Source organism: Gossypium raimondii, chromosome 5 (genome assembly GCF_025698545.1).
Source record: "Gossypium raimondii isolate GPD5lz chromosome 5, ASM2569854v1, whole genome shotgun sequence".
NCBI classification, from domain to species: domain Eukaryota; kingdom Viridiplantae; phylum Streptophyta; class Magnoliopsida; order Malvales; family Malvaceae; genus Gossypium; species Gossypium raimondii.
This window is the reverse complement of record NC_068569.1, coordinates 50445918-50590096: the sequence shown is the minus strand read 5'-3', so window position 1 is coordinate 50590096 and position 144179 is coordinate 50445918. Positions and strand designations below refer to the sequence as shown.

General features: G+C 33.1%; 4 protein-coding genes and 1 long non-coding RNA gene across 17 annotated transcripts; 4 read left to right on the top strand and 1 right to left on the bottom strand.

The window, feature by feature from the left end:
• The first annotated feature begins 39591 nt into the window (after positions 1-39591).
• On the top strand, positions 39592-132201 carry LOC105767165 (disease resistance protein At4g27190-like). 12 transcript variants are annotated; one of them, XM_052630040.1, is made up of 10 exons: positions 39592-39964; positions 40189-40225; positions 41043-41081; positions 41191-44174; positions 44267-44401; positions 44878-45495; positions 45962-46762; positions 46863-46997; positions 47986-48745; positions 49087-49322. In XM_052630040.1, exon 4 carries the CDS (start codon positions 41237-41239, stop codon positions 43898-43900), a length of 2664 nt encoding a protein of 887 aa, XP_052486000.1. In that variant the 5' UTR covers positions 39592-39964; positions 40189-40225; positions 41043-41081; positions 41191-41236; the 3' UTR covers positions 43901-44174; positions 44267-44401; positions 44878-45495; positions 45962-46762; positions 46863-46997; positions 47986-48745; positions 49087-49322. The 12 variants fall into 12 exon arrangements, with proteins under 12 accessions (XP_052486000.1, XP_052485997.1, XP_052486002.1 ...); XM_052630037.1 differs by having other exon boundaries at positions 41043-41106; XM_052630042.1 differs by having other exon boundaries at positions 39592-39992.
• On the top strand, positions 94025-97906 carry LOC105766391 (disease resistance protein At4g27190-like). The gene is made up of 3 exons (XM_052630053.1): positions 94025-94419; positions 94513-94582; positions 96065-97906. Exon 3 carries the CDS (start codon positions 96401-96403, stop codon positions 97739-97741), a length of 1341 nt encoding a protein of 446 aa, XP_052486013.1. The 5' UTR covers positions 94025-94419; positions 94513-94582; positions 96065-96400; the 3' UTR covers positions 97742-97906.
• On the top strand, positions 97775-100375 carry LOC105767164 (putative disease resistance protein RGA4). The gene is made up of 5 exons (XM_012586673.1): positions 97775-98823; positions 98980-99226; positions 99445-99526; positions 99608-100077; positions 100190-100375. Exons 1-5 carry the CDS (start codon positions 97775-97777, stop codon positions 100373-100375), a joined length of 2034 nt encoding a protein of 677 aa, XP_012442127.1.
• LOC105767163 (CASP-like protein ARALYDRAFT_485429) lies at positions 111864-112614 on the top strand. Its single transcript, XM_012586672.2, has 3 exons — positions 111864-111887; positions 112017-112148; positions 112240-112614. The coding sequence occupies exons 1-3, from the start codon at positions 111864-111866 to the stop codon at positions 112432-112434; spliced, it is 351 nt and encodes a 116-aa protein (XP_012442126.2). The 3' UTR covers positions 112435-112614.
• A 1129-nt stretch (positions 132202-133330) lies between the features above and the next one.
• On the bottom strand, positions 133331-138909 carry LOC105766397 (uncharacterized). Of its 2 annotated transcripts, none has more exons than XR_001125214.2 (5): positions 138703-138909; positions 138258-138494; positions 138078-138140; positions 137637-137995; positions 133331-137530 (listed from the first exon to the last, which is right to left on the bottom strand). It is a non-coding gene; the product is annotated as an uncharacterized LOC105766397 (long non-coding RNA). The 2 variants fall into 2 exon arrangements; XR_001125213.2 differs by having other exon boundaries at positions 138078-138159; positions 138703-138908.
• Between the last annotated feature and the right edge of the window lie 5270 nt (positions 138910-144179).

The window sequence follows — 144179 nt, the reverse complement described above, 5'->3', positions numbered from 1 at the left end:
CATGCAACTCACAAGTCTTAATAATTCAATGCTTCATTTCCAGTTCAATCAATTCACAAATTTCTCATATTCACAATTCAAATCATTAAGTTCAATACAAATATGTATTGATAATTTAACTCAACGTTTATCGATTATACCATTCATTAACACAATTACTAAGTTCACCTGTCAACCACAATCATTGGTGGGTCCCCTTGTATGAACTCACTCCCACTTATCCATTTACTATAATTCTTTTGGACCCATTTGTCACTTACCATCCTTAATCAAATTAGGGAAAGGTTACTGAAAATTGAGTACTTCACTTCCACTTTGCCATATAACTATGGTCTTGCGTATGATCACTTATAACTTTCTGAAGCCTAGCCTTGCCACGGTCTTACACGAATCACATTTATCACTTGTCACTTGTCACTGATCAGATAAGTGTAGCTAAGATACCACTTATAACTTGTCACTTGTCACTAATCAGATAAGTGTAGCTAAGCTACCACTTATCACTTGTCACTTGTCACTGATCAGATAAATGTAGCTAAGCTATCACTTATCACTTGTCACATGTCACTGATCAGATAAGTGTAGCTAAGCTACCACTTATCACTTATCACTTGTCACTTGTCACTTATCACTGATCAGAAGTACTCAAATCCGACGTTCCTCTCAATTTGATCATTTATTCGATTTTTGCATTGTTATTTTATTCTCAATTCATCAACAAATATATATCATCATATATTATATAATTCATTAAATTGACATTTAATCATTAAAATTTCAGCCATATGAACTTACTATTTCATTACCTTTCCATACCCGTTTCCTATGCATATTTCAAGCATATTTCCATTCAGGCACTTATTATTATTTCAATGCATAACTTTTAGGTTTAACGTGGCATAATCCAGCCACAACTTAGCCAAAGCCTAAGCATGTATACCCAATATCTTAGCCAAATAAACATATAGCATAAGCATTATAAGCGTGGATGAACACAATATTTATTTTAAACTTACTAACATGTGTTAATTCAATACCCATTCATGACATTACTTTATGCCAAATCATATGCTAAATATACCATACACACGTACTATGAAACTTTATTTTCCCACATGAGCTCAAACCATGACCAATACTGCACAAAATATATGCATCATTTCTATTTCATCGTCTATCAATTATAATCGAGTGTATTACCAATTATACATAGATCATTCATATATATTTTTCAATTTTTCCTCCACCTCCTCTTCATCCCTCATCCTTAATGTGTATAACACATTTAAACAACATTATTCATACTTTCACTATTTCCTTGTATGTAAATTCAAGCTGTCTGTCTGAGTCAGAGTCACTAATTTATTTATATATAGAGAGCTACAGACCTCCAAATTAAGATCCATTAATTTCCCCCAAAACTAGACTCATATATATTTTTACCAGAAAATTTTCAGAATTTTTTGCTTAGCCAATAAGTATAGTTTATTCTTTAAAATTTCCCCTGTTTCACTACTGGACAGTTCTGACCCCTCTTCACTAAAAATTAATTATCTCATTGTACAGAATTCAGATAATGTTCTCATTTGTTTCTTTTGAAAATATACTCATTCAAGATTCTAAACATACAAAGTTTATCCCATTATTATTTTAACAATTTTTAATGATTTTCCAAAATCAGAATAGGGGAACTCGAAATCGTTCTGACCTTTCTCACAAAATTAATTATATATCATGATTTTTAATTCCATTGCTTACACCATTTCTTTTATGAGAAACTAGATTCAATAAGCTTTAATTTCATATTTTATCTTCTAATTCAATTCCTACAATTTTTGGTGAATTTTCAAATTTAGACCACTGTTGCTGCCCAAAACTATTTTAGTGTAAAATATTGATTACCAACTTGACCCTAAACTTTTAATACATGACAATTTCGGCCCTAGGCTCGGAAAATGAAATTCTTGCAATATAATCATTGATTCAAGCCTAATAATTCTCATACCTATCAATAACAGCCCATGGATTCCATGAAATTTTAGAATTTTTTCACAATTTCAATACTTTTCAATTTAATCCCTAAAACATGTTTTCATCCAATATTCTTTAATAAAACACCTTTAAACACCCATTAACATCTCAATTTCATCATAAAATAACAAAAATCATATGAACTTATCATTGGTATCTTCCAAAACTTTCAACAAAATGAGAAACTAGTAGAATACTAAGTTGGACTAATTGTAAAAGTCTAAAAATATAAAAATTTCAAGGAAAAAGCAAGAATTAAACTTACTTGAAGCTAAAATATGGAAGACCAGCTCTAAACCCTCTTCCATGGTTGTTTCCCACTGAAATTTCAAGAAGAAATGGTCTTGAAATCCTTAAAATAAAATTTGGCCACATAAACATTATTGTAATTCCAATTTTGTCCTTAAATACATAAAAATCTTTGATTTTTTTAACGGTATGCCATCTCAGCCACTTAAATTGGTTCATTTACTCTTTTAGTCCTTCCTCATTTAATTGTTAAGCTATTTAATCACTTTAGCAAGTTTTGCATCTTTTCAATTTAGTCCTTTTTAATTAATTAACTACCGAAACATTAAAATTTTCGGATGAAACTTTAACACTACCATATTGACACTCCGTAAATATTTATAAAAAAATATTTACAGTCGGTTTATAACATCGAGGTCTCGATACCTCTTTTCCTCAATTTCTTGACTTAATAAATTTTTATAAAACACAAATTACTAAATCAAAAATCTCTTAAAAATCATATTTGGCTCGTAATTATTAATAATAAAATTTACGAGCTTATTTTTCGAATTTGGTGATCTCGTACCACTATTTTCGACATTTCTGAAAATCAGGCTATTACATAGTCTGTTTACCATTTAAGGACATTTAGTTTTGAATTTCATAGCTATTTAGCCCTTTCTAGCTTCTAGAATTCAATTTCTACATTTTATACAAATTGGTCATTTCCTTAATTAATCACTAAATCGATAAAATTTTCATATCAGTATTTTCATGCAACCTTCCTATCATAATGCAGCTCATGTCATAATTTAAAAATTTTTTCCTCATCGAATTTGTGGTCCCGAAACCACTGTTCCGACTAGACCCAAAATCGAGCTGTTACAGATACCTTAACCCCAAGTATCGATACTCTTTTCTAGTATTAATACTGAACTGAGCTTCAAAATTCAAAAAACAAGAGCACGAATAAAAGAGTATCGATACCTTGACCAAAGAATCGATACTCTTTCATAGTATCGATACCAAATTGAGCTTCTGTTTCTAAAAAAATATTGAGGACAAATACAAAGTATCAATAACTTACCAAATATATTGATACCTTCTTCTGGTAATGATATTATTTTAAGGTTCAATGTTTTGAAAATTAAACAATAAATTGTCCGAATATCGATACCTCATAGCAAGTATCAATACATACCCTATTATATCGATACCATAGCCTTTAATGATCACTAAATTGAGACATTAAATGCCCAAAGAATCGATAGCCCTCCAAAGGTATCGATACTTGTTGTTGTAGGAGACATTAATGCATTGGTTTTTACATCCCAATGATTCTATTCAATTCCACAACAACCACAATGGGTGGAAATCAATTTGAGACTATAAATACTAGCTTTCAAATGTTCAACAACAACAAAAAGATTACAAAAGATTAAGAGCTTTCAAGAAAGATCAACAACTCTTTTTTTCAACGTTTGTGCTTCAATTCTTTATCTTTTTCTTGTATACACTTGTGAGCATGTATTGTTTTCTATCAGTTCAAGTATTTTCTTTGAGTTAGTGCTTAATTGACAAACATCCTTGTAATGATCAAAAAGTCAGTGGTGCCGAAAAGTGAGGTTTCGGGACTCCGTTTCCATGAACCGTACTCGTAAATATTTCTATTAAATATTTATAAAGCTTTATTAGGAGTGAATTGAATTTCCGTTAAGAAATTTAATTGAATTAAGGCTTAAATTTAGTATAGAGACTAAATCGCGTAAGTGATAAACGTATGAATTACTAAAGAATTCTAATTAAAATTTATTTAAGGGGACTTAAAAGGTAATTATACCTGTAGTTTATAAGTGGATGGCAACATGGTTTTAAATGTTAAAAATGTTGTAAATTTTTACTTAAAATAAATAAATAAATAAATTAATAACATAAAACATAATTTAATAAAATAACATAAAACAAGTTAGTGGAACATAAAATAAAAACATTTTCATTCTTTATTCATGCAAGCCGAAATTAAAGGGAGAAGAAGAAGTATTCGGCATTAAGGTTTAAGCATTCAAGCTTCGATTTATTTTCTTGTAATTTCTATGTTTTCAGAATTCCGATGTCTTATTTTTTCATTCAATCCATGTCTTATTTTTCAGTACTACTGAAGATTTTAGATGTTACCATTGTTGAGTAGTTAGAGCTTTAAGGACTAATTTGATAGATTTTTAGGTTAGATGTGAAAAGGGGTAAAATTGTGAAGTTAATGGTTGATTTTGAGTAATACAGACCAAATTGTCAAAAACTCAAAATTAGGGGATGAAATTGAGAAATAGGGAATTAAATTAGGCTTGTAGTGAAATTAGTATAAAAATTTAAGGTTTAATGTGAACGTTAGGCTAGTCCCGATTTTAGGGACTAAATTGAATAAAGTACAAAAGTTACGTAATTTGATAATTAAATGTGAAATTGTTTGTGAATTGATGAAATGTATGGTTTGTTTTATTCCATAGCTAACGTCGTTTCGAAATCCTCGAGTAAAAAAGGGAAAGATAAAGTCGATGTCGAATAGCTTGAAATCTATTGTTGGTGTTTTTATAATCTAAACTATTGTATTTGTTACTATTACACATTGTATTATTAGGTAAGTATACAAGGTAAGTTAATTACCAGAGTAATGTTGCAAAATGATAAATTCGAATTGAATTGTTATGATCAAATAATTATTGGTGATAAATGATTAAATTGTATAGCTGTAATAATAGCATATATTGTATGTGAGATTATATTTGGAAATGAGATGCATGTGAGATTATATTCTATATGGAAATGAGATGTTTTGTTATGTTGGTAAATGAATGATTGAATTGATAATTGGTGATGTATGATTGTGTAATTTGTTATAAATTGAATTGAGAAAATTATTACCCTATTAACTGTTCGAGTAGGGTTGGATATAATTGACATGCCACAGGATAGGAAGAGTTTAAGGTTTTACGGCTATGTGTCAGGGAGTGTTGGGCACCCCATTCGTCAGTTATACTGACCAGTGCTGGGCACATATTTTTTTTTGATTTTACCGGCTAGCGCAGGGTGCAATTAATTTCAAAGGTTTATTTGTTAGGCACTTGGTGACAAACTTTGATGTGTCGGTTGGATCCGTGTATCCGAGTCCGAGTCATGTTAATAGGGGAAGTAATTGATAAAATTGAAATCATGACTTGAGATGATAATGGTTTAGAAATGAAAATGTTATTAAATAGCAAATGTGATATAATGAAATGTGATTTGGAAATTAAAGTAGTGAATGGTTATGTAATGAAGGAATAATATTAAATTAAGTATGATATGAATCAAATTATGAATGTGATAATATCGCTTAGCATTAGCATATAATTGTATTGTAATTTTATTTTTCTATTCAATTTATAGAAATACCACACGACTTTTGTCATGTGGCGTCGACAGGCCACCTTTTCGGCTTTCGCCAAACTTCATTTTCTTGTGTTTTCATTACACATCAGACTTTAATTTGATGCCAATGCTCCCACGAGATAACCAGAACCTACAATTAACCAATAAATCACCGAATTAGTGATTAAATTGATACTAAAATTGAAACCAAAATGATCCATTCAACCCATTATTCAACCAAACCCTTACCTTTAACCAAACGGTGGTAGTTACGTGCAACTAAGTCACTGACGGAAATCCTGAGCCCCTTGGTCTTCGCTTAAATGGAATTAACAAAAACACCCGTCAATAAAGAAACATTAACCAAAAGCAATAACTACATCTACCTAAACTTATTGAATTGAATTACAATCAAAATTTGAGACAAAAGAGAGTGACGAGCGAACCACAATATTGGTCAAATAACAATGGCACATGGTTTAGTTAGAACGAAAGACTCTAGAGTGGAAAGGGATGAATTTTTTTCAAAGAAAGAGAAAAAAATAGAGAGAAGAAAGGAAAGGAAAAAAATGATAAAAGGGGGAAGAGTTTTGGGAAAAATCAAAATTAAAATTAAAAAAATAAAAATTAAAAAAAAAACTAAATCAAAGGTAACAGAAAATCCTAACTCCCTCCACTACCTACCTTATCCCTCAAAATCCTACCAACTAACCATATCCAACTACTTCAAAGTTTCAGTTTCATCGAACCTCTATCCAACAACGTAAGTAAAAATTATCATTCCAATTCACACAGGGACTCAAACATAAGACCTCAAGGCAAGCTAACACCTTACCACTCAAACCAGAAAGCTCATTCGGATTGAATTTACTGAAGATAAGATATAAACCCAATCACTAAGGAATAGGCTAGGATAAAAAATAGCTTATTTTTCCAAAAGTGGGGCTTAAACCCAAGACCTCAAACACACACCCAGAACACTTAGCCACTGAAGCAGATACACATTTATGACAAAATTCACAGAAACAAAGTAAAATTAGTCAGGGCATTACACCTCTACCCCCTAAAATAAATTTCAGCATTGAAATTTACCTGATTCAAACAGATGAGGATACTACTGATGCATTTAGTCCTCAGGTTCCCATGTGGCTTCCTCAATTGCCATGATTCCATCACAGAACCTTAACTAACAGAATAGACTTCCTCCTCAAAACCTTTACATGTCGATCTAAAATCTAAACCGACTTATCCTTAAATGTCAAATCCGGTCTAACCTCGATCTCCTCAATAGAAACAACATGAGATGGGTCAGACTGATACCTCCTCAACATAGTGACGTGAAATACGTCATGGATACTGTTTAACTCCAGAGGTAACTCTAACTGATAAGCGATAGGTGCCACAGACTTCAGGATCTGATACGGCCCAATGAACTTAGGGCTCAACTTGCCCTTATGTCCAAACCGCAAAACTGTCTTCCACAGAGATACCTTAAGGAAAATGAAGTCACCCCCAGAGTAATCGATATCCCTCCTTTTCAGATCTGTATATGACTTCTGTTTATCAAAAGTTGCCTTTAGATGATCTTGAATTCATCTGACCTTGCCCTCAGTCTAGGAAACAAACTCAGGACCCAAAACCCGTCACTCCCCTAACTCAGTCCAACATAGTAGAGTGTGACACTTACGACCATACAGAGCTTTATAAGGTGCCATCTGGATGATAGATTGAAAACTGTTATTGTAGGTGAACTCAGCCAAAGGTAGGAAATACTCTCACCTACCTTGGAAATCAATTACACAACTCCAAAGCATATCCTCCAGTATCTGAATCACCTATTCAGATTGGCCATCGGCCTAAGGATAGAACACACTACTGAATTTCAATCTCGAACCCAGAGCCTCATGAAGTTTTTTCCAAAACCAAGACATGAAGCGAGGATCCCTATTGGTCAACCGATCCACGATGACCCATACAGAATCCTTCTTAGTAGGTGTTGAAGGAAACCCACTGACAAAGCCTATCTTTACACACTCTCATTTCCATAAAGGAATCTTAACGGGTTGGAACAAACCTGAAGGCAACTGGTGCTCAGCCTTAACTTGCTGGCATGTCAGACAATGAGCAACAGAATCGGTTACCTCTCATTTCAAACCCAGCCACTAATACAGTTTACAAAAATCCCGATACATTTTATTTTCACTAGATGTATAGTATAAAGACTACTATACGTTTCCCTCATAATCGACTGTCTCAAATCAGAGTCATTGGTACACAAACCCGTCTTCAGAAACACAAAACCCCATAATTGTTCAACCTAAATCAGACATGTTGCCACTCTCAACCTGGCGAAAACGAAAAACTAGAGAATCATCTCCTAATTGCTTTTCCTGAATTTGATCAATCCAAGTCGGCTTAACTTGCAACTCGACTAACAGACTCCCATCCTCAAACAAACTTAGGGTCAGTTTGGATGGGCGCTGCGTTTACCTGTGGTTAGTGTAAAAACAACGGTAGTGGTGAGATTAGATACTATAGTAACACTGTAGCGTGAGACAAAAAGTAGGCTAAACGCACTGCACCGCACTTAATCGCCCATCCAAACTCACCCTTAGACGAGTAAACATCGTCCTCAAATTAGACATTGCTCTATGATTGAGAGCATCGGCCACAACATTAGCTTTACCAAGATGATACTCTATCGTGTAGTCATAATCCTTGAGCAGCTCAATCCATCTACCCTGCCTAAGATTCAACTCCTTTTGAGTAAGGAGGTACTTGAGGCTCTTGTGATCGGTGTGATGATACACCTCTCACCATACAAATAGTGCCTCCAGACCTTTAAAGCAAACACCGCGGAAGCTAATTCAAGATCATACGTCGGATAGTTCCCCTCGTGTGACTTATGTTGTCGGGACGCATAAGCCATAACCTTGCCATCTTGCATCATAACACACCTTAATCTGACGCATGACACATCACTATAAACCACGAATTCCTTACCAGATTCAGGTTGTATCAGAACAGGAGCTTGAGTCAGAACAGACTTGAGTTTTTCAAAGCTCGATTGCGCATCAGTCTAGAAAAAAGGAATGTTCTTACGTAATAACTTAGTCAAAGGGGCTACAATCAGTGAGAAGCCCTCAACAAACCTCCGATAATAACCACAAGACCTAGAAAACTACAGATCTCAGAAACATTCTTAGGTTATTTCCAATCAAGTACAACCTCAATATTTCTAGGATCAACTCGGATCCCCTCGGCAGAAACCACGTGCGTCAGAAATGCTACTTCCTGTAAACAGAATTCACACTTGCTCAACTTAGCGTAGAGCAATTTCTCTCGAAGTATCTGAAGCACTACTTTAATATGCTCATCATGCTCATCTTCGGTCTTAGAGTACACCAGAATATTATCGATAAAGACTATGACTAAAGACTATGACGAATTGATCCAGATATAGTTGGAAAACTCAGTTTATCAGATTCATGAATACAGTTGGATTATTCGTCAAACCAAAGGGCATGACTAGAAACTCGTAGTAACCATAATGAGTCCTAAAAGTTGTCTTAAAAATATCAGTTTCCTTAACCCTAAGTTGATGATAGCCGAAACGGAGATCTTTGAGAATACTGAAGCCCTATGAAACTGATCAAATAAATCGTCGATCCTCGAAAGTGGGTACTTATTCTTTACAGTTAAGTTATTCAATTGCCGTCAGTCGATACACATCCTCATGGTACCATCTTTTCTTTGCAAACAAAATTGGTGCCCTGCACGTAAACACATTAGGACGGATGAACCCACGATCCAAAAGCTCTTGAAGCTGAGCCTTAAGCTCCGCAAGCTCCTTCGGTGCCATACGATAAGGAGCGATAGACACCGAAACTGTACCCGATAGAAGCTCAATACCAAACTTAACTTCCCGATTCAGAGGTAAACCCGGTAACTCATTAGGAAAAAATCTAGTAATTCTCTCATTGTTTTGATGTTCTCAACAGAATAGTCCCCAGAAGCTAAAACACTCATGTAGGCCAAATATGCCTTACACCCTTTGCAAACCAGTTTTTCGGCCACTAGAGCAGAGATTACGTTAGACAAGTAACCTCGAAGCTCACCGGTCACAACAACCTCCATATCATCCACAGTTCTCAAACCCACCCTTTTAGTCGCGCAATCCAAACTGGCTTGGTGCTCTACAAGCCAGTCCATACCCAGAATAAAATTGAACTCTCCAAACGGTAGCTCCATTAGATTTACCGGAAACACAACCCCTTGTACTTCTATTGGTACATTCCTATATAGTCTATTTACCCGAACAGATTGAGGTATATCAAGATAATAAAAGTAAGACAGAAGAGGTATACAATAAGGTCGAATCATTACAAATTGATTGTCCAAGCTTTTCTCCATTCACTACACCAAAACAGGCTTTTAGCGGCGCTTTTAAAAGCGCCACAACAGACGCCACTAATGAATGCGCCGCTAACTTTAGAGGCGTTTTAGAAAAAAACGCCGTTAAAGACCCTGATCTTTAGCGGTGCATCTTGCACAAACGCCGCTGAAGCCTAAGACCTTTAGCGGCGCTTTAGTGGAAGCGCCGCTAAAGACCCTGATCTTTAGCGGCGTTTTTGGTAGAAGCGCCGCTAAAGACCAGGGTTTTTAGCGGCGCTTATCTCTCAAACGCCGCTAAAGACCCTTATCTTTAGCGGCACTTTTCCCAAAAACGCCACTAAAGATCAGGGTCTTTAGCGGCGCTTTCCCCTCAAACGCCGCAATAGACCCTGATCTATAGCGACGCTTTGACCACAAACGCCACTAAATACTATGATCTTTAGTGGCGCTTTTTCCACAAACGCCGCTAAAGACCCTTATCTTTAAAAAAAAACGCCACTAAATTTGACAGATTTGTAAAATAAAATTTTTTATATTTTCAGCCCTCATGTAAAAACAAATCAAAAGAAATCATATCTAAACTAGCCAAAAGTAATAAATCAATATATTAAACAAATAATATAATAAATATCAATAAATAAAATAAAAATCGTATTATTCTTACAAAAATGTTAAAAGTTAAAATGAAAAATTAAAAGTCAAAATCTAAGTATATTTACACGATAGTCTAAGACGGCGGCTGTTGCGACTGCTGAAACATCTTCATCATACTCTGAAGCTACTGCTGGAGTTCATCGAACTTTTGACGCTGCTCTGCTTCCCTCACTGCAGCCTCTGCTTCCCTCGCTTTAGCCTCTGCTTCCCTCGCTGTACTGCACTTCTCTCACGCCACTTCGCTTCTCTTCTTTGCAGATCGCTTTAAGTCTTTGTTGGAGTTCTTCATACTTTTGTTAAACCTCATCTTCTCTCGCTGCTGCATCTACTTTCAGTTGTAGCTGGAGTTCTTCATATCTTTTTTGAACCTCAGCTTCTCTCGATGTTGCTTCTGCTTTAAGTTGTGTAATTTGCTCAATTGTTGCCGCTTGCATACGAGCCATCTGGTCTCTTAACCTCTGAACTTTAGCTTCAGCTCGACTCCCCGAAGGCATATATTGTTGCGAGCTAGATCCAAAAATTGGGATGGGTTAACAAAAGATCCTTGAAATCGAACCCGACCATACCTTTCAGGACCCAAAACTTCAGTGATAATCTGGTTATCAATGTCATCAATATGAACAGAACTATCACTGGAAGCAATCACTTCGTACTCCGCCTTTTTATCCTTTAATTTTTCTTAAAAAATAAATCAAATAGTTAGGAACGCAATATATATTAAAAAAACCCAATGCAACATAACTTAACAATATTTGCATTACAATAAATGAAATAAATCATTAGAAAATAAACACTATAAATAATTAAAACAATTGAAATTGTATTAATTAAGTAAACGTACCATAATTTCTGCAGCTTCAGGAGTCATAGGGTTTCCATCTTTCTTCCTATGTGTAACGTCAAAAAGTTGAAGGCGTCCAACTTTTTGACCGGACGACATTCCTACAATACAATAGTAAAAATATTAATGTAAGTAAGTTGTAAATATATGCCAATATATAAAAATTGAAAATACCTCTGCATGAGCTAAACACGCAAAACTTTTCGACCCAGCTGTGTGAGTGAATTTTTGTTGCTGCCTACTTTTTTTTCCAACTTCTTTACGATCCTACATTATGAAATTATTAGTACATTAATTAGGAAATACTATACACCAAAATAATTTCAAAATTTTATAAGTTACACATACCTCTCCTTTCTTTGAAGTCCAAAATCTAACGACCTCTTCCCACTGGTACCTCAGCATTCCCGGCGGGACATTTTGTAATCTCTCGTCCAGTGTTGTTTTTGTCTTAAAATAGTCTTTCTTTAAAGTGCTCTTATGGTCTCTCCATCTTTTTCCCAATGCCTTCTTTACATAAGCATCGGAGACCTCTAGAGCAAATCTCGCCTACAAAAAACACAACTTAAGAAAGTAAATGTAAATGAAACTTAAACCCAAGTATTATAAATGACATACACGTTTTGTTACCTTAATGTTATTGAGAGCTTGGTTCTTGTTACTCTCGGGCACTTTATGCCATGACTCGAAGTTAATTGGCAACATATTTGCATTTCGTGCTACAATGCCCATGTATCCTGCTAAAAGCGAGCTTCGATCCAACAGTGACCAAAGCTATTATGGATACTTGGACACGCCGATCGGATCTAGGTCGATAAATCGCTCAATCAGACGTCCGCGACCTCTCCGCGTCCCACCGTTTCATCTCGAAAAATAAAAGTATTGTAATATACGAAATTTAAAAAACAAACAAGAAGTCAACACACATGTAAATTAAATGTTAAATTACTTTGAACTTATAGGTTCCTCGTGTAACCGAACATTCAAGATCCAACAAGATCTGTTGTTCAAGGTCTTTGTTTGTTTCGCCGAGTTTGGAGTACCTTGAACAATGCGGTGCGATCGCACTTTTCTTCTAGGCATTTTATCGCAATACAAATAAATTAGTTGAAAACTTAGTATACAATTACAACAATAATATCACATATAAAATAGTTGAAATATCATCATTCGTAGATGTAATTAGATAATCGTAAAAGCTTACTACATTATAATTGTAAGTCTCTTCATCCGTATCTGGCGGACCTATTGAAATTGTGTACTAGTACCGTGGATGTTTTCGTTTAAGTTCGCTCGAAATGGCAAAGTTTGTGTTCGTCGTCAATGTCATCTCTACTTCCACTGCCCATGTCAAACAAGTCTGTAGGGATGTTACGGAGTACAACGTACCAACCCTCATCAGTTGGGTCTTTTGAGTAAAAAACTTGTTTGACTTGAGAAGAAAATACATACGGCTCATCAATCAATTGTTGTCTTGTGTGAATCAATCGATCGAAGTTTACCATTGTGAAACCAAATTGATCTTGCTTGATTCCACGTGCAGTATTAACATCGGCCCAATCACCTTGAAATAAGACAACTTTCCATTTGCCGTAGTAATCCAACTCAATTATGTCAGTAAGAAGTCCAAAATATTCCACATTTCCCTCCACAGGATTATTGTCCCTAGCACTAGCATAACTTGTAATTGAGGAATTAACCACTATTCCACAATTTTGCGTTCTCCTCAATCTCTCACGATATTTTGTATGAAATCTGAATCCGTTTATGAGGAACGCACTATATCTTTTAACCACCCGATTTGGACCTTGGGAAAGTCATTTAACTTCGTCAGTGACGTTCTTCCCACTCCAAACCTATTGAATGGAAAGTAAACTGAGTAATTAAAAATGTTTTGAGTAAATATTATTATTTGTCAGTGAAAGCTCCAATTACATACCGTTTGGCTTAACCATTCATGAAAAGATTCTGTAAACAACTTATTGATATCTCGATGTTGTGTTCTTCGGGAGTGCGAACGAGATCTCAATATTTGTTTGTACTCACTATGTTAAAAATATGTTCAGTTTGTTAGACTATAAACAATTTTTAAACGATGAATATTTATCAAATTTCTAGAACTTACTTGCGTAAAGGTTCCATTGATTCGTGGTGAAACAGAACATATCGATGTGCTTGAACCCACGATAAATCATCTAATTCTGAAATTTCAACTTTACTGATTGGTTCTCCAAAACTTTGGAACAAATAATTATCAGCAAAGTTATGACCCGTGAGTCCAACATTTCTATTTGGTCTGTTCAACCTTGTTTCAACATCTTCCAAATATCTTGAACAGAAGGTCATACATTCCTCTGCCAAGTAGCCTTCGGCAATCGATCCTTCTGGATAACGCTTGTTGCGGCAATAAGACTTTAATTTGGATAGGAACCTAAACACGGTATACAACATTATCAAAAGTTGTAACCAAAAATACATAGGTGAATGAAGGACAATTGAAAAAATTGTAATTAACACCTTTCTATGGGATACATCCATCGATAGAAAACGGGTCCGCCAAGAATTGCTTCATGCGGGAGATGGATTATCAAGTGAACCATAATAGTGAAGAAGGAAGGTGGAAAGATTTTCTCCATGTTGCATAAAGTTAAAGCGGCTTGATCCTGTACCTTTTGAAGTTCTTGAACATCCAAAACTTTGCCACAAATGGCTTTCATTTTATTGGATAGTTCAATTATACAAGACGTCACCTTCTTCGAAATACAACATCGTAGAAAGCAATCGGCATAAATCTTGCATCAAGATGTGATAGTCATGTGATTTTAGCGAATATAGTCTTCGATCTTTAACACTAACACATCGTGATATATTAGATGCATACGCATCTGGAACCTTTATATCCTTCAACACCATGTAGAACACTTCTTTCTCTGTCTTCGACATTGAGAAAATAGAAGGCGGCAACCGATATTTACCATTCGAAGTGGATTCGGATGAAGATCGGTCAATTCCATCTAAACTAAATCAAGTCGACTCAAGATTGTCTTTTGATTTTCCGTCTACATTCAAAATTGTACGCACAATGTTCTCGCAGACATTTTTCTCAATATGCATAACATCAAGATTGTGTCGTAAAAGGTGGTGCTCCCAATAAGGCAACTCAAAAAAATACTTCTTTTCTTCCACAAGTTCGCCTCATTAGGATCATCCTCTTCATTGGAGTTATCATCAGCTTCATCATTTGATCTTCTATTTCTTTGCGTGTTTGCCAGTTGATTCATCTTCCCATAACTGAAATTCATATCTTCCAACATTAACAAGATTTCAGATCCACTTATCTGTGAAGGAGCTTCTCTGAACTCTTCAGTACCGTCAAATGTCGAACTCTGAAATCTAAATCTATGATTTTCCGGTAACCACCGACGATGCCCCATGTAAGAGAACTTCTTCCCATTGTATAACCATTGTGAACATGTTTGTGCAGCACAACAAGGGCACGCATAACGACCCTTGGTACTCCAACCGGATAAATTGGCATAAGCGGGGAAGTCATTAATGGTCCACATCAAAGCTGCACGTAAATTAAAGTTCTCCTTTCTCAGTACATCGTATGTCTCGACACCAGCCCATAATTGTTTTAACTCTTCAATAAGTGGCTGTAAATAAATGTCGATATCATTCTCGGGCCCTTTCTCTCCAGGGATAATCATATATAAGATAAGGGAAGATTGCTTCATGCAAATCCACGGAGGCAGATTGTAAGGAACAAGCACTACTGGCCAAGTACTGTATGCAGTACTCATGATCTTGTAAGGATTAAATCCATTAGATGCTAGGCCAAGCCTCACACTCCTTGGATCGCTTGCAAAGCTTGGAAATTTATTGTCAAATGATTTCCAAGCCAAAGAATCTGTAGGATGCCTTAATAATCCATCATCGGTTCGTCCTTCATGGTGCCACATCATTGACTTCGCCGTCTTCGACGACATGAAAAGCCTTTGAAGCCTTGGTATCAGCGAAAAATACCGTTAAATCTTGACCGGCTTCTTTCTTGGCTGTGCATCATTTTCATCGTCGTTCCCATCTTCTGTGTTTCTATTTATCCAACGGATTCGCGCATACATGACAAACCTTGTTGGTTTCTCCGATCGCCCCAATACAACATGCAATCATTCGGGCAACTATGGATTTTGTTGTACCCAAGACCTAAGTCTTTTATAATTTTCTTCATATCTTTGTAAGACTGAGGGATTTTTACAAACGGAAACATTTCTCTCAAAAACTCTAACAGGATTGTCAATGAGTTCCCGGTCCACCCTCCCAAACATTTTAATTGGAAAAGACGAATGTAGAATGACATTTTTGAAAATTTCGATCCCTCATATAGTTCTTCGTTCATCTCATTAAGTAGCGCGTAGAACTTTGCCGCTTCTCCATTCGGCTCTTCATGATGTACACTTCTTTCGGGTTGGGCACCAGCATTTCCACCGAGATTACAATCATCAGATGGCAGAAAGTCAGGTGGGAATGACTGTAAACCATGACTCTGAATATTAAATGCTTCACTCAACATCCCTTCCATGTCATCCCCTCTAACAGACTGATGGTAGGTAGTACTATCATAAGATACATCCATCCTTGAAGAGGAAGTACTAGGCGGGCATTCTCCATGAAAAAACCATTGTTTATAACCACGAACAAACCCATCAACAAATAGATGCTCGTTTACAACTTCACGATAATGCCAGTTTATGTTGACACACTTCTTACACGGGCAAAGAATCATGTTCTCTTGGCTTGCATATTGAAATGCAAAATCTAGAAAAGTTTTTACTCCATTTCGATAACCGTCGCTTACCCTTGACAAATTCATCCAAGACCGGTCCATTTCTTATTTCTTGAAGCCTAATCTTGAGAATAAATTGCACGAGTTTAGGATTTAGGAATAAGTATAACTAAGCTACGTAAGTTATGTATTATGTAAGTTATTTATTATGAAAATTATGTAAGTTGTGTATTAGTCAAATTATGCTATGTAAGTTATGTATGTCGTATAAGTTATGTAAGTTGTAGGTTATGTAAGTTATTTATTATGAAAATTAAGTAAGTTATGTAATTTACGAATAATTAAAAATTGTAAGTTATGTAAGTTGTAAGTTATGTATAATATTAATTAACTAAGTTATGTAATTTATGTATAATATTAATTAATTAATTAAGTTATGTAATTTATGTATATTAACTAATTAAGTTATGTAATTTATGAATAATTAAAAAATGTAAGTTATGTAAATTGAAAGTTGTAAGTTATGTAAGTTGTAAGTTATGTATAATATTAATTAACTAAGTTATGTAATTTATGTATCATATTAATGTAAGTTATGTAACATATGTATAATATTAATTAACTAAGTTATGTAATTTATGTATCATATTAATGTAAGTTGTAAGTTATGTAAGTTGTAAGTTGTAAGTTATGTAAGTTGTAAGTTATGTATAATATTAATTAACTAAGTTATGTAATTTATGTATCATATTAATGTAAGTTATGTAACATATGTATAATATTAATTAACTAAGTTATGTAATTTATGTATCATATTAATGTAAGTTGTAAGTTATGTAAGTTGTAAGTTGTAAGTTATGTAAGTTGTAAGTTATGTATAATATTAATTAACTAAGTTATGTAATTTATGTATCATATTAATGTAAGTTATGTAACATATGTATAATATTAATTAACTAAGTTATGTAATTTATGTATCATATTAATGTAAGTTATGTAAGTTATGTATATTAATTATTTAAGTTATGTAATTTATGTATAATATTAATGTAAGTGCAGTATAACAACATAAAATTAAGTTATGTAATTTATGTATAATATTAATTAATTAATTAAGTTATGTAATTTATGTATAATATTAATGTACATTATGTAATTTATGAATAATTAAAAAATGTAAGTTATGTAAGTTGTAAGTTATAAGTTATGTAAGTTGTCGTTATGTATAATATTAATTAACTAAGTTATGTAATTAGAGTTGGGTATTATCGCTCAATTGGTGCCCATATGTATGTAGAGATTGATGACAACATAATGTAGAGCAATAAATACCATGCAAATTATCGATGATAGGGTACTGCAGATTGAAAAATTAAAAAAAACTTAATTGTTTTAATATATAAACCCATTTAAAACCTAAAACAAAACCCATTGCTTTTAAATTTTAATAAAACTTTTATTATGCTTTTAAATATTCTATAACTAAATAAAATAAATCAATGTCAATATCTTATAAATTTATTACTTTTTTTATTGTTGTTAAAACTTTCAAGAATATGTGTTCTCCTTTATATTATTATTGTTATTAAAACTTCTAAAATTTTGGTCGTCATTATTAACATTTTCAAGTTTGATACTTTTTTGCTATCATTACACAATAATGCCTCGTTTGGCTACTAGAGTAATAATATGAGGAAAAACTTATTTATTATATATGTATTACAATGGTTAGACATAAAATAAAATAAAATAGTTAGTACAAATTTAAACTTGATGAGTAATAACTCTTGTAAAAATGAGGCTTGTTCAAAATAAGCGAAAAATTCCCCTCTTTTGCTAAAAATAAATCATAAAAGTGGCTAAATATTACCAACTGAATTAGTTTATTGTTAACCCATATACTAAAAACATGAGTAAAAAATAATACTCCAATAAAAAATAACCTTTAAAACTTGTTCTTGGCAGTACATGAATGATAATCTTGCTATCCAAGAAAATGAATGTTTTGAAACACAAAAATAGACAAATTCTTCAAATTCATAGAAGTGTAGGCCAAAATTTTTGTCCTGCATAACCATCTGGAAATATCCAAAATTCCACATGTTTGATATCTTCATATACAACTAAATATAGTGACAAGATTCAGAGGCCCCAATTGCCTATGTCCAAACTCGTGAAGTGCACATTTCACTCTCTCAAGACACATGTTATATGCAGTGCAATTTTTTAATGAAATATTATTACAATCTAGCATCATATAAGAAACTAAGAATGTATGATAACGAAAATAGATGCAGCACAATGTAAACAGTTGCTTTCAAATGGAAACGTAAGTCAAGAAACTTACAGCAAATCTCAAAAGAAGACAAGATTTTCCAACACCGAATCTCCAATAAGCGAAGTCGAACAGTAGTCATGCAAAATATTGCAACCAGATAATCTCAATATCTCATTCCAACGATGCATAAGAATAACACTACAACTTTAACATGTGAGTTATGTAATTTTATTTTCGCCAAAAGAGGCCTAATCCCCAAACCCGTCTCTCATAAACCAAACCTAAAGTTTAACTTGTCATTAAAATGCCAATTAACCAAATTAAGTGCCCAAAGATTAACCTTAGAATGCCAAGCAATTATCGGTTGACATGAAGTTTCTTGGTGCATCAAGAAAGTGCAATTCAAAATGAATTTCGATTTCAAACAAATTAGAGCAAGTCACCATCATTCGTAAATATATACATACATAATGAGCACATTTTTTAAGACAGATTTGCTTCTTCAATACACATAATCGATTTAGCAACATGTTAACAAAATATAACAAATTATTTGCAAAAGAATACCCCGACCACAATTTATTATGACATCTTACAAAATTAGAAGCCTATGTCCCTCCTGAATGTTAATTGTTAATGTTAACTCTTCAACAATGAGAAGAACAAACTAGAAAGCAAACACAGGATCGGTACTTCTTCCCAAAACCCTAGACACGAAAAAATTCCCAAATTCCCCGAATTCCCAAACAAACAGGTCAGAGCTTGGTGATTGAATTTATTATTTAAACCCCAATTTACCAAATTACACTTAACCCAAACCCTAAATCAAGATACAGCATTTTAAAAGAAAAAAAGCTTACCTTTTCCCCAAAAATTCCGCAACTTTGATAGTATCCTGTCAAGATTGGCTCAGCTGTTGCTTCGTTTCACCCGATTTATGAGTTCTCCTCTCCTTTATTTCCTTTGTTTTTTCTCTTTCGTTTCTATCGCTTCCGTTTTGTCTGAAGGCTGTTTGTTTCTGTGCTTATTGTGTTCTGCCTTATAGAGAAAATGATAAGTTAAAACACGATGAAAGAAACGGCGTCGTTTTGCCAAAATTTTAAGACACCATTCTGGCGTTTGTTAGGAAAACGCCACTATTTCTTGTATATTTGCGGCGTTTCCGAAAAACGCCACTAAAAATTGAATTTATAATCTGAAACGGCACTGTTTAATAAAGCTTTAATGCATATTTCAAACTATTTTTTTAACTTATTAAACTTAATTCTATTTAAAATAATATTTAAATGACAAAAACATTAATATAATTGATATCAATTGGTACTTTAAATTGATTTTTTAAAACATTATTTAAAGAAATTAATCTAAACTAACCTAAAACCTTTATCCAGACCCACAAACCCTAAACCCTAAATTCTAAACCACTATCCCTTAGCACGTAATTAGTAACCCTAAACCCTAACCCTTATATCCCAAACCTTAAATTCATATATACCCCCTAATCCTTAAAATAGCACGGCCGTCCAAAATAATCCCTAAATCTTTAATAATCATAAATAGTTATAATTGATTAAACAATAATTAATAGTAAAACTTTTAATTTGTAATATTACATTTATAATATTTATTTTTTATAAAGTTTGAAATTTATAATATTTAATTTTATTGATAAATAAATAAATTTAAACTATATACTCATAATTTCAATATATTAAATTTATTATTATATATTTTAGATATATATAAGAACATATTTGATATAAAAATTAATAAAACTAATTAATCTAATAACTTAAACTCTAACATAACCGTTGAAACCTTAAACCCCAAATCTATAACCCCCTAACCCCTTACCCCTAAATCCCCTAACCCCTAAAGCATAACCTTTAAACCCTAAATCCCCCTAACCCCTAAACATCAAATTTTCAATTACACAAACAAACGGTGATGTTTTCACAAAATTGTAGACATATTTGCGGCATTTTCCCAAAAAACGCCAGTAATAGAGTACATCATTCAACTGAAATGACGCCGTTCTGATAGAGTATCAAGAATATTAGCGGCGCTTACCTATAAAACGCCACAATAGAAACTGATTCCCTAACACGTAACGACGTCGTATATTGCAATATTTGTGGCGTTTTTCACTACAACGCCGTTAAAGGCTACCTTTTGCGGCGTTTTTCTATAGAAACGCCGCTAAATTTCTCTTTTTTTTGTGGATCTTACATTTAAATAATTAATTACCTATTTATTTAAAAAATACATAATTACCTACTTATTTATTTGTTTATTTATTTATACCAAGATTATTTTGGTCCTATATATACAAATTAAATAGTTAATAACTATATATATATATCCATATATATCAAAAATATCAAATGGCCGTTAAATATTTCGGTTAAATGTTTTTAAATATACAACGTTACTATATATTATTAGTTAATTGTATCATTTAACAATCTTCAAATTATAAATTAACATGCATCCATAAAATGATCATCTAACTACCACGCACCTATTATATCTATTAATAATTATAATATAAATACTAAACTTCATTAATATATATATTAATTAAATTTATTGATCATCTGGATTTATTTTACAAATATATATATTTACCGTAAAATTAATCAATCTAATATTAACCTCTTAAGAAACCCTATCATGACCCCGAGCAAACCCAAAAATTCCCTAAATTTATATTAATAATCACAAAATATAGTGAAAATCTATTAAACATGCAAGTTAATTATATATATATATATAGTAGTTTAAAATGTTGTGTACAAATTAGTTGAAATATGCTAGCAATATTATCTTTATGACAAAAATTTCCGTATGGATCTAAATATAAGTTTTATTATTTTTGAACTTAAGTATCGATATTTTTGCATCGGTATATTGCTACTAATTAACCATATATATATATATATATATAGCGGTTAATTAATGTTTTTAAATATACAAGATAATTATCATTTAACAAGTCTCAAATTATAAATTATCAATCGACATGCATAAAGTGATCATGATCTACCTATTATAATATTCAATATATTAAATTTATTCTGGAATATCTATTTTACATATAAGAATGTATATATTCACCATAAAAAATAATAAAAACAAATCTAATTAATTAAACCCTAATTAACATGCATGACCGTTGAAATTAACCCTAAATCTCAAACCCTTAAACCTCTAACCCCTAAATTAACCTTAAATCCCAATTACCTTAAATCTATACCCCGTACTCCTTAAAATACCGTCCATAAAAAAAATTCCCTAAATGTTTAATATATATATTAATCATAAAATATAGTCAATAATTAATTGTTAAAATATATATTTTGTATAAATTAGTCGAACAATATATACTACCAAAATCTCAAAAACGACGCCGTTGGTCTTAGGTTTTTTGTGGCGCTTTATGTAAAACGCCGCTAATTCCTATTTTTAGCGGCGCTTCCGGATAATCGCCGCTGAAGCTCTACCTTTAGCGGCGCTTTGGTTAAATCGCCGCTAATGCTCGATTTTTTGTGGCGCTTTTGTTCCAAACGCTGCAAAAAGTGCCGCTAAAAGCCTATTCTGGTGTAGTGATTTGTCTTTAAATTGTAGTAAAATTTGAAAAAAAAATTCTTAAAATATTAATTCACCCTTCTTGATATTTCAAGATCTAACATATAAAATTTTTTAAATTTTATAACTAAGGTTTTTTCTTTTGTTCATTTCATCAAGTGTTTGACTAATAACAACTTTAAACCTCAAATTTAAATATTATATCGCTTTAGTTATAATTTTAAAAATAACTCTTATAATTTACAGATAATCTTAGTTTGATTCTAATTCTAACAAAAATAATATTTTTAAAATACATAAAAAATTACCTTTCGTAGAAGTCATATTCAAATATCACACTCAAATCCAAATAACGTAACTAAGAATCCTTCCTTCTAACTTGAGAATGTTAAATGAAGTTCTTAATTTATCTTTTCCTCATCATCGGTATAGACTACACAAGTAGAATTAGTATAAAAGTTTACTTCCTCTGTTTAATATTGATTAGAATAAGGTATTTCAACATTTTACATTATTTCTATTAGACTTTGATTAGAATAAGGTTTTTTCAACCTATAAATAGACGTAGTCTAAACTCCTCTTGTACTATTTGAATTTGACATTATTGAATTTTCTTTTCCTCCGCCTGTGGTTTTTTCCTGAAAGGATTTCCACGTAAAATCTATGTATTCTATTTTATATTTCTTTACTATAAATTACCATTATGTAGTTTCACAATCCCTTTGCTCAATGTTATAATCCCTTTCTTTTGGAAGTCATTTGCAATTGTCTGGTCTGTAGACATCGTAGCCTTCTTTGCTATGTATGCCTAGAAGGTATGTGCTTTACCCTTTCATCATCTCCCTTCTTTATTTACTGTTATCACTGTTGTTTCTTTCTGTGAATGCAGAGGCATAGCTGAGGGGTGCCGGCAGGGCCCTGCGCCTTCAAAATTTTAACAACACTATTATTGACTTATTGTCTAGGCAATTAAAAAGGGTAAAGTTGATTTTGGCCCCAAAAATTTTAACATCTTTTAATTGTTCTTATATCATTACTTAAAAAAAGAAGTGAAATTAGATTTCCTAGTCAAAAGTTTTCATATTTCAAAAATACCTTTGTATCATTATTTAAAAGCAATATAAATTATATTTGAGCCTTTCAAATGTTTTCAATTTAATCCAATCAATTTGGTAACACTTTTAATATACATATTACTTTGAGCTTCATTTTTTTCATTTTATTAATCAAATGGATATATTTTGTTAGTAATATTTTTTTATCTCATCCTCATTATGAAAAAGAAAAACTAAAATTATGATTATTCTTAATACAAATTGGATACTACTTATTGTACTTCTAAATTAATATTTTTTTCGTTTTTATATTATAATATTAAATAATTTTACTCACGTTTTAATTATAATGTTATTTCTTAAAATTTGAGACTTTATAATTAATAATATTTGAAATTTTAAAAATTATTATAAGATTTTATATAATATTGATAATTTAAATATGATATAATATTTAAATATGATGTTTTTATAATAGATAGTGAAAGATTTTTTTAATTAATATAGTTTGTATGTTGTCTAAAGATATTTATTATTAAAGTTATATAAAATAATTTTTTTAAAATTAAAAAAATCTAAGTTTACCTAAATTTAAAAGAAAAACTTTTCAAATCCAATCATAAAATTAGACAAATAATTTAACTTAACAACTTATTTTTATTTAAATTTATATATAATGGATATGTATATATTCTAGTTCTACAATAATTTTAACTTAGCTTTTAGTTTGTCCCACTATAAACAAAATTTTTTATTTTGCCCCTGTACGTGAGCATTTTGTTTATTGACTGTGTATGTGTTGCTTCCTATAGCTTGGATGGCTAGAGAGAATAGAGTATGAATTAGGAGTGATTTTATTCTAAAAATAAAAATTAATTTGAATTTAAGTTAATCGAATTGAGTTATTTAATTTTTTTCAAGTCAAACCGAATAAGTAATTTGAGTTTCGAGTTTGAGTCGAGTTGAATTTACAATTTGAATAACTCAAATAATTGAATAACTCGAATACCATATTATTGTAAATACCTTTTGTTCCTATTAATTTTGAAAATGAGCAAATTAGTCTCTCTCTAAGCAAAAACTAAAACAAATCAAAATAATTTTAAAATTTAAAATATTTATAAAAATTCTTAATTTATATATATTTTAAAATTCTATAAAAATATAAATTTAAAAAATTCTAAAGAATATATAAAAGTTAAAATTTTCTAAAATAATAATTTTGGGACCTAAATAGATAAATTAACGATTCAAGTTTATCACATCAAGTATTTTTTTCTTATTTTGCTTTTAAAGAGTTTTCAAATATATATGACTTCAAATTTATGTGCTCTAACACGGAATTAATTATATTATAATAATATTTTAATTTGACATGTTTAACTTGAATAATTTCATTCAATTTGATTCGACTCAAATTTCATTTCACTCGACTCGATTCGAAAAAATTTTAAATTGAATTACAATGATAAAATAGAATTTGTTAATCCAATTAACTCAAAATGTTTTACTTGATTCGACTCGATTCGAAAAAATTTTAAATTGAATTACAATAATAAAATAGAATTTGTTAATCCAATTAACTCAAAATGTTTTTACTTGATTCGACTCGATTTAATCAAATACTCACCTCTAGTAGTAACTATATGCACTATGGCCTTCAATGGGATCAATGGTGTTATTATAACTCATGATAATGTGAAATACTATTGCCACACAACCAGGATGAAGATTCTATGAATGATTAACGAGAGTGTAATTTAGGGTTTGAGATTTAAATCTTGGTGTAGGGAAGATAATTTTTTAATTTTTTTAAAAATACTTTTGTATTTTTTATATTTTTAGATTTTAGAACTAATATCAATTTGAGATAATTTGTAAAATTGAAGGTTAAATTTTTTTAAAAAATTAAGACTAAATTGATATAATATGTAAAATTTGATGCTAATTGTCACGTCACCCTCCCATCAAACATTTAACGAAACTTAATGGAAATGGACAATAATAATAATAATAATAATAATAATAATAATAATCTCAATTATTTGAGTGACCAATTTAAAAAGAAAATTCACAGTTGGATAACCAAAAAGAAAAAAAAAACTAACCCATAGTTAGGCGATTTGTGGTGTAGTTTACCCTAGATGATTATGTTTTTTTCTTAACAACCAACATCATTAAACTATTAGTAAGTTTATGTTTCATTTTAGCCACTTAATTTAAAAAAATTTACAAGACGGTCACTAAATTATTCAAAGGTTTTCATTTAAGCATTGAACTATTCAAAAGTTTTTATTTAAGTCACTGAATTATTAAGTTTTTTTTTTAAGTCTAGCTAGTGACCTCCAACCGACGATTCGATGATCGGTACAGTGGATCAATGAAGAATTGGAGCAAGATCAAACGTCATCACAACATCATCCCCTACCTACTTGCTTTCCAAATCTGATTCTAATTGATATCTTGGAATGTTAAAGCTTGAAATCTCTCTTTCCAATTATTGTTGCTCAAGGTAGCTCTAAAAAACTAAATACGCCTCATTTGCTAACTTTGAAGATAGAGAGTTACTTTGGAATGGAAGAAATAATTCAAGACTCACAAGTATCAACCATAAGCTTCCAATGCCTAAGGGAATTACAAGTCACAAAATGCAATAAATTGAAATTTCTCTTCCCAATTTGTGTTTCTAATAGTCTTGGGAAATTACAAACTCTGAAGATAGAGAGGTGCTTTGGAATGGAAGAAATAATCCAAGACTTACAAGTATCAACCATAAGCTTCCAATGCCTAAGGGAAGTACAAGTCAGAGAATGCAATAAATTGAATTTTCTCTTCCTAATGTATGTTGCTAATAGTCTTGGGCAATTGCAAACTCTGAAGATAGAGAGCTATTCCCAATTGTAAGATATAATCCAAGGACCAGAAGTGTTAATCTCAATGGCTCAAGGTCTTGCACAACTGAATGAAGTTGAGTTGATTAATTTGCCTCAATCATTAAGTCGTATGTTTCATTTGGAAGAGATGTGCAATGCTCCCCAGTTGCAAGGTTTTTTACAAAAGTGAGAAGAGGTTATAGTTTCAGATTTATGGTGAGATGCAAGTGTTATTCCCTATTGCTGAATTGAGGAGCATAGAACAAGAAGGGCACAATCATTATTTAAGCCTCCAAAGTCTGAAGATTGTTGAAATAGAGAGATGCAATAATTTGAAATATATCTTCCCAATGTCAGTTGCTAATAGCCTTGGGCAATTGTATACTTTGAAGATAAAGAGTTGCTCGTAATTGGAAGATATAATCCAAGACCGACAAGTGGCATACAAATGTTTGCTCCAAAGTCTAAGAGAAGTATGTGTATCTCATTGCAATAACTTGACATATGTTTTCCTTATTGTCCTATGGTCAAATATCGGGAAATTTGAGTATGCTTTTCATTTCAGGTTTCGTTGATTGATTTGCTTCAATTGAAAGGAAAGGATAGAAACAACATCGTGCTAACATCGCCATCTTTTCACATGTTAAAAGTGAGAGATTGTCCTAAATTGACACCTTTTGTCGTTTCAACAAATATACAAGTAAGACCTTCTTATATATTATTTATTAAAATTTTCACCTTTTGATTATTTTTTTATAAAATAATTAAATTCTTGTATAACTCTTTAAAAAACACTTTTCATTTTAGAATTTTGGTCTAAAACCTAATCTAAATAAACCTTTAAGTAGTTTAGTTAATTACAATACCAATTAGTAACATAAATAACATTTCAACTTAATACTTTTGTATACTTTTACAATACCAAACCTAGATAAATTATACCTTGAAAGAGTCACCAAATTAGAACAAGTGTTTGAAGGAGATGAGTCAAATGTGAGTAAGGACGAAGAGAAAGTGATACACCTACTGTTGAAGTTGGCTTTCATGACAAAAAAGAAGGGAAGTTGTTCGAGCCATGCAATTCTAGCTGAAGCATATATTGTTGTTTTGTTCTTTCAAGTTAATGTTTTGTTACTTAGTTAGATTTTAACTAAGTTGTTAATGTACTTGATGTACTTAGTTAGATTTGAACTAAGTTGTTAATGTACTTGATGTAATTAGGTGATATTTGAGTTGATAAATCAGTTTTACCAAGTGTACAAGTTATGTTTAACAAGTTACTAGGCTACTTAGTGGAGTTATGTAGATGTTTAGTTGACATTGCCTCATTTTGACTAGCTAATTTACTAGTATATGTAATGGCATTGTGCCTTCATTCAAAAAAAATGAAAATATTTCTCAAAAATATTGTTCATTTATTCTAGCAAGACACTGAAGCTTAAAGCTTAAGTTTCTCTCAAATTTTCTCTTACGGTTCTTAGTTCCAAAAATTGGTATCAAGAGCTGATTTCTTATAGGACCTTTATTCTTCAATCCTTAAAATAATATCTTCATCCAGTTTCTCTCCAACTCCACCACCTATGTTCAATGGTGAAGACTACCACATTTGGGTACTGAAAATGAAGACTTACCTGCAGGCGTTTGACTTGTGGGAGGTTGTCAACTCTAATGTTGAACCATAACCCTTGAAAGCCAAACCCACGGTGGCTCAGATCAAGCAACACTCTGATGATAGAGCTAAGAGATACAAAGCAATGTCTTGCATTCAAAACAGTGTGTCAGGCTTGATTTTCACAAGAATCATGGCTTGTGAGTCTTCAAAATAGGCCTAGGATAGGCTCAATGAAGAGTTTCAAGGAACTAAAAGAATGAGACAACAACAACTCTTGAATTTGAAAAGGGACTTTGAAAATTTAAAGATGAAGGAAGCAAAAAAGTCAAGTAATACCCAAATAGGATCATGTCTGTTGTGAACAGTATCAGATTGATTGGGAACCAATTTAGTGAAGCAAGAATAGTGGAAAAGGTTATTTCAACCTTACCTGAAATATATGAAGCCAAAATTTCCTCCCTTGAAGACTCAAGAGATCTGTCGAGTATCTCTTTGACTAAGCTAATCAATGCCCTTTATGCTCAGGAACAAAGAAGAGCCAATAGACAGAAGGTACCTTCCAAGCCAAGAGTAGACCAACCTCGAGCTCCTCTGGTTATAAAGGGAAGAAGACTTGGTTAGATAAGCCTAGAAGAGATGGAGAAAGAAGAAGATATCCACCTTGCTCACATTGTAGAAGGCTTAGGCATACAGAAGCAAACTGCTAGTTTAGACCTGATGTGCAATGCAAAATTTGTAAATAGTTAGGCCATATTGAAAAGGTTTGCAGAAACAAAGGCATGTAGAAGCAAAACCAACTTCAACAGCCTTGAGCTGAAGCTCAATTGGCATAAGAAGGTTGTGATCAAGAAGAGTAAGTCTTTGTTGTCTCCTACTTAGCTACTAAAGTAAAAACCACAAATGGATGGCTGATTGACAGTGGTTGTACAAACCACATGACAACTGATGCTGCTATCTTCAAGAACATAGATAGAAGCTTCAACACAAGAGTAAAAGTAGGAAATGGAAATGTGCTGATTGACACTCTTACAGGTACCAAACTTGTTTCTAATATCTTGTTAGTACCTGAAATTGATAGAAATCTACTTAGTATAGCTTAGCTGCTCGAAAAAGGTTACTTTATTGTTTTTAAAGGCAAAGAATGTATGATTAGTGATCCAAGTGGATCCAAACTCATCTCAATGACCATGACTGACAGAAGCTTTGTTGTGGATTGAAACAAAAGTTCAGACAGTGCCTACACAACTATCTTAGATGAGTCCAAGCTGTGGCACAAAAGGTTAGGCCATGCCAACTACAAGTCTCTAGTTTAGTTGACCAAAAGGGACTTGGTTGAAAATTTTACAAAATTAGTTAAAGAGGAGGATATTTGTGAAGTGTGTCAACTAAGAAAGCAAGCCAGATTGCCATTTCCTTTGAACAAAGCCTTGAGAGCATCTGAAAAACTATAATTAGTCCACACTGATGTGTGTAGCCCTATGTAGACACAGTCCTTGAATGGTAGCAGGTATTTCATCTTTTTTATTGATGATTACTCAAGGTTCTGCTGGGTGTACTTCCTAAAGCACAAGTCAGAAGTAGCCTAAGTGTTTTGAAAGGTTAAGGCTGTAGTAGAAACAAAATCAGGTTGCAAGCTCAAGATACTAAGGTTAGACAATGGCACAGAGTACACTTCATCAATGTTTCAAGGCTTTTGTGATGAAGCAGGCATCAAACACTAGCTCAAAAACACCTACACACCTCAACAAAATGGTGCCAGTGAGAGGAAAAATCGAACTCTGATGGATATGGCCAGATGTTTAATGTTTAAGAAAATTTTACCTAAGACTTTTTGGGCTGAGGCAATTAACACTGTAGTTTATATTCAAAACATCTACCAACCAAGGCTTTGTTTCAAAAAAATCCATTTACGGCTTGGTTTGGATTCAAGCCATCAGTTGCTCACCTAAAAATCTTTGACTACATTTGCTATGCTCACACTCCTGCTGTCAAGAGGGACAAGCTAAGAAAGAAAGCTTAGCTTGGCATTTTAGTAGGCTACAACTGTGTGAAAAAGGGTTATAGGATTCTGGTTCCTACATCCAACAGAGTCTTTGTGAGTAGAGATGTAGTGTTTGATGAAAGATCAAGCTAAAATTGGGACAAAAATGAACCTAAAAGTACTGTTGAAGACTTGGTAATAGATCAGACTGAAGTTGATTGAAATGATTCTGAAATGGACATTGATCATGAACCAGTTAGGGGAACTAGACCACTAGCTGAAATATATAAAAAAGTAGATGTGGCTACTATGGAACCAACTTATTTTGAAGAAGTTCAAGCTCAACAAGGATGGTGGCAAACCATGCTTGATGAAATGAGTATGATTGATAAGAATCAGACCTGGGAGTTAGTTGCAAGGCCAGCTAACATGAAGGTCATAAGAGTAAAATAAGTGTTTTGATCCAAGCACAATGTTGATGGAACTCTAAACAAGCTGAAGGCAAGGTTAGTAGTGAGGGATTCAGTTAGAAGTATGGGATTGACTACTTTGAAACATTTGCACCAGTAGCTAGACTTGATACAATCAAACTATTGGTTGCTTTGGCTACACAGAAGTAGTGGAAAATACATCAACTCGATGTAAAATTTGCCTTCCTCAATAGTTTTCTTGATAATGAGGTCTATGTTGAATAGCCTAAAGGTTTCAAAGTTGCTGGTGAAGAAGACAAAGTATACATACTAAAAAAGGCCTTGTATGGCTTAAAACAGGCACCAATGGCTGGGATGACAGAACTGACACTTATCTAACAACCTTGGGGTTTGAGAGAAACATCAGTAAGCCAACTCTTTATGTGATAAAAGAAGGTGATGAAACACAGCTCATAGTCTCCTTGTATGTGGATAACTTGTGGTAACAGGAGGAAACCATGATATACTGACAGATTTCAAAGGCAAAATCGAGGGCATGTTTAAGATGTCTGATTTAGGAGAAATGGCTTATTTTCTTGGCATGAAAGTGTCATAGACTCAACAAAGAATTTTTTTGAGTCAAAAGGCATTTAGCTTGAAGATTCTGAATAAGTTTTCTATGCAAAATTGCAAGGCAACTAGCACTCTAGTTGTTGTTGGAGAAAAGTTGTCAAGCCAAGGTGATTTCGAAAAGGTGAGTGAGTCAACCTATAGAAGCTTGGTGGGATGTTTGCTCTACTTAATAGCCACAAGGCCAAACATAATTTTTGTTGTAAGTCTCCTATTTAGGTTCAAGCACGGTTGTAATGTAAGCCATTTTCAAGTTGGTAAGAGAGTTCTTAGGTACATCAAAGGTACTCTAAGCTTTAGAATGATGTTCACCAAGGTTGACAGTATGAAGCTCCTTAGTTTTGCTGATAATGATTGGGCAGGACCATTAGATGATATGAAAAGCACTTTAGGGTATCTGTTTACCCTTGGTTCAACCATTTTTTATTGGAGTTCAAAGAAGCAAACCATTGTTGCTCAATCAACAGTTGAGGCAGAGTATGTAGCAACTGTAGGAGCTGTTAACCAAGCAATTTGGTTAAGGAAGATCATGGCAGACATGGACTTGCATCAAAGAGAAGCAACAGAGATCAAATGTGATAACCAATTTGCTGTTGCAATTGCAAAGAACCCAATATTTAATGGGAAAACAAAGCATTTCAAGATAAAGTTTCATTTTGTTAGGGTAATGAAACAATCTTAAAAAATCAAACTGATTCATTGCAGTTCTGAAGATCAGCTAGCTGATATCTTGACAAAGCCTCTTTATGTGTCAAGATTCGAGGATTTAAGAGCCAAATTGGGAGTTTGCAGCATGCAAGAAAAAAAGGAGTGTTGAAGTTGACTTTCATGCAGACAAAGAAGCAGGGAAGCTGTTTGAGCCATGCAATTGCAGTTGAAGCATATGTTACTGTTTTGTTCTTTCAAGAATATGTTTTATTACTTAGTTAGATTTGAAGTAAGTTGTTAATGTACTTGATGTAATTAGGTGATGTTTGAGCTGATAAATCAGCTTTACCAAGTGTACAAGTTATGTTTAACAATTTACTAGGCTACTTAGTGGAGTTAGATAGATGTTTAGGTGACAGTGTCTCATTTTGACCAGCTGATTTACTGGTATATGTAATGGCATTGTGCCTTCATTAAAAAATAATGAAATTCTTTCTCAAAAATCTTGTTCATTTTTTCTTTACTCAATCATTTCTGTTCATAAAACTAGAGCTGCATTTTCTTGTTTGTTTAGCAAGACATTGAAGCTTAATGCTTAAGTTTCTGTCAAATTTTCTCTTACGATTTTCTTAGTTCCAACACCTACCTCGATTAATCAACTTAGATCTTGATAACATGCCAAACTTCATGAGCTTCAGCCCTGTGGGTTATCATTTTGTTTTCCCAACTTTGACGTATTTAAAAGTAAAAGGTTGTCCCAACATAACCACAAGATTCAAAGGAATTAGTACATGCCAAAACAAAAGTTCATCCATTGAATTACTGTCTTTATGTATTCTTCCAAACATTTTATTTACTAAGCTTTAATTTCTATGCATTAATGCAATATTTTTATTTTGGCTGTGAAATTGCATCAACTGTAATTGGTTTCTACTGGCTGTCAATATTTCTTTCTAGATATCATTATTGCATTATTATTTTCAATTCACAGTTCTTATTCTTAATATGTCATCCTTTGTCCAATTTTGGGAAACTGGCTTTGCTTTCTTCATCATCAATCATCAAAAGCAAACAGTAATAAGTAAAGGTTTAATTTGCTTTACAGGCAAGCCAATCAGTTGATGAAATTATAGTGGAAGAATCTGCTACAGCTCAAGAAACTACATGGCCAATTGGTAGTGAAATATGTTGGACCAAAGAGGAAGATGAAAGACATTTTGAATTTTTATATAGAACTTGGCCAAATTGATAGTTTGGTCATGTTTGGTAGGCTTGATGTAAAAGAGGAGTGTTATGTTAAATAACACTCAACTCTCAAATGATGGATAAAAGATAGATGCTACTACATCAAATTGTTTGGTTGTTGAAAATTGTGATATATATTACTATTCTTACCATTTGTTTTTGATACAATATTAGGGATGGTGGATGGGGTTAACACAATTCACTCTTGTGCCAAACAAGTGTTCGATACAATATATTAATCTTCTTACCATGTGTTTTCTATGAGTTCAAACATAAATGTTATTTATTAATTTATCATCTTACCCTTAACATCTTTTTATATAGTTTAAAATAAAATATAAAATATTAATATTTACAAAATATTTACATTAAATTATAATAAAATAACAAAATAAAAATATTATAACATTTAATTTTATAAAATATTAAAACAATAAAATAAAATTATTATTTTAAAAATAATATATTAATATTATTACTTTTAAAAAATAATAAAATAATAAAAATATTTATATATTAATGTATATAAATAAAAATTAAAAGATATATTTTTATATTAATATTAATATATTAATATAAATATTAAAATGCATAATTTTAATATTAGTTTAATAAATCGAACATGAACATAAAACATATATAGAGAATAACACAAAATAAAATAAAACATTTATATGATTTTATATTAAATATATAAAATAATAAAACATTACTTTTTAAAAATAACTAGATTTTTAAATGTAAAATAACTAGTTTTAACATCTGCTTTTGATGGGGTTTCTAATTCTTTTCATAAAATTTTAGTTAGTTAATATAAAAATTAATTGTATATTAAATTTTATTAATTATAAAAATTAAAATTTTCTCAGATCAAGTATAAATATAAGTTAATGCGTGAGTTAACTTGTAGATCAATCACTTTAAATAAATTATTTAAATATAAAAAATCCTTACATGTTATATATATTGGAGATTACATCGCCACCGAGATAGCCTAATGAGTTATTGGAGTTTAAAATGGTCGATTTCAAAACATTTTTATTTTAGAATAAAACTTAGTTTATTTTCGGAAAGCCATATGAGTTAGTAAAACTGCTTTATTTTTAACTTATTTCATGTAATGGTGTCCATCTTAGTTAATTTATTATCTTTCCAAAACTTATTTTCAACTTTAACAACGAAAAGTTATATTAACGTAATTTTAATATAAATCATGCTTCATACATAATTAAATAAAAATTCATATTCTAATAGCTTAAATGATTTAAATGTCATGCATGCCTAAGCAAAAATGATAAATTAAGTCCCATGCCACAATTCAAAATAAAATATTACAGTCTTTAAATAATAATAAAGTCTCAAATAGTAACTTTAGAATATTTAATAAGTCGAGCTAAGCACCTCCGAATGTCAAGTCCATGTCCTAACCTTGCAAGCTATCTAAAAAGATGGGAATAAAAAGGGATTGAGCTATAAGCTCAGTGTGATTTCCATCACAAGAAAAATCAGTGCAAACCATAGACAAATCGTGCAGAAAATCAATTCATAAATTAAATCACATTTACTTAGTCAAATAGAATATCGATAATTCAAAATACCAATCAACATAACAATTCAATGTTCGTAAGCATGTAATTGCATATGAATGCAATGCAAGTTCAGTTTAACAGTAAAAAGGTCCTACCTTACCGCTACACACCAAAATAGGAGTTCCCCAAAACTCCTCTACCTTCACACCACGTTGTGGATAAACCATTGATCGTTGTAGATAACTGCTAACGATAAGATATTGGTGGATGAACCATCCGTCGGTGCAGATAAAAAATGCTAGTACGTTGTGGATGAACCACTGGTCGAGCAGGTGACTGCTGACTAGAATACGCTGTGGATAAACCACTTGTCAAACAGATAAACTGTCGATACTTCCTCCATTCAAATCATCCCACCCCATGCAATGCATCAAGACATGTTATACAATTCAATATGGTAGGAAATAGTTTGCTTTTAAAATATCAATTCAATGGAAAAATTCATGCTTACTAAGTGTTCGATTTAACGGTAGCATAAGGTATACTTATAACGGATTGAAACAGAAAGGATTAACATACTTATAACAGTTCCAATATGGCAACAATATTTATGTTCTCAACTAATTGATACAGTGGCCGAACATATACTTTTAAAAAAGAATCCAATCTAACAGTATCTTAAAACATGTTATACGAATATCAACAAATGCAAATTCAATCAAAATAATTATACACAATTTATGCAAGTATAAATTGATAAACAAATAATTTAGTCAATTAGGGCACATATTCTAACATTATTTATGTTATTAGGGCTTAATTGAATAAATTAAACACTAAAATCAATTTGGGAACCAATTAGGGACTAATTTATACAGTTTTTAAAATTTTTGGGTTAAAACTGTAAAGTTGTGTTACAAGGAACACACAGTCGTGTGGGAGGGTCTCGGCCGTGTGGTTCACATAGTCGTGTGGTCTAGTTTGGGTTCGATTTTGCCCTAATTTTCTAACAAAAGAACACATATATAACTTACAGGGTCTCGTACGATGATCCTTATGTCCAAAATTGATCTTGAATACCTACAATGGGTCTTTCAATCACCGAAAATGTAATAATTACTATTGATGTTTAAAACTTATCGAGTTTTAACAAGATTTCAGGAAAACCCATTAAAGATTCAGAATTGATTTTAGAAAAATTATCAAGAACGATATTATTCTAAATTTTTAGTGTTCTACAAAATTAAAAAAAGGAATTCTTACCGATCTTGGCACATTAGAAACAGATTTTGACGACATTACGCTAAAGCATTATGAAGAATGGATGGAACAAGGTTGATGTTGGGTATGAGATTTGAATATAACATTTTCAACAAAAGATGATAAACATTTTTATGAAAAAAAGAAGTAATAAAAAAAGATGTATTTAAAAAGGAGGGAAAAAGAAATTCTAATTAGGTTTGAAAAGATAACCAAAATCCTAATATAACTAGGAAATGAGTTAAAAGGCTAAGTTTTGAAAATTTTAGGTGCTATTTTGGCAAATAAGCCTTCTTGTTGAAATTTAAAACAAAAGGAAGGGAATGGGCATGGATCAAACTTAAGACTCTAAGGAGGATAGGGTGATGCTTGGCCATTGGTCTATTGCATATTTCTTAATTATTTTCTACCACCTTTATTTATTATACTAACTTAGTTTTCATTATTAATTACTGAAAAATAAAAAGGAAAAATGCAAAAAGTGGGTTAGTGAAACCTAGAATGGTCATATTGTGATTTTTGAGTTAAGATTCTGAAATTATGCTAAGTAATTTGTTCTAGTTAAATGGTTAAGGGTTGTGCTTGTGTGAGGAAGATTTTAGGTTTGAATCCTTTTGCTTTTATTTTTGCATATTCTGTCTAAATCCCTAGTTTTTGGTATTTGGTTTAAGAAATATTTGAGTGCATTTATTGATAAGAATGAGACTGTTGGTTCGATGGTAAAGTGTCTGCTTACCCATTAGTCTTGTGTTCAAATCCTTACTTATGCAAAGTGGAAAAAAATTATTAACTTTGAGAAAAATCTTGTGTGGATATGATGGGAGTTAGTGGGGTAGTTTTAAAAGTAATGATGAGAGATTTTCTACCAAATTTTCTCTTTACTATATACCATCGCCTCACTCTCTCCCTCCCCCTTCACTTTCTCGTTAGTTTCTTTCTTTATGGTTGGTTTTCCAGTTTTTCATGCACTATTATGAGTGGCATACCAGCACGATCTGGTGTGATTTGGATGGATGGACTTTTGAAGTCCTAATTGGTGTGATTCGTTGGACAGAGATGAAGGTAGGATTTGTGTCTGCATTTGTTCTGGTCTGGTATGACTTATGTACTTCTGAAAACATGACATTCTGGTATGATATATTTGTATATGAAATTATGATATTCCAAATCAAAATATGTTCCGGTTATATGATATTATGATCTGAAATATATATGTTTTTGGTAATACAACATTCTGATATGTTATTGATACATTAAAGTAAAATTTTGTGATCACATTTACGTATGTGCTTGTTAAATAAAAATTATGCTTGTGGGTTGAGACACACACTGGGCTCCTAACTCATTTGTTTTTTCAATATGTTTCAGGTTAACTTCTGACTTAGGACTGTATGACGTGTAGGAGCTCGAATTGTTTACCAGATAAAATATTTGTGGGTTTACGATTTAATTATTTTTGGACTGTAATATGTTTATGGTCCTAGTTTTGGTTTTTGTTTTATTCATCGGCATTTAATATTTTTGAGCATTAAACTGCAAATCACACAAGCTAATAAGTTAGATTTCGGTTTTCAAACTAAAACAAACTTTAAAAATTTTTCGCTACAAGATTAAGTAATCATTTAAGTATTTTTTAAAAATAAAATATATGGTTTGTAACGAATGATTGTTTTAATATTGGAAATGATCTACTCACATTAGTACTTTCAAAACGAGTGATTTTGAATGTGAATTATGGGTTTTAAATAAGTGTTTTTGAACTTGGCTTTTCTAACCATCAATGGGTGTTTTGCCAAAATTTTATGTTTTCGAAGCATGCATTGAGTTTGATTTGAACCGAAGCTTTGAACGAGCTGATTTAGTCCCTCAGTATCTAGTAATAACTTCTAGGTCAGATTTTCGGGAGTTACAACCCAAGCGTGTTGTTCTTTTTAGACTTCAATTGAATCCTTATCAAGCCCACAAAAATTTCTTCTTAACCAACTCATATCTATCTAGGCTCCAAAAATCGTCTCTAGAACTCTCCTTAAAAGTTCTTCACATACGTCTCTCCAATCGGCTGCTTGAACTGACCCAATCACTTTCAGTCCATCCACCGGTAACCTAAGCTATAGTTGCATGTCCTCCAAAGTGATAGTACATACGCCGCATGGAAGATGAAATGTGTGCGTCTCAGGTCTCCACTTTTCCACTAACGCGTTTACGAGTGTCAGGTCCAACTTACACCCCTCACCTACAAGGGCCACATACGAAAATCGACATCTCTCAAGTAGGGTTCGATCAAGGGTGATGGAAGAGCGGATAGATTACGAATATACGTCTCCAAAATTTGATATTCTTCCTATTTAGGTAAAAAATATACAAAAGATTAAATTCAAATATAACAAGAAAATAGTAAAATTAAACAACATTGAAATATAATAAAAAATATTCTTACCATTTGCAATTGGTCAATGAAAATGTGGTTGTCATCAAAACAAATTAAAGATTTTTTCATTGCTAATTTTGAAAAACGTAGAATAATTTGTAATAGAAAAAACAATGTATGAAAATATTGAGATAATTTTAATAAAAAAATAAAGTTGAGAGAGAAATAAATTTTGAGTGCGAATTTAATAGGGAGTTTAGAGAAATTTGAGAGAGATTTGAGATTGAATTGGAAGAAAAATGAAATGCGGCAGGGTTATATAGGAAAAAAAATGGGACCATAGAGGGTGGGTGGGGGGTCCAATGGCTAATTAAATAGTCGTTGGAGAAAGTAGTCATTGGAGTTATCGTTGGCGGAAAACGCTTCTAGCATCGTTGGGAGAAAACACTTCTAGCTGGAAACGTTTTCAGTTGATTTGGTAGAAAGCGCTTTCAGCTGGAAGCGTTTTTCTGGCAACTCATTGAAAACGCTTCCAACTGGGAGTGTTTTTTTGCAAACTAGCTAAAAACGCTTATAACTAGAAGTGTTTTTGTAACATTGTACTACTCCCATAATTTTTACAAAAGACTGCCTATTTGGTAGTTTTGTTTTTCGGCATTTTTGGATAATTTAATTCAAATCCATAATTTTAACATTGGAATTTTGAAAGTCTCTCGTATGAGTTTGAAATTTCAAAAACTATTATTATTTATAGTTAATTTTAAGGAAAAGAACTTTCTATATAATAAAAATAAATAAATTTTAACAAGTATACTTACGTTTGTCTCTAAAATTTGCAAACAAATAAATAATAGAAAATACACCTTAAATGTATAAAAATGAATAAAGAAAAACCATTTTCATTTCTAATAACAAATGAAAATTAAGAAAAAGAAACTGAAGATTCCCCTTTCCTTTTCAATCCACTAAAATACAATTGAGAAAAACAAATCCTCATAATTAGATCCAACACTGCACTAATCTCATAACACAAAGCCTTCGGCTACTAAACCAAGAAAACCCAGTTGTGTTAGAGTTTATGCTTTCCGAGTGGTTGACTTTTCCAGGCAGATCAACTTCAATTTCTTTCTGAAAGTTTCTCCTTTTTTCGGTTCAACCGTGATTTCTAGCTAGGAGTTATCGATGGAGTTATCGTTGGGGGAAAACGCTTCTAGCTAGGAGCGTTTTCAGTTGATTTGGTAGAAAGTGCTTTCAGCTAGAAGCGTTTTTCTAGCAACACATTGAAAATGCTTCCAACTGGAAGTGTTTTTCTGCAAATTAGCTAAAAAGGTTTATAACTAAGAGTGTTTTTGTAAAATTAGCCTACTCCCATAATTTTTACAAAATACTGCCTATTCTGGTAATTTTGTTTTTCGGCATTTTTGGATAATTTAATCCAAATCCATAATTTTAACATTGAAATTTTTGAAAGTCTCTTGTATGAGTTTGAAATTTCAAAACTCTATTGTTATTTATAGTTAATTTTGAGGAAAAGAGCTTTCTATATAATAAAATAAATAAAATTTAACAAGTATACTTACGTTGGTCTCTAAATTTTGCAAACAAATAAATAATAGAAAATACACCTTAAATGTATAAAAATGAATACAGAAAAACCATTTTCATTTCTAATAACACAAAGACTTTCACTTTTTTCTAAGTCGTCCTCTATCATTTCATGGCATGTGGCTGTTAATTCCCAAACAAATGCATGGGTCATTGGCAAACCAAGCAGTACCAACTTGTTGCAAAGGAAGATTTCCCTTTCCTTTTCAATCCACTAAAATACAATTGAGAAAACCAAATCCTCATAATTTAGATCCAATACTGCACTAATCTCATAACACAAATCCTTTGGCTACTAAACCAAGAAAACTCAGTTGTGATAGAGTTTATGCTTTCCGAGTGGTTGACTTTTCCAGGCAGATCAACTTCAATTTCTTTCTTAAAGTTTCTCCTTTCTCCTTGATTTCTACTTTGTTGTCCCTTCCTTCAAGTTCCTTTCTTTTTGTATTCAGTTTTACTTACTTTTGCTAAAAAAAAAACCCAACCTTCAAATCCCTTTTGATTGATTTGAAGTAGTAAGGATCTTCTCAACACTAAGTGTACGTAGTTTGATTTTGAAGTTCCCAAGTGAGGAAACTCTATTTATATTTGTGTTATATATAAATTAAATTTGTTATATATATTTTTGATCTCATCTTCAACTTCCTTTTGTTGTTTTGAAGTAAGAATCTTCGTATAAATTAAATCTATTTATATATGCTTCATTTCTGTTTTTTTTATATATAAATTGATCTCATCTCATCTTTTAATGTTTTTCTTGAAGCAAGTAAGCGCTAAAAGACTGTTTGGATTTTGAAATGGTAAGTGGATATGTTTATTATATTTTCAAGCATTATATCTATAATATTATTAGTATGAGCATGGGTATTCATTCGGTTAACCGGTCCCGAAATAACATTAACCGAAATAACTGACCTTTCAAAATTTTTAACCGTTAACCGAACAGAAATTTTTTCAAAAAAATTAACCGAACTGAAATTTTTTCGGTTAATTCAGTCGGTTAACCGAATTAACCAAAAATTATATGTCTTTTATTTTTGGTTAAAAATTAACCGGATTAACCGAATTAATCAAATTACCCGAATTAACCGAATTACCCGAATTAAGTCACTACATAATTAAATTAACTTTAGACTTTTAGACTTGAGTTTTAGTTTTAGTTTTAGAATTTTATTTTTATTTATTAAATTATTTGTAATTTTTAAGATTGGGTTGGGTTAGGTAATTGGGTTGGGTTGAATACTTGGGTTTGGATTCGATTTAGGTGAATTGTGGGCCTTTTTATATATTATAATTTTATTTATTAAATTTTTTGGTTGAACCGAAAAAATTCGGTTAACTAACCGGTTTCGAACTGAATTAACCGTTAACCGAAAAATTAAAAAATAATTAACCGACCCCGACCGAAAAATTAGGTTAACCGACCGATTAACCGAATTCGATCGGTTAACCGAATTTTTTCGGTTTTACCCGAATTTTGCACACCCCTGTGAGGGTAAAAATATTTTGAATTATTATTATTTTTCAATAATTAACTGTCTTTTTTAGTTATAATTATATGACATTACACTCGTATATGATTTTATTTGTTTATTAAATTTCACATTGTGTTTTCAGCTGGACTGAGTTGAAAGAATAGCCCATTGATTCTCATAGGTTGAGTTGTCTTTCACCATCCTTGGTATATATAAGAAGTAGTGTTTTAATCTTCAAAACATTTTTTGATTCTTTAAATTTTTTTATGGTAATTACTTATGATTCGCAGTGTTTGAACTTGGAACATCATATTCTTCAATTTGAGCTTGTCAAGCATGGGTTGCGGCTTTTGCGAGGCTGCTCTTTCTAACACAGTTGGAACACTGGTTGTGAACTGTGTGGTGAAGCCGGTAGGACGTCAACTTGATTATGTCTGTCGCTTTCATGACAATGTTGAAAAGCTCCGAGAGAAAAAGCGTGAACTTGCAGATGCACGAACGCGTCTACTACTTAAGATTGAGGAAGCTAAAAACCGGCTTCTACTAATTCAAGATGATGTACAGAACTTGCAATCAAGGGCAGACGAAACACTGTCTGATATGGGAACTCTGGAGGAGGAAATCCAACTGAATAAGAGGTGTCTCAATTGGTGTCCTAATTGGAGTTGGAGATATCAATTAAGCAAGAAAGCAATGAAGAAAATCCAGGATATCTCTGAGCTTTTGGACAAATTTGGTCAACTTGGACCAGTCGGTTACCCTGCTCCTACTGCCCTTCCCACTATAGATTTCCTATGTTCTAAAGAACTTGTGTTTTCGAAATCTTCAGAGACTGCATTCTATCAAATCATTGAAGCCTTAAAAGATGAGAATATCAACATGATTGGGTTGTGGGGGATGGGAGGGGTGGGCAAGACCACTCTGGCTCGTGAAGTTGGAAGTCAAGCTCAAAATCTGAATTTGTTCGACAAAGTTGTGATTACGACTGTGTCTCAAAAGCCAAATCTTGAGAGAATTCAAGATCAAATTGCACAATACATAGGCTTTGATATGAAGAATGAACAAGGAAGAAGATCCGAGCAAAAATTATGGTTAAGGCTGAAGAATGAACAGAGGATTCTTATCATCCTTGATGATATTTGGGAATCTATCAACTTAAAGGAGAAGATAGGAATTCCAATTGGGGATGATCATAAAGGCTGCAAAGTTCTTTTAACAACACGCCGTCAACAAGTATGTCGAGCTATGGATTGTCAAAACGTGGTACAACTTGACTGTTTGAATGATGATGAAGCTTGGACTCTGTTTGAAAAGAAAGCAGGTCTAGATGACTTTTCTGATGATTCTATTAAAATCCTAGCAAATCAAATTGTCAAAAAATGCGGGGGTTTGCCAATAGCTATAGTTCCGCTGGGAAGTGCCTTGAAAGGTAAAACCCATCATGAGTGGCAAGCTGCATACCGGAGACTCAAAGATCGTAGATTGACTGAAATTGAGGATGTTAATGAAGAAAATGCCTATGTATGTCTTGAGGCGAGCTTCGACTACTTGAAGAATATGGAGACCAAGACATGTTTCTTGTTGTGCTCTTTATTTCCTGAAGATGATGAGATTTATGTGGAGAACTTGGTAGGATATGCATGGGGACTGGAGTTGTATAAAGGCATGGACTCAATTAAAGATGTTAGAAGTGAAGTGCTTGCATCAATTGAGACCCTCAAGAACTCCGGTTTGTTGCTAGATTGCGGAGAAAGGCATGTCAAAATGCATGACGTGGTTCGCCAATTTGCTTTGTGGATAGCATCTTCAAGAAAGGAGATTTCTTTTGGGACTGTTGAAACACTCCCGATGGATGAAAGTTTCAAGCATTACACAGCAATCTCCTTCGAAACTGATCAAACGGATGAACTGCCTAAAGGAGTGGGTTTTCCATGCCTCAAACTTCTTTTACTTGGTAGTTTCATGGAAACTTCAAGCGAATTCTTCGAGGGTATGAAGGCATTACAAGTTTGTGCTTTGAAAGATCAATTGATATCTCTAGCTGCATTTAAGTTTAATATGAACCTTCGAACTTTGTGTTTGATTGATTGTGAACTCTCTGACATTTCGATTCTTGGGAAGCTGAAGTCACTTCATATTCTCTCTTTAAGTGGATCTGATATCATTGAATTGCCGACAGAAGCTGGTGATCTAGAAAATCTAAGACTCTTGGATTTATCGTATTGCTATAACCTTGAAGGATTCCCTCCTAATTTAATACAAAGATTGTCCGATTTAGAAGAACTATACTTGCATGGTTGTCGTTCATTAGAATGGGCGACTGAGAATTCAACTAAAAAGGAAAGCTATTCCAGCCTATCAGAGTTGAATTCATTGCCAAGGTCGGCTGTAATATCATTGGATATTTCTTCTGAACATCTTCCACATGGCTTTGTGTTTCGTAGATTATGGAGCTTTGATGTTTGCATTGGCATAAAAAGAGAACGGCGGTACCGAAAGAGGGACCTTGAAACTTGGCCAATCTCAAGATCTTTGAGAATCGATAAGTCTGTTGATGCATGCAAGCAACTACTTGAAGATGTAGAATCTCTTCAATTGAATAAGGTCGAGGGTCACCCAAACCTTATTCCGAGCTTGGACTTGGGATTTAGAAAGTTGACTTCTCTAGATCTTCGACAGTGCCACTCTATGCAATGCCTAATTGATGCATCAAAGCAGCAAGTGCCAATCACTGCACTCTCTAATTTGAGAAAGTTATCATTAAGTCATATGTTTCATTTGGAAGAGATGTGCAATGCTCCCCAGCCGCAAGGTTTTTTACAAAAGCTTGAAGAGGTTATAGTTTCAGATTGTGGTGAGATGCAAGTGTTATTCCCAATTGCTGAATTGAGGAGCATAGAACAAGAAGGGCCCAGTCATTATTTAAGCCTCCAAAGTCTGAAGATTATTGAAATAGAGAGATGCAATAATTTGAAATATCTTCCCAATGTCAGTTGCTAATAGCCTTGGGCAATTGCATACTTTGAAGATAAAGAGTTGCTCGCAATTGGAAGATATAATCCAAGACCCACAAGTGGCATACAAATGTCTACTCCAAAGTCTGAAGATTGTTGAAATAAAGAGATGCAATAATTTGAAATATATCTTCCTAATGTCAGTTGCTAATAGTCTTGGACAATTGCAAACTTTGAAGATAAAGAGTTGCTCGCAATTGGAACATATAATCCAAGGCCCACAAGTGGCATACAAATGTCTACTCCAAAGTCTAAGGGAAGTATGTGTATCTCACTGCAATAACTTGACATTTCTTTTCCTTATTGTCCTATGGTCAAAGATTAGGAAATTTGATTATGCTTTTCATTTCAGGTTTCATTGATTGACTTGCCTCAATTGAAAGGAAGGGATGTGAACGACATTATGCTCACACAATCGTCTTTGCAGAAGTTAAAAGTGCACAATTGTCCTCAATTGACACATTTTATTATTTCGACTACGATACAAGTAAGATTTTTCTTTTTGTTTATATTATTTATTTATTTGTTTCTGTTTTTTCTTTAATAATTCATTGTTTGAATAGTTGTTTAAAAGATAGATTTTATTTTATGATTTTGGTCTAAAACTAATCTAAATAACCTTTTAAACAAATTAGTTGATTATAATACATATAATAAGATTAATAAAATTTAAAAAAAATATTATCCAAACTTTATGTTTTAGATATGTTGCAAACTATTTATCTAATACTAAATTATATTATACCTATTATATTGGTAAACAAAACTAACCTGTATAAAATTATATTGTTGTTTGATATTGATTATGTGATATTATTTATGACTGTTTTGTACCACATTTTAGAGTCTAATATTGATTTAAGGTAAAATAATTTTTTGTAAGGAAATTAATTGATGAAATGTTAAGTTAGTTGTTGACATCTTTGAACATTTTGAAATTGAGAATTGATGATATGTTTATAGGAATTGGTGTTTGGGAAGATGACAAATGAACAATTGAGCAATTTACATTTATGTAAATATGAGGAATTGGAGCAATATCAAACGTCATCACAACATCATCCCCTACCTGTTTGCTTTCCAAATCTGATTCGAATTGATATCTCGGAATGTGAAAGCTTGAAATCTCTCTTTCCAATTATTGTTGCTCAAGGTAGCTCTAAAAAATTAAATGCGCCCAATTTGCAAACTCTGTGGATAAGGAGATGCTTTGGAATGGAAGAAATAATCCAAGACTCACAAGTACCAACCATAAACTTCCAATGCCTAAGGGAAGTACAAGTCACAGAATGCAATAAGTTGAAATTTCTCTTCCCAATGTGTGTTGCTAATAGTCTTGGGCAATTGCAAACTCTGAGGATAGAGAGCTGTTTCCAATTGCAAGAAATAATCCAAAGACCAGACGTGTTAATCTCAATGTCTCAAGGTCTTGAACGATTGAGTGAAGTTGAGTTAATTAATTTGCCTCAATTGAAAGGAAGAGATAGAAACGACATCGTGCTAGCATCGCCATCTTTGCACGTGTTAAGAGTGAGAGATTGTCCTCAATTGACACCTTTTATCGTTCCAACTAATATACAAGTAAGACCTTATATATATTATTTATCAAAATTATCACTTGTTGATTTTCTTTTATAAAATAAATAAATGCTTGTATAACTCTTTAAAAAATAGTTTGCATTGTAGAATTTTGGTCTAAAAACTAATCTAAATAAACCTTTAAGTAGTTTAGTTAATTAAAATACCAATTAGTAACATAAATAACATTTCAACTGAATATCTTATAATCTATATAATTTACAAAGAATAAATTGTTAAGACATTTTAGTTTCTTATATATATATATATATATATATATATATGGCAAACACTATCTAGTACCACGTAATATTATTTATGTTGTGTTTTTGCACCATATTTTTGTTGATTTTTTTTTTGTAATTTATGATTATTTGAGTTCTTTGACTATAAAAATTTGAATTCTTTGACTATAAAAGATTGAAAAAGAAATCTTGTGCTTATTCTTAAATTGATGGTATGTTTATAGGTATTGGAGTTCTCAGAGATGACAGAAAAGAAGCAAATAAACAACGTGACAGTCCCTGAAAGGAGAGGAGGAACATCAACATGTACGGAATATTTAACAATTTCCAATTTTGAAGAGTTATTTGAATATTCTGGATATAATCTTTCAAGTCTAAACTTCCTATAGTTGTCCGAGCTAACTGAATTGCGGGTGATATGGAGTGGTCCCATCCATGTTGAACACTTTCAAAATCTCACTGAACTGACAGTCGGCAATTGCAGAAGGTTAAGATACATCTTCTCACCTACCATCGCTCGAAATTTGCCACAATTGTGGACTTTGCATATAACTGACTGTGAGGAATTGGAGCAAATAATTGAGAAGGATCAAACTTCATCACAATATCATCTCCAACCTATTTGCTTCCATAAATTGAGTTGGATTACAATCGAGATGTGTGAAAACTTGAAATGTCTCTTCCCCATTACTCTTGCTCATGGCGGCATTCCAAACTTAGATCGATTACACCTTAAAAGGGTCTCCAAATTAGAGCAGGTGTTTGAAGGAGATGAGTCAAATGTGAGTAAGGACGGAGAGAAAGTGAGCATAGAACAAGAAGGGCTCAGTCGTCATTTAAGCCTCCAAAGTCTGAAGATTGTTGAAATAGAGGGATGCAATAATTTGAAATATATCTTCCCAATGTCAGTTGCTAATAGCCTTGGTCAATTGCATACTTTGAAGATAAAGAGTTGCTCGCAATTGGAAGATATAATCCAAGACCGACAAGTGGCATACAAATGTCTACTCCAAAGTCTAAGGGAAGTATGTGTATCTCACTGCAATAACTGGACATTTCTTTTCCTTATTGTCTTATTGTCCTATGGTCAAATATTGAGAAATTTGATTATGCTTTTTATTTTAGATTTCGTTGATTGATTTACCTCAAATAAAAGGAAGGGATGAGAACGGCATTATGCTCACACAATCGTCTTTGCAGAAGTTAAAAGTGCACAATTGTCCTCAATTGACACATTTTATTATTTCGATTACGATACAAGTAAGATTTTTCTCTTTGTTTTATATTATTTATTTATATCTTTTTCTTCTTCAATTTTTGTTTGAATAGTTGTTTAAAAGATAGATTTTATTTTATAATTTTGGTCTAAAACTAATCTAAATAACCTTTTAAACAAATTAGTTGATTATAATACCATATAATAAGATTAACACAATTTTCAAAAAAAAAAATTATCCAAACTTTATGTTTTAGATATGTTGCAAACTATTTATCTAATACTAAATTATATTATACCTATTATGTGGGTAAACAAAAATAAGCTATATAAAATTATATATAAGTTTTAGTTTAGTTGGTATCGATATTGTTGTCTGAATAGGAGGATGTAGGTTCGAACGCACTCAAGCACGTGTATCTTTCTATTTAAATGTGGGAAACAATTATGGATTATTTTAGAATTTGTATTAAAAATAAACTAGAAAAAATATATTTAAATTTTTTTAAAATAGAGCCTTTTACACAGGTGGTTTTTATTTTGTATAAATATATGAAAATGAGTTTAGGTAATTCCCAATTGTGTTGTTACACCTGTCCAATAATTTATATGTACAGATTATGTGATATTATTTATGACTGTTTTTGTACCACATTATCCTCAATTGACACCTCTTATCGTTCCAACACCTTCTTATATATATTATTTATTAAAATTTTCACCTTTTGATTTTTTTCTATATAAAATAAATAAATGCTTGTATAACTCTTATATATTGTTAAGACATTTCAACTAAATTACAATACAATTTACAAAGAATAAATTGTTAAGACATTTTAGTTTCTTATATATATATATTGCAAACACTATATTATTTAAGTTGTGTTTTTGCACCATATTTTTGGAGTTTTTTTTTGTAATTTATAATTATTTGAGTTGAACAGTAAACTTTTTAAAAATTTGAATTCTTTAACTATAAAAGATTGAAAAAAAAATCTTGTGCTTATTCTTAAATTGATGGTATGTTTATAGGTATTGGAGTTCTCAGAGATGACAGAAAAGAAGCAAATAAACAACGTGACAGTCCCTGAAAGGAGAGGAGGAACATCAACATGTACGGAATATTTAACAATTTCCAATTTTGAAGAGTTATTTGAATATTCTGGATATAATCTTTCAAGTCTAAAGTTCCTAACGTTGTCCAAACTAACTGAATTGCGGGTGATATGGAGTGGTCCCATCCATGTTGAACACTTTAAATCTCACTGAACTGACAGTCGGCAATTGCAGAAGGTTAAGATACATCTTCTCGCCTACCATCGCTCGAAATTTGCCACAATTGTGCACTTTGATTATAGCTCACTGTGAGAAATTGGAGCAAATAATTGAGAAGGATCAAACTTCATCACAACATCATCTCCAACCCATCTGCTTCCCTAAATTGAATTGGATTAACATCATTAACTGTGAAAACTTGAAATGTCTCTTCCCCATTACTCTTGTTCATGGCGGCCTTCCAAACCTAGGTCTATTATACCTTAAAAGGGTCTCCAAATTAGAGCAGGTGTTTGAAGGAGATGAGCCAAATGTGAGTAGGGACGAAGAGAAAGTGATACACCTACCTGGATTAATCGACTTAGTGCTTGGTAACCTACCAAACCTCGTGAGCTTCAGCCCTAGGGGTTATCATTTTGTTTTCCCATCTTTGATGGATTTACGAGTAACAGGTTGTCCCAACATAACCACAAGATTTAGTGTTGATTCAGAGAAATCAATGCATGCCAAAACACAGGTACACTACTCTTCCAAACTCAACAACAAGCTTTAAAACAGAAATTCATCCATTCAATTATTTTCTCTATGTATCCTCCCAATACTAAGCTTTAATTTCTATGCATTAATGCAATATTTTTATTTTGGCTGCCTGAGAGAAATTCTTTTTTTTTTTAATGCTTTAAATGACTAAATGAAATTGCATCAACTGTATATCCTTGTTGCATTATTATTTTCAATTCACAGTTCTTGTTCTTAATATGTCATCCATTGTCCAATTTTGAAAAACTGGCTTTGCTTTCTTCATCATCAATCATCAAAAGCAAACAGTAATAAGTGAAGGTTTAATTTGCTTTGCAGGCATGCCAATCAGTTGATGAAATTATAGTGGAAGAAGCTGCTACAGCTCAAGAAACTGCATGGCCAATTGGTAGTGATATAGAATGGTGGCCTATTTGAAAATTAAGCATTGTGAATGTTTAAATTGAATGCCATTTATCTGTTATTATGTACCATTTATTCGTTAAATTGAAGACAGATTTATTAAGTTATAAGCAAAAACAAAATATGTGAATTCTGCTCATTAATCAAAGATTAAAAAGAATAGACTAACTATTAGAAAAAGAATAAAAAATAAAACTAAGATTTTGACAAAACTTACAATTATTTGTTTTAGTCTAATGTCATAATCTTAGCCACTTGTCTAGAAATAAATATCAACTTTATTAAAAGCACTCTTCATTTGTTTGCATAAGTTTTAAATTATTTTTGTGGTTAATAAATTCCTAAGTTTTAAATTATTCCATGTTAAATTTATGTGTTTAATTTCTGAATTTCTTTTATTATTTTTACTTGTTCATTACTTAATTAGGTCAGACTCAACAGAGAAAATGAATGAAGCATTAAATGAATTCATTTCTATTTAAGGAGTTCATTTGAAAATTCATCATTGCAGTGTTTAAATTGAATGTCATTTATTTATTAGTATATACCTACTAATTTTTCTTTTCCTTGAGAGAAGACAAATTTTAGTGAGTTATAAGGAAAAAACAAAGTGAAGAATATGTTGAACTTATGTGAATTCTGTTGATTAATCTGAGTTTTAAAAAGGAATAGTTTTAGTTTAATAACTCATCATCTGCGCATGTATAAGATATGCTTGTCTAGAAATAAATATGAGCTTTATTAAAAGTAGTAGAAAAGAAAAGTGGTAGCCATATAGACTCACATAACCATTCTTCATTGTGAACTTCAACTGAATGCCATTTCTTTCTTATTAGATGAATTCCAATGGTTAATATATTAAAAAAAGTTATTAAAGTATTATACTCTGTTTAAATAACCTTAAATAAGTTTCTATCTTATAATTTTAGCGCAACTCTAAAACATAAAAAAAAAAAAGACGCAAACAGTATATTACAATCACCAACCTTTAAGCATACATGAGCTTTCCATCTCATCCATAGCCGTTGTGTTTGCAAAACAATTGGTCTCCCTCAATGTAATGTTGGAAGTACCATTAAGCAACAAGCTCAATATTCCACTAGACTCTTTGCCGATTTTCCCAGCGAATATGGACTCTCCCCAGCGTTAGAAGAAAAGAAGGCTTGGTTAATGATAATTTCAACCTTTTGTCTAGCTTTCGTTTATTGCTCTTGGGTTCTTCTAAGCTACCTTCAAGTTTCTCCATTTTTGTTCTCTAGGTCTTGCAGAAACAACTCAAGGTTTTGTGATGCATATTTAAACATAAATACCTATGCTAATCTTTCAAACATATGAAAAAATTCCGACGCAACGAGGGTAAGGACACTTGATATGTGTTCGATCCTTTTGACACTGCTGTTGGCTTTTGAAAGAAAAAGAAAAAGAAGAAGATTTCACCAAAACAAAGAAGAAGAAGTGGTGGCGGTGGTGTTGGCGGTGGCGGCGGTCGTCGATCAGAAGAAAAGCACTGGAAAAGCAAAAAGGAAAAGAAACCAAATGTGCGTGAGGATAAAAGCGGGACCAGTCGCGAGAAAGAAAAGAAGAAAAATGATATTTGGATTTTAATCTTTTAATAACACATTAACCCAAAAAAAATGTGATTCAATCCATATATTTAAAACCAAAGGATAAATTACGCTATTACTCCCTCAGATATGTCTCATTTAATTAAAAAAGTTACAATTTGGCCACTGACATTTTCAAATTGTTTTTTTTTCACCCAACCATTCAATGGCTAAAAGTGACACTTTTATAGTTAGTATAATAATAATTTCAGTCCTCAACTTTTAAATTTTCTGTCAATTTAACCTTAATTCTTTATAAACATATTTTTAAAATAGAAAATTCTATATTAAATAAGTTGAAAATATTTATGTATTTTTATTTAATACTAATATAGTTATTTTATTTAATATCAATATTATTATACAAATTTAAATTTATTATTATATTTTTTGAAAATATTTATGTATTTCTATATATTCCTTTGATTTTTTAAAAAATTAGAATCAAATTAAGACTATTTGTAAAATTTGAAGGTTATTTTTTAAAAATTGTGACTAAATTGAGTCAGGAAGGAAAGAAAGAGAGATATAGTTCCTCAGTAAGAAGTTCACTGAATGTGAGACGCGATACTCGTCAATTGAAAAGTTGTGTTACGCCTTAATCTGGACAACCTGAAGATTGAGACAGTACATGTTGTACCACACAACTTGGCTTATTTAAAAAATGGACCCTCTAAAGTACATGATGGAGTCAACTACTTTAAATGGAAGAATGGTCCAATGGCAGATTCTGATTTCTGAATTTGATGTAATTTATGTGAACAAGAAGGCAATAAAAGGGAGTGCAATAGCAGATTTTCTAGTCTGTAGAGCCTTAGAAGATTACGAGCCTTTAAACTTTGATTTCCCGAATGAAAATGTAACACCCCAAACCCGGCCTAAACGTTATGACCGAATCTGGGAATGTCACATTGTAACAACCCTTACCCGTATTCGACGTCAGAATAGGGTACAAGGCATTACCAGAACACATACACTTATAAACATGTTAAATCGAGTTATAAAATTTCATCCGAATTAAAACTTCCAAATTATTATCTTTGGGCTGCTAATTAGGCTTACGAGGCCCAATACATACTCTTGCAATTCAATGTTTTATTTCCATTTCATTTAATTCACGATTCTCATGTTCACAATTCAAGTCAATTTCTCAATCCATAATAATTCATTTAATTTAAATCATATCATTAGCAATTTCCATTTAATTCACGTACAATTCAATTTCATTAAGTTCAATACTAATACATATTTATCATTTAACTCAACGTCCCCTTTTTGCATCATTTTACACTTCAAGCATGAACTTAATATTTCATTTCCTTTCCACTCCCGTTTCCTATGCATATCACACAAGATATAAACATTACGTTCAACCAAAGTCGCAAGCTAGTCTTTTTGAAGACTAACCACATGATAAACCATTTTAATAAAGATTACCAAATTTAAACCTTACCACCCTTTTATGATTACAAGCATATTTCCATCTAGACATTTACCATCTCAATGCATAATTTTATAAATTTAATTTGGCATAATCTAGCCATAACTTCGCCAAAGCCTAAGCATGTACACCAAACATGTTAGCCAAATAAACATATAGTATAAGCATTATAAGCATGGATAAGCACCACATTTATTTATGTATCAAACTTACCAACATGAGTTAATTCATAAACCATTTCTGACACTACTACATGCCAAATCATATACCAAGTACACCACATACACATGCTATGAAACTTTATATTCTCACATGAACTTTAACCATGACTAATAATGCACAATTATAAACATCATTTCTTTTCAATTGTTTATTGATTATAATCGAGCATATGGCCAATTATACACAAATTATTCATATGTTCTTCCAATTTTCCTCCCCCTCCTCTCCATCTCACATCCTTAATGTGTATAACACACTTAAACATCATTAACTATATTTTCACTATTTACTTATAAGTAAATAGAAAGCTGTCTATCAGAGTCAGGGTCACTAAACTATTTTTATCTGGAGCTACGGAGCTCCAAATTAGGATCTGTTAATTTTCCCCGAAACTATATTCACATATCTTTTTTAACATAAAATTTCTAGAATTTTTTGGTTAAACCAAATATTACAGTTTATTTTTTAAATTTCCCCTATTTCACTGTTTGACAGTTCTGCCCTCTCTTCACTAAAAAATAATTATCTCATTATACAGAATTTGGATGGTAATTACATTTATTTATCTTAAAAATAGACTCATTCAAGGTTATAAACATATAAATTTTATCCTGTAATTAGTTTTTTTACAATTTTAACAATTTTCCAAAGTCATAACAGGATTCTAAATTCATCCGACCCTATCTCACTAAACTTCAAAGATATCAAAATATATAATTCTTTTGCTTTCTCTGTTTCTTTTACGTAAAACTAGACTCATTAAGCTTTCATTACATATCTTATTCACCCTCTAAGTCAATTTCTATCATTTTTGGTAATTTTTAATAATTACATAACTGTTGCTACCTAACTGTTTTATTTCTAAAATTCACTCTTTCATATATTTCATTTACTCCATTTCATCTTACCAAAAGTTCAATCAAATGTCGAGTACATTGCTCATCATATAATCACATTCAATTACACTCAATCATTTTCCTGTTGAACACATAAGAATACTATTGGATACATCGGAAGTTTGCACATAAGTGCCACACTTTTAGCCAAAGCTACTTCACATCATTTTTCACATAAAGGCTCGTTCTCGAGCTATTCACTTTCACGGGTCTGCTCACACAAGCTGTCAGTCTTTCCTTACTACTCAGTGCTTCTCACACAAGCTGTCAAGTATCCACAACACATGCCGGTATACCCAGCCACTGGTAGAACTTAAGACCAGCACCCGAATTCACTTTAGTCACAATTTCACATCACGGGCCTGCTCACACAAGCTGTCAGTCATTCGTTACTACTTAGTGCTGCTTACACAAGCTTTCAGGTATCTGCAACACATGCCGGTATACCCAGCCACTGGTAGAACTTAAGACCAGCACCCGGATTCACTTAGTCACAATTTCACTTAAAACCTTAGTGACATGTCGCTTGTATCCAATTACATTCCTAAGGTTCAACCGGGATTCTCATTTTTCATCATTTTACCAATTCATCCATAACTAATCACAATTCATAATTTATATCAATAATTATTCCATACTCATCCATATCTCATATAATATAACAAAATATTAAAACATAATAAAAACAATGTATTATTTCTATACAAACTTACCATCATACTTTCAAGGTCAATTTCTTGTCTTTCTTGATTTATAATAACATATTTAACTTATTTAACACTCACATTATTCAATCTAGTCCAAAAATCATGCTTTGGAAAAATTACATTTTTGCCTCTAAAGTTTCACAAAATTATAATTTTACCCCTAGGCTCGTAAAATCATTTTTATTCAATTTCTTTGCATTTTAGGCCTAGTTGAACCATTATATGATTATAGAAATTCACAATTTTCATTTATTTACACACTTATGATATATTTCATAACTTTTACAACTTAATCCTTTATGATATTTTTATCGACAATCACTTAGTTCAAGTCGTTTATCACACTCCAAACATTCATATTCTTCCATAAAACATCAAAATAAATACATATCATTCATGGGTAAATTTTTAAACATAAGCCCTAGCTTAAAATAACAGTAAAAATAGGTAAACCGAGCTATTAGGATTTTAAAAACATAAAAATTATTAAAAACGAGGTTAGAACGGACTTACAATCGAGCTTGGAAGCTTGAAAACCCTAACCATGGCTTCTCCCTTGCTATATTCGGCCATATGGAGAAGATGATGAAATTTTGACCTATTTTGTCTTTTTAATTCATTTTAATTACTAAATTACCAAAATGCCCTTAACTTAAAAATATCCTATTTCACCTATTTCATGTCCATTTTTGTCCATAACTTAACCAACCTCCAATTTAAAATTTCATAACAATTGGACACTTTTAGCATGTAGAACTCAACTTTTGCACTTTTTACAATTAGTCTTTTTGACTAAACTGAGTGCTCAAACGTCAAAATTTTCGAACGAAATTTTCACGAAATCATTCTGTGAAATTGTAGGCCATAAATATGTAATAAAAATAAAATTTTCCTCGTCAAATTTGTGGTCCCGTAACCACTGTTCTGACTAGGCCCAAAATTGAGCTGTTACAACTCTCCCCCCTTTAGGGATTTTTGTCCCTGAAAATCTTATCAGAAAGTAGATTAATGATTTGCTTCCACACAGTACATTTCAAATTCACACATGACTTTTGGATTTTTCACTATTACAACATTTCTCAATTAGAATCGTTCCAATAGATATAATTATGTATCAAGTCTTCAAGAATACAAATTCTTCTTCCAGACTAAACTTCAATTCATATATATACACTCAAAGTTCATTTCAAATCCGGTAGATAGATTTAGATAACCCAGACATATCATTATACAGAAGCCACAACCATCGTATAGAATGATATCGATTTCAATGATATCCCAAAAGATGTATAGAAAAATCAATGTCATTCATAATACTAGAATCTAAAGTAACAGAAGTAATATAATCTTCACGTATTTCCAACAAGACAATAGCCAGTAGAAACAAAATATTAGCCTCATACATATTTTACCATCAATTTTCATATTCACATAAGGGAATAAATACCAGAAAAAGACATGGCGATGTCGAACATAACCCAAACAGACCAATGATACTTTCATCTATTAATATGTTTAGCTAATGTTCTCATACAATAAGAATTCTTTCTGATCTAAATAGTCACATATACTTCTGAAGATAAAAGAATATATAAAATATCCAAAAAAGATCATTATATTCATTTCGATTGTAATCGTCACACACAGACATCCTTACCACTTAATTATCATTTCTCAAACTAATTCTGCTATCACGAACCTCACATTATTCCATTCACTAACAAAAATCAATTCAGAATAACTTCCAGTTAATACATACATTCTTTAGGTATCATGCCTGAATATTTAGTCTCATCAAATTTAACTTCTTCATTAACCCTGACATAATCCGTATGATCTTTAAAACAATCTGATATTTCTTTTAAAACTAAGTTCATTTGTTACACTACACCCAAATCTGTTTGCATTACTGATTACGTGACTACTGAACTCTTTAATTCACGCTTACGAGCTTATTCAACATGATTCTCGTAAGAATTTCATCATAAAGCAATACTGATAAGAGAGTGGTAATGAGGTCGTAAAGCCTCTAACTTACTCTCATAAATACATATATATGGCTTAATATTCATCATTAATGTAATAGCATCATAATCACATAGTTCATTCCAAGCAAATTAACACATCCATTTATTACGAATGTTTTCTATCACCCACAATTTCACACAACGGATTTACTTACTCAAGCTCAATGTTAATATCTAATTAAATTCCAATACTTGGCTCCCATTTTACTTATCGACATTTGTCAAATTAGAGAACGTCTTACGAAATTGGGTACATCGTTTTCTCGATGCCATAGTCCAACTATGGTCTTACATGTAATCACATAACACATACCGATGCCATAGCCCAACCATGGTCTTATACGGATCACGTATCACACTAATGCCATATCCTAGACATGGTCTTACACAATAGCACATATCATTGATGCCATATCCCAAATATGGTCTTATACGGAAATCACATATTACATATTGCCATGGTCCAACCATGGTCTTTTCCGTCAATTCATCGCATATCACTAAACGAAAGTACTTATTCCTGCATTCTACTTAATTTGAACTTATAATTCAATCTCCATTCTTATACAATTTCATAATTAAATAAAAAACATATAAATTAGCATATTATATCATTCCTAAAATTATCAAATAATCATTAAAATTTTAGCCATAAAACACACCAATAACATAACTAACACCATGACCAATAATGCATAAATCATTCATATATTTTATTTTATTCCATTCCATTCCATTATTAGCATTATACAAAATAATTTCGTTAGAGCCCAGAGATATCATACTATCACGAGTAATAACATGGCATGCATAGCTAGACTCATATATGTTACATTCGGTCCGAGAACCGACTAAACCGTAGCTCTGATAACACTAAATGTAACACTCTAAACTCGGCCTAAACGTTATGACCGAAGCTAGCGATGTCACATTATAACACCCCTTACCCGTATTCGACATCAGAATAGGGTACGAGGCATTACCAGAACACATACACTTATAAACATGTTAAATGTAACACCCCTTACCCGTATTCAACGTCGAAATAGGGCATGAGCCATTACTAGAACACTTACACATGTAAACGTATTAAACCGAGTTACAAAATTTCATCCAAATTAAAACTTTCAAGTTATTACCATTAAGTCACTAATCTTTCACTTTTTCGTCATATGAATTTATCAATTATCACTTACTTGTCAAATTGATCCATATCATTACATATTCTCGTACCGTAATATTTTTCTTATTAAACCCCTGTCATATATTAAATACTCAATATCTCATAAACTAAGTGTCACACATGTGGTTAAACCACCCTATTATATCACATATACATTATCCAATTCATAATTTAATGTAACATAATTAAGGCATTACCATTTCATAGTGTAACTCGTAAAAATTGGTAATCTATCCCATATTCTTTCACATAGTTTAATTCATAATTCACAAGTCTTATCATTTCAATGCTTCTAAGCCACATGTACATATCTATCTTGACTCGTATGAGTTTCATACTCATACATATGCTCAATATATCGCTTAAATCATTTCAACATCGAAGAATCCACATTATATCGTAATTAATACTAATAGTAATCATAAATCTTTTATTATTAATTTCATATAACAATAATACATTACTTGTGCTTCATAAATTAAATTTTCAAACCTTATTACCACAAAATCCACGCCATTCGGATACTTAACATTTATTCAAGCATATATCATTATTTTTACTTACCGACCATATGCCAAAATTACGAGTATGCAACCAATTCATTTCTCATTTATTCAACTAGCAAATTAGTCTCAAAATTCATATCATTCCATCACATAAAATATGCCATAAAACACACTTTTAACATAAATTAGCATCATGGCCGAATTTGTATTATGCTATTTATTACCTTTTTTTTTTCAGAGTCATATAACAGAACATATAAAAAAATATATATTTGAATACTACAACTATGTATCAAATTTACCCACACAAATTAATTCATAAACCATTCATGATATTACTTTATGCCAAATCATATTCCAAATATACCATACATATATTATAAAACTTGATTTTCCCGCATGAGCTCAAACCATGATTGTTGACACCATTTTTTGGATGGAAAACGGGGTCGACTTGGGTTTTGAAAAATGAAACGGGAGTCGCCACCAATCTCTTTTTTTATGAGGTGTGATTGGATCACCTCGAAAAAGGTTGTTTTTAATAAATGATTTGATTTTATTAAAACAACGGTTTCGGTCCAGGAAATCTAAAAAACGGGTTTGGGAGTCGGTTACGCACGAGGAAGGATTAGCACCCTCGATACGCCCAAAATTGGTACCTTAGTTGATTACTTAATGTCTTAATGTCGAAAAGCTGAAAACTTTAAAGAAATTTAAAAATACGATCCTTGTATTAAAAAGTTGAAAATTTTGGGAAAAGGGGACACATTCCACGTTAATCGAGAAAGAAAGCATCATATCCAGTAAGTTAGGATACAATGTCTCGAATTTCCGATACGCGAATGAATGCCAAAATTTTATTTATTTTAAAAAAATATTTTATTATCTCGGGTTTAGGAAAGGGATCATGCCCAGTAAGTTAGGACTCAATCTTTTCTTAACTCCCGATATCGTTTAAAACTTGAGTTTAAAAAAAATCGTGTAATAAAGTTTAAAAGAACATTCATTGTTTAAATCAAATGTAGAATTCGCAACCCAATACGTTAGGGCACAATTTATCAAAATATTAAACATTAAATATTGCATTTATTTCAAAAACTCCTCGTTTCGAGAAAACAACGTGTCACATCCAATGCGTTAGGACACAACGTATTGAATTCTCAATAACAAGCTTTTCATCGTTTTTAAAAGAGTAATCCCGATTATTTAGATTCAACGAAGAAAATCGGAACCCAATACGTTAGGGCTCGATTCTCTCGAAGATCTAAAATACCGAATATTACTTATATTTTAAAATTTCTTTTTAAAATCTAAAAATGGGTGTAATGAAATGATGATGATAATGTAAGTAAAATAATCACGAGTAAAACAAAATATAAATAAGTAATGAGACTAATATATAAAAATACCAAGCAGACAAACCAAGCAAAATAACAATAGCGTAAATATACATGAAGCAAATAAATAAAGATATATATATGAATTATAAAAATAATAGAAATATATAAAACATGTATATATGAAAGTATGTATATATATAGATGAATTATAAAGTATGTAAAATATGAGTATGTATATAACAAAGTCTAAAACGGTATAAATAGGTAGATTAAATGCAATAATAATAATAATAATAGGTTAAATAATAAAAAGGGCTAAATTGAAAACAAAACAAAATGAGAGAGGAAAAAAAAATCAAAACTGAAATGAAGTCAAGGATTAATCCGTGACGTGCTTGAAAGGAGAGGGACCAAGGCTGCAAATAAACCGAAGCCCCCCCAAAACGCAATGAGCGATGGACTAAATTGAAACAAAATAAAACTTTGTGGCCAAATTAAAATAAAAGAAAATGCGAAAAGGGACAAATTAGACACACTTCAAAGTCGGAGGATCAGCAAGCAAATATCCCTTTTAGCTAAAACACGTGGATCCTTCCCGGGTCAGTCACATGCATGGTCAAGGGAGCCTTAAACGGCGCCGTTTTGAAATTCCTATAAAAGCTAATTTTTTTTTGCTATTTCATTTCTTAAAAAAAATAAGAAAAAAACAAAAGGGTCTTCTCCTTTCTCTACTAGGGTTCCAAACTTAGAACCCCGCTGCTGTCTGCCGCATCTCCATCGCAGCGCCACCAAGGACGGTGGCCGGAGTCATGCGAGAAAAAGGGGGTTTTAACCCTCATCGTGTGGCATCCTTGAGATCTCAGATCTCTCAACCCGCGAGAAAGAGGGAAACCCACAACCCCTCTCGGACCCGAATCGGCGACGGAGGAGAAGCCCTCCGACGGCGCAACCATGGTGGTTCCCGGTGAGTCCCCTTTCCCTTTTTATTTTCTATTTAATGTACGAAATAAAGAAAATAAAATAAATAAAAAAGAAATGTGAATCTGATATCAAAGCCTTGAATCTGTTTTTTTTATTGTTTTATTTATATGAAAATGTTACAAAAGAAAAGAAAAAGCCCCCCGATTCAGTGATCAAACCCCCATTTTGAAGTTCGAATGGCTTTATATAGAGCCATTTTACAAATTTTTTTATTGTTTGTTGCTGCTTGCGTGTGTTCTTCATTTTGTAGGGCTGATGGAGGACGATGGGACGTGCGCGGCACAAGTGGCAGAGCAGTTGGTAGCTACGGCGGTGGGGTGGTTGACCAGCAAGCCCTAGGTGCTGCGCAAGTGGCTATCAGAGGCTAGGGTTAGGGTTTTTTTCTTTTTTTTGATGATTTTGGGCTATTGGGCTGTTGGGTATTGGGTGTGTTTTAAGTGGCTTGAGTTTGGGTTATTTTGGGTCTGTTTAAGATGGGTTTGTAATAGGCCGGGCAACATGGGCTTGTACAGCTGCCCCTCTTTGCTCGTTGTCGTGTAACGAGAACAGAGCAAATACTAAGAAAGACCAATTTTGCCCGGTCTTGCTGAGTCTCGACTTCTTGGTGCCTTTCTTCTTCAAGTAGCTTCACTCCAGTCCACTATGTCTTGTTGCGTCGATCCACTCCACTGCAACTTCAAAAAGAAATATGACTTGTGGCTTCAATCCACTCTGTTGTAACTTTAGGGGGTGAGATTCGTGGTAAGATTTGTTATTGTTGATTTGCTCTATTACTGCTTAGGGGGACAGAATCTACAGTCTTTGACCTACTCTACTACTACTTAGGGTGATAGGACTAATGGCTTAAATCTACTTCTCCACTGTATTGGGAATATAAGATTCACCATCTTCGATCTGCTCCACTACTGCTTAGGGTGACAGAATCTGCAATCTTCAACCTACTCCACTACTACTTAAGGTGATAGGACTAATGGCTTAAATCTGCTTCTCCATTGTATTGGGAAGATAAGATTCACCATCTTTGATCTGCTCCACTACTGATTAGGGTGACAGAATCTGCAATCTTCGACCTACTCCACTACTGCTTAGGGTGATAGGACTAATGGCTTAAATCTGCTTCTCCACTGTATTGGGAAGATAAGATTCACCATCTTTGATCTGCTCCACTACTGATTAGGGTGATAGGACTAATGGCTTAAATCTGCTTCTCCACTGTATTGGGAAGATAAGATTCACCATCTTTGATCTGCTCCACTACTACATAGGGTGACAGAATCTACAATCTTCAACCTACTCCACTACTGCTTAGGGTGATAGGACAAATGGCTTAAATCTGCTTCTCCACTGTATTGGGAAGATAAGATTCACCATCTTCGATCTGCTCCACTACTGCTTAGGGTGACAGAATCTGATTCGTAGCTTCAGTCTTCTTCGCAGCAACTTCAGGGGGACGAAATTCATAGTTTCAGTCTGTTCCACTACAACATCAGGGAGATAAGACTTGTAGCTTCAACTACAACTTTAAGGGGAATAAGGTTCGATGCAATCTGCTCTACTGCAACTTTAGAGAGATATGATCTATCATTTTAATTCGCTCCACTATAACGTCAGGGAGATAGGATTGATTTCTTCTGTCTGCTCCACTACTGTTTAGGGAGATAAGACTTGATGCGATCTGCTCTACTGTAACTTCAGAGAGATAATATCTGTGGCTCTTCGAGGAAACATTTGCTATTTTCAGTCTGCTACACTGCAACCTCAGTGAGATAAGATCTGTAGCTTCAACTTGGTTTACTACATCTTTAAGAAAATAAAGTCTGATGTGATCTGCTCTACTGCAACTTCAAAGAGATAAGATCCATCATTTTAATCCACTTCACTACAACTTCAGGAAGATAGGATTGGCTTCTTTAATATGTTTAATTGCAATGTCGAGGAAGTAAGATTCGCTGTCGTAGCTTCAATCTATTCCACTACACCGCCAGGGAAAGTAATATTCGTCGTTGTGGCCTCAATCTATTTAACCATAATGTGGGGGAAACAAGATTCGCCATTGTAGCTTCAATCGTCGTAGCTTCAATCTGTTCCGTCGCATCGCCTGGGAGTAAGATTCGTCATTGTAGCCTTAATCTTTTAAATTGCTATGTCGGGGAAGCAGGATTCGCCGTTGTAGCTTCAATCTGTTCCGCTGCACCGCCTGAAAGGTAAGATTCACCGTTGTAGCTTCAATCTTTGAAACTGCAATGTCGAGGAAGCAAGATTCGCCGTCATAGTTTTAATCTGTTCCGCTGCATCGCCTGGAAGTAAGATTCGCCGTTGTGGCTTCAATCTTTTAATTGCAATGTTAGGGAAGTGAGATTCGCCATCGTAGCTTCAATCTGTTCCGCTGCATCGCCTGGGAAGTAAGATTCACCGTTGTGGCTTCGATCTTTTTAATTGCAATGTCGAGGAAGGGAGATTCGCCGTCGTAGTTTCAATCTGTTCCACTGCATCGCCTGGGAAGTAAGATTCGTCGTTGTGGCTTCGTTCTTTTGAATTGCAATGCTGGGGAAGTGAGATTCGCTGTCGTAGCTTTAATCTGTTCTGCTGCACCACCTGAAAGGTAAGATTCGCCGTTGTAGCTTCGATCTTTTTAATTGTAATGTCAGGGAAGTAAGATCCGCTGTTGTAGCTTCAATCTGTTCCACTGCAACGCTAGGAAAGTAAGATCCGCTGTTGTAGCTTCAATCTTCTTAATTGCAATGTCAGGGAAGTAAGATCCGCTGTTGTAGCTTCAATCTGTTCCACTGCAACGCTAGGAAAATAAGATCCGCTGTTATAGCTTCAATCTTTTAATTGTAATGTTAGGGAATTAAGATCCGCTGTTAAAGCTTCAATCTGTTCCACTGCAACGCTGAGAAAGTAAGATCCGCTGTTATAGCTTCAATCTATCATGTTGTAACTTCAAGGGGATGAGATTTGTGGTTTTAGTCTGCTCCACATCTTTGATCTGCTCCACTACTGCTTAGGGGGACAGAATCTGCAATCTTTGATCTTCAATCTATTCTACTGCCAACCAGGGAGATAGAATTATCGGCTTCAATGTACTCTACTGTAATCACAGAGAGGTAATATCTATTATCTTTGATCTTTTCCACTTAAACCGAGAGAGGTAAGGCTTGTGTTTTCGATCTGCTTCGCTGTCAATGTAGGAAGGCAAGATCTTTTGTCTTCAACCAGCTCCATCACAACCGAGAGAGGCAAGGTTTGTGTCTTCGACCTGCTTCGCTGTCAATGCAGGAAGGCAAGATCTTTTGTCTTCAACCAGCTCTATCACAACCGAGAGAGGCAAGGTTTGTGTCTTCGACCTGCTTCGCTGTCAATCCAGGAAGGCAAGATCTTTTGTCTTCAACCAGCTCCATCACAACCGAGAGAAGCAAGGTTTGTGTCTTCGACATGCTTCGTTGTCAATACAGGAAGGCAAAATCTTTTGTCTTCAACCAGCTCCATCACAACCGAGAGAGGTAAGGTTTGTGTCTTCGACCTGCTTCGTTGTTAATACAGGAAGGCAAGATCTTTTGTCTTCAACCAGCTCTATACAACCGAGAGAGGCAAGGTTTGTGTCTTCGACCTGCTTCGCTATCAATACAGGAAGGCAAGATCTTTTGTCTTCAACCAGCTCCATCACAACCGAGAGAGGCAAGGTTTGTGTCTTCGACCTGCTTCGCTGTCAATGCAGGAAGGCAAGATCTGTAACTTCATTGATCTGTTCTCTGGGGAACATGACTTGTATGTTCTATTTTATGAACCTAATTGTGCCTAGTGATTAGGATGACATGATCAGAATGAATCAAATGCTCCTAATTAGATGTGTATGAATGACATTTGAATGAATGCAAAATGTCAGGAAAATGATTCCTTAATGCTTAGGTTATCATCACGTAAAAGCTTATTAAGGCTTTATCGCTGACGTGCTACAACGCCTTCTTGCTCAGCTGGCATATCCAAAGAAACACTTAATCTGATTGCCCCCACTGTGAACGTCAAAGTTCAATCCACTAGGACATAAAATTTGTACCATCAATCTCCCACTGTAACCTAAGGGTAGAAAGATATGGCTTTTCTCAATCTTCTCCTATCGCAATTCAAGGATACAAAATGTGAAGTTTTTTGGTTCTTTTACCCCATTCCCAAGGTGTCATACCAAATGCTCATGCACAATCGCAAAATTTTCTTCTCCGAGAAAACCTTTTCTTATCACTCAGTGATCATTGCCTGTTTGTTCATTGAAGCTTTGTCACCAACACGGCATCTTGTTATTTTGTTCAATCAATGTTTGGACAACAAAATCTGAAAAGATAGCATTTAACTTAGACTCTTCCTTCTTAGATATTTCACCCTTTAAACTTGGTGTTTTCTAAACAATAATCCTGTTTCAGGTTCCAATATTATTTAAAAACTTTTCAGAGTAATATGCAAAACTTCCTTTGTGAAAGTTTTATTAGTCCATTAATCATTATTCCAATGCAACATGTTTGCAAAAAATAATATAACGATGGATGAAATAGAATTGATTTGAGAGCAAGCTAGAAATGAATGAATTATCAAGGGTAGCAAGAATAAAAGAGGAATTGATTGGAACACGTATCTTGAAAAAGAATGAAGTATTCCAAGAACAACAACAAATTCAATATATAAATAGTATGAAGCTTAGGTGCCCCAGATATCGCAGTTTGAACTTCTTTGTACAAACTTTCTGAAGACTTTCCTGAGTTTGACATGTGTTTAGGAGATCTACAGGACTCTGTCGATGCCCCAAGATGTCGCCTTACCCTTTCCTACTAATTCAGGTATATCAAGATCACCATATGCCCCGATCTGATCAAAATTTGAGCTGCTCTGATCGCCTCATCCCCCAATTTGATCCAAAATTTGAGTCGCTCTGGTCAATTAATGTCCCATTATGATCAAAAGTTTGAGCCGCCCTTTTCGGGTTTTCAACTCAAATCCCCTTTGGTCTCAAGGTGCCCTTTGCGGGTTTTCACCCTGGCCTCTCCCTTTTTTTTTTTGAACTCATTGGATTAGACATGTCCTTGTTATCCTTTCCGATCAATATTGACGCTTTTCCAGATAAGGCCTTCCACATAAGGTTCTTCCCATCTTGGCATGAAGTTCTTATTGTGTGGGAAGGATCTTCTTCGATACTAGGTCCTCTCATGGAATTCTCTTCTTCTTCTCCCTCTTTTTTTGAGCTCACATCATTTGCTTTTGGCGCATTTGACCGTGATGGATAACTTTGAACATTCCTCCTCGATCGGGATTGGGTCCAAAAACTCAGAAAGAATCTCGTCTTCAATAGGCAAAATCGCGATAGGCCCAAGAGAACGGCATTGCCCCAACAGAGTTTTTTTTTTCAAAGTGCCCTTTACGGACTTTTACCTTGGTCTTTTCTTCTTCTTTAAACGAAGTGTTTCTTGACTGGATCCGAGTTTATAGGATTATCAATCTCACTCAAGATCAGTGCTCCTCTGAAAATGATCTTTTTTATAACACAATGACATCCCCGGCTTGGCATTCATTTCCTTCTAGAATCCTTTCATTAAGGAAGAATCTTTTTTAACATCCAGCCCTCTCGTGGAATTCTCTGAGACGAGCTTATTTATTACGGGCTCATATCATTTATTTCTGGTACATTTGACCCCTGATGAATAGCTTTTAACCCTTTTCCTGGGGTCAACTGATCACATCGCGATTGGATCCCTCTAACAAGCAATGGGGGGATTTTAATAGGTAGAACTACCTCAATCCTGTAAACCAAAAAGAGAGGCGTTGCCCCAATACCGATGTTCGACAAACAATAAGGGCAAATGGTAATTTCTCATGCAGTCCTTGTTCACCTCTAAGTAATTCGGTGAAAAAATGTGGTGTTTGCTTTTAAATTGATTTCAGACCTCAGTTATCGTGCTATCATTTAAGTTCAATGCATTTTCCAATACCATCCTCTCTGAAATTCTGTATCGGTATAGAATGACCTTGATCCGTGAAGTACCTTCTCAAAATGAAGCAATGCCCATTAGAAGTCTTCGATAATGGTGTTGTTCATGCCCCATTTTGCTCAAAATTTGAGTCGCCCTTTTTTGGGTTTTCAACTCAGATCCACTTTTGGTCAAAGCGCCCTTTGCGGGTTTTCGCATTGACCTATCCTTTTTCTTTTTCTTTTTTTCTCCTATTTTTGACTTTGATTTTTTTGATTTTGATTTTTTTTTGATTTTTTGATTTTTTGATTTTTTTTGAGTCTGAACTCATGAGATCAGGCAAGTCCTGGTCATGTTTTTCGACCAGAATCAATGTTATTCTAAAGTCTTCCACTTTCATCTTGTATGTGAAAAATCTTCTTTGGTACCAAATTTCTTTCATAGAGACCTTTTGGGACGCAACTACGACAGAAAACTTTAGATCTTCCTCTTTAATCCGGAAAAAATCCAACAACATCTTGAAGGGATGAAAACTCGACTTCAAATGGGCAAAGTTATGCTGACTCAACGAGAGAGGCATTGCCCCGGTAAAGAATTGCATCGTTCGCACTGTAAATTTCTGACATCATGCTGTTGTGCAGGCTTTATTATAAGAATCGAGGCATACCCTGGTATGATCATACAAAGACATCTTTGAACTCTAGAGGTAACTCAACAAGGTCTTGCTTCATTTCTGTGGTCAGGTCAATTCTAGTCTTCACCAAGCTCACAATTTCTAATGATTCCTTAAGAGGTAGGATCTGTTTATCCTCTTGTTCTACCATCCTCAACAAGTCCGGGGATAGGCTACAATCTATGTCATCTTCAGAGTCGTGAGATCCCTTTAAACACATGTCTCGCTCAAAAGGAGATTCTAAGTCTGTAGCAGTGTCATTCATGCCGTTGATATCCAGGGACCTATTGTCGGTACAAAAGAATATACAAAGAATATATGAAGTTATGCACAATATGATTATGAATGAATGAAAGAATGATTTGGATGAAAGAATAAAAGAATAAAAATAATCATTCAAGAAATGAAAGAATATTGGTTCAAAATATCGCAAAGATGCATTCCATAATGGCATTCAAACATGAGCCTATTTCACAAAAGACTTCTTGTTGCCTCTAGGCTGAAAGCAACAAGTGTGTTTTGAATATTACTCTGAGTAAGCTCTAAATACTACAGAGGTTTCTTTAGAACACTCCCAAGTTTATAAGGGCGAACATCTAATAAGATCTCTTCTCCGGTTGCTTCTTCGTATTCGGCACTGATGTGAACGTTTCCTAACATCTCTTCATTCATCGCATTCCTTTCATTATCCGTATGATTGAGTAGTGGGTTTTCTGTACTGAGTGAATCATCAAATTTGATGATGCCCATATTGATAAACCTTTCAACCATCTTTTTAAAGGTAGCGCAATTTTCTATAGAATGCCCCGTAATTTCCGCATGATAGTCACATTGCGCATTTGTGTCATACCATTTGGGATACGGAGGTTGTAAAGGCTTTAAGTAGAAAGGGGAGACAACACGTGCGTCAAATAATCTCTGATACAGTTCCTTATATGACGTCAGAATTGGTGTGAACTGGAGCTTCTCGGTACCTGGTTTCACCCCAGATTCTTGCTTTAAAGGACTCCGACGTCTGGTGGTTTCTGTCTTTGATCGGCCACAGTGATTGGTTTTGAGTGGCCCTTGTTATATCTGTTCGCATTATTCCCCCTATTCATCTTCTTCCTTAGGGCCTCTATAGTATCTGGGTACTCTGCCCTCACCTGTTTCATTTCTACTGGATCATCACGTGCAACAAGAAAATTATTCTTCAAATTGGATCTTGGGTCCGTCAAGCCACTCACTCGTGCTGTTGTACCAGTCTGATATTGTTGAGATCTTATGGTAAAGAGTGCCCCTTGTGGGTGCCCATCTGGCTGGACCTGGACATTTGTCGGAGTACAATCTAAGAAATAAGTAATTCTCATTATCAACATCAGAGTGGTCTATCAGGTCCTTCCTTTTTTCTAACTCTCCAGCTAGCAATCGGTTGAATCGGCTTATCATAGTTCTCTGTAATTCTGGCATCTGATCTCTCATCTCCTGTTGAAATTCGGTCAATTGCTCCTGCATCTGTATCTGCATTCGCTCTAATCTCTCTAACCTTTGGTCCATTCCTTTAGTTTCTATTCAGGTACCGCAAGAATGTTGGTTTTTCCAGATTAGCTGAAATAATTTTTACTTAATTAGGGTCTCTTTGTGAAAATCTAAAGCATATGATGCAATGTAATGCAAATGCATGAAATTAATGCAAAAAGAGACGTTAATTCCTGGTTCAATTCTTATTATGACAACTTTACTAGAAAACAAATCTCTTTACATAAAGCAAATATATATACGGCCTTGCCCTTATATTCCAAGACAACGATCCTTTTCTTCATTCATGCGATAAGATGAATCTCACGAACTCTTCAAAAAGGGACATCTCTTTTATCTCCTTTTTGCTTGATCCGGGCCACGACTCGTTGCTCGCTTATCCTCATGATGCTTATTGGCTCCTCTTTAAGAAAGTTTAGCGGTTCTTGAATAATCTTCGACATCTTAAATCCTCGGGCATCAAAGCAATAGTTGTGTTGTCCTCTATCATCTTTCTTTTGTTGTGTTTTCTCGGAACATATTCGGGCAACCGTATTATTTTCCACTTTATCAAAAGACTCATTTCCTTATGACAAGCTCTCTATTTAACGACCGAACCTGAATCAACACATCTTTATGATGAAAATGCAATGCAATCATCAAAAAAGGAAAATAGGTTAGTACAAAGCAAAAGCAAGCAAGAATAAACAGAACATCTATTCGGGTGAATACTAGGGGTTCGAAGTGGTTCTACCTAGGGTGGGCTCCTAAAGTTCACTACATGAGGTTTGGTTCTAGAGTAAGGGTACCCGAACCAGCAGATTCCTCGATCCTCACCCATTATAGGCTTATACGGACCGAGTTCAGTTCAGGGGAATACATTTCTCTATGGCTGCACGGAGATGAAAAATATCACGAAGACATAGGTACGGATGTATCCCGAAAGTGATCCACTATCCTGCATGGAGGTAAAAACCTCACGAAGGACTAGCTTTTCACTCCCACTTAAAAAGGTGTGACCAACGGTCATGCAATGCAAAGTGCAGAGATATAAAAATTTAAAATACAAAACATGATGAAAACTATAACTCAAAACAAACAAAATGTAATGAGAGGATCGTATATTTAAATCAAATTTTCAACTTTCGACAAAAGACAAAAATTAATCAACACGTGGCTTGACTCACTTATTTTGGGTCCCCAGCGGAGTCGCCAAGCTGTTGACACCATTTTTTGGATGGAAAACGAGGTCGACTTGGGTTTTGAAAAATGAAACGAGAGTCGCCACCAATCTCTTTTTTTATGACGTGTGATTGGATCACCTCGAAAAAGGTTGTTTTTCATAAATGATTTGATTTTATTAAAACAACGGTTTCGGTCCACGAAATCTAAAAAACGGGTTCGGGAGTCGGCTACGCACGAGGAAGGATTAGCACCCTCGATACGCCCAAAATTAGTACCTTAGTTGATTACTTAATGTCTTAATGTCGAAAAGCTGAAAACTTTAAAGAAATTTAAAAATACGATCCTTGTATTAAAAAGTTGAAAATTTTGGGAAAAGGGGACACATTCCACGTTAATCGAGAAAGAAAGCATCATATCTAGTAAGTTAGGATACAATGTCTCGAATTTCTGATACGTGAATGAATGCCAGAATTTTATTTATTTTAAAAAAATATTTTATTATCTCGGGTTTAGGAAAGGGATCATGCCCAGTAAGTTAGGACCCAATCTTTTCTTAACTCCCGATATCGTTTAAAACTTGAGTTTAAAAAAAATCGTGTAATAAAGTTTAAAAGAATATTCATTGTTTAAATCAAATGAAGAAATCGCAACCCAATACGTTAGGGCACAATTTCTCAAAATATTAAACATTGAATATTGCATTTATTTCAAAAACTCCTCGTTTCAAGAAAACAACGTGTCACATCCAATGCGTTAGGACACAACGTATTGAATTCTCAATAACAAGCTTTTCATCATTTTTAAAAGAGTAATCCCGATTATTTAGATTCAACGAAGAAAATCGAAACCCAATACGTTAGGGCTCGATTCTTTCGAAGATCTAAAATACCGAATATTACTTATATTTTTAAAATTTCTTTTTTAAAATCTAAAAAATGGGTGTAATGAAATGATGATGATAATGTAAGTAAAATAATCACGAGCAAAACAAAATATAAATAAGTAATGAGACTAATACATAAAAAATACCAAATGCAGACAAACCAAGCAAAATAACAATAGCGTAAATATACATGAAGCAAATAAATAAAGATATATATATGAATTATAAAAATAATAGAAATATATAAAACATGTATATATGAAAGTATGTATATATATAGATGAATTATAAAGTATGTAAAATATGAGTATGTATATAACAAAGTCTAAAACGGTATAAATAGGTAGATTAAATGCAATAATAATAATAATAATAGGTTAAATAATAAAAAGGGCTAAATTGAAAACAAAACAAAATGAGAGAGGAAAAAAAAATCAAAACTGAAATGAAGTCAAGGATTAATCCGTGACGCGCTTGAAAGGAGAGGGACCAAGGCTGCAAATAAACCGAAGCCCCCCCAAAACGCAGCGCAGCAGTGGACTAAATTGAAACAAAAATAAAACTTTGTGGCCAAATTAAAAATAAAAGAAAATGCGAAAAGGGGCCAAATTACGACACACTTCAAAGTCAGAGGGACTGCACACGCAAATATCCCTTTTAGCGAAAACACGCGGATCCTTCCCTCGGGTCGGGTCACCGCACGGGTCAAGGGAGCCTTAAACGGCGCCGTTTTGAAATTCCTATAAAATCTAATTTTTTTCTGCTATTTCATTTCTTAAAAAAAATAAGAAAAAAATAAAAGGGTCTTCCCCTTTCTCTGCTAGGGTTACAAACTTAAAACCCCGCCGCCGTCTGCCGCATCTCCATTGCAGCGCCACCAAGGACGGTGGCCGGAGTCATGCAAGAAAAATGGGGTTTTAACCCTCATCGTGTGGCATCCTTGAGATCTCAGATCTCTCAACCCGTGGGAAAGAGGGAAACCCACAACCCCTCTCGGACCCGAATCGGTGACGGAGGAGAAGCCCTCCGACAGCGCAACCATGGTGGTTCCCGGTGAGTCCCCTTTTCCTTTTTATTTTCTATTTAATGTACGAAATAAAGAAAATAAAATAAATAAAAAAGAAATATGAATCTGATATCAAAGCCTTGAATCTGTTTTTTTATTGTTTTATTTATATGAAAATGTTACAAAAGAAAAGAAAAAGCCCCCCGATTCAGTGATCAAGCCCCCATTTTGAAGTTCGAATGGCTTTATATAGAGTCGTTTTACAAAAATTTTTATTGTTTGTTGCTGCTTGCGTGTGTTCTTCATTTTGCAGGGCTGATGGAGGACGATGGGACGTGCGCGGCACAAGTGGTAGAGCAGTTGGTAGCTACGGCGGTGGGGTGGTTGACCAGCAGGCCCTAGGTGCGGCGCAAGTGGCTATCAGAGGCTAGGGTTAGGGTTTTTTTCTCTTTTTTTTTGATGATTTTGGGCTATTGGGCTGTTGGGTATTGGGTGTGTTTTAAGTGGGTTGAGTTTGGGTTATTTTGGGTCTGTTTAAGATGGGTTTGTAATAGGCCGGGCAACATGGGCTTGTACAATGATCAATAATACACAAATGTAAGCATCATTTCTATTTCAACGTTTATCGATTATAATCAAACATATAACCAATTATACACAAATCATTCATATATATTTAATTCTCCTTCTCCTCCTTTCCATTCCACATCCTTAGTATATACAACACTCTTATAAATATCATTTTCTATAATATCACTATTCACTCATATGTATACTTAAAACTATCTATCCGAGTTAGAGTCACTAAAATATTTTTACCTAGAGGTACAGAACTCCAAATTAAGATCTGTTAATTTTCCCCAAAACTAGATTCACATATATTATTACCATAAAATTTTCAGAATTTTTGGCGTAGCCAAATAGTACAGTTTATTCTTTAAAGTTATCCTATTTCACTACTCACCAGTTTTGACCTCTCTTCACTAAATATTAATTATCTCATTGTACAGAATTTGGATGCTAATTAAGTTTATTTGTTTTGAAAATAGACTCATTCAAGGTTCTAAAAATATAAAGTTTATCCTGTAATTATTGTTTTACAATTTTTAACGAGTTTCCAAATTCAGAATAGGCAAATTCAGAATAGGGGATTCTAAATTTATTCTGACCCTATCTCACTAAACTTCAAATATCTCAAAATATGTAACTCTTTTGCTTTCTCTATTTCTTTTATGTAAAAATATACTCATTAAGCTTTCATTTCACATCTTATTCATTCTCCAATTCAATTTCCACTATTTTTGGTGATTTTTCAAAGTCATACAACTGTTGCTGTCCAACTATTTTATTTCTAAATTTCACTCTTTCATAAATTTCATTTACTCCATTTCATCTTACCGAAAGTTCGATCAAATGTCAAATACATTGCTTATCATATAATCACATTCAATTACTCTTAATCATTTTCCCGTTGAACACATAGGAATGTTATTGGATACATCAAAAGTTTGCACATAAGTGCCACACTTGTAGCCAAAGCTACTTCACATCACTTTTTACATAAAGGGTCGTTCTCGAGCTATTCTCTTTCACGGGTCTGCTCACACAAGCTATCAATCTTTCGTTACTACTCAATGCTGCTCACACAAGCTGTCAAGTATCTGTAACACATGCCGATATACGCAGCCACTGGTAGAACTTAAGACCAGCACTTGAATTCACTTTAGTCACAATTTCACATCATAGGTCTGCTCACACAAGCTGTCAGGTATCCGCAACACATGCCAATATACCCAACCACTAGTAGAACTTAAGACCAGCACCCGGATTCACTTAATCACAATTTCACATGGATCCTTAATGACATGTCACTTGTATCCAAGTCTATTCCTAAGGTTCAACAGGGAAATTTCTCACATTTCGATACTTTGTCAATTTTATTTGATGTTCAACCACATATCATAAAATATATCATTCAATCACATATCATAAAATATATCATTCAACCACATGTCATAAAATATATTAAAACATAAAATCGTAAGTAAAATAATGCATTATTTACATACAAACTTACCATCATACTTTCAAGGTCAGTTTCTCGTCTTTCTTGATTTATAATAACACATTTAACTTATTTAACACTCACATTATTGAATCTAGTCTAAAAATCAATTTTGGCAAAATTACATTTTTGTCCCTAATGTTTCACAAAATTATAATTTTGCCCTTAGGCTCGTAAAATAATTTTTATTCAATTTCCTTGCATTTGAGGCCTAGCCAAACCATTTCATGGCAGTTTCAATCCAAAATTTTCACTATTTCACACACTTATGTCATAATTTATAACTTTTCCAAATTAATCCTTTTAGGTATTTTTATCGAAAATCACTTAGTTTAAGTCGTTTATCACACTCCAAACATTCATATTCTTCCATAAAACATCAAAATACATGTATATCATCCATGGGTAAATTTTTAAACATCAACCCTAGCTCAAATAAATGGTAGAAATAGATAAATCATATTACAGTGATCTCAAAAACGTAAAAATCATTAAAAACGGGGCAAAGATGGACTTACTATGAAGCTTGGAAGCTTGAACAAACCCTAGCCATGGCTTCATGACATGTTTTGCAGCCCCCATGGAGAAGATGATGATTTTTGGCCTATTTTGTCTTTTTAATGCATTTTAATTACAAAATTACCAAAATACCCCTAACTTAAAAATTTCCTATTTCACTTATCTTATGTCTATTTTTGTCCATAATTTAACCAATAGTCTAATTACCATTTAAGGACCTCCAATTTAAAATTTCATAACAATTGGACACTTCTAGCATGTAGAACTCAATTTTTGCAGTTTTTTACAATTTAGCCTTTTTGACTAAATTGAGTGCCCAAATGTCAAAATTTTCGAACGAAATTTTCACGAAATCATTCTGTGAAATTGTAGGCCATAAAAATATAATAAAAATAAATTTTTCCTCTTCGAATTTGTGGTCCTGAAACCACTATTTCGACAAGGCCCAAAATCGGGCTGTTATAGAAAATCTGATGTATGTTGTAATCATCAAAGAAGATTCTCAAGGCAGACATCCTTGAAAGCTAAATTTTGATGGAGCTTCAAACGTTGTGGGTAACAGAACCAGGTTAGTCTTTGTATCCCCAAATAGAGATCATTATCCATTTACTAGTAAATTGGATTTTGATTGCACGAACAATATGGCAGAATACGAAGCATGCATCATGGGTATCCATACAGCCATAGAACGTGAGATCAAAGTACTAGAGGTATATGGGGATTCTACACTCGTGATTTATCAACTCAAAATGAATGGGAGATGAGAGACCTCAAACTAATCAGTTATCGCAGGTTGGTTCTTGATTTAATTGAGGAGTTTGATGACATCACTTTCTGCTACCCCCCGCAAAATGAAAATCAGATGGCTGACGCCTTGGCTACTTTGGCTTCCATGATCAAAGTGAACAAACAAGAGGATGTAAAACCTATCCAGATGAGTATTTATGAGGCTCTGGCTCATTGTTACAACATCAAATAAGAAGAAAATGATGATCACCCTTGGTACCATGATATACAGCGATATGTGAAGAACCATGAATACCCCGATCAAACAACCAAGAATGATAAAAGGATGTTGAGAAGACTGGCCAATGACTATGTCTTAGATGGGGAGATCCTATACAAAAGAAGAAAAGATCAAGTGCTAATAAGATGTTTGGATGTTGTTGAGGCTAAGAAAATCTTAATAGAAGTCCATGGGGGTGTCTGCGGAGCACATGCTAATGGTTTTACAATAGCTAGGAAAATTATAAGATTCAGGTATTATTGGTCCACCATGGAAGGAGATTGTATCAGTTACGCCAAGAGATGTCATAAGTGTCAAATTTATGGAGACAAAATTCATGTGCCTCATTCACTTCTTTATGTTATGACTTCTCTATGACCTTTCTCTATGTGGGGAATGGATGTCATTGTGCAGATCTCGCCAAAAGCTTTCAGTGGACATCGATTCATCTTTGTGGTCATTGATTACTTCACCAAGTGGGTCACTTCTTATGCTAATGTCACGAAGTCGGTAGTCAGTAAATTCTTAAAGAAAGAGATCATATAACGGTATGGGATGCTAGAAAGAATTATATCTGACAATGCATTGAACTTGAATAACAGCACGATAGCGGAGGTCTGTAGTCAATTCAAGATCAAACACCATAACTCGTCACTATATCGCCCAAAAATGAATGGTGTGGTGGAGGCAGCCAATAAGAACATTAAGAAGATTGTAGGGAATATGACTGAGACTTATAAATATTGACATGAGAAGTTACCATTTGCCCTCTATGCTTATCGAACGTCTGACAAAACCTCCACCAAGGCAACGCCTTTCTCATTGGTTTATGGAATGGAGGCAGTTTTGCCCATTGAAATCAAGATTCTTTCTCTTTGAGTTTTGTTAGAATTGAAGTTAGATGAAGCAGAATGGATCCAATATCTATATGATCAGCTAAATTTGATTGAAGAAAAGTGGTTGAAAGCTATCCGTCATGGTCAGTTGTACCACAAACAAAAGATGCGAGCTTATGACAAAAAGGTTCGCCCCAGAGAATTCCATGAAGGGGAACTGATATTTAAAAAGATCATTCCCATACAAAAGGATTTTAGAGGAAACTGGATGCCAAATTGGAAAGAACCTTATGTGGTAAATAAGGCCTTTTCTTGAGGAGCATTGATTTTGACCGAGATGGATGGCAAAAGCCTACTTAGTCCTGTGAATTCGGATTCAGTCAAGAAATACTTCACCTAAAAAAAAGGGAAATAGGCCAAGACGAAAACCCGCAAATGGTGCATTGAGACCAAAGGGGTTTTTGAGTTGAAAACCCAAGAAATGGGCAGCTCAAATTTGGATTGAAGATTGAACATGTGATGGTCGGGTCTTCTCGAAAGGAAAAATGTTACATATTAGGGCATCAACAAAGTACTCTAGATCTCCTAAACATATATCAGGCTTAAAAGATGTCCTCATGAAGTTAGTGCAGAAAATCACATTCTACGATATGTGGGGCATCTATTTTCATCTTACTCATTTTGTATTTTAGTAACGTTTCCTATCTTTGATTAATCTATTCATTTCGAGCTCTGCTCCCAATAAATTTCAATCTTGTCCATTGTTACGATCTTTTTCAAGCATTTTTCATTGAAATAATGATTAATGGACTAATAATATTCAAGTAAAAGGATTTCTGCATAATGCTCTGAAAGGTTTTCTAAATAGTACAAGGACCTGAAACAGGACAACAAGTCAGAACTGACCAAATCTGAGAGTTGGAAATGTTTGGGAACAAATAGTTTAAATTGTGATTATTTTTTTGGGTTTTCTGTCAAAGATACCAGCTAAACAAGAAGAAAGGTAATGCGCCATTAATAGAACCTTGATGAACAATGAGCAATGTCAACCTAAGCATTAAAAGGGGGTCATTCTCAAAAAATGGCATTCTGCATTCATGCAACTATCATTCATACACATCTAATTAGGAGCATTTGATTCATTTTGATCATAGCATCCTAATCGCTTGGCATAAATATAGGCCCATGAAATGGGTTCTACTGGCCATATTCCCTAGAGAACGGTGTAATAGATCAGTGAAACCACAAATTCTATACCCTTGAAGTTGCAGTAGGATGAATAAAATTTATCATGGTAAATCTTATCTCCCTGAAGTTGCGGTAGAGCAGATTAAAGCCACAAATCCTATCTCTCTAAAGTTATGGTGGAGCAGATTAAAGCCATAAATCTTATCTCCCTGAAGTCGCAGTGGAGCATATTGAAGACAACAATCCTTATCTCCCTGAAGTCACAGTGGAGCAGATTGAAGATAGCAAATATTATCTGCCTTAAGTCGCAGTAGAGCAAATCGAAGATAGAAAATCTTATCTCTCTGAAGTTGCAGTGGAGTAGATTAAAGATAGCAAATCTTATCTCTCTAAAGTTGCAGTAGAGCAGATTAAAGCCACAAATCTATCTCCCTAAAGTTGCAGTGGAGCACATTGAAGATAGAAAATCTTATCTCTCTGAAGTTGTAGTAGAGCAGATTAAAACCATAAATCTTATCTCCCTGAAGTTTCAATGTAGCAGATTAAAGCTATAAATTTTATCTCTCTAAAGTTGTAGTAGAGCAGATTAGAACAACAAATCTTATTTCCCTAAAGTGGCAGTGGAACGGATTGAAAATAGTAAATCTTATCTCCCTGAAGTTGCAGTGAAGCAAATTAAAGCTATAAATCTCATCTCCCTGAGGTTGCAGCAGAGTAGATTGAAATTACAATTCCCATATCTCTGAAGTTGCAGTAGGTTAGAATGAGACTACTTGAAGAAGAGAAGCACCAAAAAAGTCGAGATTCAACAATACCAGACAAAATTTGCTCCATTCTTGTTACATGACAATGAGTAAAGAGGGGCAATTGTAACAGGCCAATTTAGCCCGGGCCCAAACAAACCAAACTAAAGAATAATGTTAAAGTCCAATAAAAATAAATAATAATCCATTTACAATATGGCCCAACATGGCCCAAATAAAAAAACCTAACCCAAAACATCTTTTCAGTAAAAAAAAACCCTATCCCCTAGCCCTTGGTGCCGCCGCTCCTCCCACGTCAGCCCTGCACCCTAGCCCCTACCACCAACAACCACCCCTACAAAGAAGAAGCAACACACGCGATGAACAATATGAAAAAGTAGAAAAATATAAAAATTAATATGTAAAAATCAGCTATATAGGCCAGATTAAAATGTATTTTTGGGGACAAAAAAAACTATAAAAAAAAGGAAATCAATCGAAAAAAGAAATCAAATACAGAAGGTGATTTCATTTTTTTGTTTATTTATTTTTTCGAAAGCGAAAAAAAAACACATATATATTTAAAAATAAAAGGCGAATAGAAAAAAAAATTGAAACTTTCTTCTTCTTTTTTCTACCTTTTTAGGCCCTTAGTCCTCAGATCTGGGCTTTGGAAGCCAAAAGGCCGAAAAATGCACCTTTTCTGTTTTTCAGCCATCGTGGATGATGGAGCCGTCGCCGGCGACCGACGGTCGTCACGGCCGAGCTTGACAGCTCCCTAGGCCGAATTGGGAGGGGTGGAGAGAAAAAAAAAGAACGAAGTGTTTTAAAAAAAAGTTTTAAAAATGATTTTTTTTTGAATTTTTTAGTTAAATAGGGTGCCAAAACGGCACCTTTTAGAGGTGCTCCAAAACGCCCCAAAACGACGTCGTTTTGGGGCCGACCTAATGACTCGACCCGAATCCCTTAAGATCTGCGTGTTTTTGGAAGGATGGTCTAATTTTGCCTTTAGTCCTTCAACTTTTTAATTATTTTTCAATCCAATTTTTTTGTTTTTTAATTTCACCCTATGATTTTGATTTTGTTTAAATGCAGTCCCTCTCTTTTCTTCAAGTGTTACAATTTAGTCCCTTATTTTATTTTTATCCCGATTTCTCCGCTAAAATTTTACTTAAGTTTCAATTTAATCCTTTTTATATTTATGCACTTATTTTATTATAATTTAGACTCTTAATTTCATTTCAATGTCGATTTAATCCTTATTTATTTAGTTTCGACCCTTTCTAGATTATTCATTTCTATGTATTATTATTTTTATTTACTTATTATTTCCTTTTATTTAAAATTTGTTTTTTATTTTTTATTTTTTATCTTTTCTTCTTTTGCCTTTATTATTGTCATTATTTATTTATTTATTTTAAATATATTTTCAAAATTAGATTATGTATGTTTATTGTTCATATTATTATTATTATTATTATTATTATTATTATTATTATTATTATTATTATTATTATTATTATTATGCTATTATTACTACAAATTGATATCACATTGTCGCTACTAGCATGACATTTTATTTTCCATATACTATCATTTTTATATATACTTCATCTAATTTTCTTATGATCGTAATCATGTCACGAACCTTGTTTGAACAGATTTGTCGATTTTTCATACGATGCCCAAATAAATTAAATATATTCTATTTTAAGTGTTACATTAATTTTTACTCGATGCATAAAAAGGAAAATTTTAAAATTATGGAAATGTTCCGCATTTGGAGATTTGAGAAGTCGTACCCCTAACTTACGGGGTTCAACTTTCTTTTTGAACCTAGACAGCCGAACATCTCTTTCAAAATTAAAACACCTGAGATTTGAATAATAATTAAATAAAGAGCAAGCTTATTTTCGAGGATTCGAGATGGCGTGTCCTAACTTACGGGATATGACCTTTTTGTTACCTCGAGGTAAGACGGCTTTTTACACACCTTTTGATTTATTCAAGGGATTTTACTTAAAGAATACATTCATACAAAGAGGGATCATATTTTAAACTCTTTTCGAATTTTCAACTTTCGACCTTAGGACACCAATTAATCACTTAAGTACAAATTTTGGGCGTTATGAGGAAACTAACATTTCCTCGTGTGTAGCCGACTCCCGAACCCATTTCTTGGATTTTGTAGACCAATAATCGTCGTTTTAGTAAATTTAAATTTTTATTAAAATGATTAAATTACGAGATGATCCGATTACACCTAATAAAAAAAGAATTAGTGACGACTGTCATTCTCGTCTTTTTAAAAATAGAAAGTCGATTTCAAAAAAAGTTTCGACATTATTAATAATTTAATGATTTGATTGTAATTTACCCATAAAGCTATTGAGACCGTTAATGATGATTGTTTAAAATTTTCTAAAAGTGATGCATTAATTATATATTTTATCTTTCATACATTATTTTGATTACGGAAAAAAATACCAAAATGACAATAGAACATGTTATGCAAAGCTCAACTTTTGTTGAAGATACTCAAATCCATGATTTGGTATGAAATTTCAAAAAGCATATTCTTATTCATTTTTATTTTGAAGAAAAAAACTTGTTATATAACATAAACATTGGAAATTTATCTCTAGAATTTGCAAAATAATAAAAAATCATTTCTGATAGCAAATGAAAAATAAGAAGAAGAAAAAAACATATTGTCTTGGAAGACGCTTATTATTTTGTAATGGTAAAAAAGTAAAAACTGACCCAAAGACTTTTACACTTTTTTCGGTCGTCTCCTCTCTTGTCCTAAGTCTTTAATTGCAAAACAAATGCATTATCTTTATTATCTTGATCTAATATTATCTTTTATGTTTTTCTTGAACTAAACAGAGCTAAAAGGACTGTTTGGAATTTTCATATCCACACTCAAACTCTTGGAATCATTACTTCAATTTGAAGTGGTAAGTGGGTATATTTTTCATTTACTTGGGTCACAACAAAAGAATATCTGAAAATATCTATGATTAAATTGAAATCCATGATTTTTAAAATATATGAATTAATAAAATATATTAATCAAGATTTATTGATTTTCAAGCGGGACTATATTTTTAGTTTGTATATCTATGAATTAACAAAATATATCTTCAACAAAAATTTTGAAAATATCTATGATTAAATTGTAATTTTGTTAGTCTTGTCTTGATTCTAAAAAATTAATAAGTTTAGTCTTAATATCTACATGTTTATAAAAATATTAAGAGTGAATTTGTTAAATTATGACTAAATTGATAGAATGTGTCAACTTTGAGAGCTAAATTTGTTATTATAGCAGTCAATTTTGTTATTATACCAGTCAAATTTATGAAAATTGTCCTTATTCGGTCACTTTCGAAATTGATAGGGATTAGATTGGTACGATTTTTTAGAGAGACAAATTTGCTCAATATCAAAATTGAGATGGACTAGAAAGGTCATTTTACTAATTTAATCATTAAATGACATGTTACATCTAATGTGACATGATAATTTAAAATAAAATTTTAAAAAATTAATATTATAAAATAAATATTTTAAAAACCTTAGTTTTAAGGTTTTCAAGTTTTATGGAAGTTTTTATGTACCATTCTAAATTGTACCCAAATAGCATTTACACCATCATTGATATACTCATCTTTCTATCTTCTTACCTATTTAATCAAGCTAAATCTCAAAACGATTCGACACATAAATTATACTATAAATCATACTTACAAGTTTATCTAATACATGACCCAAAATCACTATCATAACATCATTAACAAAACATAACCAAAACAAATCCATCATCCTTATAACAAGCTTACCAAAATGAACTAATCATGAACCATATATACATATACATCTTTTCATCATACCAATTCATATACCAAGCATACCACACATATATACCATGTCCCAAAATTACTTAAACATTAGCATATTAGCATTAAGATCAAGCCATTTTTGCATGGCTATTTATATATATACAACTTCAAAATCCAACATATTTAATCTAGCCTATACATGCCATATGTTCATAATTTAAAACTTCAAAATTACCGAATGGTAGTGTGACGATGATTCTTGATGATCCCCGAGCTCGTAACTAGCTTCCAAAATTTATAACAACGAATGAGCAAACACAAGGTAAGCTTAAATAGCTTAGTAAGTTATAAGCAAATAATTAGTTCACAATTATAATTCACACAATTAGGCCGAATACTCTCAATCTTAAACACATATATATATATATATATATATATAATTGCATTTAAACAATTAGCTCACATTTTCATGTTATACCACAAAACTTACTTTTAATTCCAAACTTCATATTACTCAAACTTATTTGATTCGTTTAAATCGAATTCATATTTGGTCTTGCCATGTCTTTGCCCGTAGAACCGTTCGGACTCAAAAAGGATACTCGGTTAGCTCAAAAAACTCGTACAATGCCAACGTCCCAGATGTGGTCTTACATGTAATCAAATAACGATGTCACTATCCCAGACAAGGTCTTATACGTAATCAAATATGATGTCAATGTCCCAGACATGGTCTTACACGTAAATCTCAAATCGATGCCAACGTCCCAGACGTGGTCTTACACAAAATCACATATCAGAATCCTATGGTTCGTACGAGGCTATCAGATGTTTTAATTCAATCTTATCAACTCATAAACAATTCTTCCACGCATAAAATAATTCAGCATTTATAATATATATATATATATATATATTCAAATTAACAATAATTATTTACTTATGAACTTACCTCGGACGAAGACAAACGGACTGGAGCGACTATTTGACCACTTTTGATTTCCCCTGATCCAATTCTGATTTCCTCTTTTCTTGATCTTAATTGAGCTATGAATGTACCGAAACCTAAAATGCTTCCATGGTTATTTCTTTCTTCAACATTCGGCAAGATGAACACCAAAATGGCCAGTAATGCATTTTTATTTTAATTTAATAAACATTAAAACATCCTTTACTATTTTGTCCTTAATAACTTAACATAAAAAAAATTCACCTAACCTTGTCAAGTATTGTCCACCACTATTATTAATGGTATAATTGACATGCAAGTGCTCCACATTTCCATTTTATATCAATTTAATGTTTTTAATAAATAGACCTCAAAATTTTCACTTTACGCAATTAAATCCTTTTTATCAAATTAAACACACAAATGGATAAATTAAATCACGAAAATTTCACATATACTAATTCACATAATTAAGTGCGAAAAATAATATTAAAATATTTTTTGACTCGAATTTGTGGTCCCGAAACCACTATCTGACTAGGGTCTAAACCGAGCTACTACAATTAAGACCGTTAATGATCCTTGCTTAAAATTTTCTAAAAAGTGATGCATTAATTATATATTTTATCTTTCATACATTATTTAGATTATGGGGAAAAAAATTACCAAAATGACAATAGAACATGTTATGTAAAGCTCAACATTTTGTTGAAGATACCCAAATCCATGACTTGGTATGAAATTTCAAAAAAGTATATTCTATTCATTGTTAATTTTGAAGAAAAAACTTGTTATATAACATAAACATTGGAAATTTATCTCTAGAATTTGCAAAATAATAGAAAAATCACTTTGAATAAAGAAAACTCATCTTCATTTCTCATAGCAAATGAAAATAAGAAGAAAAATATATTTTTTCTTGAAAGACGCTTCAAATGAAACAAATATGAAAAACATAGATGTATTATTTTGTAACGGTGAAAAAGTGAAAACTGACCCAAAGACTTTCACACTTTGCTCGGTTGTCTCGGCTCTTGTCGTGTCAAGTCTTTAATTGCTAAACAAATGCATGTGGCCATTGGCAAACCAACCGCCAAGTTTAATTGTGATTTTTTACATATAATTTTGTTATATATTTCTTCATCTAATATTATCTTTTTATGTTTTTCTTGAAACTAAAACAGAGCTAAAAAGACTGTTTGGAATTTTCTTATCCACACTCAAATTCTTGGAATCATTACTTCCTTTTGAAGTGGTAAATGGGTATGCTTTCGATTTACTTGGGCCACAACCAAAGAATAGATGAAGATATCTATGATTAAATTGAAATCCATGATTTTTGAAGATATATGAATTAATAAAATATATTAATCAAGATTTATTGATTTTCAGGCGGGACTATATTTTTAGTTTGTATATCTATGAATTAGTAAAATGTATCTTCAACAAAAAATTTTGAAAATATCTATGGTTAAATTATAATTTTATTAGTTTGGTCTTAATTCTAAAAATAAAAAAATTAGTCTTAATATTTTCATGTTTAAGTGCCGAACATGAGACTCCAAAGTTTAAAGGAAGTAAAAGTTGAAAAATGTGATAATTTAAAGTATCTCTTTCGTCTGTCTGTTGATAATGGTCTTAGACAATTGCATACTTTGGAGATAAAGAGTTGCTCGCAATTGGAAGACATAATCCTAGGTCTACAAGTGCCATACGTAAGCCTCCAAAGTTTATGGGAAGTAAATGTTGAAAAATGCGATAATTTAAAGTATCTCTTTCCACTATCTGTTGCTAGTTGTCTTGGACAATTGCATACTTTGAAGATAAAGAGTTGCTCTCAATTGGAAAACATAATCCAAGACCCGCAAGTGCCATACATAAGCCTCCAGAGTTTAAGGGAAGTAAAGGTTGAAAAATGTGATAATTTAAAATATCTCTTCCCACTATCTGCTACTAATACCCTTGGGCAATTGCATACTTAGAAAATAAAGAGTTGCTCGCAATTGGAAGATGTAATCCAAGACCTACAAGTGCCATACATATGTCTACTCCAAAGTCTAGGGGAGGTATGTGTATCTCATTGCAATAACTTAACATCTCCTTTCCTTATTGTCCTATGGTGAAAGATTGAGTAATTTGATTGTGCTTTTCATTTCAAGTTTTATTGATTGATTTGCCTCAATTGAAAGGAAGGGATGTGAATTACAGTATGTTAACATAATTGTCTTTGTGGAAGTTAGAAGTGAACAATTGTCTTCAATTGACACTTTTTATTATTACTGAGATATAAGTAAGATTTATTTTTGTTATATATTATTTATTTATTAAATTATTTCTTTTTTTCCTTTAATAATTCGTTGTCTGAAATCAACAAACCATTGTGTAGTTTTTAAATGATAAATTTTATTTTATAATTTTGTTCTGAAACTAATCTACATAATCTTTGAAGCAACTTAGTTTACTATAGTACCATTTAATGAGATAAAAAAATTCAATAAAAAATATTAATCAAACTTTATGTTTTAGATATGTTGCAAATTCTTTATCAAAAAAATTATATTTAAGTTTTTCTTATTTAAGAGTGAAAAATAATTATGTATAGTTTTATTTAATTTAATTATTTTTAAAAGGTAGCTTTTTACATAGGTGGTTTTTTAAATATATATTTAAAATAAAAGACATAAATAAGGTGATAATATTATTAATTGATTTATAAAAATAAGTTTAAATAAATTCCCAATTGAGTTGTTAGACTTGTCAAATAATTTATGTGTTTAGATTATGTGATATTATTTATGTCTTATTTTTACCATATTTTTGGAGTATATCTTGATTTAAGGCAAAATTTTGTTAAAATAAAATTTATATAAGGAAATTAATTAATAAAATGATAAGTTGTTAACATCTTTGAACATTTGAAATTGAAAATTGATGATATGTTTATAGGAATTGGTGCTTGGGAGGGTGACTTATAAGCAATTGAGTAATATATGTAAATATGAGGAAATGGAGCAGAATCAAACGTCATCACATCATCCCCAACAGTTTGCTTCCCAAATCTGACTGTAATTGTTATCTTGGAATGTGAAAGCTTGAAATCTATATTTCCAATTACCGTTGCTCATGGCGACCCTAGAATGCTAAATGCGCCCAGTTTACAAACGCTAAAGATAGAGAGGTGCTTTGGGTTGGAAGAAATAATCCAAGACAGTCAAATATCAATCATAAGCTTTCAATGCTTAAGGGAAGTACAAGTTACAGAATGCAATGATTTGAAATATCTCTTCCCAATGTCTGCTTCTAATAACCTTGGGCAATTACAAACTCTGAAGATAGAAAGGTGCTTTGGATTGAAAGAAATAATCCAAGACCCACAAGTATCAAACATAAGCTTTCAATGCCTAAGGGAAGTAAAAGTTACAGGCTGCAATAATTTGAAATATCTCTTTGTTGGTGCTGTGAAGAAATAAGAAGCTTGGTCCAGCTTTGGATTGTGTAGCAAGGCTCGATACTTGCTGTACAAACAAGCCGAATTTGATGATGAAAACAGAACAGAAAAATTGAAAGCTAAGAACAATGGAGCATATGTTCAAAAAATGATTTTTCATTAGCATGAACAATGGCATAAGGCCAATACATAAATCGAGCCTTTGCTTGTCAAAATCAAAGTAAGTTCACCTAAACATCACCTACTTCAACTAATACATTGAAACTTGAAAAATTAAGCTTACACACATAAACAAAGCTGGTTAACAGCTATATCAACATCAACCATAAAATAAACTTAGTTCAAAATGAACTACAATACAAGATAAATCACTTAGAGTAACAAAATAAACTCAAAACAAATGGCAGCATCATTGGGCTTTAGCTGTTGCCTTTCTGCATGTGACCATCGTGGCCATCTTTGCTACTGCATGGAGGCTACCTTCAACACTCCTCCTTAGCTTCCATGCTGCTACCTCCCATTTGGTTTCTTAAATTGTTGAACCTTGACACACAAAGGGCTTTTGTGAAGATATCAGCAACCTATTCTTATGAATTGCAATGAATCAGCTCCACCTCTCGAGCTTGTTCCATTTCCCTTATCACATGTAGCTTGATGATGAAATGCTTCGTTCTACCATGGAAAATAGGATTCTTTGCAATTGCAATAGCAGATTTGTTATCACAGTAGATCTCTGTTGCTTCCTTTTGTTGTAGGTTCAAATCAGCTAGTATCTTTCTCAGCCAAATGGTTTGATTAACTGCACTAGCAGCTGCAACATACTCAGCTTCTACTATTGACTGATCCACTATTAATTGCTTCCTCGAACTCCAACAAAACAGAGCTGAGCCAAGTGTAAATGCATAGCCAGAAGTGCTTTTCATATCATCTTTTGAACTAGCCCAGTCATTGTCAGTGTAGCCTATGAGTTTCAAGTTTCCAGTTTTCCAAAATTGTATTCCATGGTTCAAGGTACCTTTAATGTACCTGAGCACTCTTTTGCTTGCTTGTAAATGTTGCGGATTACAGTAGTGTATTCCATGGTCAGTGTAGCCTAATAGTTGTCAAATACAACAAACAGCCAACTAGACTTCTGTAGATAGATTCACAAAAAGGTTCATGGTCTCCTTGGCTCGATAGCTTCATACCAACAGCTATAGGTGTGCTTGTTGGCTTACAGTTCTACATGGAGAACTTGTTTAAAATCTTCATAGAAAAGTTCTTTTGGCTTAGAAAAATTCCATTTCTGGTTTGCATCACCTCCATTCCAAGGAAGTAGCTCATTTTCCCTAAGTCAGACATATCAAACATGTTTTCCATTTTTGCTTTGAAATCGATCAGCATGTTTTGATCTCCTCCTGTCACCAAAAGATCATCCACATAAAGGGACACAATAAGTTGTGTTTCAACTTTAACCTTATTGACATAGAGTGTTGGTTCACTGATACTCCTGTCAAATCCTAGACTGATCAAATAAGAGACAATTCAAGCATATTAGACTCTAAGGGCTTGCTTCAGGCCATATAAGGCCTTTTTGAGCCTGTATACCAAGTATTCCTTGCCAGATACAACAAATTCTTGAGGCTGGTCAATGTAAATTTCTTCTTCTAAGAAGCCATTAAGAAATGCTGACTTTAAATCCATTTGGTGAATTGTCCACTGGTTTTGAGCAGCTAGAGCTACCAACAATCTGATTGTGTCAAGTCTGGCTACAAGTGCAAATGTTTCCATGTAGTCCAGACCATATCTTTGACTAAAGCCCTTGACAACTAACTTGGCTTTCAACCTATTCAAACTGCCATCTGCATTATGCTTAACTTGATAGACCCATTTCACACCAATGGTTTTTCTGTTGATAGGTCTTTCAACCAGCTCCCATGTCTGATTCTTCTGAATCATATTGATCTCATCAACCATAGCTTGCTTCCATCCTTCATCTGCCTTAGCTTCTTCAAAACTGGTAGGTTCAACTGTGGCAACTTGTGCCCTATTATAGATTTCATCCAAAAGTCTTGCGCCTCTGACAGGTACATCATCAATATCCATTTGAGGACCAATCTGGTCAGGCTCAATCTGATCAACCATTAGCTCCTCAGAAGTTGCTTCTAGTTCATTTTTCTCCCAATTCTAGCATCTATTTTCATCAAAGACCACATCTCTGCTCACCTGAATTTTATTTGTTGAAGGATCCAAAATTCTGTAACCTTTCTTGACTAAACTATAGCATATTAAGATGCCTGGTTGGGCCCTTTTTGATAGTTTATCTCTCTTCTCAACTGGTATTTATACATCGCACAGGCAGTCAAAGACTTTTAAGTGAGCTAATGAGGGCTTGAATCCAAACCAGGCCTTAAAAGGTGTCTTGTGAGCAAGTGCCTTGGTTGGAAGTCTGTTCTGAAGGTAGAGAACAGTGTTTACTACCTCAGCCCATATGGTTTTGGGCAATTTCTTCTCGAACAACAGACATCTGGCCATATCCATCAAACTTCTATTTTTTTCTTTCATTGACTTTATTTTACTGAGGAGTATAGACATTAGTTAACTGGTGTTTGATACCAGCATCATTGCAAATGGTTTGAAACTGAGCTGAGGTGTACTCAGTTCCATTGTCTGATCTTACAGACTTTAACTTGCATCCAGTTTCTGTTTCAACTACAACTTTGAACTTCATAAACACTTAAGCTACCTCAGACTTATGTTTCAAGAAGAAAATCCAGGAATATCTTGTACAATTATCAATGAAAAGAATGAAGTACCTGTTTTTGTTGAGTGATTTAGTCTTCATTGGGCCACACACATCAGTGTGCACCAGCTGCAACCTTTTTGAGGCTCTCTATGCTCTATTTGCAGGAAATGGTAGTCTTGCTTATTTTCCTAGCTGGCATACCTCACAAACTTCATCATTCTCCACTGAGTTGGTAAAATTTTCAGCCAAACCTTCACTGACCATCTGAGCCATTAATCTGAAGTTAGCATGTCCAAGCTTTTGGTGTCAAAGCTTAGAATCATCAGTAGAGGGTGTTGACTGACTTTGAGTCACTTGGCCAATGGACTTTAAAGCATTTATCAGTCATAGTGACTGTCATGAGGCTTGATCCACTTGGATCAGCAATATGGCACTCATTACCCTTGAACATCACTGAATAACCGTTCTCAAGCAACTGAGCTATGCTGAGAAGGTTCCTATCAATTTTACGTACCAATAGCACATTTGATATGATCTTCTCACCTGTGGAAGTGCATACCAACACATCCCCCTTTCCTTCAGCCTTTATAAATTGACCATTGCCAACTTTTACTTTGGTTTTGCAGCTTCTATCCAAAGTTTTGAAAATGGTTGCATCTGGTGACATGTGGTTAGTGCAACCACTGTCTAATAGCCAACCTTTTGAGCCATTCTTCTGACCAGCTAAGCATGACACTGCAAACACTTGCTCCTCTTGATCACTACTTTCCTCAACCACTCGAGCTTCAATCTTTTGTTGCTGTGCTTGATTGTGCCTAGTTCTGCCCTTATTTTTACAAACCCTTTCAACATGGCCCCTCTTCTTGCAGCATCAGGCATAAACCTATTTTTCAAAGACTTTTTTCCTTTGTAGGCAGTGGTGCCCGAAACACCCTTGGCCTTGGCTTGAAAAACACTTTCTTGGTGCTCCTCCATCCTGCTAGCTCTCCTCTGCTCTTGAGCATAAAGGGCATTGATTAACTCAGTTAAAGAAATGCTTGCCAGGTCTCTTAAATCCTCAAGAGATGAGATTTTTGCCTTATATCTTTTAGGCAATATTGAGAGCACCTTCTCCACAATTCTTGCTTCACTGAACTGTTCTCCTAGTAGTCTTATGCTGTTCACCACAGCCATGATCCTATCAGAATACTACTTCACTGTTTCTTCCTTCATATTCAAATTTTTAAAATCTCTTCTTAGATTCAACAACTGCTGCTGCCTTGTCCTCTCTGTGCCTTGGAACTCTTCTTTGAGCTTGTCCCAAGCTTGTTTTGGTGTCTCACAAGCCATAATTCTAGTGAAAATGACATCTGAGACACAATTCTAAATGCAGGACATGGCTTTTTGCCTCTTGGTCCTCTCATCAGCATGTTGTCTGATCTGAGCTATTGTGAGATTGACCCTGAGTGGTGTTGGCTCAGTATCAGTGTTCACAACTTCCCACAGATCAAAGGCCTGCAGGTAAGTCCTCATCTTAACCACCCACATATGAAAGCCTTCCGCATTGAAAACTAGTGGGGCTACTGGTGAAAATCCTGAAGAATCCATTCGAGTTATAATTCAGTTGCAATAGGTCCACTAAGACAAATGTTCTAGACACCAATTGTTGGTGTTGTGAAGAAAGAAGAAGCTTGTCCAGCTTTGGCTTGTGTAGCAAGGCTCGATACTTGCTGTACAAACAAGCCGAATTTGATGATGAAAATAGAATAGAAAAATTGAAAGCTAAGAACAATAGAGAATATGTTCAAAAAATGATTTTTCATTAGCATGAACAATGGCATAAGGCCAATACATAAATCAAGCCTTTGCTTGTCAAAATCAAAGTAAGTTCACCTAAACATCACCTACTTCAACTAATACATTGAAATTTGAAATATTAAGCTTACACACATAAACAAAGCTGGTTAACAGCTATACCAACATCAACCATAAAATAAACTTAGTTCAAAATGAACTATAATACAAGATAAATCACTTAAAGTAACAAAATGAACTCAAAACAAATGGCAGCATCATTGGGCTTTAGCTGCTGCCTTTTTGCATGTGACCATCGTGGCCATCTTTGCTGCTGCATAGAGGCTAACTTCAACACTCTTCCCAACGTGTGTTGTTAATAGTCTTGGACAATTGCAAACTCTAAAGACAGAGAGGTGTTCCCAATTGCAAGAAATAATCTAAGGACCAGAAGTGTCAATCTCAACGGCTCAAGGTCTGTCACTATTAAATGAAGTTGAGTTGATTAATTTTCCTCAATTGAAAGGAGGGAATAGAAACGACATTGTGCTTGCATCACCATCTTTGCACAAGTTAAAAGTGATGGGTTGTCTCAATTGACACCTTTTTATTATTTCAACTAATATATAAGTAAGACCTTCTTTTATATATTTATATATATTATTTATTTAATTTTTCACCTTTCTGATAATTTGTTGTCTAAAATAAGTAAATGCTTGTAAAACTCTTAAAAAGATAGTTTTCATTTTAGAATTTTAGTTTAAAAATAGAGAAACACTTTGAAATTGATGATTGATGATATGTTGATAGGTATTGGAGTTCTCGGAGATGACAGAAAATAAGCAAATAAGCAACGTGATAGTCCCTGAAATGAGAGGAGGAACATCAACTAGTATGGAATATTTAACAATTTCCAATTTTGAAGAGCTGTTTGAATATTTTTGGATATAATCTTTCAAGTCTGAAGATCTTAAACTTGTCTAGACTAATTGAATTGCGAGTGATATGGAGTGGTCCCATCCAAGTTGGAAACTATCAAAATCTCACTGAATTGGATGTCAAAGATTGCAAAAGGTTAAGATACATCTTCCCACTTACCATGGCTCGAAATTTGTCACAATTGTGGAGGTTGGATATATCTGACTGTAAGGAATTGGAGCAAATAATCAAGAAGGATCAAACTTCATCACAACATCATCTCCAAGCTGTTTGCTTTCCTAATGTGATTTGGATTACAATCAGGAATTGTGAAAATTTGAAATGTCTCTTCCCAATTACTCTTGCTCATGGCGGCCTTCAAAAACTAGAAAATATAATCCTTAGAAGGGTTTCCAAATTAGAACAGGTGTTTGAAGGAGATGAGCCAAATGTGGATAAAGAGGAAGAGAAAGTGATACACCTACCTCGATTAACCGACTTACAGCTTGATGGGGTACCAAACCTCGCGAGCTTCGGCCCTGTGGGTTATCATTTTGTTTTCCAATCATTGTTGATTTTGCGAGTAGTAGATTGTACCAACATAACCACAAGATTTAGTTTTGATTCAGATAAATCAGTGCATGCCAAAACACAGGTACACTACTCTTCCAAACTCAATAATAAGCAGCTTTAAAACAAAATTGATTTCTGTTGGCTGACAATATTTTCAGTTTTGGGAAAGTTTCTTTGCTTTCTTCATCATCAATCATCAGAAGCAAACAGTAATAAATCAAGGTTTATTTTGTTTTGCAGGCATGCCAATTAGTTGATGCAATTGTAATGGAGGAATCTGCTACAGCCCAAGAAACTACATGGCCAATTTGCAGTGATATACATTGGTTGAAACATAATTATACATATTTCTGAATAGGAAAATGAATGGAGCAGTAAATAAAGTCAGTTCTATTTAAGGAGTTGATTTCAAAACTCATCATTGTGGATGTTTAGAAAAGTGGTAGCAATATATTCTGGAATAAGCATTCAATTGAATGTCATTTCCTTCTTACTACATGAATTCCAACTACTCTTAAATTATTATACTTTATTTAAATAAGTCTTTAAATTATTTTTGTAATTAAATAAACTCTTATTTTATAATTTTAACTTATGAAAGTCCTTAATTTTAAATTTTAAGCTAATTTACATTTTATGCAAAGGTGAATTCGGAGGGAATAGTTTAAATACAGATGAACTTTCCATCTAGAGGTGCTCATGGGCCAGGCGGCCCGGCTCGGCCCAACGGCCCACCCGAAATATGGAAGGATTTGGGTAAAAATATAGGCCCGAAATATGAGCTTGGGCAAAAAAATGAGGCCCATTTAGAAAACCGGCTTGGCCTCGGGCACCACTTTTTTGGCCTGGGCCTGGCCTGGCCCAGCCCGATATAATAAATATATTTATTTTTTTAATTTTTTAATTTTAAAATATTTTTAAAATACTTTTTTATTATTTTTTAAATTTTAAAATATTTTTAAAATACTTTTTAAAATTTTTTAATTTTAAAATATTTTTAAAATATTTTTTTTAATTTTTAAAATAAATTTTTGATATTTATTAAAAAAATAGGCCGGACCGAGTCGGGCCCGGGCTTATGATTTTTTTCCCGAGCCAGATCTGAGCAAAATTTTAAGCTCATATTTCGGGCCGGGCCGGGACAGGCCCAAGCCTAGGACTTGGGCTGAAATTTTTTATAGGCCCGGCCCGACCCATGAGCACTTCAATTTCCATCCCACCGATAGCCATTATCTTTGCAAAACAATTGCCCCCACCCCACTAACCCAATGTTGGATGGGACCTCAGCAATCTCCGTAAACTAGTAAAAATATAGTAAAATTTTTAAATATAGTTGTTTTAAAATTTTTTAAATTTTAAATTAATAAAAGTAAAAATATATTTTATTATTTTTAAAATAATAAAATTTTAATTTAATTTTTAAAATTTATAAAAATATGAATTATTTAAATAATAAAATTATATTTTATTATCGTAAAAATTTTAATTTAATTTTAATCCTCTAAAAATTTTTTGACTTTACCAATCATAAAGTCACTTGTCGATCTCTGCAAACTTCTCAATTTTCAATCTTCTGTAACTTGAATTTTTAAAAGTGATGCATTAATTATATATTATATATTATATATATTAACTAATAACTAAATAATAATAGTTAACATATTTTGAGCTTTTATTAAAGCTCAATTTTATTGAAGATGTTCAAATCTATAATTTCAACATTGGAATTTTTGAACTAAGGTGTGTTCAGTTTATTTAATCATTAAATGGCATATTACATCTAATGTGATATAATTTAAAATAAAAATTTTAAAAATGAATATTATAGTTGTCGTTCATTTTTTTAGTTCAATTTTACTTAATTTTTATTTTTAATTTTGAAAGTTATGCAGCATGATTCTATTTCTTTAAAATTTTTATTTTAAATTTATCTACATAAGATTTAATGTTTCATTTAACTATTATAATAACAAAAGGACCCGATTGATATAGTATTGATAAATTGAAGATGTAATTAAAATAATTTGAAGTTTAGGAACCAATTTAAAATGAAGGTAATAGTTAAGGGATGTTTGATGAAATTAACTCTTTTCAGATGGTGATAATTATTAAGTCTGCCTTAGGGCAAAGTGAAAAAGTGGAAAGCCGAGTAAAAAGATGACCCAAAGACTCACCTTTTTCTCAGTCGACTGACATGCCTTGTCGGTCTTTTTTGCAAACCAATCAGTCATTAATTTAGATCCCAATATTGCAGAAATCTCATAACACAAATCCTTTGGCTACTAAATCAAGAAAACCCAGTTTGTTGCATTTTCCAGGCAGATTAACTTCAATTTCTTTGTGAAGGTTTCTCCTTATTTTAGTTCAACCTGGATTTCTATTTCTATTTTGTTCTTGTTTTTTTTATTATTTCCCTTTCCTTAAAGATAAAAAATATCTTCAAGTTCTTTTGCTCAAAAAAAAAACCCCCAACCTTCAAATCCCTTTGGATTGTACTGAAGTAGTAAGAATCTTCTCAAGATTAAGTGTAGTTTGATTTTGAAGTTCCCAAGTGAGGTAAATCTATTTATATTTGTGTTTATATATTTGTTATATATATTTTTGATCTCATCTCATCTCATCTTTTATGTTCTTCTTGACGCAAATCAGAGGTAAAAGAGTGTTTGGATTTTTTATTTTGACGATCAAATTCTTGGAGTTACAACTTCTTATTGAAGTGGTAAGTGGATATGTTTCCATCCTTGTTATAACTAATTATCTGTCCTTTTTTATTTATAATTATATCACATTACACACATGTATATGATTTTATTTAGGGATGAATGTTGTATCAAATCGAGTCGAAAAATTTTAAATTAATCGAGTTGACAACTCCTATTTTATCATTTTAGTTCGATTTGAAATTTTTTAATTGAATTAAGTGAAATAAAATTCAAATCAAATAAAATTATTAGAGTTAAATTAAAAATTAAACATGTCAAATTAAAATATTATTACCGTATAACTATTTACATGTTAAACCACTTAAATTTGAAACCATGTATATTTAAAAAATTTTAAAGCAAAATAAATAAACTTGATCATTAATTATTTAGGTCCTAAAATTATTATTTTAGAATTTTTAAAATTATTAAAAAATTGGAATGTTTATAAATATTTTAAATTTTTGAAAATTATTTTAATTCTTTTTGTTTGTTGAAAGAAACCAATTTGCTCATTTTAAAATTGATAGGGATTAAAGAGGTATTTACACCAATCTATTATTTGAATTGTAAAATTCAAATCGATTCAATTAACTTAAAATTTAATTTTTTCAATTTTTCAAATTGAATCTAGTTTTTCTCGCCCATAATTTTATTAACTTAAATGATTTGACAAAAATAAAACAAACAAAATGAAATAAAAGCACTATAAAGTTGATTTTATTAAATAAAATAGAAAAACCAATTCTATATTATCTATATCTATTAGATTTTATCTCAAACGGAAATATTTTATATTAAAAATATTTATAAAAATATTTCAACACATTATATTATGGAAGTGGCAAGAATTTTTCATAGAATTTGTTGGTTTCTTTGTTTGATTCTTAAATACTATCTTTGAGTTGTTTTATTTGAATATTAAATAAAAGTATGAAAAGTTGAAAATATCCTTATATTAATATTAAAATAATATTAATTACTTTTTAGAGTAAGGATATTTTAATTATTTTACTGATCGAGTTAGTGCCTAACTGACTCGTGACACCAACTTAGTCAAACTCGTTATATATATATATAATCTATATATATATATGAGAGAGAGTCATAGTGTCACTCTCAACTCCATTAACCAAATTTAGTAGAGATAAAAACTCAAAATTACTATTGGGTAGTTTTAGTTTTAATTTTTTAAATTTAAAAATTTAATTTTAATGTTTAGAATTATATTTATCGTGTAATGAAATATATCCTTCCAATTTATAATTTTATCAACTAATATGAATTGATAAAATGAAATAGAAACTTCTCATCTAATGCTTGCTTTCCTTTATACTTTTATACCCAATTCTATACAATACTTGTATTTAAATTTCTAATGTATAAATTTGTTTTTAGTTTGGTATCATATCAATGTGAATGTCTGTATAATTTTGTTTTCAAGTCATGTTTTTTTATTAAGTTTCTAATGATATTCGCATTTTGTGTTATGTTTTTAGCTGGACTAAGTTGGAAGAAAAGCCCATTGATTCTCAGACTTTGAATCCTTCTTCAGTTTGAGCTTGTCAAGCATGGGTAGCGGATTTTGTGAGGCTGCTATTTCGAACTGCGTTGGAACACTAATTGTGGACTGTGTGGTGAAGCCGGTAGGACGTCAACTTGATTATGTCCGTCGCTTTCATGGCAATGTTGAAAAGCTCCGAGAGAAAAAGTGTGATCTTGAAAGTGCACGAGATCGTCTACAACATGAGATTGAGGATGCTGAAAGGTAGCTTCTACTAATTCAAAAGGATGTACAGAACCTGCAATCAAAGGCAGGCGAAACAGTATCGGATATGGGAACTCTGGAAGGGGAAATTCAACTGAATAAGAGGTGGTGTCTCAATTGGTGTCCTAATTGGATTTGGAGATATCAATTAAGTAAGAAAGCAATGAAGAAAACTCAGGATATGTCTGAGCTTTTGGAAGAATTTGGTCGACTTGGACCAGTCGGTTACCGTGATCCTACTGCCCTTCCCACTATAGACTTCTTATGTTCTAAGGAATTTGTGGTTTCGGAATCTTCGAAGGTTGCTTTCAATCAAATAATTGAAGCCTTAAAAGATGAGAATATCAACATGATTGGGTTGTGGGGGATAGGAGGGGTGGGCAAGACCACCCTGGCTCGTGAAGTAGGAAGTCAAGCTACAAAACTGAATTTGTTTGACAAAGTTGTGATTACGACTGTGTCTCAAAAGCCTAATTTTGAAAGAATTCAAGATCAAATTGCACAATACATAGGCTTTGAAATGAAGAATGATCAAGGAAGAAGATCCGAGCAAGAATTATGGTTAAGGCTGAAGAAAGAACAGAGGATTCTCATCATCCTTGATGATATTTGGGAACCTATCAACTTAAAGGAGAATATAGGAATTCCAATTGGTGATGACCATAAGGGCTTCAAAGTTCTTTTAACAACACGCCGTAAACGAGTATGTCAAATTATGGAGTGTCGACCGGTGGTACAACTTGACTGTTTGGATGATGATGAAGCTGGGACTCTGTTTGAAAAGAAAGCAGGTCTAGATGACTTTTCTGATGATTCTATTAAAATCCTAGCAAATCAAATTGTCAAAAAATGTGGGGGTTTGCCAATAGCTATAGTTCCGCTGGCAAGTGCCTTGAAAGGCAAAACAAATTGTCATGAGTGGCAAGTTGCATACCAGAGACTCGAAGGTCGTAGATTGACTGAAATAGAGGATGTTGATGAAAGAAATGCCTTTGTAATTCTTAAGGCGAGCTTCGATTACTTGAAGGATTTGATGACCAAGACATGTTTCTTGTTGTGCTCTTTATTTCCCGAAGATCATGAGATTTATGTGGAGGACTTGGTAAGATATGCATGGGGACTGAAGTTGTGTAAATGCATCAACCCAATTAAAGATGTTAGAAGTGAAGTACTTGCATCAATTGAGACCCTCAAGAACTCCGGTTTGTTGCTAGATTGCGGAAAAAGGAATGTCAAAATGCATGACGTGGTTCGCCAATTTGCTTTGTGGATAGCATCTTCAAGAAAGGAGATTTCTTTTGGGACTATTGAAACACTCCCGATGGATGAAAGTTTCAAGGATTACACAGCAATCTCTTTCGAAGCTAACCAAACGGATGAACTTCCTAAAGGAATGCGTTTTCCATAAATCCAACTTCTTTTACATGGTGGCATTCGTTTCATGGAAACTTCAAGCAAAATCTTTGAGGGTATGAAGGCATTACAAGTTTGTGCTTTGAATCGTCTGTTGATATCTCTGTCTACATTTCAGTTTCATATGAACCTTCAGACTTTGTGTTTGATTGATTGTGAACTCTCTGACATCTCAATGCTTGGGAAGCTGAAGACACTTCATATTCTCTCTTTAAGTAGATCTGATATCACTGAATTGCCGACTGAAGCTGGTGATTTGGAAAATCTAAGACTGTTGGATTTATCGTATTGCTATGAACTACGAAGAATCACTCCTAATTTAATACGAAGATTGTCCAATTTAGAAGAACTATACTTGCATGGTTGTAGTTCATTAAAATGGGCGACTGAGAATTCAACTAAAAGGGAAAGCTATTCCAGCCTATCAGAGTTGAATTTATTGCCAAAGTTGGTTGTAATATCATTGGATATTTCTTCTGAACATCTTCCAGACGGCTTTGTGTTTCGTACATTACCGACCTTTGATTTTTGCATTGGCATAGAAAGAGAACGGTGGTACCAAAAGAGAGACCTTGAAACTTGTCCAATCTCAAGATCTTTGAGAATCTATAAGTCTGTAGATGCATGCAAGCAACTACTTGAAGATGTAGAATTTCTTCAATTGAATAAGGTGGAGGGTCACCCAAACCTTATTCCGAGCTTGAACTTGGGATTTAGAAAGTTGACTTCTCTAAATCTTCGACAGTGCCACTTTATGCAATGCCTAATTGATGCATCAAAGCAGCAAGTGCCAATCACTGCACTCTCTAATTTGAGAAAGTTATCATTAAGTCATATGTTTCATTTGGAAGAGATGTGCAATGCTCCCCAGCCGCAAGGGTTTTTACGAAAGCTTGAAGAGGTTATAGTTTCAGATTGTGGTGAGATGCAAGTGTTATTCCCAATTGCTGAATTGAGGAGCATAGAACAAGAAGGGCCCAGTCGTTATTTAAGCCTCCAAAGTCTGAAGATTGTTAAAATAGAGGGATGCAATAATTTGAAATATATCTTCCCAATGTCAGTAGCTAATAGCCTTGGGTAATTGCAGACTCTAATGATAGAGAGATGCTTTGGAATGGAAGAAATAATCCAAGACTCACAAGCATCAACCATAAGCTTCCAATGCCTAAGGGAAGTACAAGTCAGAGAATGCAATAAGTTGAAATTTCTCTTCCCAATGTGTGTTGCTAATAGTCTTGGGCAATTGCAAACTCTGAGGATAGAGAGATGTTCCCAATTGCAAGAAATAATCCAAGGACCAGAAGTGTTAATCTCAATGTCTCAAGGTCTTGCACGATTGAATAAAGTTGTGTTGATTAATTTGCCTCAATTGAAAGGAAGGGGTAGAAACGACATCGTGCTGACATCGCCATCTTTACATTTGTTAGAAGTGAGAGATTGTCCTCAATTGACACCTTTTATCGTTCCAACTAATATACAAGTAAGACCTTCTTATATATATTATATATTGTAAACACTATCTAGTACTACGTAATAATATTTATGTTGTGTTTTTGCACCATATTTTTGGAGTTTTTTTTTGGTAATTTATGATTATTTGAGTTGAACAGTAAACTTTTTAAAAATTTGAATTCTTTGACTATAAAAGATTGAAAAAGAAATCTTGTGCTTATTCTTAAATTGATTATATGTTTATAGGTATTGGAGTTCTCAGAGATGATAGAAAAGAAGCAAATAAACAACGTGACAGTCCCTGAAAGGAGAGGAGGAACATCAACATGTACGGAATATTTAAGAATTTCCAATTTTGAATAGTTATTTGAATATCCTAGATATAATCTTTCAAGTCTGAGTGTCCTAGGCTTGCACAAACTAACTGAATTGCGGGTGATATGGACTGGTCCCATCCAAGTTGAACACTTTCAAAATCTCACTCAATTGCTAGTCTATGACTGCAGAAGGTTAAGATACATCTTTTCACCTACCATCGCTCGAAATTTGCCACAATTGGGGATTTTACAGATATCTGACTGTGAGGAATTGGAGCAAATAATTAAGAAGGATCAAACTTCATCACAACATCATCTCCAACCTATCTGCTTCCCTAAATTGAATTGGATTAAAATCTGTAACTGTGAAAACTTGAAATGTATCTTCCCCATTACTCTTGCTCATGGCGGTCTTCCAAACCTATGGGACTTAGGCCTTGCAGGGGTCCCCAAATTAGAGCAGGTGTTTGAAGGAGATGAGACAAATCTGAATAAGGAAGAAGAGAAAGTGATACGCCTACCTCTGCTCTACTCCTTAACGCTTGATTACCTACCAAACCTCGTGAGCTTTAGTCATGTGGGTTATCATTTTGTTTTCCCATTTTTAACGGATTTACAAGTAGAAGGTTGTCCCAACATAACCACAAGATTTAGTGTTGATTCAAATCGATCAGTGCATGCCAAAACACAGGTACACTGTTGGTGCTGTAACTGAAACTAACAGATTCAGCACAGACTTGTCGAGCAAGTCTCGAGACTTGCTGAGCAAACAAGAGAATTCGAGCAAGAGAAAGGAAGAAAAGCTAAGAGAAATGAAGAGAAAAATTGATGAACAAACTGAACTTCATTCATCAAATTGAATAATGGCATAATGCCAATACATAAACCAAGCACTAAGCTTGTCAAAAACAGCAAATAATTACCTAAACATCACCTACTCCCACTAATTACATGGAAACTTGAAATTTTAGCTTGTAAACCTATACAAAGTTGTGTTTACAGCTCATACATAAGCTAATTACATCAGTCAACAACCTAACTTAGTTAGAAATGAACTAAGATTACATTTCATTGACTAGAAATTACAAAATAAATAAAATAAGCTTGCATCAGCAGCTCCTGCATGTCTTGGTCTTCATGGCCTGCATGCTGTCGAGTTTGCCGCATGCTGAACCAACTTCATCACTCCTCCTTGGTTTGCATGGAGCAAACACGTAACTTCTTCCTTAGACATTCGAACCTTGTGACACTAAGGGCTTTCGTTAAAATGTCTGCAAGTTGATCCTCTGAATTACAGTGGATCAGCTTTACTTCCTGAGCTTGCTCCATTTCTCGAACAACATGTAACTTGATGCTAAAATGCTTTGTTCTTCCATGGAACACTGGATTTTTAGCAATTGCTACTGCAGATTGGTTGTCACAGAAGATCTCAGTAGCTTCCTCTTGATGCACATTCAAGTCAGCCAAGATTTTCCTTAGCCATATGGCTTGGTTGACAGCACTTGCTGTTGCCACATACTCTGCTTCAGCAGTAGATTGAGCCACTAGACTTTGCTTCTTCGAGCTCCAGCAAAACATGGCTGAACCAAGGTTAAAAGCATACCCTGAGGTGCTTTTCATGTCATCTATCGAGCCAGCCCAGTCACTATCAGTGTAGCCAACCAGCTTCAGATTTCTTTCTTTGCTGTACTTCAAACCATAGTTTAAAGTGCCTTTGACATATCTCAGCACTCTCTTTGCAGCTTGGAAATGCTTCTCATTGCAGCAATGTGAGAACCTTGAGAGCAATCCTACAGCATACATGATGTCTGGTCTAGTGGCAGTCAAGTATAGCAAGCAACCAACTAGACTCCTGTAGGTTGTTGCACATACTTTCTCAAAATCACCTTGGCTCGATAGTTTTTCTCCAACAGCAACAGGTGTTTTAGTTGCCTTGCTGTTTTGCATGGAGAACTTGGTCAGAATCTTTGTGGCAAAGCTTCTCTGGCTTAGAAATATCTCATTATGTACTTGAGACACCTCCATTCCAAGAAAATAGGACATCTCCCCAAGATCAGACATTTCAAACACTTCCTGCATCTTGGTCTTGAAATCACCAAGATCGCCGATCTCCTCCTGTCACCGAAGGTCATCAACATCTGAGGACACAATGAGTTGTGTTTGTGTCCCTTGTTTCTTGACATACAGTGTTGGCTCACTCTTGCTTCGATCGAATCCCAGATCAGTCAAGTAGCCATCGATTCTGCTGTACCAAGCCCTTGGAGCCTGTTTTAATCCATATAGGGCCTTCTTCAGTTTGTAGACCATATGCTCTCTGCCAGCTATTTCAAACCCTTGTGGTTGTTCAACATAGATGTCTTCATCTAAGAAACCATTCAGAAAGGCTGATTTCACATCAAGTTGATGGATTTTCCATTCGAGCTGTGCTGCTAAGGCAATCAATGATCGATGGTGTCGAGCACGCCATTGGTGCAAAGGTCTCCAGGTAGTCCAAGCCATACCTCTGACTGAACCCCTTGACAACTAGCCTTGCTTTCAGTTTGTTCAAGGTTCCATCAGCATTGTGCTTGACTTTGTACACCCATTTCACCCCAATCACCTTCCTTTTGACTGGCCTTTCAACCAATTCCCAGGTCTGGTTCTTCTCAATCATGCTGATCTCCTCAGCCATTGCCTGCTTCCACCCTTGCTGAGCCTCAGCCTCTTCAAAGTTGCTTGGTTCAGCTATGGCTACATGAGCCCTTTCATAAATCTCAGTCAATGGCCTTGTTCCTCTAACTGGTTCATCATCAATGTCCATTTCTGGAACATTTTGGTCTGGCTCAGCTTGGTCTGTTGCTAGTTCTTCAGAAACTTCTTCAGGTTCATGTCTTTCCCAGTTCCAACATGACATTTCATCAAATACCACATCCCTGCTAATTGACACCTTGTTTGTTGAAGGATCCAAGATCTTATAGCCCTTCTTAACAGTGTTGTAGCCCACCAGTACACCAGGTTGAGCCCTTTCAGACAATTTGTCCCTTTTAACAGCAGGTACATGTGCATAACAGATGCATCCAAAGACCTTCAGATGAGCCAGTGATGGCTTGAAGCTAAACCAGGCCTCGAATGGAGTCTTCTGATCCAAAGCCTTGGTTGGAAGTCTATTTTGAATGTATGTTGCAGTGTTAACTGCTTCTGCCCATAGTGCTTTAGGCAGATTCTTCTGAATCATCAAGCACCTGGCCATATCCATCAAACTCCTATTATTCCTTTCACTTACACCATTCTGCTGAGGTGTATATGTGTTGGTAAGTTGATGTTTGATGCCTGCTTTATCACAGAAGGCTTGGAACTCAGCTGAGGTGTACTCAGTCCCATTATCAGACCTTATGGTCTTCAGCTTGCAGCCTGTTTTAGTCTCAGAAGCAGTCTTGAACTTCCAAAACACTGAGGCCACTTCAGATTTTTGTTTTAAGAAGTAAATCCAGCAATATCTTGAAAAATCATCAATGAACAGTATAAAATACATGTTTCCACTTAATGACTCAGTCTTCATAGGGCCACACACATTAGTATGCACCAGTTGGAGTTTTTCAGAGGCTCTCCAGGCTTGATTCGAGGGAAATGGGAGTCTGGCCTGCTTTCCTAGTTGACATACTTTACATACATCATCATGGTCCACTGAGTTGATGAAATTTTCAGCCAGGTCCTCTCTGACCATTCGGGCCATCGATCTGAAGTTGGCATGTCCCAGTCTTTGATGCCACAGCTTGGATTCATCTGAAGTGGCTGTGTAGGCAATGTCTGACTTTTTTGTCCAGTCAACCACAAAGCTCTTATCAGCCATAGGGACTGCCATCAGTTTGGATCCACTTGGATCACTGATTTGGCACTGGTGGTCTTTAAACACAACTGAATAACCTTTTTCCAAAGAATCGAGCTATCTTTGAGCGGGTTTTCATCAATTTCGAGCACCAACAAAGACATTTGAAATCACTTTGGTACCTGTAAGGGTGCATATTAGCACATCACCCTTGCCTTCAGCTTGAATAAAATGACCATTTCCTATCTTGACTTTAGTTCTGCAGCTTCTGTCTAAAGACTTGAAGATTGCAGCATCAGGTGTCATGTGGTTGGTGCATCCACTGTCTAGGAGCCAACCAAATGAGGACCTTTCCTGAGCAGCTGAGCATGACACAGCAAAGACTTGCTCCTCTTGATCACTGTCCTCCTTAGCTACTCGAGCCTCAGCTTTCATCTGTTGAAACTGATTCTGCCTCGATTTGGTCTTACTCTTGCAGACTCTCTCAACATGACCCTTCTTCTTACAATACTGACATACAGCTTCTGGATTAAACCAGCACTTTTCTTCTGGATAACCAACCCTTCTGTAGTGCTTGCAAGTCTGACCTTCTCTCATTGCAGCATCATTCTTTGGTTTGTCTCTCCAGGCCTTCTTGCCTTTGTAGGCAGTATTTGTTCTTGCCTGAAAGGCACCTTCTTGGTGCTCCTCCAGTCTGCTTACTCTCCTCTGCTCTTGAGCATATAGAGCATTGATCAACTCTGTCAGGGAGATGGTGGACAGATCCCTTGAGTCCTCGAGAGATGAGATTTTTGCCTCATACCTCTCAGGCAGAGTTGTTATAACCTTCTCCGCTATCCTAGCTTCATTGAATTGCTCTCCAAGGAGCCTGATGCTGTTAACCACAACCATAATCCTGTCAGAATATTGCTTGACAGTTTCTTCTTCCTTCATCTTCAAATTCTCGAAATCTCTTCTCAAGTTCAACAAATGTTGCTGCCTTGTCCTCTCTGTCCCTTGAAACTCTTCCTGCAACTTGTCCCAGGCCTGTTTTGGTGATTCACAGGCCATAATCCTTGTGAAAATCACATCAGACACTGAGTTCTGGATGCAAGACATGGCTTTGTGCCTCTTGGTCCTCTCATCAGCATGCTGCCTGATCTGAGCAACTGTTGGATTGCCTCTAAGTGGTTCTGGTTCAACATCTGAGTTGACCACCTCCCACAGATCGTATGCCTGCAGGTAGGTCTTCATTTTGACCACCCATATGTGATAGCCTTCTCCATTGAAGACTTGAGGTGCAGCTGGTGAAAAGCTTGATGAAGCCATGTATTTGTATAACAGATCCCTTAAGAAATAGGCTCTAGATACCAATTGTTGGTGCTGTAACTGAAACTAACAGATTCAGCACAGACTTGTCGAGCAAGTCTCGAGACTTGCTGAGCAAACAAGAGAATTCGAGCAAGAGAAAGGAAGAAAAGCTAAGAGAAATGAAGAGAAAAATTGATGAACAAACTGAACTTCATTCATCAAATTGAATAATGGCATAATGCCAATACATAAACCAAGCACTAAGCTTGTCAAAAACAACAAATAATTACCTAAACATCACCTACTCCCACTAATTACATGGAAACTTGAAATTTTAGCTTGTAAACCTATACAAAATCGTGTTTACAGCTCATACATAAGCTAATTACATCAGTCAACAACCTAACTTAGTTAGAAATGAACTAAGATTACATTTCATTGACTAGAAATTACAAAATAAATAAAATAAGCTTGCATCAGCAGCTCCTGCATGTCTTGGTCTTCATGGCCTGCATGCTGTCGAGTTTGCTGCATGCTGAACCAACTTCATCATACACTATCCTTCCAAACTCAATTATAAGCTTTAAAACAAATTTCATCCATTGAATTATTTTCTTTATGTATTCTCCCGAACTCTATATTTACTAAGCTTTAATTTCTATGCATTAATGCAATGTTTTTATTTTGGTTGCCTGAGAGAAATTCTTTTTTTTTTCTTTTAATGCTTTAAATGACTAAATGAAATTGCATCAGCTGTAATTAGTTTCTGCTGGCTGTCAATATTTCTTTCTAGATATCCTTGTTGCATTATTATTTTCAATGTGTCATCCTTTGTCCAATTTTGGAAAACTGGCTTTGCTTTCTTCAGCATCAATGATTAAAAGCAAACAGTAATAAGTGAAGGTTTAATTTGCTTTGCAGGCAAGCCAATCAGTTGATGAAATTATAGTGGAAGAATCTGCTACAGCTCAAGAAACTGCATGGCCAATTGGTAGTGATATATGTTGGACCGAAGAGGAAGATGAATGACATTTTGAATTTTAAAATGAATGGAGCAGTAAATGAAGTAATTTCTATTTGAAAATTAAGCATTGTGAACGTTTAAATTGCCATTTATTAGTTATTATGTACCATCTATTCGTTAAATTGAAGACAGATTTACTGAGCTATAAGCAAAAACAAAGTATGTGAATTCTGCTCATTAATCGAAGATTAAAAAAAGAATGGGCTAACTATTAGAAAAAGATTAAAAAGAAAACTAAGATTTTTACAAAACTTACAATTATTTGTATTGGTCTAATGTTGGGCAGATTAAAAGCATTCTTCATTGTTAGCTTCAATTGAATCTCATTTCTTACTTAGATGAATTTCTTTGGCCAACATATTAAAAATTCCGCTAAATTATTACACTTTATTTAAACAAGTTTTAAATTATTTTGTAATTAAATAAGCCTTTATCTTATAATTTTAACTCATCAAAATTCTTGACTTAAAAATTAAAATAAAAGTATTTTAAAATTTTAAATTAATTTACATTTTATTTTATACTGACGTGAATTTAAGGGGAATAGTTTAACCATAAACTTTCCTTCCCATCCATAGCCATTGTGTCTACAAAACAATTGGCTCCTTGTTGGAGAGGACCGCAGCAATCACTGCAAACTCATTTGTCGATCTCTACACGCTTCCCAGATCATAGAAGTATTGCTTAAGTTTGGACCCAGAATCTGAGAGTCCTATTCACAATTCTGTCATCTACCCATTTCTGATTTGCCTTCATCCTCTTGAGTTGCAGTCTTCTTACCTTCTCCTTTGCTCTCCCAACACTGCTGACAGCAACTTCTCATCTTCCATCCTATGCTGATGACTAAAATTTGATTCCTCTCCAGAATCTGACGACTCTTCAACTAATTCTAACATTACAGAAGGTAAATTTAGAAACATCAATAATGTTAATATGAAAAACATTACAGAACGTAAATATAATAAAATTGTTTCTTTACAGGTCCTTCCAAAAGATAACAAAGGGTCTGTTTGATTGAAGGAATTGATTTTCCGGAAAATCATTTCCAACTTTTCCAGCGTTTGATTGGCGGAAAACATTTTCCATTTGGAAAATGAACTCCAAAACAAAAGAAAATGGGTTACATTTTAGGAAAATGTCTTACCCTTTCAATTTCCGTAAGACATTTTCCGTGCTCTCCTCTCTATCGCCTCCTTCATTCCTTCCTTCATTTCCGTAGAAAATTGCTTTTATTTATCGATTTTTCAGTAACTTATTTTTTAATTATTCAATACTTGTTTTTTTAACACAATTACAAATAATTTATTTGATATTAATTTTTTTCAATTTATAACGATTAATATTGTGGCTTAATAATTGAGTATTATTATAAATAAATCATTGCAATATATGTAAAAATAATTTAAAATATAAAAATTTATTAATATATATCAAGTAAAAACAATTTTTTCGAAAAATATTTCCAGGAAATCTGCCAAACAGCCGAAAATATTTTACACAGATTCAATCAAACACCAGAAAATATTTTCCAGTAAATTATTTTACAGAAAAGTAAAACATTTTCCTGAAATCATTTTACGGAAAATATTTTACTGGCAATCAAACAGACCCAAAGTCTTTGCCGATTTTCTCAACGAACATAGACTCTTCCCGGCGTTAGAAAAAGTAAAGGCTTGGTTAATGATGATTTCAACCTTTGGTCTAGCTTTCGTTTATTGCTTTTGGATTCTTCTAAGCTACCTTCATGTTTCTCCATTTTTCTTTCTCTGGGTCATGCCGAAACAACTCAAGGTTTTGTGATGTGTATTCAAACATAAATACATGTGATGATATTTCAACCATATAAAAAAAATTGACACACGCCGGAAAGGACTCATGATATGTGTTCGATCAAGTGGTAGAGCCAAGAGTGTTGATTAATGGAAAATTTTTTACTTATCTCTTTTATAATTTATAAAATTTTAAATTAATAATAGTAAAATTACACTTTAATCTAAAAAATGATAAAAATTAATTTAATCCTTTAAAAATTATAAAGGTATAGACTATAAAATAGTGAAATTGTATTTTGCTATCATAAAATATACAATTTAATTTTGGCCCCAAAATATTTTCTAGCTCCACCACTACTTAAATCCAATCCATATGTGAATTAATAACACATTCCAAAAAATGTGAATTACTCCATATGTTTAAAAAGATAAGGTTAAATTACACTATTAATCCCTCAATTATATGTCATTTAATTAAAAGAGTTACAATTTGGCCACTAACGTTTTTGAAATTATTTTTACCCAACTATTAAATAGCTAACAACCACACTTTTTAATTAGTATAATGACAATTTTAACCCTTAACTTTTATACTTTCTCTCCATTTAACCCTAATTCTATATAAAATTAATTTTAAAACTCAATATTATTTTTAAAAATAGAAAATTCTATATAAAAATAATGATTTCTGCAACACCAAAATATTCAACATTGCCATAAATCATGAAAATGGATAAAAGAAATAGATCAATTTCAATATCTTAATATAATATTCATTTTGCACAAAGCTTAAATGTGATTAGAAACTAATGTTCATAAAAGAAAACTTAATATTATATTGCAATAAAGCTCTAGATTGTTCAATACTGAGACATAAGAAAGAAAAAGATTATTCAATAGAATCAAATAACAAATTTAAAACAAAATAGGACAAATTTAGTAACACCTTCCAGTCAAGTTCCATGCTATTGAAGAACTTCTTTCAAACTAATCTCACTAAGAATTGTGAAATTGAATTTGATCCCATTCTTTTAGTAAAATAAAATAAAATACAAAATATACAAGAAAATATTCTTTTTCAAACTCCATTAATAAAATTTAATTCATTTAAAGTAACAAGCAATGTATGAGTAGTAGTGACTACAAAAGTGTGTACTTCTGCAAAAACAAAATAGGAAACATTAAAGTTTGTTTTTGTAGTTCAGTTTCCATGCATTTCTGAAGCCTTGGTCAATGAGAAGAATCACTATATTTAAACAATTACAACTAGTGAACCTAAATATACCACACCTCAATGATGATTCCTCACTCTTAGACCTTTGAAGACTAGATCACTCACCACTAAATAATACAATCACAAATAATGTTCCTCACAAATGCACAACACAATACATAATTTTACAATCACAAATGCACTCTTGCAAAATAATGTTCCTCACTTGAACATATAAATGCTCTTAATAATTTGTGCATCAACCTATACAAGTCTCTTAATTACATAGAGATTTCGAGACTTGCAAACATAATGAAGATCTATCACAATCCTTACTAAACAACAACTCTTTACTTTTTCAATCCGATTCAACTTCCTTTATCCATAGGATTTGATATAAGCAATCCAATCCAACCCGATCCAATCTTCTAAATAAGTTTCTCCAAGTGATATGATCTTTATTGATGAGCTTGATTCGCTCTACAATATCAACTCAACCTAAAGATACAGATCAATAAATTGCCAATCTTCCAAATATGGCAAGTTGTTTTGTCATAGTGGTTGGGGTAGTCGGCAATTCCCATAACACCCTGCGACAACTTCAAAATTTTCAACATTATTCAAAATCCAAACTGAAAAAAACAAATCTAATCTTTTTTTCTCATTCTTTTCTCATAATGAAAAATAATTTTCCCTAATTTTCTCACTTATCTATATATTTTTAAAAAATTTTCTATTTTTATTTAGTTTTCAAATTTATGTATTTTCAAGATTTTCTAATTTAAAAAAAAAACTCAATTTTTTTATCGTTTTATATAGAATCATAGCCAAATTGATAGTCTAGTCACATTTGGTAGGCTTGATGTAAAAGAGGAGTGTTATGTTAAATAACACTCAACTTTCAAATGATGTATAAAAGACAGATGCTACTACATCAAATTGTTTGGTTGTTGAAAATTGGATATATATCACTCTTCTTACCAAGCGTTTTTCGATATAATATTAGGGGCAGGGGATAGGATAACACGACTTACACTTGTGCCTAACAGTTAATCTTCTTACCATATATTTTCTATGAGTTAAAACATAAGTGTTATTTATTAATTTATCATCTTACCCTCAACATCTTTTTTTTATATAGTTTAAAATAAAATATAAAATATTTATATATTAATGTATATAAATAAAAAATTAAAATATATGTTTTTATTTTAAATTAATATATTAATATAAATATTAAAATGCATAATTTTAATATTAGTTTAATAAACCCGAACATGAACATAAACGGACATAGAGAATCACGGAAAATAAAATAAAATATTTATATAATTTTATATTAAATATATAAAATAATAAAACATTACTTTTAAAAAAAATAACTAGATTTTTAAAAGGAAAAATAACTAGCTTTTAACCGATGGGGTTCTAATTTTCTCTATAAAAGTTTATTTAGTTAATGTAAAAATTAATTGTAAATTAAAATTTATTAATTATAAGAATTAAAATATTCTCGAGATAAAGTATAAATATAAGTTAATCGTGAGTTAACTTGTAGATCAACCAGTTCAAATAAATTATTTAAACATAAGAATTTAAATGCAAACTAATTTAGAAAAGTTTGTACTCGATTTTAATATTCGTTGCTTACCATTGACAAATCCATCCAACTCTTATCCACTTCGTAGTTCTTGAAGTCTAAAGTTGACAATAAATTATCGTTACTTAAGTATTCTAAATAAGTTAAGTTTAAAGCTGTAACTAAATAGTTTATGAGTTGGATATTTGTTTATTTATATTCGTTCGTTAAGTTAAATAAATCAACATTAATAAAAATTTAAAATTTATTTATTAAATTAACCTAATATAAATGAAACATATCCAAACTAGTTATCTTCATGCTAGTTTAAAACTGGTTTAGTAAACCATTTAAAATCAACTATTGTTTAATTATATAATTAGTACTATTATTGTTTATGTGTTTCTTTTATTTATTTATAATCTGTTTATTACTATTTATGTTTGTTTATTTATATCTTAAAAAATAAGAAACGTGTTACTTACATAATTAAATGAATACATTTAACCTAAAATAGTAATATCACAATGAGATATGTCGATATTATGCCTTAATTCAAATCACTAACATGGATTTTATCTCAAAAAATGTTGTATTAAATTAAAACATGTAAGTAAGACTAGGTACTTACAAGTGCAATTAAGGAGAGCTTAAAATGGAGTTGTTTGAGTAACAATTCAAAGGAGCCTATCAAATACTTCTTTTGTAAGAATCCAATTCACTGTTTCAATAAAAAACATAATAAATAAATGATAAGATAAATTATTGTATTTATCTACGTGTATTTTATGTTATTTTTAAAATTTTAAATTATTTATTGACGTGATATATAAGACAAATATTGTCATATTAACATGAAGTATATATGGAGCTTAAAATAATTTAAGTCTTTTTTAAAAAATTAATAGCTAAATTTAGTTTTTAAAAGAAAGGTGAAATTGATAAGAGAGTATAAATATTAATAACTAAATTTGATATTATATTAAAAGTTGAGATGGTTATTTTGAGAACCACTTTGAATACAATGCCATTGTAATGTGATTATGTAATACTTAATTTCTATTCCTTGATTTCTTTTATTCATTCTTAAATAAAGGTTATAAATTGTAATGAGATTATGTAAAATTAATAAATAAAAAAATGTAGTAATGACTCGTCAATAGGGCAGACTATTAGGAATTTGGTCTAATTCTGATTGGAGAAAACCATTCAAATCACTAGAAACAACTCTTATTGCTTTAGGACAATCAGAGACGGCTTCAGTAATGGAAACCAAAGCTCGTAAAAGCTTTAAAACTCTGTTTCGCTTTTGAGCTATAATAGGAAAGTGATAAAATCTATAGAAACCATAACTGCTTAAACCAAAAGCCGCCATTAAAGCAACCCATTTCTTCTTCTTCTGGGCAAATTCCAAACCCTTTAAAGCCAACTGCAGCTCCATTAGTTTCTAAGACAGAACTCTTCGAAAAAAGCCAAGAAAACTCACCTCAATCTCAAATGGAGTCTCCCTCTTCCTTCAATTAATGGAGTCTCCCTCTTCCTTCAATTAATGAAGTCTTCTAGCCCACATATATTAAGAAAGCCCTTGCACTAGTAACAGAAGCTATTGAATGATAAAAAATTGCCATAGGATAAGGTCTTCTATTGTCTAAACTTGCCTTGTCTATGGTGTTGTTCGATCAATTGCAGGTACAAACTATAATTTTCAATTGCTCATTAGATATAATGATATAGAAGATAATGTTTGTGTTTTCATTGTTGCTCACCAATTGTTGGGTGATAAATCAATCTCCAATTTTCCTTTAAATTTTTTCGTAGCTACTTGGTGACAGTCAGGGTTTAGTGACTCCATGGAGTGTGTCATTAGCATTGGTTGATGCATATTTCGTGTTCGTTAAAGGCTTACCACGACAACCAAGGGTACTGTTAGTTGTCATTGTTGGAGACTGGGTATGTTACGAGGCTTATTATGCATATCATCACCATGGTGTTATCCCTTATCATAATTTGATGTAAAAACATGTGTTTTATCTGATTGCAGGCCTTGTCATTTCTCTCACTAGCCGCGGCTTGCTCAACTGCTAGTGTGACAAGTCTTTTGGTCAATGTCAGCTCGACATATTGCCCGTCAAAGATATGCAGTAGATATCAGTTGTCTGCAGCTATGGCTTTCATGTTGTGGTTTCTATCCTTTGCTTTAACTCTCTTCAATCTTTGGCTCCTTCTGTCTTTGTAGCGACTCGCAACTTCCAAGTTCCAACCCTTTCTTCATACACAAAAAGTTCAGCAGGCAGATCCTGACAGTTCCATAGATGTTCAAATTAAGAAGTGTACATTGACAGTATTATATACAAACATCAAAATCTTGAACGATAAAATTGAATTTCAATGTTTTTTGAATAAAGTTTGCTGCCAATTTACGATTCATTGATTCATTTATCTAGTTCATACAGTTTATTAAAAATATAACATTCAGCAAATTCTTGCAGGTGGTGAAAGAAAAACTGCAGCTATAACTGCAAAGAGTCCCTTGCGGTTGTACCAAAATGACAAATTAGGGCCATTTCTTAATTACCCCTTAAAAATCCACCAATTTCAGCCAAACATTCCAAAGCCCTCAAATCAGCCCTCCATATCTCGACAATTGTTTCTCCTAGGGAATTTGCTTGTTTTGTTTCTCCTAGGAGGTATCTTTGCAAGGGTCACACTTGACTGGTTATGGCTCATAGGCAAGGGATGGTAAAGCTTAGGTTCAAAGCTGGTTTTAACAATGAAAAATCAGGTTTATTGAGTTGAAATTGGAAATAATGATCCCTTGCATTTTGATTTGAACACAGTAAATGATGAAATTGTTCCATAGTCGTAGGCTACACGCACCAATGCTGAGATTTCATATTCATTAAAATTCCTTTGTATTCATCAACACCATGCTTTAAGATTACTGAATGTGTCATTGTCTTCTATTCTATCTGTCATATATCATATATCAAATTCCTAACCACCCTACTAATCAAATAGTTAAGTCTTTAATCCTTAAAAAATTGCAGCCAGAGGTAGATGGGTTTCAATTGCAACATGATAAATCTTTTTAATAAAGTAATTTAAATCTAAAATAATGAATTTTAAACTCAAAACATCGGAGTTTTGATGGTTAAACTTAGTTTAATTTGTATAATTTTATATATATTTTCAAATATTTTTCACTCTTCCAAAATTATCTGTCTAAATATTTTAGCACAAATATTACAAATAATTTATTTGACTTTGGTTGTTTTCAATTTATGATGGTTAATATTCTAACTTAATAATTAAGTATTATTATAGATTTAATTAGATTTATTTATTTATAAATAAATCATTACAATATATGTAAAAACAATTTAATATATATATAAATATATTAATATATGTAAAAACAATTTTTCTGGAAAATATTTTCAGGAAATCTGTCAAACAACAAAAATATTTTACACAGATTCATCCAAACACTAGAATTTGGGAACCAATTAGGGACTAATTTGTGTAGTTTCTAAAATTTTTAGGTTAAAATTGTAAAGCTGTGTTATAGGGGACACACAATCATGTGGGAGGGTCTAGGCCATGTGGGCCACATGGTCGTGTGGTCTGGGTTGGGTTCGATTTTGCCTAAATTTTCTAGCAAAAGAACACACATATAACTTATGGGGTCTCGTATGATGATCCTTATGTCCAAAATTGATCTGGGATACTTACAATAGGTCTTTTAATCGATGAAAATGTAATAATTACTATTGATGTTTAAGATTTATCAAGTTTTAACAAGATTTCATGAAAACCCATTAAATATTTAGAATTAATTTTAGAAAAATTATCAAGAACGATATTATACTAGATTTTTAGAGTTCTACAAAATTAAAAAGGAATTCTTACCGATATTGGCACATTAGAAACAGATTTTGACGACATTACGCTAAATCATTATGAAGAATAGATTGAGCGAGGTTGATGTTGGGTACGAGATTTGAATATAACATTTTCAACAAAAGATGATGAACATTTTATGAAAAGAGAAGTAATAAAAAAATGTATTAAAAAAGAGGAGAAATGAATTCTAATTAGGTTTGAAAAAATAACCAAAATCCTAATATAACTAGGAAATGAGTTAAAAGGCCAAGTTGTGCAAATTTTGGGGTTGTTTTGGCAAATAAACCTTCTTGTTGAGATTTAAAACTAAAGGAAGGGTATTGTCATGGATAGAACTTAAGACTATAAGGAGAATGGGGTGATGCTTGGTGATTGGTCTATTACACATTTCTTAATTATTTCCTACCACATTTATTTATTATACTAACTTAGTTTTCATCCTTAATTGTTGAAAAATAAAAAGGAAAAATGCAAAAAGTGGGTTAGTGAAACCTAGAGAGGTCATATTGTGATTTTTGAGTTAAGATTTTGAAATTATGTTAAGTAATTTGTTCTAATTAAGTGGTTAAGGGTTGTGCTTGTGTGACACTACACCAAAACAGGCTTTTAGCGGCACTTTTAGTGGCGTTTGGACAAAAAACGCCGCTAAAAATCGAGCATTAGCGGCGCTTTACATAAAACGCCGCTAAAGATCGAGCATTAGCGGCGCTTTCAGAAAAGCGCCGCTAAAAATGAGCATTAGCGGCAAACGCCGCTAAAAATCTAAGCCCAACAGCATCATTTTTTTGACCTTTCGGGGCTTTAGCGGCGTTTTTTAAAAAGCGTCGCTGATGCTCAGATCTTTAGCGGCGTTTTTGAAAAAGCGCCGCTAATGCTCAGATCTTTAGCGGCGCTTTTTCAAAAACGCCGCTAATGCTCGGGCTTTTAGTGGCGTTTTTGAAAAGCGCCGCTAATGCTTAGGCTTTTAGTGGCGTTTTTAGAAAAGCGCCGCAAAAATATTTTATCTTTCTATTTACTATTTAATTTGTTTATTTGTATTAATTAACATTCAATTTATTTTAATTGAATATTTGTTAAAAATGAAAAATTTAAAATACTATTATTTAAAATAAGTTTAAAATTTTTTGGGTACATGACTGATTAATTTTTAATTTATATATTAAATAATTTCATATATAATTGTAAAAGATACGATAGTATTAATTTTAAAATATTTAATTAATTATCATTATAGTTTAGGGTTTAATATATATGGTTTAGGGTATATGGTTTAAGGTATATGGTTAATTTAGGATTTAAGGCTGGTTTAGGAGTTACAATTTTAAGGTTTATAGATTATGAAATTAGGGATTATGGATTAGGGATTTTGGTTTAAGGGTTGTGATTTAGGGGTTAGGGGTTAGTGGTTAGGGGTTAGAGATTAAGAGTTAGTGATTTAGGGTTTATGAATTCAATGTTAGGTTAGAGTTTAAGGTTTAGATTAATTAGTGTGTTTTAATTTATATTAAATAAGGTTTAGGGGTTAGGGATTTGGGTTAGGGCTTAGGGTTTAGATTAATTAGTGTTTTTTAATTTATATATTAAATAAGGTTTAGGGGTTAGTAGTTAGGGGTTAGGGGTTAGGGGTTAGAGGTTAAGAGTTAGAGATTTAAGGTTTAAAGATTTGGGGTCGGGTTAGGGTTTAAGGTTTAGATTAATTAGTATTTTTTAATTTATATATTAATTAAGTTCTTATATAATTGTAAAAGAGGGGTTAGGGGTTAGGAGTTAGAGGTTAGGGGTTAGGGGTTTAGGGGTTATGTTTTATGATTTAAGGTTTAGGAGATAGGGGTTAGGGGTTTAGGGTTTAGATTAACATTATGATTATAGTTTAATTTATTTAAGAGATAATAGATAAACTTTATATATATTAAATGGTTTAGGATTTAAGGTTTACTTGAGATTTATTAAATAATAAAATTTTACACAATCTTTTATATTTAAAATATTTAATCTAAACAATTAATTGATATATTTAAATATTAAATTATAAAAATTGATAAAAAAAGTAATAGATGGATACGGATAAATAACTATCTATTTTGGATAGGACCAAATTAGAACAAATAAAATGAAATATAAAACAAAAATTATAATTTTATCTAATTCTTTTAAATTTAAAAAATTATTTATTTAAAATTTATTTGAAAGATATAATCATTTAATATAAAAATTGTAAAAAATAGAGCGTTAGCGGCGTTTTTAAAAAAACGCCGCAAAAAAAAAGGAAATAGCGGCGTTTTTGTTAAAAACGCCACAAAAAAAGAGTAATAGTCGCGTTTTTCTTCCAAACACCAGTAATATTTTTGCAAAATGACGTCGTTTTGTGTTTATATATATTTTTTATCCCAAAATTCCAAATGAATTATATTTTTCCCCCTTCTTTTTCCCAAAATCGATTCCCTTTATTTTCCCCCTAATTTCTCCCCTACCCCGATTCCCTTTATCTTTCCCCCCAATTTCCCCAAATTGGCAGCCCTCTGCATCTCCTCCATGCCGTTTACATGTTAAGCATTTTCGACATCTACTTCAAGACCCCCATTGTTCATGGCATGGATCTTGTCTCCCCTCGCTTCTCTCCTTCTGCTAAACGCCTTGTTCTTCTTGTTGGTAAACCCACCTTTCTTCTCTTTTTAAGGTTCACCCCCTTGATTTTGTTGAATAGGATTGATAGTGAAAAATGGCTTGTTGAGTTTGATGCGAATCTGACGATTCAGCTAAATAGAAACAAAGAACCTTTTGGGTATGTTAGTTATTTACTTATTTTAGCTTTATATTAAAAGGCTAAGTTTTTTATATGAAAATGGAGAACTCAATGATGGGTGTTCATGATTATTGTGGTGCAACTACGGTTTAATGTTTGAAACATTTCATTTCTGAAATGATTACTCATTTTTAATGTTTAGTGTAATTACTAATTGCTACGTCTTGGTAAAACCATATCATTGCAGTGGATGGTTTACGTGCTGATAAATTTTTCGAGCCAGATTTGGAAGGGAATTTCAGAGCACTCTTTTTAAGAAATGTGATTAAGAATCAATCAAGGTCGCTGGGGAGTATCTCATGTTCGGCCTCCAACGGAGTCAAGGCCTGGACATGTTGCTATAATTGCTCGATTATAAGGACTGGTATGCCAAATTTATTCTGGATTATTTAGACGCCCATGTGGAATGTATTTCAGTGCAAAGGATAAAGGAGAGATGATGTCTATGATATATAATTGGCCTGCTCAAAAGGTAAGTTTGTGCATGTTATGAATTATTGCTTACTGCACATTTTGAGTATATGTCTGTGAATCATTGCAAGATGGCGGTAGCTAATACCTATATAACATTTTGAGTTTCCTCAACTCCTAATGACTCTTTGATATTAAACTTGCAAAATTTTAAAACCATGAATGATTTTGTGAATTACAAATTTTAAAATTTTCTCTCTTAGAAAAAATATTAAAATTAAAATAACTAATAACTTAAACATTAGGAAAAACATGATTTCTCTCTCTCAAGTAATCACCTCTAGATTATGGAATAAAAGTTAAGAAAGGAAACAAAAGTAATTAATGCTAATTTCGATAACACATATAAAGAAGTTATTTACATGCAAAATAACATTAAAAAGAAAAAACTCATTGAGGCGGCACCACCACCGGATGTTATAGCTGCATTCGAGAAGTACGCCGAAGGTGGGCCTCAAATGACTGGGGAGCAGTTGCATAGGTTCTTGGTGGATGCGAAGGTCTCCGACGCGGAGGAGATTCTGCTGCAGGTCTGCAGAAGCGACACCATATGGCGAGTTCGAAAACACGATCGACCCTCGATGATTTCCATCATTACTTGTTTTCGCAAATCTAAATCTACCAATTGATAATAAGGTGACCCGTTTGTTGGAATCCCTATAATTAAGGATAGAAATCGATGGTATTGGAATCCCTATAATTAAGGATAGAAATCATTGTGATCTCTTGTAAATAGAAACTAATCTCGATTCTTGATTCTTAGGAAATTACGATATCAATTCTTGATTCTTAGAGATTAGGATTTATTTCCTTTAAAATGATTATTTTCTCTTTATAAAGTCGTAAACTAAAGCGGTAGCAATGTAACAAAATTTTTCCTCCGAGTGTTTTTACATGGCATCGGGCTATAGGATTCACTCGATCCTATTTTTTCTCTAAATTCCTTACTAAAATTTCGTGGTTTAGTCCTCCAATGGGTGATATCAATGAGAATTTCTCTAAAACTGAGACATCACAAATAACTCAGAATATCAATCAGGGAATCACTCAAGGTGAAATTAATTCCTCCCTTATAATCACCAATCATCGGCTAAATAGGAAGAACTTCTTGCAATGGTCTCAATCGGTTCTTATGGTGATTCGTGGTCGTGGCAAATTAGGGTACATCAATGGAGAAATCCCACGACCAACCATGGCTGATCCTACTTATGCCACTTGGGAACTCAACAATTCAATTGTAATGGCTTGGCTAATCAATTCGATGGAAGGCCATATAAGCCGCACCTATCTTTTTTTCAAAACTGCAAAAGACATGTGGGATGCAGTCAAAGAAAACTACTCAGATCTTGGAAACGCCTCCCAAGTATTTGAAATCAAGCTTAAGTTAAAGGACATCCGACAAGGAACACTCGAGGTAACTCACTACTATAACAATTTGAAAATTTTGTGGCAAGCTGGATATGGATTATGAGGCGATTGGGGTGAAGGCTCGAACACAACAGTTTATGGTCCATCTCAACAATGAACGTCTTTATGAGTTTTTAGCAGGACTGAACCGTGAGTTAGATGAGGTCCGTGGCCGAATTCTGGGTAGATCACCTCTTCCAACGATCGGTGAAGCATTTGCAGAAGTTAGAAGAGAAGAAAAGCGTCGTCTTGTCATGATGGGAGATTCAAAGGAACCTAAACCTATGACTCCAATTTATAATCGTCCCCATGAAACCTCTCGCTCTCATCTCCAAAGGTCCTGACCACAAAAGCGTCTGGAAATGATTACGGATCAACAAGACCATGGTGTAGTCACTGCAATCGTGTTGGTCATACAAAAGAAAAATGCTTCAAACTCCATGGCTATCCTGAAAAAAAACAGAAGGATAATAAGACTGCCATGTTATCCTCCACTACTGCTGATGATGTTCTTGATGTTCGCTTAACCAAAACACAGCTTGAGACTCTCCATAAGATACTTGGTACTCCCACTACTCATGGATCTCTAGCAACTCAAGGTACTGCCCTCAACATTGCTTTTGAATCTAATAATCAATCTCCTTGGATACTCGATTCGGGCGCCTCGATCACATGACGGTGACTCCACGTTGTTTCACACCTACACTCCTTGTCATAACAAATCCGAATCCGCATAGTCGCGGTTCTTACTCACTTGTGGTGGAATAGGAGAAGTACAAATGATGGAGAATTTTCTCTCGATAAAGTCCTACATGTTCCAAACTTGTCCTGTAATTTACTTTCAATTAGTAAACTTACTAAGGATGAAAAAGTTCTTGCTGAATTTTTCGCAATTGGTTGTGTGATCTGAGGTAAATCGGGAGGATGATTGGCACTGCTAAAGTTGATGATGGACTATATATTTGGAATAAAAACCAGTACACAAGGGGATTGGCTCTATCCACTGCAAAAGAGGACACTATTATGTTATGGCACCGTAGGTTAGGACATCCAAACTTTGTGTATTTGAAAAAACATCTTCCGCTGTTATTTCGAAATAAAAGTATTAATTCCTTGAAGTGTGAAATTTGCCAATTATCTAAACATACCCGTGTGCCATACCCATTAAAACCACATATTCAGTCCCAACCTTTTTCGTTAATCCATAGTGACCTATGGGGAGCCAGCCGAGTGAAAAATATTACAGGGGCTAGATGGTTTATAACATTCATTGATGATCATACTAGGGTCTGTTGGGTCTATCTACTCAAAGAAAAATCTGAAACACCCAAAGTATTCCAAAATTTTCACTCAATGGTTCGAACCCAATTCAACTCTACCATACATACCCTCCGTACTGACAATGGGAGAGAATACTTCAACTCTGTCTTAAGTCCATACCTTTCTGACCAAGGCATTATACACCAAAGCTCTTGTCCTGACACTCCTCAACAAAACGGGATCTCTGAGAGGAAAATCGTCATCTTCTTGATGTGGCTCGAGCCATAATGTTCACTATGAATGTTCCAAAATACTTGTGGGGAGAAGCTGTCCTTACTGCCTGCTATCTCATAAACCGAATGCCATCAAAGATCCTCAATTTCCAAACACCTCTAAATACTCTTTTAAAGGCCTTCCCTCTATTTCATGTCCCTAATCTTCCAGCCAAAATATTCGGCTGTAAAGCTTTTGTCCATAACCATCAACCAAATCAATCCAAACTTGATCCTCGAGCCCACACCTGTATCTTCATTGGATATTCCCCTACACAAAAAGGCTATAAGTGTTACTCACCAACATTGCGCCGAATGTTTGTCTCTCGAGATGTTACCTTCTTTGAAAATGAACCATACTTTGCAGCATCTCATCTTCAGGGGGAGATTTTTAATGAAGATGAGACCCTTAATACTCTCCTCATTATACCGCCTGATCCTACTACTACTATCCCAGATTTAGTTGTTTCCCTATCAAGAAGAATTTAACACCGTCCTTCCCAATGACAATACCTCCTTTGAAGTACAATGACCACTTGATCAAGGAAACAACAAATCTGAGTTTACTCCGACGGAATCGTTCTCCTGAACCGATACTGTGGTGCCAATTACATCTCCAACCGAGGGCATTTCAAGCGAAGTCCCACCTCCGTCACCATCCATCTATCTTCCAATTGCGATTCGAAGGGTACAAGGAGCTGCACTCAACATCCTATTTCTCGGTTTGTATCCTATGGAAATTTATCTAAGTCTTACAAAGCTTTTGTGACTAATGTTGATTCTAAAAATTCCAAAAATATAGAAGAGGCTCTTGAATCACCGAGTGGAGACAAGCCGTGATGGAAGAAATGAAGGCCCTCAAAAACAATGAAACATGGGAAGTCTCGGATCGCCTAAAGGGAAAAAACCGTAGGGTGCAAATGGATTTTCACTACGAAATTTAAACCCGATGGTAGTATTGACCGATACAAAGCTCGACTTGTGGCTAAGGGATTCACCCAAACTTATGGTCTCGACTACAACGAGACGTTTGCACCGATTGCCAAGCTAAACACCATTCGGTCCTGCTATCTCTTGCTGCCAACCTTGATTGGAACTTGACTCAATTGGATGTAAAAAATGCTTTTCTCAACGGGGAATTAAATGAGGAGGTGTATATGGATTTCCCACCAGTGTTTGAAGAAAACAAGGACCAAGTGTGTAAGTTGAAGAAGTCCTTGTATGGGCTGAAACAATCTCCACGAGCGTGGTTCAGCCGATTTGCAAAAGCTATGACTAGCGAAATTACATTCAAGGACAAAGCGAGACCACACCATGTTCTACAAGCACTCGGAAGAGGGTAAATCTTGCATCCTTATCGTTTATGTTGACGATATAATAATAACAGAAATGACTCGGCGAAATTTTGAGATTGAAAAATTTCTTGGTACAGAGTTTGAACTTAAAGACTTGGGGAGTCTTAAATATTTTCTTGGTATGGAGGTAGCAAGGTCGAAAAAGGTATCTTCATTTCCCAAAGGAAATATGTTCTTGATCTCTTGTCGGAAGTTGGTTTCATGGGCAAGACAAACCACCGAAACTCCTATGGAGTTTAACCTCAAATTGGGAACTAATGAGGATGGAGAAGAAATCGACGGGGAGATATCAACGTCTAGTAGGAAGGCTCATCTACCTATCACACACCCGTCCGGACATAGCCTTGATGTGAGTGTTATTAGCCAAGATATGCATGCCCAGGGAGAAGCACCGGAAGTCGCATATAGAATACTAAGATACCTAAAAGGAACTCTGGTAAAGGCACATACTTCAAGAAGACTATCAACCGAAGCGTGAAGTCTACATCGATGCAGCAGGCGAGGTTACATTAATGATAGACGCCTACAAGCGGCTATTGTAGTTATGTTTGGGGTAATCTCGTGGCGTGGAGGAGCAAAAACAATCTGTGGTAGCACGCAGCGGTCAGAGGCGAGTATCGAGCACTATCTCATGGTATATGCGAAGGAGTTTGGATACAAAGACTTATGGGAGAACTAAAAGTGCCTTTTACGGACCTATGAAGATGTCTTGTGACAACAGTGTCTTTGTCGACATAGCACATAATCCTGCATCATGATCGGACCAAACATGTGGAAATAGATCGTCACTTTATAAAAGAAAAAGTACACTCGGAGAAGTATGCATCATCTACCTACCTACTAGACAACAAGTTGCGAGACATGTTAACCAAAAGTTTGAGCGAAACATGTTTGAAGAACTTAGTGGCAAGTCGGGTTTGATTAACATCTACACTCCAACTTGAGGGGAGTGTTGGAATCCTATAATTAAGGATAGAAATCGATGGTATTGGAATCCCTATAATTAAGGATAGAAATCATTGTGATCTCTTGTAAATAGAAACTAATCTCGATTCTTGATTCTTAGGAAATTACGATATCAATTCTGATTCTTAGAGATTAGGATTTATTTCCTTTAAAATGATTATTTTCTCTTTATAAAGTGTAAACTAAAGCGGTAGCAATATAATGAATTTTTCCTCTGAGTGTTTTTACGTTTCTTATTTTCGATGATTTGGTTTTTCATTTGTCCTATTTTGTTATTTATTTTTTTTCATTATTTTTATGTTCTTTTAGATAAGCTTTTTTTTTCATTATTTAATTCTTTTTGCATTTGTTGATTATAGTTTCATTGTTATAATCGGTGTTTTGCATTTTGTTGGATGCATATGGCATTTGAACAATTTGTTGGATAATTTTTATTTTTTGCAATTTTCTTTGGCTTGTTACTGCAAATCAAATAGATTCTTTTTATAGGCAGGCAGTGGTAGAAATTCAAGTGTTGTGCATTGGTCTTAAGTACTATGTTTGGTGTTTCAATTTTCTATATTTTCGGATTGGTTGACACCAATCACTTGGATACATGCAGGCTTCTTTGGCGTTTACAAGCCTGGTCATTGCAGCTATTCCTACACTGTTTGTAAGTGTTCTGACATCATATTTGTAACTTTTGTCGTAGTTTTTATATGCTAATTAACAGTGATGAGTTAGTTCAAGGTTGTTCATGGGGATTTTGTCGCATGCCTACTATATACTTGATATTTTAAACTACCCCTTATGCGATAATTAGGAAGTCTATGTCAGCCTCAATCAAATAAAGGAATGCTTCAGTTGAGATAAAATTGAGCAAAGGTTTTCAGATTCGATACAATGATTAGGTCTAGTTTGCATTTACAATAAATATCGTTTGGTTGCACGATTTGTATCCTATTTCTGACTGATTTTTTTCCCTCATCATTTTGTTTGCATTGTCTATCCAACCAGCACTTGTTTATGTTATTTATGGTGAATAATTTCTGTTTGGGTTGAGGGTATCTTGTTTAGACATATAGGCTGCTGAATATGCTGAAATACCTTGGTTAATTCAAAATGTGATTATTTGTTCTTTTATGGGTCGCTAGTTAATACTTTAACCTTAACATACTTTGAATGTTCAAAGTAACGATGTTTAGTTGTCTTCCTGTTCATGGCTGTTGTATTTGTATAGTTCTTCCAGATAATGTTGAATAAATTTAGTGACATCAAGAACTGGTCATTTTGATATAAGCTGGCTGCAAGTTTATGCCTTTATATGTGTTCCAGTAAAAATTGGACAAAAATGTATGACCCGATTCATTACTGCTCTATAAAATGACAAAATAATATTTACAATTTTACAAAATATAAAATTATAACTTAGTTTTCTAACAATATTTTGTAAATACAAAATATAAAATGTATGACCCGATTCAATAATGTAGAAATTTGGTTGGTAGATTTTTACAATTTTTGGTTAGATATATGCTAATGTATTTCCAAGTAACTTTCTCTAATATGTAATGACAAAATGGAAGCAATATCGTTAGATATATGCTATTTTGCCTTTGAAGCCTAACATGTGATCACAAATATCTAATCCAAAGATTTTGAAATGCATGATGGTATCTATTCTTCCACTTCTTGGATTTTCTCATTTTTTATTCGATTTATTACTTTAAAAATATAAGAGATGTGATGAAATGCATTTTGTAGTTGTCCTTGTGTATAAAAGTTTGTAATGCCTTATACATGTTGGAAGGGATCAGGTTAATTCTCACATGCTTGTTATAGTCAAGTACCTTTTTCATTCTCTTCTTAATTTGACACCCATCTCTTAATATGTTAATCATAAATGGTGATCGTTAATCATAAATGGTGATTGTAAATTGTGTGAAGTTCAAATTACTAAATAGTAATTGGCCTTTGTATGTGAACTGTCCTTTCGGATCTGCACTTTATTGTATGTTTAAATATTATAGACGTTCAAATTACTAATTAGTAATTGGCCTTAGTATGTTCAAATTACTATAGACGTCAGGTGGTCATATTCATTTTCTTTATTAAAATTTTCTTCGCTTCATTTTCTTTGATATTTTATTTTGTTTTTCCAGTATTTTTCCTCTTTATTTTGATTTTAATTTTTTTCATATTTGAAGAATCTTGATTGTTTTCTATATACTCATTTCTTGATCGGAGTTTGGCTTTAATTTATGCAGTTTGAATGTCCCAAGAAGATCTGTGGCTTGTGGTTTTCATAATTTTATTGTTATAACTCTTCTTCTAATTTCTTTAAAAATAAAAGAAATGTATAGTATATTTTAGTCGCTGATATTTTGTTTGAAAATTTATCTAATCTCCTTTGTACTTAAGTTTCTTTACTATCTTTGCTATGTTTTATCTGGTACTCAATAAAAACCCTAGATAGTTGGCTATGAATTTCCTGCTTTTTCTTTTTCTCAGCATCTAAAAGTATAGTTCTTTTTTTTTATCATTTATTTTAAGTGAACGATTGTAGTAGAAGATCTCATGGGAACTTAGTTTAATTGATGAATGCTACTGTGGTATAGCAACAGAAATTGTGAGAGCGAAGGAGGGGGAAAGAAGATGAAAGCAAAAAGGGAACTTGGTGATAGTGTAGACGGGGAACGGGACTTAAAATGGTAGAGGGTTGTGGATTCACCATCTTCACCTCTTGAAGAGTCACTTGTGCCTTATAATGATGATGAAGATGATGAAAGGAGAGCATTGAATCACATAGGCAGCAGAGAAGAAGATGGTCACAGAGTTGAAAGTGAAGAAGAAGATGATGAAGATGAAGATGATCCATATCCCTAAAGTTGATTACTGTACATTATGAACTTGTGCATTTTTTTTTTGCAATCAATTAGTTGCACTATTTGAACTTGTAATTTTGCAATTTAAATATTAACATGATTTTTCAATATTTTGATTAAAAAAATTAATTTATTATATGATTAAATATTATCTTTTTGACTAAAAGTATATATTTAATACTAATTAATTTTTTATATCAATAATGTTTGATTTTAATATTTAATAGTACTTTTAGTGGCGTTTGTAATCAAAGCGTCGCTAAAGGTCTTGAGCTATAGCGGCGTTTGTGGAAAAAACGTTGCTATAGGTCTGGGTCTTTAGCGGCACTTGTGGGAAAATCGCTGCTAAAGGTCTTGGTCTTTAGCGGCGTTTATGGGAAAAGCATCGCTAAAGGTGCTGGTCTTTAGCGGCGTTTTTGAGAAAAGCGCCGCTAAAGGTCCTGGTCTTTAGCGGCGTTTGTTTCTAAAAATGCCGCTAAAAGCCTGTTTTGGTGTAGTGTGAGAAATGTTTTAGGTTCGAATCCTTTCGCTTCTATTTTTGCAAATTTTGTCTAAATCCCTAGTTTTTGGTATTTGGTTTAAGAAATATTTGAGTGCTTCTATTGACAAGAATGAGCCTACTGGTTTGATGGTAAGGTATTAGCTTACCCTTTGGTCTTATGTTCAAATTCTTACACATGCAAAGTGGAAAAAAAAATTATTAACTTTGGGAAAAATCTTATGTGGATACGACTAGGAGTTAGTTGGGTAGTTTTAAAAGTAGTGAAGAGAGATTTTCTTCCAAATTTTCTTTTTATTATATACCATCCCCTCACTCTCTCCCTCCCCCTTCATTTTCTCGTTAGTTTCTTTCTTTATTGTTGGTTTTCCAATTTTTCATGCTTTTTTTCTCTCTTCTTCTTTTTTATTCTTTTGTTAATTTGTGTATCATTCGTCCTTTGTGCTATAAGTTTGTCATTAAGGGTAAGGTTGCTTCATCCTCCATTTTTTCAGCCATGTATTAAAATTACTTTATTGGGCGTTTAGGGTTATAGAGCTTTAGTAGTATTGTATTAATATGTATTTTTTGTACTTAACGAGTTCGAAGTGTTTTTAGGAAAAGAACAATAGGTGTTGGGCATTCCTTCGATGACTTAGATATTGTTGTTGTTTTCTTTGTGGTAGGTTCTTTAATGTTATGTTAGTGAGTCAATCTTGATTTAGTGTTTCATTTTGTTACTAACACATTTGGAATATTGATTTTAGGTTCTTGTGTGTTCTTTCGCGAATCTACATCAAAATCAGCAATCAAGCATGTGATTTAACTCAAAAAACTCATCGAAAATTCAGAAAATATGTAAAACAAAGTTGTTTTCTAAAACTGCCCAGTGACACATAATTGTGTGATAGGTCGTGAGGGACACAGGACTGTGTGTGATTTTGTAGCCCATGTGAGGCACACGACCATGTTTGTTTTTACAACCCATGTGGCTTGTCATGCAGGCTATGTTCCCACACTGCCGTGTGAGATCATGCTGATCGTGTGGATAGACCATATGGACCACACGACTAGCTTTTTGGGCCGAGTAGGTCTTTTGGTCCAATTAAGGGTCGATTAAAGGACTCAAAATTTAGGTCCGGGGGCATTATGTAGGCCTAGAAAGCATAAATTTCAGTAAAACAAACATGGGTAAGTGTAGGAAGTATGTTAAATAAATTATGATAAATATAATAATGCAATATTATCTGCTATAAGTAGGTACATAAGTTAAGCATGACTATTTTGTAAACCATGTGTTATACATATTTTGTTATCTGTTCTGATAAGCTATCCGATTCGACCATGAATATGATATGCTATGATATATATAAATTATGTGTAAGTTACGTTCCGTATAATATCTGTTTATGTATGCATGCATACAACTTATGTGATATATATGTATGTCAATGTGATTTAGCATATGCATTAGGGTGATTCTGATTTGCTGGAGGAAATGTTTTCTAATAGCATTACTACATTTTCGGCGGTTAAACCAAAATATATGTTTGGCAACTGAGGTGCACTATTATGAGTGGCATGCCACCACGACCCTGTGTGGTTTGGATGGATGGACTCTTGAAGTCCTAATTGGTGTGATTCGTTGGACGGAGTTGGTGTGTAGCCGATGAATGTAGGATTTGTATCTTCATTTGTTCTGGTCTGGTATGACATATGTACTTCTGAAAACATGACATTCTGAAAAATGGGCCCAAAAGACTTATAGTAAATATATAAGTGGTAGTGAGTTTATACCAGGGGGACTCACCAATGATTGTGATTGACAGGTAAACTTAGGCTCCATTTGTTTGCCAGTAAAATGAATTCTGAAAAATTATTTACTTTTCTAGTGTTTGGATGAGTTGTGTAAAATATTTTCTGTTATTTGGTAGATTTCTTGAAAATATTTTCCAGAAAAGCTGTTTTTACATATATTAATAAATTTATATTTTAAATTGTTTTTACATGTATTTCAAAATTTTAACATTGGAATTTTTGAAAGTCTCTTCAGGAGTGTGAAATTTCAAAAACTCTATTGTTATTTATAGTTAATTTTGAGGAAAAGAGCTTTCTATATAATAAAATAAATACATTTTAACAAGTATACTTGCGTTTGTCTCTAAAATTTGGAAACAAATAAATAATAGAAAATACACCTTAAATGTATAAAAATGAATAAAGAAAAACCATTTTCATTTCTAATAACAAATGAAAATTAAGAAAAAGAAACTGAAGAAAAGTAGAATTTTTAAATGAACTGAAAGTCGTCCTCTACCATTTCACGTCATGTGGCAAACCAATCAGTACCAATCAGAAAAACAAATCCTCATAATTTAGATCCAATACTGCACTAATCTCATAACACAGATCCTTTGGCTACTAAACCAAGAAAACCCAGTTGTGTTAGAGTTTATGCTTTCCGAGTGGTTGACTTTTCCTGGCAGATCAACTTCAATTTCTTTCTGAAAGTTTCTCCTTTTTTTTAGTTCAACCTTGATTTCTACTTTGTTGTCCCTTCTTTCAAGTTCCTTTCTTTTTGTATTCAGTTTTACTTACTTTTGCTCAAAAAAAAACCCAACCTTCAAATCCCTTTTGATTGTATTGAAGTAGTAAGAATCTTCTCAACACTAAGTGTAGTTTGATTTTGAAGTTCCCAAGTGTGAAAAATCTATTTATATTTGTGTTATATATTTTTGATCTCATCTGATCTTTTTATGTTCTTCTTTTTTCCCTCCCTTTCTTCAAGTTCCTTTCTTTTTGTATTCAGTTTTACTTACTTTTGCTAAAGAAAAAAAAAAAAAAGCCAACCTTCAAATCCCTCCCTTCTGATTGTTTTGAAGTAACAATCTTCTGAGCACTAAGCGTAGTTTGATTTTAGAAGTTCCCAAGTGAGGTAAACCTATTTATATATGCTTCATTTCTGTTTTTTATATATAAATTGAAGTTTTTCTATATTTTTTTTATCTCATCTCATCTTTTAATGCTTTTCTTGAAGCAAGTAAGAGCTAAAAGACTGTTTGGATTTTGAAATGGTAAGTGGATATGTTTATTATATTTTCCAGCATTATATCTATAATATTATTAGTGTGAGGGTTAAAATATTTTGAATTTTTATTTTACAAGTAATTAACTGTCTTTTTTAGTTATAATTATATGACATTACACTCGTATATGATTTGATATGTGATTGTAATAACAAAAGTACTCGATTGATATAGCACCGATAAATTGGGGATGTGTTTAAATTGATGGTCACAATTTAAGGATGCTTGATGTAATTAACTCTTTTCTAATAGAGCAAACCAGGGTAAAAATATGACCCAAAGACTCACTTTTTTGTAAGTTATCACCTTTTAGTTATAATCATAATATTCGCGTTTTGTGTTGTGTTTTCAGCTGGACTGAGTTGAAAGAACAGCACATTGAGTCTCATGGGTTGAGTTGTCTTTCACCATCCTTGGTATGTATGAGAAGTAGTGTCAATCTTCAAAACACTTTTTGATTCTTTAATTTTTTTTTTATGGTAATTACTTATGATTCACTGCAGTGTTTGAACTTGGAACATCATATTCTTCAATTTGAGCTTGTCAAGCATGGGTTGCGGATTTTGTGAGGCTGCCCTTTGTAATACAGTTGAAACACTGGTTGTAGACTGTGTGGTGAAGCGGGTAGGACGTCAACTTGATTATGTCCGTCGCTTTCATGACAATGTTGAAAAGCTCCGAGAGAAAAAGCGTGAACTTGCAGATGCACGAGATCGTCTACTACATAAGATTGAGGATGCTAAAAATTGGCTTCTACTAATTGACAATGATGTACAGAACTTGCAATCAAGGGCAGCCGAAACACTGTCGGATATGGGAACTCTGGAGGAGGAAATCCAACTGAATAAGAGGTGTCTCAATTGGTGTCCTAATTGGAGTTGGAGATATCAATTAAGCAAGAAAGCAATGAAGAAAATCCAGGATATCCCTGAGCTTTTGGAAAAATTTGGTCAACTTGGACTAGTCGGTTACCCTGCTCCTACTGCCCTTCCCACTATAGATTTCCTATGTTCTAAGGAATTTGTGTTTTCGAAATCTTCAGAGACTGCATTTCTTTTTGTTTTATATTATTTATTTATTTGTTTCTGTTTTTTCTTTAATAATTCGTTGTTTGAATAGTTGTTTAAAAGATAGATTTTATTTTATGATTTTGGTCTAAAACTAATCTAAATAACCTTTTAAACAAATTAGTTTATTATAATACCATATAATAAGATTAATAAAATTTTCAAAAAAAAATTATCCAAACTTTATGTTTTAGATATGTTGCAAACTATTTATCTAATACTAAACTATATTATACCTATTATGTGGGTAAACAAAAGTAAGCTATATAAAATTATATTGTTGTTTGATATTGATTATGTGATATTATTTATGATTGTTTTTGTACCACATTTTTGGAGTATAATATTGATTTAAGGTAAAATAATTTTTTGTAAGGAAATTAATTGATGAAATGTTAAGTTAGTTGTTGACATCTTTGAACATTTTGAAATTGAAAATTGATGATATGTTTATAGGAATTGGTGATTGGGAAGATGACAAATGAACAATTGAGCAATTTGCAGTCATGTAAATATGAGGAATTAGAGCAATATCAAACGTCATCACAACATCATCCCCTACCTCTTTGCTTTCCAAATCTGATTCTACTTGATATCTTGGAATGTGAAAGCTTGAAATCTCTCTTTTCAATTATTGTTGCTCAAGGTAGCTCTAAAAAACTAAATGCGCCCAATTTGCAAACTCTGTGGATAAGGAGATGCTTTGGAATGAAAGAAATAATCCAAGACTCACAAGTACCAACCATAAGCTTCCAATGCCTAAGGGAAGTACAAGTCACAGAATGCAATAAGTTGAAATTTATCTTCCCAATGTGTGTTGCTAATAGTCTTGGGCAATTGCAAACTCTGAGGATAGAGAGCTGTTTCCAATTGCAAGAAATAATCCAAAGACCAGACGTGTTAATCTCAATGTCTCGAAGTCTTGAACGATTGAATGAAGTTGAGTTAATTAATTTGCCTCAATTGAAAGGAAGGGGTAGAAACGACATCGTGCTGACATCGCTATCTTTACACGTGTTAAGAGTGATAGAATGTCCTCAATTGACACCTTTTATCGTTCCAACTAATATACAAGTAAGACCACCTTATATATATTATTTATTAAAATTTTCACCTTTTGAATTTTTTTTGGTATAAAATAAATAAATGCTTGTATAACTCTTTAAAAATAGTTTGCATTGTAGAATTTGGTCTAAAACTAATCTAAATAAACCTTTAAGTAGTTTAGTTAATTACAATACCAATTAGTAACATAAATAACATCTATATGAGAATTATATATTATTTATGTTTCTTTTATATATATTGCAAACGCTATCTAGTACTACGTAATATTATTTATGTTGTGTTTTGCATCATATTTTTGGAGGTTTTTTTTGTAATTTATGATTATTTGAGTTGAACATCAAACTTTTTAAAATTTTGAATTCTTCGACTATAAAAGATTGAAAAAGAAATCTTGTGCTTATTCTTAAATTGATGATATTTTTATAGGAATTGTACTTCTTGGAGATAACAGAAAAGAAGCAAATAAGCAACGTGACAGTCCCTAAAAGGAGAGGAGGAACATCAACATGTACGGAATATTTAACAATTTCCAATTTTGAAGAGTTATTTGAATATTCTGGATATAATCTTTCAAGTCTAAAGATCCTAAAGTTGTCCGAACTAATTGAATTGCGGGTGATATGGACCGGTCCCATCCAAGTTGAACACTTCCAAAATCTCACTGAATTGGCAGTCTTCAAGTGCAGAAGGTTAAGATACATCTTCTCACCTACCATCGCTCGAAATTTGCCACAATTGTGGACTTTGGTTATATCTAACTGTGAGGAATTGGAGCAAATAATTGAGAAGGATCAAACTTCATCACAACATCATCTCCAACCTATTTGCTTCCCTAATTTGAGTTGGATTACAATCATTGACTGTGAAAACTTGAAATGTCTCTTCCCCATTACTCTTGCTCATGGCGGCCTTCCAAACCTAGTTCATTTATACCTTAGAAGGGTCTCCAAATTAGAGCAGGTGTTTGAAGGAGATGAGTCAAATGTGAGTAAGGACGGAGAGAAAGTGATATGCCTACCTCGATTAAACGACTTAGTGCTTGGTAACCTACCAAACCTCGTGAGCTTCAGCCCTGCGGGTTATCATTTTGTTTTCCCATTTTTGATACGTTTAACAGTAGAAGGTTGTCCCAACATAACCACAAGATTTAGTGTTGATTCAGAGAAATCAGTGCATGCCAAAACACAGGTACACTACTCTTCCAAACTCAACAATAAGCTTTAAAACAGAAATTCATCCATTCAATTATTTTCTCTATGTATTCTCCCAATACTAAGCTTTAATTTCTATGCATTAATGCAATATTTTTATTTTGGCTGCCGGAGAGAAATTCATTTTTTTTAATGCTTTAAATGATTAAATGAAATTGCATCAACTGTATATGGTTTCTGCTGGCTGTCAATATTTCTTTCTAGATATTCTTGTTGCATTATTATTTTCAATTCACAGTTCTTGTTCTTAATATGTCATCCATTGTCCAATTTTGGAAAACTGGCTTTGCTTTCTTCATCATCAATCATCAAAAGCAAACAGTAATAAGTGAAGGTTTAATTTGCTTTGCAGGCAAGCCAATCAGTTGATGAAATTATAGTGGAAGAATCTCTGCTACAGCTCAAGAAACTGCATGGCCAATTGGTAGTGATATAGAATGGTGGACCAAAGAGGAATTGTTAGCTCCACCACTAGTTAAATACATAAGTGAATTAATAACTGATTCCAAATAAATGTGAATTAATCCATATGTTTAAAAAAGATAATGGAATTACACTATTAATCCCTCAATTATGTGTCACGTAATTGAAAGAGCTACAATTTGGCCACTAACATTTTCGAAATTATTTTTTTATCCAACTATTAAATAGCTAACAACCACAATTTTTAGTTAGATAATGAGAATTTTAACCCTTAGCTTTTATACTTTCTCTCCATTTAACCCTAATTCTATATAAAATTAATTTTAAAAACTCAATATTATTTTTAAAAATAGAAAATTCTATATAAAAATTTTGATTTCTGCAACAACAAAATATTCAACATTGCCATAAATCATGAAAATGGATTTAAAAATACATAAATTTCAATATCTTAATATAATATTCATTCTGCACAAAGCTTAAATGTGATTAGAAACATACAAGAAAACTTAATATTATATTGCAGTAAAGCTTAAGATTGTTCAATATTGAGACATAAAAAGATAAAGATAAAACACAACTTGGAACATATTTTAACCATGACTAATTATTTACTCTCTTTAAAATTTTCTAATAATAATAATTAAAATGGTTGAAACAATAAAGTAAAGTCTGCTAAGTTAGCACGTCTCTGTCTGCTTTTTAGCAGTTTTAGGTTTTTTTGGTTTTTGTTTTTGATCTTGATGTGACGACGTTGCTTTATACAGATTTTCTTGTTAGAGGAGGAAGACATAATTCTCCAGATTCAATCTGATGTGGAAACGAATGGAGAAGTGGAAGTTTTGCAATTGGTAGGATGTTTTTTAACAGCAAGTATTGTCCATTTTCCAGCAATGAGTAATACAATGGCAAACGTGTGGCATTCGGTGAAGAGAGTTCAAATTAGAGATCTGGGGGAGAAGAGGTATTTATTTCAATTTTTTCATATAATGGATCTTGAAAGGGTTTTAAATGGTTCACCTTGGACATTTAACAATCACTTACTGATCATCCATAAGTTTCTAAGGGGGGAGGATCCTTTGACGATCCCTTTAATACACTCACCTTTGTGGGTCCTAATACATGACGTCCCAATTGGTTTTGTATCCGAAAATTTGGCAATTCAAATGGGGAATTTCATAGGAGAGTTTATGGAATATGATGGATCAAATCTGGGGAGAGAAAGTAGAAATTTCATGAGGATACGTGTCAGAATCGATGTAAGGCGGCCATTAAAAAGGAAAAGACAAATAATGTGCTATGGAAAGTGCTCATATGTTCGATTTAAATATGAAAGACTCACTTTTTTGCTTTTATTACGGTCGTTTGGGCCATAATGATTCCTTTTATGAAGTAAGGATGGAAGTGGGACTAGAAGCTAAAGAGATGGGATGGGATTTATCACTGAAGGCGCAGTCTCGTCGAGCTCAAATGATGACAAGTGTATGGTTGCGAGAAGGAAGCGAGGTACAAGGGAGAGGAAGTAATGGGGAAAGGCAGAATAGGGGGACTTATGTCAGGGGTCCAATGGAAAGTAGAGGCAGCAGTAAATTTCTTGATCCAGTTTTGGGAATAAATTTGGCAGGGAGGGAATATTACACAGCGAAGGGTACTAGGAACTGGAGAGATAACTTGGAGAATAGTTCAATGGAACATGATCTTGAAGATGAAGTGATCGTTGGAGAGGAGGGCAAAAAGAGAAATAGAAGGGAGATGGAAGATACCTTGGCCAAAGAGGGGACTAACATTTTGGCCGAAAGGAGCAAGAAAGTAGTAGATGTTAGTCATCAATTATCGGCGACTGCCAAGTGGCAAGCCGACCGATCGCAATGAAAATTTTAAGTTGGAATATTCGTGGATTGGGGAGTCCACGGACATTTCGAAGACTTCGGTATATGCTGAAGCTACATAATCCCCATATAATCTTTTTTATGGAGACAAAAATAAATAGTAATCATATGGAAAAAGTTAGAAGAAGTTGTGGGTTTGTTAATGGCATTGATGTTGGCTCTGATGGTTCTAGAGGTGGGTTATGCTTGGCGTGCCGAGAAGGGGAAAGCGTTCAACTTTAAAGTTTTTCAAAACGACATATTGATGTGATCATTGATGAAGCAGAAGAAGGGTGCAAATGGAGGTTTACAGGTTTTTATGGGTCGCCATATCCACAAGAAAGAGCAGAGGCATGGAACCTATTACGACATTTAGGCACCGTTGGGGAGCTACCATGGATGGTTTGTGGAGACTTTAACGAAATTATGTATAGTTTTGAAAAAAAAGGTGGTTTACCGCCAGAGGAAGGATGAATGGAAGTTTTTCGTAAGACATTAAAGGAGTGCAGACTATTTGATATGGAGTTTATTGGAAATTGATTTACATGGGAAAGAGAGAATCTTCCTGAAAATAATATCCAAGAGCGATTGGATAGGGGAGTGGCAAATGAAGAATGGTTGCAAAAATTCCCTGAATTTCAGATTCTACACCTTCCACATACGTTTTCTGATCATTGTCCTTTATTGGTTAATACAAAAAAGGACTTTAGAGAGAGAACTCAAAAAGTTTTCAAGTTTGAAGCATGGTGGGTGCTGGAGGATTCATTCTTAATTGAGGTGAAAAATATTTGGGGGCATTCTGAGGGCAAGTTCTTAAGCAAGTTAAATAGTATGAAAAGGGGATTGGAGCAATGAGCTAGACGAGTTCGAAGTTCTAGAGAAGGAAGGAAAAAATAGTTATCCTCTAAACTGGTCACATTATTAGAGGCTGAAAGAGATGAAGATAATTTAGTCGATCTGATTGATACGAAAATCCAACTGAATTTGGAGATTGATAAAGATGAACGGTATTGGGAACAAAGAGCGAGGGTTAACTGGCTAAAACTTGGGGATAAAAATACAACCTTTTTCCATATACAAACAACACAGAAGCGGCAGAGGAATTTGATAAGTAAATTGCAGTATGATGACAAGAGGGAAACGGATGATTTAAAGGAAATGGAATTGATAGCCAAATCATATTTTCAAAAACTTTTTTCTGCTGGCAGAAGAACAAATTTTGAGCATGTTCTATCTGGAGTTTCTCATTGTATATCGGATGAGGACAATCTAACGCTAAAAGAGAGATATACAACGGAAGAGATCCAGCAGGCGTCGTCGAAATTAGGACCCACGAAGGCACCAGGGGAAGATGGTTTTCCTGCATTATTTTATCAAAAATGTTGGGCAATTATTGAGGAAGAGGCAATTACTTTTTGTCTGAGTCCTTTGAATGGAGGGATGGAGATTGGCCCAATCAACAAAACAAATATTGTTTTAATCCCTAAAACTTCAAACCCAAAGGAGATGACACAGTTTAGGCCCATTAGTTTGTGTAATGTTATATACAAATTAATGGCTAAAGTTATTGCAAATCGTATTCGAAAAGTACTAGACACATGCATTGACTCTGCACAAAGTACTTTTATAGCTGGGAGATTGATCTCGGGTAATGTGTTACTGGCTTACGAATTACTCCATACGTTAAAACAAAAGAAGGTGGGGAAAAAAGGATTTATGGCAGTCAAGTTAGATATGAGTAAGGCGTACAATAGGGTAGAATGGAATTTTGTGGAAGAGATGATGAAGAAAATGGGATTCGACTTGGAATAGGTGGCTTCACTATTCAGGTGTGTGAATACAGTTTCTTATTCGGTGGTTCTTAATGGACACATTGGAGAAACTTTTTCTCCCACTAGAGGACTACGACAAGGGGATCCGTTGAGTCCATTCTTATTCTGTGGAGAAGGTCTATCTAGCCTCATGAAGTTAGGAATGCAGGAGAAGAAAGTCAGAGGTGTTAAGGCAAGCAGAAGTGGGCCGTAGGTTTCACATTTACTTTTTGCAGATGATTGTATGCTGTTTGGGGATGCTACAGAGAGGAGTTCAATTCAGTTAAAACAGATTCTGCATCATTATGAAGTTTGTTCAGGTCAGAAAGTGAATTATTCGAAGTCTACGATTTTTTTTAGCAGCAACACACAAGAGGGGGAAAGACGTACTATAACCCAAATTCTTGGGGTGCGAAGATCTGATGATATGGAAAATTACCTAAGGCTACCTAACTTGGTGGGAAGGAGGAAAAAGGCAGCGTTCCAAATTTTGAAAGATAAATTCAAGCAACGTATTGACAACTGGAGCATTTAATATCTTTCACAATGAGGTAAGGAGATTTTCATCAAAGCAGTTTTACAATCTATACCATCATATGCGATGTCTTGTTTTTTACTCCCTAAGTCTTTCTGTAAGGAATTAGAGTGTATTATTGCAAAATTTTGGTGGCAGAAAAACAATGGGAGTAAAGGTATACATTGGTGCGCATGGAAGGACATTTGTTTAGCAAAAGAATTGGGTGGTTTAGGCTTTAGATGTTTAGATAAGTTCAATATAGCATTATTAGCTAAGCAGGGTTGGCGTCTTATTAATTATCCAAGTTCTTTGTTAGCCCGAGTTTTAAAAGCTAAATATTTTCCGAGAACGAACTTCATGAATGCTCCTTTAAGTAACCTACCTTCCCTCACCTGGAGGAGTATTTGGTCGTCAAAAAAACTTTTGATGGACGGTTTATGCTGGAGGGTAGGGGTAGGAGATCATATCTCAATATGGAATGATCGCTGGGTGCCGGGAGTGACTGTAGACAGATCACAGAACAACAACAATGGTGAAAGCATCAAAGTGGTGGCCGACTTAATAAATGAAGAAAGTAGAACATGGAACAGAGATTTGATTATCAGTACCTTTAATACGAATATTGCAGGGAAGATATTGCAGATCCCGCTTTCAAAGACTATTCACGAAGACATCCAAGTATGGAGAGGAGAGGCAACTGGGATTTTTACAGTAAGAAGCGACTATAAACTATTACAGGAATCTACAATAGATCCTAATGATTATTTACAGGTCGATTCTAAAAACTTTTACAGGAAACTATGGAATCTACATATGCCTTCTAAAATTAAAATTACAGTGTGGAAAATAGCGTGGAATTACATTCCCACTTTTTCCAATCTTAAGCTAAGAAGAGTAATGACGGAAGGAAGTTGTTCGAGATGTGGTCAGGAAGAAGAAGATTGCATCCATGTCTTCCAACGGTGCCCTATAGTGACAGAAATTTGGAGTCATTTAAATTTCTCCTGGGTACTTAACAATAATCATTTAGATTTATGGAGTTGGCTTACGTGGGTCTTCAGAGAAGGGACAAATGAACAGTGCGTGGGATTTTGTTGCGGGTTGTAGGTAATCTGGACAAGCAGGAACAAGCTAATATACGAAGATAAATATAGCACCAGTTGGGATATATCCAGACAAATTAAAAGCTACATTTCAGAACTGGAAGGAATCAAGGAAAGGGTAATCACCTTGGAAGCCAGTGCAAGGCCTAAACAGCGAGTACAAAGGGCAAATAAGTCCATTTTTTTATGCGGCTTTTGACTCACAGAATCACAGATCTGCATCAGGTCTTATTGTTAAAAATAAGGAGGGTAGAATTGTTGAAGCAAAATCAATCCTTCATGAAAATGTTGCATCTCCGTTTGCAGCAGAAGCATATGCAGGACTTCAAGCAACAAGGTTAGGGATCCAGTTGGGATATCAGACTGTTAACATAATAGGAGACTCAAAAACAGTGATTACAAAATGTCAAAGTGGAAGACGAGACAGATCATAAATAGGAGCAATCATCAGTGACATTCAAAGCTTAAAAGAGTTTTTCCAAAAAGTTAGATTCTATTTCATCCCAAGGGCCGAAAATGTGGAGGCGCATAGATTAGCAAAAGATCACTACAGAAGGGAGAGGAGAAGTACCTGGTGGGAGAGACTTCACGATCGATCTGTGATGTATCAAAGTTAAATCGCCTTGGTTATTCAGAGTTAAAGGAGAGGGGAGAAGATGATGGGGTTCGACATTTGGAATGACGTTTGAAATGAAAGAGTTAATGCAGGTTGTAAAAGCAATCAGAAAGTTAAAGATTTAAGGGGATTTTGCTTTTACTTTTCAGTTGTCTTGGGCAGAGAAAAGTCAGATGAATTTATGAGGACAACTGTAACGTTCGGCTGGAGGGTGGAATTTGTTTTCTTGTTTTTACTTTTAAGTGGGCTATATGGTTGTTAGCCTGTTTATTGCAGTTTTTTCTTAGGATTCAGTTGTTGGGCTAAAGCCCGAGGGATTGTTTGTTTCAATTTTTATTTTAATCCAGTCGAAATTTCAAAAAAAAAAGAAAAATATTATTTAATAGAATCCAATAACAAATTTAAAACAAAATAGGAAAAAATTAGTAATGCCTTCAAGTCAAGTTCCATGCTGTTGAAGAACTTCTTTCAAACTAATCTCACTAAGACTTGTGAAATTGACTTTAATCCCATTCTTTTAGTAAAAAAAAATACAAAATATACCAGAAAATATTCTTTTTCAAACTCCATTAATAAAATTTAATTCATTTAAACGATTTGTTGTTGATCTAAAACTGTTGCTAAGTAACAAGCAAAGTATGAGCAGTAGTGACTACAAAAGTGTGTACTTCTGCAAGCACTGTGATAAGCAAAAACAAAATAGGAAACATTAAAGTTTATTTATGCAGTTCAGTTTCCATACACTTGTGAAGCCTTGCTCAGTAGAATCACTATATTTAAACAATTACAACCAGTGAACCTAAATGTATCACACCCCAATGATGATTCCTCACTCTTATACTTTCAAAGACTAGATCACTCGCCACTAAATTCTCCCTCAGAGAACTTAGTTTGCAAAACCACAATACAAAGTTTTACAATCACAAATGCACTCTTGCAAAACAATGTTCCTCACTTGAACATATAAATGATCTTAATAATTTGTGCATCAACGTATACAAGTCTCTTAATTACATATAGAGATTTCGAGACTTGCTAACATAATGAAGATCTATCACAATCCTTACTAAACAACAACTAAAATAGCTAAATACAATATAATATTATTAACAACCACAATAAACATTGACAGTTGACAGCCAACTCTTCACTTTTTCGATCCGATCCAACTTCCTTTATCCATAGGATTTGATATAAGCCAATCCAATCCTATCCACTCTTCTAAATAAGTTTCTCCAAGTGATATGATCTTTATTAACGAGCTTGATTCATCCTACAATTTTAGCTCAACCCAAAGATACAAATCAATAAATTGCCAATCTTCCAAATATGGCATGTTGTTTGTCATAGTGGTTGGGGTAGTGGGCAATTCCCATAGCACACTGCGGCAACTTCAAATTTTTCAACATTATTCAAAATCCAAACTGAAAAAACAAATACAATTTTTTTTCTCATTATTTTCTTATAATGAAAGATAATTTTCCTTAATTTTCTCCCACTTATCTATATATATATTTTTAAAATTTTATCTATTTTTATTTAATTTTCAAATTTATATATTTTTAAGATTTTCTAATTTAAAAATACTCTATTTTTTATCGTTTTATATAGAATTATAGTCAAATTGATAGTCTGGTCACATTTGGTAGGCTTGATGTAAAAAAGGAGTTTTAGGTTAAATAACACTCAACTCTCAAATGATGGATAAAAGATAGATGCTACTACATCAAATTGTTTGGTTGTTGAAAATTGGATATATATCACTCTTCTTACCATGTGTTTTTCGATACAATATTAGGGGTACGAGATAGGGTAACACGGTTTACACTTGTGTCAAACAGTTAATCTTCTTACCATGTATTTTCTATGAGTTAAAACATAAGTCTTATTTATTAATTTATCGTCTTACCCTTAATATCCTTTTTTTATATAGTTTAAAATAAAATATAAAATATTAGTATTTACAAAATATTTACATTAAAATATAATAAAATAAAAAATAAAAATATTATAACATTTAATTTTATAAAATATTAAAAAATAAAATAAAATAATTATTTTTAAAATAATATATTAATATTATTAATTTTTTAAAAATAAAACAATAAAATATTTATATATTAATTTATATAAATAAAAAATTAAAATATATGTTTTTATATTAAATTAATATATTAATATAAATATTAAAATGCATAATTTTAATATTAGTTTAATAAACCGAACATGAACATAAAGCAGATGTAGAGAATAACGAAAAATAAAATAAAATATTTATATAATTTTATATAAAATATATAAAATATATAAAATAATAAAATATTACTTTTTTAAAAAAATAACTAGATTTTTAAAAGGAAAAATAACTAGTTTTAACCGATGGGGTTTCTAATTTTCTTTATAAAAGTTTAGTTAGTTAATGTAAAAATTAATTGTAAATTAAATTTATTAATTACAAAATTAAAATTTTCTCTGAGAAAGTATAAATATAAGGTAATGCGTGAGTTAACTTGTAGATCAATCACTTTAAATAAATTATTTAAATATAAAAATTTAAATGCAAACTAATTTAGAAAAATTTATACTCCATTTTGATATTCGTTGACAAATCCGTCCAACTGTTATTCATTTCGTAGTTCTTGAAGTCTAAAGTTGACAATAAATTACCGTTACTTAAGTGTTCTAAATGGATATAAGTCAAGTTTAAGGCCGTAAATAAATAGTTTATGAGTTGGATCTTTGTTTATTTATATTCGTTCTTTAAGTTAAATAAATCAACGTTAATAAAATTTAAAATTTATTTATTAAATTAACCTAATATAAATGAAACATATCCAAATTAATTATCTTCATGCTATAGCTAGTTTAAAATTGGTTTAGTAAATCATTTAAAATCAACTATTGTTTAATTATATAATTAATAATATTATTGTTTATGTGTTTCTTTTATTTATTTATAACTATTTATGTTTTTTTATTTATATCTTAAAAAAATAAGAAACGTGTTACTTATGTAATTAAATGAATACATTTAACCTAAAATAGTAATATCACATTGAAATAGGTACGATACTATACAAAGACCATGCCAAGCGACCCTCGCCAAAGAAAAACAATACTTAATAAGGAAGGCGATCAGATTTTAAACAAATTTCCTAAGAAGACCAGCACTAGTGTTCATAATTTCCCAATACCAACTCCTCAACACAAAAACTATGCCTTGACTAGTTACATTAAATCAACTCAGACACCCATAAATCTAATCAACCATGACCCTAGTTTAAATTTAACCTCAACACAAAACTATGTCTTGTACAGGGTCTACAATGAGAATTAATCTGTATATGAAAGTTTGAATAGTTAAAGATGCTTTGTGGGAGAATGAATACCAGAATGAAATTGAGCTGCTTGTAGTCCTCCTCCAGGTGAGATATTTAGAACCTGACTCTTACTCCAATCTATTAAATTTAAAGTAAATATATTAATCAATAAATACACAAAAAAATGCATGAACAGATTAAAAGATTTAAATTATAAAAAGATAGAATAAAAGAAAAGAACAAAAACAAAGAGTGCGGATATAAGAGCATAATTACGAACAGTGTCTTCAAATTTCTCCTCATCAAGGAAGGAACACAAGTTCTCTGCTAAGTACAACCCAATCCAAAAGTACTCACTTTTATAATTCAGATTAAAAGCAGTGAGACTTATGGAGTTTAATAAGATTTTTTAGTTCAAATCCAAAGTTAAAACCGGATTGGAGAAAACCACTCAGATCATTAGAAACAACTCTTAATTCTTTTAGGACAATCAGAGACGGCTTCAGTAATGGAAACCAAAAGCTCGTAAAAGCTTTAAAACTCTGTTTCGCATCAGTTTTCTTTGCAAAATACAGAAGTGATAGCCGATCATAAATCAAGTACAATGCCAGGAATTTCAAGGTTTGGAACACATAATTCCACCTTCAAAGAACAAGTATAAGCAATAACATATTAATATAATTGTTGCTAATGACATAGCTGCAAATTGAGGATGGAAAGTTATTTTTACTAGATAAATTTTTTGAAAAAAAAAAAGAACAATAGATTTTCATCAAGGAAAACAAAAAATAGATTGATCTCTTCACTCTTCATCCATGTTTGAACAGTCTTGGTTTCGAAGTAAATAATACCTTAACAATAACCATCTATTGAATATAAAGTGGCTTTCCATTAAGCCTACATTTCCCTGAAATAAATGATAACAATCATAGAAGTAAATCAAATCTGTGTCCTTAATCTTTACACTTTAAACTAGTAAAGCAAAGTAATATTGGAGCAAATTACAACCACAAAATATTGTCACGCGCCTAAAACTTTATAGTCTTACAAATCGCGTGGTATTGGGTGATTTTTTTGCTTCAAATTCGCCTAAAGTCAATCTTACTCTCGAAAGTGGGCACCGAAAAAATAAAGAAGCAACGAGAGAACAAAAAAAGCTACAAAAAAGTAATAGCATACCAAGTGTTCGAGTAAATACTCGTAAAAGTATGATCTTAATCAAGAATGAGTTACAATGGGATGATTACAAATGAGAAGGTTTCTATTTATAGTTGAGTTCTTTCAGATTTAATAGTACAATTTAATTTATATCAGCAGTCAAGATAAAAATCAATCTATAATTTGATATTCTTAAAAATTTATATGAGCCTCTAAGATTATAAATTTTTAAGATTATTTTCGTATTTACTATAGTAACCTTAGTAACGTGCCAAAATTTTTATGTTTCTAACACGTTACTCTACTGGCACAAATCATATCTCTAATTTAGCACTTAATTTATTGTACGTGCATTTTAATTTTTTTCCATGATATTTAAATACAAATTTTATATTAACTTTTTTATATAAATACATACAATAAATCTATACATTGCACAGTATGAAAATTAATTAAAGAATATATAAGGTCGATTGCTCGCAAGATATCAAATATTAAAATGTTTGACTTTTAACTTAATTCATAATTGAATAGTTTGAATTTAAGCTCGATTGATAATTATCAAATCGAACTTTTTCAAACTTGAATAACTTACAAATTCAAGTATTACACCCATAATTTCTGACGAATATCCAAATATAAATGTAGAATTACAACTCTCTAACACCCTTCAAAATATTTAAGAATATTGAAAAAAGTAAACGATACTACATTTACAACCATACCATGTAACAAAGACATTCATTTAATCCTCTGCATGATATTTATAGTCAATTTTTTTTTTGGAGTTTCAAATATCAAAAACTTTTTGTATTGCATCCACCCAAGTAGTAGCATAATTAGGGGCTTGTAGGTCCGACCCCAAAAATGATTTTTTTATTGAAGCTCTTTAATTTTTTTAAATTTTAAATAGTAAAGGTAAAATTACATTTTGGTCTCTCTTAAAAATGATAA

Coding starts and splice junctions, on each gene's coding strand:
- LOC105767165 (XM_052630050.1), top strand. CDS start 41,237: ATGGGTTGCGGCTTTTGCGAGGCTGCTCTTTCTAACACAGTTGGAACA.
- LOC105766391 (XM_052630053.1), top strand. CDS start 96,401: ATGGGAACTCTGGAAGGGGAAATTCAACTGAATAAGAGGTGGTGTCTC.
- LOC105767164 (XM_012586673.1), top strand. CDS start 97,775: ATGGAAACTTCAAGCAAAATCTTTGAGGGTATGAAGGCATTACAAGTT. Junction 99,227..99,444: donor TCGTTCCAACTAATATACAA/GTAAGACCTTCT, acceptor ATATGTTTATAG/GTATTGGAGTTCTCAGAGAT. Junction 100,078..100,189: donor TTGATTACCTACCAAACCTC/GTGAGCTTTAGT, acceptor CAAATCGATCAG/TGCATGCCAAAACACAGGTA.
- LOC105767163 (XM_012586672.2), top strand. CDS start 111,864: ATGGTGTTGTTCGATCAATTGCAG. Junction 111,888..112,016: donor TGTTGTTCGATCAATTGCAG/GTACAAACTATA, acceptor ATTTTTTCGTAG/CTACTTGGTGACAGTCAGGG. Junction 112,149..112,239: donor TTGTCATTGTTGGAGACTGG/GTATGTTACGAG, acceptor ATCTGATTGCAG/GCCTTGTCATTTCTCTCACT.